The sequence below is a fragment of the Harpia harpyja genome, chromosome 13 (assembly GCF_026419915.1).
Source record: "Harpia harpyja isolate bHarHar1 chromosome 13, bHarHar1 primary haplotype, whole genome shotgun sequence".
Lineage (NCBI taxonomy): Eukaryota > Metazoa > Chordata > Aves > Accipitriformes > Accipitridae > Harpia > Harpia harpyja.
Window position 1 is genome coordinate 6,635,015 of NC_068952.1, and position 132,356 is coordinate 6,767,370.

General features: G+C 39.2%; 1 protein-coding gene and 1 long non-coding RNA gene across 8 annotated transcripts; one reads left to right on the forward strand and one right to left on the reverse strand.

Moving 5' to 3' along the window:
• Positions 1–813: 813 nt before the first annotated feature.
• Positions 814–5,553, reverse strand: LOC128150480 (uncharacterized). The gene is made up of 2 exons (XR_008238068.1): positions 4,866–5,553; positions 814–3,094 (listed from the first exon to the last, which is right to left on the reverse strand). It is a non-coding gene; the product is annotated as an uncharacterized LOC128150480 (long non-coding RNA).
• Positions 5,554–5,684: 131 nt separating this feature from the next.
• On the forward strand, positions 5,685–106,149 carry ENAH (ENAH actin regulator). Of its 7 annotated transcripts, none has more exons than XM_052805938.1 (15): positions 5,685–5,934; positions 53,607–53,772; positions 55,236–55,413; positions 67,139–67,223; positions 82,458–82,777; positions 83,998–84,798; positions 86,666–86,973; positions 87,242–87,378; positions 87,789–87,843; positions 88,144–88,192; positions 91,471–91,537; positions 94,047–94,109; positions 98,373–98,451; positions 101,669–101,726; positions 102,890–106,149. In XM_052805938.1, the coding sequence occupies exons 1-15, from the start codon at positions 5,930–5,932 to the stop codon at positions 102,925–102,927; spliced, it is 2,409 nt and encodes an 802-aa protein (XP_052661898.1). In that variant the 5' UTR covers positions 5,685–5,929; the 3' UTR covers positions 102,928–106,149. The 7 variants fall into 7 exon arrangements, with proteins under 7 accessions (XP_052661898.1, XP_052661899.1, XP_052661901.1 ...); XM_052805941.1 differs by having other exon boundaries at positions 5,690–5,934; positions 84,688–84,798; XM_052805939.1 differs by lacking the exon at positions 94,047–94,109 and having other exon boundaries at positions 5,686–5,934.
• Positions 106,150–132,356: the final 26,207 nt, after the last annotated feature.

A 132,356-nucleotide genomic window follows, 5' to 3' on the forward strand; every position in this document is an offset into this window, starting at 1 on the left:
TGTTTTTTTTTGTCCGTTAAAGACAAATTGCAAAGCACAAGGTAGCTTTAAATTGGTGAAACTTGGTACAGGCTTCCAACTGAAAGGCTATACCACCTCCTTTGGCATCTGTCTACCTAAACTCGGACAGAATGAAGGGGTATGGCACAGTGAACATGCTCTGGTAAAGCCAAATCTCTGCCAGTGTTGGGGCCGAGGAGTGAGATGAGCAGCTGCTTGCAGAGCTCAATGTGGTTTCAGCTAGAATGTACCAGATAGATAACTAATACCAGCTAACTGAGCTAAGTATTTGAAAGCTAGCTCAGATATGGGAGACTGCAGTGTAGACATCCTCTTAGAGCAATAGCTCTTTCAGGCAAGAAGCCTGCCCTTTTTTAATGCTACAAGTGCACTGTAGGCACTTAACAATTATTAATAATAACTAATTAATAATGGCCCAAATCCTTGGCTGTGGTTGAGGAACTTAAAACATAACTCATCTGGAGTTGTAAGAAAAGATGGCTCAAAACAATCTTAACCAAATCTTGGGCCAGCTTTGTGCCTGGACTTTCCTCCAGCATAAGATAAAGCAGCAGAGTACAATTTGTTCTAAGACATTAGCAAGGGAGAGCAAAGAACATAATGAATAAATTTTATTGGTAATGCATAAGAAGAATGCAGACTGGTGGCAAATAAGACCATTAGGGGCTAAGAGTATAAAATTAGATGGAAAGTAAGAGATGAGATTGGTCTATCGCAGTGGTCCTAAATCAACATGTCATCTCAGAAACCACAAAAGTCAGCAACTGAGTGGAGGTGAATGAAACACAAGGGTCAAAACAACAATCATAATTTATCTGAGTGTCAGAAAAGCATTTTTACACTTAATACACAATGCATTGATTTACACTTGATAAACAGTATTTACACAAAAAGAGACTTCAGCCCTCACTGAATAGCCTGCAGCACAATACAAATTCTTTTCATGATAAATCTAGGGGGAAAAAACAATCCATTTTTATTCAAGGAATTTTCACTTAAATATTTGAGTCTACTGGGAACAGACTGAAAGACACATACCATACTCCAGACTCACGTCTACAGAGGCTTGTGGTTAGATTTGCTGATGCTATTTGACAGTACGAGGGGCACTATTAGGAACCTTGGTGGAAAGATGCACAGTGGAATGCTTCAGCTGTTGTTTTCATTCCTCTTTGGAGGTGCTTGATGGAAGATCTATGAATTGTTTACTTGTATAACAAGGAGCAGGGTACGCTGGTAGGAAGACCGAGCTTCACATTCAGGAGTCAAAGGACTGTGTTTGATAGCAAGCTTTGCTTCCTTTTCTGGTGATGTTGTTTTGCCTTTTTTACAACAAAACAAAAATATTATTCCATTAGGAAAAGCCCTTGCTGGTGATTGTTGTCGTTATCTGCTGAGTCATGCCAATAACTGTTTATTTTAGCATTCTTAAAGAATTTTAGAGATAGTTTACTCCCCCTCCCTCAGAAGACGGTTGAGAAATACTGCATAATTTCATAAATAAAATAAAGCTAAAGAGTTTTGGTTGAAAGCATTTCCTTTAATGGTCTGCTGTGCAACACTTCAGCAGTCGGCTGACTCATGGCAACCTGAAATTGAAAATGACTTGGGGGCAAGGGAAAGAAAGAGGAGGACAGGAAGAATTATACTAGCCAGTATATTTTAACTATCTATATAGTAGTCTGATCCTCATCTTGTTCAGCTAACCATGACCTCATGGAATTGGTTCAGGCGTCAGCTCTGTGTCTGGTCCAGAGCAAAAGAAGTATTTATAAATTAGATTAACATAATCAGTGATGAGAATAATATATTAAATTACTTAATTCAATTCTGTTTTGATAATCTTAGATGCTAACAGGAGCACACTGTCAGAGCCATTTTCTTTTAGCCCACCATTTTTGGAAAGCCCTTCACTATAACCAGAAAGAAAGCTCATGCTTTGTTGTTGCAATTCTCTCACTTCTATTGTATAGTAAATTGCATTTTCTTTCTATACTAGTTCTATGGAAAATAATCCAAAGAAGTGAAATAAAAAATCTTTTCCTACATATTCAAAGCCCAAACTCTAGGCACATTAAGTAAAAAGAACAATAACCTTCAAAAAACCAAAACCACCAGAAAAACCCACTTCCCCCCACTCCAGAAACCTCTCCGACTGTGTATCCTGCATTATGCTATTTACAGATCATCAAAGAAGGCCAAAATGATCTTGCATAAGCGCTGCTGTCCTAGGACACTGACTGTAGTGAGACATACGAAGATCTCAGCTACTTTTTCCTCTTAAATACAAACAGACTTTCCAAAGAAACAAAGACTGCAAAGCGGGAGGTTGTTTCAGAGATGATGGGGGAAACCTCACTGTGAGAGGAAGGATCACTCTGCTTTTTGAAGCTTTTGGATTCTCTGAATGTGTCCAGAACATTAGTCATGCATCCTCCTCATGACCCTGTATTAAGGGTGATCCATGCTGATGAGATGTGATGGAGTCGGCTGGGTTTGCTCAGCAGTAGCCTGCCAAGCCTCTTGCATCTGGTTGATACTAAACAGAAACACATTCTCTTCTGGTTTATGCCTGGGTGAGCCATTTCTCTAGCATTCAAAAAGCCTTCATTAGTCGGGTTGTTTGGAGAGGAGGCACACCATACTGCTCAACCTGAGCTGGCTTAGCCTTTGGAAACATCTGAATTCCAGTCCTCAGTTGCAGCTGAGCAGCAGAAAATGCAAGAGGGAGGGATGCGAAGTGGCTTTGGGGTATTCCGAGCTGCTTGGATCCGGAGGAAGGAGGGCATGAACACGGTCCTCGGACACAGGTTAGAAGAGCCATTACGTGGCTCTGCCTCGTAAATTGTCAAGGGCCTCCGGTTATTAGCGTGACACCACCAGCTACGAAGGCTTTCTGCCACATTGTTTTTGTCATTGCCAGAAGAAGGGAGAGAGGTGGGAGGTGATGCGGAGGGCATTAACACCCATGCTGTGCCGCTGGAGGATCCCGTCATCGAGAAAGATAACGGCAGAATCGCACAAAGTGACTTGGACACATTGAATGATTACAGCTTGAGAACAGGCGGGCCCGCTACAAGAGATTACAGATTTCTCAATGCATAATTCAGTATCATAAACATGTACAAGACACTAACTCATTCTTCTGCTAGACTACTTCAATTCCTTGACAATAACATCGCTAAATTGACCTGGAAAGAAAAAGGCACTCAACATTTATAATTGATTTCTGCCCTATATCATCTTGGCTCCCTTCCTTCTCATGTAACTGCTAATATGAGTTACTGCAGATTTTAGTATTTTGTTACAGATTAATTCAATGGGATTTTTGACTAAGCTAGCGTCCAGAATGACTTTGCACTTGGTGACATCTGCGATGCCAGCATGCAAAATGATTCTTCTGGCATTTTTACAAATTCTATTGTACCACAGAGTATGTCTTGAGAAATCCAGCTATGACCATATCTGATTTGGCTAAGAACACCAAGTAATATAACACAAATAACGATAATAGTTATTTTGCGGGAGTAACAGCTTCTGGCTATTTTCATTCCCTCTCGGGCAGACTTGTAGCCCAGGCATACTTTCAGTGGTTTTTATATACCTGTCACAGTCAAACTTCTTTTAGATCTGACTAATATGACCAAATAGTCCTATCAGAACAGTCACATTATGATACTGATTTTTTCTGGTATAGAACAACCAGGATCTTGGAACAAAATCCTTCTTCTTCTGACTGTCTCTGCTATTCCTTCTACTGATTTATCTGCTGAAGCCCATCAGATATATATCTTAGATGTATCTATATAGATACATTTAGATACAGATCTTAACATTTATATTTGGCTGCCTTCAAGATACTTTTCACTGTCAGAATGGCTTTCTCTTCAAACCTTTTATTTGGAGGGTGTTCTGGTGATAGGAAGCCTAGATCTTAGGAAATTCGTGATTCCTTCCTTAAGAACTGAGGTCCACCATCAGTCATTAGAGTCCTCAGTATTTGCTGGAAGCAATTAAGGTAAATTTATTTACCAGATTCAGTTGTGTCCCCTTCTTCAGACTGCGTTTACATTGTTGTCACAATTACCCACTTAATTTTTAAGAGTATGCTGCTGCTTTTCTTCTGATTACTCATCTGCATTTTGTGATTCACCTCTACTGCAACATTTTCATTGACATCATCCCTCTGCCAGTAAAAACATGTTAGTTTTCTTACTAAACTGTTATTCCTTAGCTCCAGTTTCAGAGCCTGTCCTTTTTCCTGAATTAGTGTTTTCTCACAATTGACCATTTTTTTCATTGACTAGCTCCTCTCTTGCTGTGTTACTGACACCATTAATTGACAGTGGATGACCCTGCCTCAGATGCCATACTGATCGTGGAAGAGGTTGTCTGCATAGCGTCAAATACCTGGGATTCACGGTAAAAAACATTAAATGTGTGAAACCTAGATCGGAAAAATATAAGGAATATATAAACACTGGTATTTGTTAGGGAAAAATGAAATCAGAGATGCAAAAGCACCAAGATGCCGTAGCGTCACTGGTAAATCCCAAAGATACTTGCTCATCACTGCTGTTAACGGCGACGAAAGAGAACGGGTGCTCGGTCCTTGACGGAGATGAGCTGAGCGGGAGCTGGGTTAAAGTTATGCATACCGTGTGCTGGATCCGCTGGGAGTACTAAGAGAAAAACGTAAATCTGTATTTAGCACAGACGTGGGGCTACGGAAAGACGTAAAGCTGAAGTAACATTCCTGTATTCCTGACCACGCGTCTCAGGCCCCGCGCTTCCGAGGGCACAGAGAGGCAATGGGAGAGCCACGCAAACCCCGAGTAATTTACCTGCCAAGCTCACACAGTGGGCTGCGAGGGTTACGTGTTTTCTTTCCCGCACGCAGACTCCAGTGTTACCACTGTACCGAGCGCAGGTTACTTGAGGGGCACAGACCCCGCTGCAGGGAGCGGAGGGGCCGGGGTGAAGAAGAGGAAGGGGAAGGGGAAGGGTCTGCCGGCGGAGGGCTTCGCCACCGGCCTCGGCCAGCCCGGAGACCCGCGAAGCGCCGAGCTCCGCCGGCCGGGAGCGCAGCCCGCCCCTCGCCCTCCCCGCCGCTCCGGGGCGTCTCCCGGGCGCCGGGTCACGGCACGACTCCCTAGGCGGGGCCCACCCGAGGCGGGCCCGGTTCCGCTTCCCCCTGGCCCGAGGGGCGGGCCGGGAGCGGGGTCTCGCCGCGGTGCCGTGCCCTGCCCCGCCGGCCCCGCAGGACAATGGCACGGGGCCGCTGAGCGAAGGAGCTGCCGCGGGCGAGCGGGCGGGCGAGCGCTGCCTCCCGAGGACGCGCTGAGGAGCGCTCCCCGGGGCGCCGCCGCCTCACCTGAGGACGCTCCCTCCCCCCCGCCGCCCGCCCCCGCGCGGGGCCGCCGAGCCCCATTCACCCGCACGGGCGGCAGCGCGGCGGCGGTGGGCGCGGCCTCCGCGACCCGCCCCTTCCTCCCGCCCCTGCCGCCGCGTCCCCTGCGCGCCGCCGCCGCGCCCCCCGCCGACTCCCTCAGCCCCGCCGGTGTCTCCGGCCTCCCCCGCGCTCCCCCCCCCCCTCCCCGCCCGCCCATTCTCCTCCTCCTCCTCCTCCCCCCCCGCCCTTCCCGCGCGTTGGTTCGCTCCTCCCCGCCCCTTTCCCCCACCTCTCTCGGTCCCCTCCCACCCCCCGGCTCCCCGCGGTGGTCTGGCCCGGCCCGGCGGCGGAGGGAGCGGCGGAGACGGGCGGGGAGGCGCTGGCGGCCGGGGGTCCTCGCTGTCCGTTGACGCGCCGGCCCCTGCGGAGCGGCGAGGAGCGGAGCGGGGCGGGGCGGGGGAGAGAGAGCGGAGCGAGCGAGGAAGCGGGAGCGGCTCCCCGACCCCGGGCAGCACCATGAGGTGAGGGGCCGGCCCCGGAGCGGGCGGGCCGCCGGGGCGGGGGGTCGTGGTGGTGGGGAAGCTCCGTGCCCTTCGCCTCTAACGGTCCACAGCCGTGAACGGGGCGGGTGGCGGAGGGGGGGGGGGGGGCGGTAGGCGGAGGGGGAGGGGGCCGAGCTGAGGGGAGCCCCGCGGTGGGGGAGGGGCCCATTGTTAGTGGCGGGTGGGGGAGGGGCGGCCCCGCCGTCCCCGTCCCCCGCGGCGGCGAAGTTGCGATCGGGGGGCGGCAGCGGGGCCCGGGCCGGGGCGGGGGGGGGGGGGGGGGAGAGCGGCCCCGCTCCGGCGCCTCCCCCGGGCTGGGCGCGGCGGTGCGCGCCGGCACGGCGTGAGCCCCGGTCGCCCGTCTCCTTTCTTTCTCTCCCGGTGGTTTTTTCTTTTTTGGTTTTTTTTATATTTTTTTTTTCCCCCCCTTTCCCTCCGCCTTAACCGGCGGGTGTTGCATTGCAGCAGCAGCTGGGCTTTTCCCTGTGTAATCAATACAGAGGCGGCGGGGCGGGTGGGGGGGGGGGGGGATCCCCCTCTCGGCAAAGTGTCGCGTTTGGAGGTTTCGGATGTAAACACAGAGGTGGACGCGGCTGCGGGCCGGGGGAGGAGGGAGGTGGGTGCCCGCCTGCCTGCCTGCCTGCCTTCCCGCCGGGGACTCCCGCTCCCCGCCGGCTCATTCATTTGAAGGCGATTTTCTGCCTCCCTGGCCCGGCCCCCCGCCGCCCCCCCCCGAGCTCTTTTTAGTGCCTGTTCTGTTTCCATAATCTTCTTTCTGGATTGGTGCAGGACCCGGTGAGAAATGCGGCTCGGTAGCCCGAGCGCTGGTCTGTCTGTTGGGGGACGTTGTGCTCCCTGTAGGCCTGTCCCTCAGTTAAACAACCGGGGAACCGAGTTACTCTTTTTTTTTTTTTTTTTTTTTTCCTCCCACTGTAAGATATTGTCTGCCTTGCAGTTGGATTTGAACCTTCTTTGTCTTAAAGACGACCGTAAGTCTTGAGTCCTTTGGAGAATAGCTCGGCAAGATCTCTATGATGAAAATCAGCCAATTTCTCTGCTGCATAAAACTGATGAGGCATTAGAATTCTCTGTAAATTACAGGAAAATCCTAATTACATTTTTTGAACTTAAAGGGTTCCCCCCACCCCGTGTGTGTGCACCTTCAATGGAGAGGGTAGCGTTGTAGCCGGAAACATGGGAACAGTCTCCCTGCTGTTTTGTTTAGAATCATGTTCCTGTATTTCCCTCTAGTTTTCTTTGTTAACTGTAGGTATTTATGTCCTATGTTATTTTAAGCTTTGTTTTGTCTTGTGATAATTTATTTTCACTTATTCATGTTGCTCATGTAGAAGCCAGATACCCTGCGAAGAAAAAGTTACAACTCAGAAAACTTACAGTACATATCCAGGTCCCTTAAACAGAGGCGTTTTTTTTTTAATTATCTTGACAGTCTTTAACACAATGAGTGCTGTTAATCTAGCAAGAGTTGGCATAAATATTTTGAGAAGCCCCATATAAATTTGGTTTTCTTACTGGCCAAAAGTGCTTTAATTGCGCAGGCGACGCGGAGTGAAGTAAGCTATACCAGTGAGACTGCTCTTTTGCTGATGTAACTGTATGTGTGCTAGGACTTCTGCCAGCTTGGAGGGAGCACAAATATTTCTCTTAACCAGCATAACAGGAAAGTGTCTAGGTTGAACCTACCCTTAGGTTGCTTATTTAGATGTTTGAATAGTTGACTTGAAGCAGTTAGTAAATATAGGCAAATGAATATATTATAGGTCTGAAACTTTCTACCTGCTCATGAGTGCAGAGCGTTAAGCTGGTAAGAGGGAGATGTAGTTGCAAGTTGGATGGTCGCTCTGAGGGATCATTGGGTATATCAAAGAAATCTGACTTCAAGAATGCTCAGTTCCAAGCCTTTCAAAAAAAGAAGCAAACTGTACCAATTAAACTACACAGGCTAAGAAAATGATGTGGTTAAAGAAGTATTTTCTTTCTATGGAGGCGCTATTAAATTGACTCAGTTTTGTTTAATTGGTCCAACTCCAGTATGATGGCAAGCTTTCACTGCATGCTCTCTCTTTGGACTTGTTTAGACTACGATTGATGGTATATTTCTGAAACATGTTTAAACAATATCTTCATGCTGTGTTTTGTTGGGGCAATGTCTTTTAATGTATTTGCTGGTCAAGGCAAGTTGTGATGGGGGAGGAGTGGCAAGGTGCATGGGACAAGTGACCAGCATTTCATATACAGCTCCTCTATTTGCAGGTAGTGTTAAATCTTAGCAGTTAATACTAAACACATACTTTTGACATGATATTTATGGTCTCCTGGAATGCATGAACTGCGTTCTGCCATTGCTGTTCTGCAGGTAATATGCAGTTGGTGCTCCAAAGAATGCAAAAAGAAATAAATACTAGAAGTCATTCCGAGATGAGCTGGGGGAAAAATAAAAAAAAAAAAGCCCGCAGTTTCTGTTCTGTCCTTTGGCACATACATGTGTGAGAGCCTATTCTTCAGCCATCACGAGCCTGAACTAATTCTGATGATGATTTTTGTGTTAAGATCTCGCATCTTGTCTGGGTGGTTAGCTGGTCAGTTACTGAAGAGCTAACTGGTTTTTCTTATGTCAAATAAAACTAAACATGATTGTAAAGAGCATCTTCATATTATAAAATAATCAGCAATTCAGTAAGACACAAACATGAGTGGTACACAATAATTAATTCTTGCAGAAGTCTGGTTTGTCTTCAAATTAAAAGTATATGCTATTTGAGTAGCATCTGTTAGGGGTTTTAGGTTGCTGATAAACTTTGAATATTAAATATCCCAGTTAAATGGTCAAGCCTAAGTATGAAGTTACTTGGTTCAGGAGCCAGTTTGAATAGCGCTTGTGTGTATCTCTCTCCTCCGCTTTAGGTAAACAGTTGATTCCCATGAACACCTGTTGTTCTTATTGTATTGTGGTTAGCTGACTAAGTACTGCTCTTAATATAGTTTCCTGAATGCACTTAGTTCATAATAGGTATCCAGGAATAGGCATATTCAGTGAGGTTCCCGTTCACTAGCTGACTGGAATGTGGTGGGGGGGAAAGGTAGTTAAGATCTAGGTAACAGCACAATTTGGTGCCCCGGTTCTAGTAATAGCATAACTTCCCATCGTATTCATACAAGAAGAACATGTGTGAACAGACTTTTATTGAAGCATATGTTGAAATCTGTGTTACAGAAGCTGATAAACATAACTCAACTGCTAGAGCTGGGATTCCATAGTGAAGCTTAACTGAATTATCATCAATTTTTATTTTTTTGGTATCTAGCTCATTTTCTATGTTAACTCCAATAAAAATAAATGAGCTTTCCAAGATACTGACTTTTTTTTTAATCAAACTGTACAGCCTTCTCTTGGGATTACTACATCCATTTCTTTGTGTGGGAAAGAATTGTTTTTCATTAGCGTGCTAGTCAGAAAGCAGACTGCTTAGTCTGGTTGCATTACCCAAGTTGCAGGAACTGGGAAAGAAACAGTATTTTTTAGAATTTTAAATTCTGATATTTCCAGACCCCAGTATATTCCTGTTTGTGACAGGCTGCTATGCGTATCATGTGTGTGAATGTTCATTCCGTATTTAAAGAGGGCAAGCAGCTAAATTATTCTAGATTTTGCCTTTTTAGAAAATCATGTCATATCCTCGCTTGTGTTTTCAAGGTAAAAAGATAGCTAAATTTGTGGTCTCTAAACCATATTAAAATTTCTACTTAATTAGATTCAGCAGCTATTCTGCTCAAGTATGTCGCTTTAGAATGTAATTCATGTTATCATTTGAAAGTCAGTGTATTTTGTGCCTGGGTTAGTAAGCCTTCATTATATTAAATGTTGTGCTAAGAAAACCGATACCATACTGATTGTTTTTTTACGTCTTTAATACATGAGTGAAAGTCCACGGCAGAAGTAGCAAAACATGTGCCTTCACTAGGACTAGGAATTCTTGAAGGAACCCACACATGTTTCCTACGGTTTCCAGAAAAGTGGGTATCCAAGAGCATTGTATTATTAGTGACAGTAGTATAGTTCAGTCTACTGCAATAACTGCAGTTATTTAAGGTAGTAAAATACCAGAGTAGCAAAGCCATTTATTTCAGTGGTGGCATTAAATTATTGTGTACATCAATATGTAAAGGTAGAACTTTGGAATTGTGTCTTTAGTTTTAATAGTTGCACAAATAGCATATTTGAAGTAGAAAGCTTAATTTAGTTGAGAAATATCTGACAAAATGTTGGAAGTGCAAGCAGGCAGTTAAATTAGACTGGATACGCATAACTGCAACCAATACAATTCCTAAAATTGCTCATATCTCAAGAGTAAAATTGGTGGTGTAGTCAGGTTTTTTTTTTTCAGGTGGATACAAGAATTCGGGTTACTTTCCTTTTTCTTAAGTAAACTAACAGATGGACTGAGTCATCTGTCTGATAGAAGTGCAGTCTTTAGCTAGCACTTTATTTGTGACAGTTGCGTGTAATTTTTGGACAGGTTGTTTCTGCCCACCTGATACGGAATCTGACAACTGTTTTGCCCTCAAGGTCTCTGGATAGTTTAGTGAATTATTTTGATAGTAAGAGTATAAGTCTTTAAAAGATTACTGTGAGAATAGAGGACGTGGGAATCAGAATACAATTTTTTTAGAAAAAGCTATTTATGACCATCTTAGCAATTATGTTGTCAGCCTCTAAAAATTAGAAACATTCTGGGAGTGTGTATAATTCAGGAATGCTCTCTGGAAGGGTGCGTACAGGTTTTTTTCTTGACTCTGATTCAGGGCTTCATGTTATTTGTTGTTGGAGGTCAGAAAACAAGACTGAGTGAGTTAGTGTGCTACTTCAGACCACTATAGCGTAAAAGCCTTTTTTTCTACACTTCCGTAGAAAGGAGAGGAATTATTCTTCCAGCACCTGTTGCAGCCGATGCTTTGCTAGCACACTTAGGGCATAAGTGACGTGTCTCGGGGCTGCCTGAGGCATGTGATTGGAAATACTTCGTAATGAGGACTGCTTCTTGCCATGCCAGTGCACTTCATGCAGAGCTGTTACAGAGGTAGGTTACTGAACCACTGGATAGAGTCACTTGCTTTCATTACTAGAGAGCAAATGTATTTTGTGAAACAGATATTATTCCCTTCTTTACTTTGACCTTTCATCTAGAATTGCTCTTGACAGTTCATGCCTGCTTCCACTCAGCAGTGTAGAAATACATGTGCCAGCTCTCTAAACATCCAGACATGCTTAGGTTTTAAGAGTGCTGTAGTGTTGAGAGAAAGCAGAAGATATGTGCTTTTTATGTTTGATTCAAAAAAATTTGACTTTTAGTAGTAGCTAAAAGTAAACGTAGCAGAGACAGAAGTCATGCAAGCCTTATTGAACAGCTTAAATATATTAACTAATTTTTGATGGTGCCTACCTCAGTCCCCCAACCCTGCCTTTCCCTGCCAGTCCTTGGGAATTGTATAAAATTGTCTTGTGTTCTTGGGTGGTTGGCATCTCTCTTGGGATTCATACAAGAGCAAAGTCACTTTTGTATCTGTCAGTATTCAAACCTGCCAGATGAAAAGCCAGTGTTGTGTCCCTACTGTCCCTCCCCTGCCCTGACTTCCCATGTGTTCTCACAAACCTGGAAAAGAACGAGGTTTGTATGTAGCTTTTTTTTTGCTGGATAACATACAGAATCTTTTTTCCCTTTTTCTACCTTATTTTAACTTTCAAACTTTCTAACTTAAGAAATAAAAACATGTATCTAAGTAACTGAGTCTGAAGTAGTTTTGCCTTGTTTTAAAATGCCCTGTACCAATACAGGTTTTAGAGGAAAACATTGAGTTTTATGTCAGATACTCCTAATTAAGTATTATTATATATAATAATATAATATTATATATAATATATTATATATAATATATATAATAATATATAATAATGTTATAATAATTGATAAGCCTCTCCCTTACTATCACTTTTTACAAGTCTCCTTCACTGTAGCTGTTTCATGATCAATGTGTTAGAAGTTCCAAAAAAGTATGTGAAAATCATGCTTACCACCTTTTGACAGTGTTACGCATGTGCTGGTCCTGATGTTACAGTTCTGTAGACACTTATGGGCAGCTTATGGAACTGCTCCTTGGGAGATGATGTGACGTTTTTCTGGGTTTACTGCCCAAATGCTAGTGACAGCCTGGTGGAGAAAACGGGACTGTTCAATGTGATGTGAAATGAATTGTCAGTCTACTCTGGATTAGTTTTTCCAGTTGAACTGCTGGTAATAAGCACATGTTTTGGGAATCAGTGCACAAGTTAATGTGAGGAGTTGAAGTAAGATTCTCTTGCTCTCTGTGAGTAATCTTTAGGCAGGGCTTGTTAAAAGAAAACACAATATTCAGGCAAAAAGAAAATCTGCTCTTAGTTTCACATATTGAAAATTCTTCAGGTGAAGATGGCTTATACAAAGGAGGAATAGTAAAAACTATTTCAGTTTAGTCCCAAACTAGTATGGTTTTTGCTAAGTGTGTAGGTTGGTGGTGGGGATTTTTTCTTTCTTTATTTTTTTTTTCTTTTTTTGTCATTTAAATTATGGTAAAGAAAGGTGCTGACACCCAGTGAAGTATGGGGGAGAGAAGTGGAAACTGATTGCACTCCAGAGGGTGATAGAAAAATGCTACTTTGCTGGACTGGTGTGCTGCCAGAAATAACTCCCTAAACTCTAGTTTGCAGCACAAACAAGATTGGAAGGACTTTGTTTCGCATGTTCTCTCATTCTTTTGTTATTCTTCACAAATTTGAAACTTCTTCTGTTTCCTGAATCAGGTTACAAAGTAATCTATACTTATTTCAAATTCCATACAGAAGGTGAGGTGGTTGTGTGTTCTGAGTATACTAGCCTAGTTTAAAACCTAGTTTAAAAGAGAAAAAGTTTTAAAACTTGGAATGTAGCAGAATAGTAAAAGAACAAGAGTAATCGTTGGTATTGCTAAAGCCTCTTATTATGCCTTAGTTGCAGTTTTATAGCAGCTAGAGAAATATTTTAATTTTCTTTCTAGAGGAAGTCAATTTTGATGTATGTGTCATTCTCCTTAGAGCAATTTCCTAAAATATAGTTTAATACTTAAATTTTTGTTTTTAGGCCACTGACTGCTGTCACTTTATTGCAGGTTACCATACAGTGATACCGTTTTTTTAACTGAAACACTTTGAGGGGTGTGTAGTTAAGGGAATGTTTTATTGTGGTCTTGTCTGGCTACTGGTAAATGCTTTTATATTTCAGTTGTATAGACCAGTGTATGTCTTCATACGTGGTCATATCTGCTAGAATTGTGTGTTTTGTGGAGACTTCCATTGAAGTTGCATTTTCTTCTTCTTGTATGGGATTGAAAATGCAAATACTAAGTGGGAAGATGATTAGGGTTCTGTTGTAGTTCATGTATGTCCAACAAAACTTTCAATGCTGCTGTATTAGTGGTATTTTTACTGGCATTGGTGGAAAGAGGCAGTTGGTATTTTTAGGTTCCATTCAACTTTCTGGTTGGCTTTGCCAATATGACTTAAGCATATGCTCTGATTAAATTTGGGCCTTGAACCTGGTAGTGTTGCTGCTTAAAATCACTAGCTCTTGAAATAGCTTTTGTTAAATGTAAGTGTTTTTCAGGTACCAAGCTTCCAACTCTAGGGTAGCAAGAATTTTTCTTTTCTAGCTGCTCTAGATGTTCATGTCAATAATGCATTACAATGAACGATATACACTGCTACTTGTTTTGAAAACTTGTTTTCTCAGTATATTTTCCTGTTCTATAAAAATCTCTTTCCTCTTCTTTGCTTTCTTTTAAAAGCTTGGAGTCTTTTATAAACAGTGCATAGTGATGTGTACACCTTTTATTTCCTCTCCTGTGTTGAACTCGTGTTGATATTCGAGGAAAGTATATGATCCTTTTGGCAAACCTTAGTCCATTAAACAATGCTGACTCTTCTATGAAAGTACTCAGTCTAAGTTAATGGAACAGATTTTTTTGTTGTTGTTGTTGTTGGATTTGTACTTTAAATTGAACACAGTGAACATACTAGAAAACTTGTACTGTGTTCTTGAACACGTTTACAAAGCCCATTTTTAGAAAACTGCAGTTGGCTACTGTGGATTAAGTTAAATGGTCTTTACAACTTCAGAATAAACATTGTTATCTATTGTCTCAAATAGATGGTGTGGCCAGACTGACAAAACAGTGAAACCTAGTCCAAATTATCCTAATTGTGGCAGAGATAATAAATCAAAGCAGTGAATGACAGCACTGTTATGAAAATGATCAGTGCTGAAGCTCAGCATTTGTATATGTAAGTCTAATCACTGAACATATTACTTAAGAGCAGGTATAGTTTGGTTGTAGTTACGTACTACTCTAGCAAAAACACTGATTTTTTTTTTTTTAAATTATGTTTAGAGATACTTTTTTTTCTAGGTCAGAATATTCCTGCTTTGATAGAAGTGTATGAATATAGTCAGAACTCAAGAAGCTACTATTATATTTTAATTTATTGTTATACACTGATGTATTTAGTTGAATCACTTCGGTGTGAGTAGAACAGGAGGATGGCGCAGGAAGTAGCTGATAGTTTGTATCTCCATTCGGTGTGTGTATGTTTATGAAAAAAACATATATTGAACACAGGACTGCCTTCCCAGTCAGGTAAGAACTGTCTGGTCTGAAACTGAGTATGGAGACAGTAGTCACTGCCTATAGTAGTCACTACTTCTCTCTTGGTTAGAGCCTACTGTTTGAGGCGTGAGTGAAGACGTGAAAGACCTACGCAGTTCAGTGTTCTTCTGACCAAGAGAAGGCTGAGGAGATAGGTTCATCTTAGAAAGCTAGTGGGGAATCCGTGTCTAATCATGAGTAGAAGGAAGAGCAGATGAATGGCTAGAGCACTTGAGTAGTCAGTTGTTGCTAATAAACTTAAATAGAAGTTGAATCCAGTACTTCAGCTGCTTCTTCAGCATTGGGAATGAGGTTTTGTAGCATTTCAGTGGTCTTGTTGGGTTTTTACCTAATGAGTGGAAATGCAGTCATGGGTTTCAGATGAAAATTTTGACTTGAGATTGTGGAAGAAGACAAAAGCATCAAATACATAAAAGAAGTAAATTAAACAAATTTTGCACCCTAAAGATCTTGTGCAGCGATCTAAAGGATTGTGGTAGTACCATTGTTCTAGTTTCCACAGTACGATGTCCTGAGTCTAGTAGGCTTTGGTTTAGCTCAGTTGGCTGCATCATACATGAATTATTCTCAAAATTATTACTGCTGAACTTTACATCTGACCTTACAACTAAGTTGTGAGGTGAAGAAATCTGGACTGCTGGATTCAGGGACTTCATTTTGTATTTTCAAAATATCTTTGAGTAGTCTTTTCATAAAGTTTGGAAGAACAGTGCATCTCTGGCTTCTTGGTTTGGCATACTATAAAGGCAACTTTAAAACCAAAAGGTATTCCTGTATATTTTTTTATTTGCTGTACATTTCTTATTCACTGATGAACAGTTCTATGTTCCTGTAACTGCCAGTCTCCAGCAATAGCTAAATCCACAAATGGATGGCAGTAAGATAAACACAAAGGTTGCCTTGAAGGTTATGAATACTGTTGCTGTAGTTGTGTTGCTGTAAGGATATAAACAAGACAAAGGTTTTATAAGGAGAGGCAATATCTTTTATTAGATCAACTGCTGCTGTCGTGGGGAACAGGACACGTGCAAGCTTTCAGACATTGAAGTGCTGAGTTCCTGAGAAAGTTATTCAATTCTTTGGAGACACCATGTGGAGATTTTGTACTGTGTGGATTGTTGCAGGCACGTTGCAGATACAGGTAAATGTTGCTGTGTGTTTTATAGGTAGCTCATAGTTTTGATGTCTGAGCTAGTAGCAATATTTGGTATAATTCTTATTTCAAAGAATAAGGAATTAGGTGCTTGAAAACAGTTAAGCAGCTGTAGGATGCTATTTAAATTGCCATTTGTTTTTGCATTACTCTGCAAAGATGATGTCTCCATAAAGGAAGTGGAGATTGCATTGCAGAGAAAAATGCCAAAAAGTAAAACTGTGAAAATACTTTTCAAATGTTACTGTTCGCGTGTAAAGTGTGAAAGTGTATCTTCTTTGAAGCATCTGACTACTGGAAATCACTGGGGGCGGGGGGGGGGAATGCTCGGAGTGCCTTGTTTGAGGAGCCCATGTGTGTTATTTTTGTGGGGATGTGGTCTTCGTCACTAGTGTAACTTGTGTATAGTAAATCTGTAAGGTGCAGATAAAAGTGGATTGCATTGCAAGGGTTGCATCTTTAGACATGACTAATGCTTAATAATACTTAATAGTAGGTTTTTATTTTTGCCATGTTGAAGTCCCTAGTTAGTCATCACAGGATAGAAAAGTGTACAGTTAAGCCAGTTCTGAATACCGTGAATATCTTGCCTTTGATTCACGTGTATCCTCTTTTTAGGGCAGATGGATGCAAAACAAGCAACGTCTCCTCTTGCACTGCTCCGTGCCCCAACAATAAAAAGAAAACGCTGTTCCTGATATGTACTGTTAACCTCTGTGTGCTGCCTGTGTATGAAGGTGTTCACTTTTGTAGCATTCCCAGTATTTGATGCACAATCTTCACCTACAGTCAGGTGTCTGATTTCTATCTGGTCCGTTCTGTGAGTCACAGAAAATTCAGTTGTGAATAAAGAGGGAGAAAAGCAACTGTATGGTATGAGAAATCCTTTTCTGTTTTGAATCGGGAAGTGTTTGTAAGCTTGCTTGTTAATGGTATGCTTTACGTTATCTAGGCCTTATATAGTAAGGCGTTCATAACTTTTTTCCCTAACTTGTTCTTCTAAGTAAATTGCACACATTTTGTAAGTGATGTTAGGATGAAGACTGAGCTGGTAGTGTAACTCTTAGGAATGCTTTCAGGTTTGGTGATTGATATAGTGGCAATCTCAGTATTCAACATCCATATATTTGAAATCCTGCATTTTTTCCTTCTGAATTGAACTGACCTCCCTGTCTTCAAGTATGTCTGCAGTTGGGGTGAGTGTAGGGAGTGGGCTCACCCCAAAGCCCAGTCATTAGATATTTTGGTTCTAACTCTTGGGGAGCCTACCGTGGTCTTGTCTGGGAATGGGGAGGGTGTTTAAAAAAAACAAGAAAACTGAGACAGGAATCTTCCCAATTTGGTGCTGCATATTTTCATGTAATTTATGATGTATCATTGTATCAATTTGCCAACCAGTTGAGTGATCGTAATTTTCCTATTCTTTGGGGAAGAGGGAGAGATTTTATGCAAATCATACTGTTTTACAAAAACTTTCTCTCCCGTGAAGAGGAACACGGTTTAGATGTCCACACATAGTTTAGCTTCAAAATTCGTAATGGGTCTTAAATTCAAAGTAGTTTGGGTTGATGCTCATTTTTATTTTTTTGTAAAACAAAACCAGCCCCTCAAACAAACACATACAACACAAATAAAACAAAGCAAAACTATTTAGAAATAAAGCCATAGGCTTTTCTTCCAGAATTCAAGAGTTTTAGTTTTTTTTACACAGTATGACAAAAATCTGGTATAAAATGATGAAAGCATTCCACACTTAAGAATGGGAATTTTATGCATCGAAGAACTTTTTCTTGGATGTTACTATAGAATTAAAATGTTGCTGGCTGTATGCACTGTAGCAGTGAATTTTCTCTCAGCAGCACCATACCCTACAACCATTTAAACGTACAGGATCATTTAAATGTAAAACGGAGTAGTATCTTTGATTAGATTGTTGATGAGGGTAATGTTTATGCTGTAGATGTTCTGTTTCTCAGTCAGACTGGGGTTAATTGTAGCTTGGCAAGTAAAAAAAAAAGTTCCATATTGTTTTTCTGCAGTAGATTCCTGTTGCTATGCAACAAACAGAATGTCACTTAGTACAGGATATATTAAATTTGTATTCCCGGCACATATCTCTGCACGTTCATTTTATACTTTAACGGGAGGGTATGGTTCTGACTTCCTGTAGGACTGTAGTATGAAGTACATATTTGAGTTTCTATTCTGGTGCTTGCTGTAGCTGTGGTGACGTCAGTGTACTTACAGAGCCTGCCTTTGTTTTCGGATGGATGGGACACCTGTGTAACACAATCAAGCTTCCAACCAGACAAAAAGGGGTGGTGGTTATCTTCCCTGAGGTGGGATGGTATTGCCAAGCAACATGTTAAGTCTTCAAAAGGGAGAAATTTCTTGTATGGAAAAAATCTTAGGCTATGAATCTGAAGACCTTTAAATGGGATGCAGAGAAAGTTAATGCAGATGGCACTATATGAATCTTTAAACCAAAAGATCCAGTTAATTTTTAACGATTAGAATTAACTATGATATTTGAATATGTTGACACCTCCCCTCCTTACCTCCCCACTCCCCTTAGTGCTAAAACTAACCAATCTCAGCATCCAAACTCTACATTTGCTCTAGATGGATTTTGGAATAAATGTTTAGGGCGTGTTTGGGAAAATTACCCTCTATGGTACCAGTAATTAAGTAATGGACAAATGACGACATCTGGTAAGGCATTATTTTATAATCTAGTTAGACTTCCGTAGTGGAAAAGAAGGCAAAAATAATATTTGAAAGCTAGAAGGATGTTAATTTGATCTTTGCTTCAAAGGCTGTCATGCGATGTAGATGACTGAAATACAGAAACTTGAAAGCTGCGGATTTTTAATACTGTGCTTTTAAGAATAAAATGCATGCATTGTGTCTTACGTGGTATGACGTTTATCCTGTATAATAATCCGTCTTATTTTAAGCAGTTCTCTGAATTTTGTTGTGGATTTTGAAAGCCAACTTACAAAATCTAAGCTGAAATTAAGTGAGATACTAAAATTAGCAGGTCAAATACTGTCACTTTTTCTGCTCTTGGAACTGAAATATGCCATTCTCTAACATCTCTTTAAATTGTCAGTCTGAAGCAGATTTGCAAGTAGCTGTTTTTTTTTTTTTAAATGTTATTGTAAATTTACTTATGTGTGGCTTCTTAATGAAGCAGAAGTCAAAAGGAAGAGTCAAAATGAAGTTAGGAAAGATTCAAAACATCTCTCAGTGCTGTTCTCTTGCTTGTTTTACCAAGGGGATGCTTCCAACACATAAAGCATCATTAAAGGAGCAAGCAGCCTTTAATAATACCATTTTCTTTCTTGTAGTCTGCTGCTTAATTCAGAGCTCAAATGCCGGAGCCTTGCATGCCTGTTCGCAAGCAGACCCAATAAAAAGCGTTTTTCTGTGTACACAAAGAGAACCTGATACAACCTAAAAAAATTCTTACGGCATTCTGTATTTGGTGAGATCAAACCTGAGCTCTGTCACAGAGAAATGATTTACAGACATGGATGGGGATGCTTGGGGGCTTTTTGCTTTCTCTTTTGGGAAGATGAATCTTTGCTTCTGTTGCAGAACTGTTTGGCAAGAATGGAAATACTGCCTGTAGCTTTCAATGCTATGATGACTTGTTTTAATGGTATCTTTTGGCACAGGAAACAGTAGAAATTTGTAAAACTGCCTCCTTTTCTGGAGGACGGGGGCAGAACGTAATCTAATTGTGAATTTAACAGTTTTATCTGTAATTTTAATGAAATTAACTTATTTTAATGTGTAGAATGGAGAAGTTCTAGAATATGCACAGGAAATTGGAGATGTAAGTTAGAAGTGTGTTGATAGGCTACTTAGGTAAATCTTCAAGGAACTCGAAGTCAAAAATGGATGTTCTAAAACTGCTCTGGTTGTAGGACAAAGAGCATTTAAAAGTTAAATTCTTTAAAATACTAATCAATTTATTTTTATTTTCAGGTGTCTAAACTACCCTTCCACTTTTGTCTGATTGGACCCTAAATCCAACTGTAACATTGTGGGAGTAATCTCTTAATTTCTGTTATCATGTAGCTCACCTTCTCCTTTTTCCTCCAAGTCTGGTAACAGCTATGATTTTGCTGACAGCATCCAGGGCTAAAGAAAATCTCCACAGAAATCTTACAATTATAACTTTGGGATGGAGAGGCAAATGATTGAGAGCAAAAATTAACATCTAGGAACAAACACTATTTAAAATATTTTTTCCTTTTGTTTCCTCCAATCTTTTCTTCCTTACTTTTATTTTTTACTTTGACGGGTTTGTACTGTTGTGCTTCATAGTATAATTGAGTAGCACTCAAAAATGAGCAAAAAGATGCAGCAGGTAAAGCAACAATCCATTTGAATGTTAATGGTTGCCAGATGCAAATAATCTGTGTTTGAGTAGTGCATACTGTTTTGTTGTGGTTTTGGTTTTTTTTTTTTTTGTTGTTGTTGCTTTTTTTAATTTTGAAGCTCAGGTGCTATGCTGCTATAAATAGGGCTATTACAAAACAGCTTTTCATATCCATCATCTTCCCCTAAAAACTGAAATTAAACTGGGGCAAATCCTGTAGCTTTGATAGAAGTAGTCTAAAGTTCTGTTTGGCTGTTGAAAAGAGATGAATACGTTCTTTATGTATGTGTGCTCAGTCACGCTAGCCTACCAGCTCTTGGTCATTAATTAATACCTGTATGCATAGACTATGTGCGGAACGATGTAGAAAGGATGTTGAAGCAAGTGGATGACTATAAGCTATTTTTCCTCCGGTACAATAGAGGCTGGATTCTGGTTTGCAGACAGAATTAGATTGTGGTTTGAAGGCTGCTTTTTTTTTGTTTTAGGTTGTCTTTGTTAGAGAGGTTGGAAAGCCTCTAATGAATGAGGTAGGGAACTGCTTGAAGAGAAGGTGATTTCATGGTCTCAGCTCAGTGTTTTCTGCAAGGACTGCTTTTTATTTTTCAAAGAGTTTCTGTCCTTTGGTGCTGGTTGAGTTGTTCGGAGTTGTCAGGGATATTCATGAGCTATATCCTGACTTGTTTTCTTATTAACTGAAGACTATGGGCCTGATCTGTCAAAACATTAAATTATTCAGCGTATACCTTAATCCTTCAAAGCACAGAGAACATTATATGGCCATTGAAGACAAAGGGCCCTAGATAATTTTGGATTAAATGATCAACATCAGAAGACTTGGTACACCAGTTACTGTGCTTCAGCTCTCCAATGGAGGAAGCAACTTCCCATCTGTTTCTCCTTTAATTTGCAACTTTTGCTAATTTCTTAAAAGTAAGCATGTTCAAGTTTGAAGCTCTCAAATGCTGTATTTTATGATACTGTCCCTAAATAGCAAATACTGAATTTAGCATTCAGAACTAGTTGTGATTAATGTGCAAAAAACATCACCACACATTGAATAATGAAGAAACATACTAGCTGTTCATTTACCCCTTAGTCCATCTATCCTAAGTCAGAGGTAGTCTGAGACAAAAGATGGGAGGGGCTAGAGGAGTAAATATATAACTAAGACTTTTTAATGGTTTTACAACCACAAGTCACTCCTTCCTCTCATATATAAGTAACCAGAACTTTTAGTCATTCTTAATTCTTGTACTTTTTTAAAATCTATGTTCTGCTCATACTGGGCTTAATCAGAGTAACTTCAACCAAACTAAGATCCACCAATATTTATCCTTCAGTTGTTATGATAGGAGTGGGGAAGATGCTTGACCCTTAGCTCATTGTTCTAGTGTTTTGTGTGGGTTAGACCAGGTGGCTTTTTCTGAAGATGCTTTGAATTGGTCTATGTTGATCTCTCCTTTACCATATAACCAAAAGACCAGTAATGTTCACCTGTTTTATATAATGGGACAGTCCACTTAGGTGACTCCTTTCAGAGACTCGGAGGTGCAACTGCTCTATAATGAATAATGGAATGGGTCACTTTTATGTGTTTTGGCTACATGGCAGATGCAGGCTTGATTATTAAGGAGGGAGATGTTGTGGTACCCTCTGAGCAGCAAGGAACAGGTTTTCAAAATAACTGTACACACTCTCTGGCTATATCTTGGGAGCCTCTGGGGAAAAACAATGCCAGGGAGCAGTCTGGGCAGACAGATTTTTGTTGGAGACTCTGGTCTGTAGACTGCAGTTTGGGCACCTCAGTTAAATGTATCTTTAATCTGAGATGGTATCACCTCTATCAGGAAACTTACTCCCATTCTGAATTACCTTTAGAGTTTTTGTCTTACTATGTGATTTAAATCTTTCATTCTGTATAATAAGGCTTCCATACTCCCTGTGGATGGTAGATTACAGTTTATTTCGTCTTTGAAGCTACCTCTAGTGTATGTGAGGGTTTATGTTTCTCCTAAGTCTTCTCAAGATTAGAATCACCAATGTCATTAATCTTTAATTGTGGGCTGTTTTTTAGACCTCCTGCCAGTTGTTACTCTCCTCTTGGTCTACATCATTTGAAAGCCAAGGCTGATTGTTGTCTAGTCTGTCATGTACTGATTTACCTGTTCACTGGAATATATCTAAATGTAGACCTGAACTTTTTTTTTCTCCCAGTATGCTGGTATTATTCAGAATTCTTAGCCTGTCCTCCTTTCTGCTTGCATCTTCTTCTGGGCTTCTGTCCTCTCTGATGATAGCAAGCATACTCTTCCATCTCTTTACGATTCTGCTGCAGCACAGGCATTGCAAAACTGCACTTGATATATTTTCTTTGAGTGTAGCATCGATAGCTGCTATCTGAATACGGTTTTCAAAAGTCCTTTCTGCTCTCCTTACAGTAATTTTTGTGTATATCCTTCTTATGAAAGTGCCCTGTAAATTCTGTCAAGAACCAAGTCATACTACAGCATCTGCTACTTCCCTATGGTAATCAGCATAGGGCTCCAGAAGACCTAGAAGAAACTGAACTTATTTGACATTATTAGTTCTTAAGTAACATTGAAGATGTTTTTGTTATGTTAGCAGGTTTTTACTAATAGTTTGTGCTGCTGTTTTTCTTAGGATTCAAGTTAAATGTAGGAGCTTTATAAACCTGATAGCTTGCTTCCTTCCCCATTCAGAACCTTGCATCTGCTCTGAGAGGTAACCACTGGGCCGCAGGCTTCTGCAAATCTGATTGACATTCCTCCATGGTCTGAGGTTCTGAACACTAGCTGAAAACACAGTGGTATTAATTTCAGGGAAAATTTTACTGAGTCTCTCCTCAGCTTGGAATGGAATCTGTTCAGTGTAAGCCCAACAACTGCAATCTTCTGAAAACTAAGGCTTGTAGCTAATGACATTCAGGGTTTTCTCATGGGGAAAAAATCCATAGTGAATGCAGACAAAGTATACAAAAAAGTCATCTGTCATGGTTGAAGCTTGCAAATTTTTACACAGTTGAAAACATGAGCTTTGTAAAAAGCAGCATGGAGCAATCTGTTGCTAGCATCACTAATAGTATCGCAAGGAAAAGACTAAAGCGTAAAGAGTGAGAATGGTATGAGATTCCCTGGTAATGTTCAAGGCATCATGTTGAGAAGGATTACCCTCTTGGGATCCAAGAAGGGTGTAACAGTTTATGGGGTAAGATGTTGGGCTACAGCCTACTGATAATAACCTAAAAGAGGGGAGGAGGTTGGTTTTTCAGGAATAACCCTCTTTTTACCATGAACTCTTGTCTTGCTATAGCTACACAACTGCAGTATGCTTCAGATTTTGTTCCCTTACCCGTGGTACCTGTGTGTCGCAGGCACCTGATTGAAATAATTTCAGTTTGACCCAGGCTGTTGTTTGCTGCAGTGGATTGTAGCTGCGTTCTGTACTGAATCTAAAATGCTTGAACTTGCTCGGACTTTCAGGAGAAACTCCAGGTTTTCATCAGAATGAGGTATATTGTCCTAATGGGAATCTACATAGTTTAAAAACTTCAAGAAAGTCTAGTGCATTAGAGAATATTTTGTGACTTATAGTCAGTATGATCTTCTCCTACAGTATAAGCAAATTGTTTGTAGAGCAAAATGTTTTACTTGAGAATAAATGTCTGATTGAAGCTGTTTTGTTTTGTACCACAAGAGTTAATTTCACTGAGATGTAATTAGCAGTAGTCATAGCTTCTGCACCTAGCAAAAATACTACCTGAAAAGATAGGCACAGTTTGCCTTCTTTGTACACGGCTTATTTGTGTTTCATAGCAGCCTGAAAGTTTTGGAAATACTGCTACCAGTGTTATCAAATACTAATTTTCTGTGTAGCTAGTTGGTACACTTAGGGGATAAGGTCTTAAACTGGTAATCATACATTACTTCTGGAAACTAGCTGAATTTTCATTAAAAATTGTCAGAATGACAACTTCTGTCTGCAAAATGGCACAAAAACATGGAAACCTTTTCATTTTGCTTTCCTTTTGTGTTGCAACAAGCTACTATTTGTAGTTGTGGTCTTTTCATGGAGTTCCTTTAATCTACTGTACACTGCTGAGTATCTTTAGGTTTAAGTGAGTAACTTCATGCTGCTTGTCTCCCTATTGGATATTAGGCTTAAAAATCTTCATAGATAATATGGAAGAACAGATCAGAAGGGGAATGGGAGTGGGGAGAGTGTCCAGTCTTTTTATCCAGCTCTAGCGAATGCACATACAGAAAGAATTTAACTTACTGTAATAAGTAAAATTCAGAGGTGCGAGGTAAGTGACCATTTTTCTTAGCAGTAGCATCAGGTTCCTTTCAAAAAATGAGCGCTGCTTTTTACTCCCACCTGTACATCTTAACTAGCAGGGCCAGCAAAGGCACAAATGAAATTCTGAAATAGATACTTGCATTTTAAACCTCTGTCAGTGGAGTTCTTAATGAAACAAAGGCTTTCTCTGTTCACTTGGCAGTCAATGTCTTTCTGTTAGCTCAACCTGCCAAGTGCGCTTTCCAGATGATTACTGTAGGGTTACAGATACCTGTAGATGGGATGATCAGGAGAACATCCACAAAGCTGTCTTTATAGCTTGGGCTTGTAAGGTTGTGGAGCTGCTACCAAAAAAATTAATAAGGTAAAGAGGACTTGATTGGTAGTGGAGTTTTCAAACTTGTGTTAATGCATATAGCCATTCTCCTTGATTTCTGTGTTTTACCTCAGTAATTTAGCTCAGCTCAGGGTTTTGGAACTTAATTATGCTCGGTCAAAATAAACGTTGTTTATGAAGCTTATCTGATCTGTGCTTTGTCTAAACTTCAGTAAATGCTGATGAGCAATGTCTAGCACTTGCTAAAATTGTAGTTCATTGCGAGCTTTGTGGAAATTAGAAGCAGAATCATATTTTTTGTCTGAAACTATCTCTGCTTTTTTTGCTGCTATTCTTGTCTTAAAAATTTTGAAGTTAATTGAACATTATTAGTATTGACCATTATTTTTTGTAATGCCAATTAAAACTATTTTAAAAAATGCTGGTTTATTCTTATAAAGATCTTTAATTTTTTTTTTTTTCTGTGATTGGGATTAACTGGACAAACTTCAGCCAAACTATCAATCCTAAATTTAGTTTGTATGTTTAAAATTTTTTTACATGTCTTGTTTGTAAAACAGGTTCTTGTCTAAAATGGGAGCTTTTTTTTCCTAGCTTTTGAATGTCTTGATCTACAGTTTAGGCAAGGCTTGGTCAGCTCAAACCACTTTAGAATCGTAGTTGCTTAAGCTCATCTTCAGAGATTATAATTTAAAAAGCCATTTTAAAAAGTCATTGCAGGCTACAGAGGCCCCAAGGCTTCCCCCAGTATTTCTCAGTTTGGGGAGAACTTCAGTGACAGCCTGTGTACTCCGTGTGACTATGGCGAAAAATGCTGGGATTATTTGCAGCTCTATTTGATCCGTGGAATGCACTGCATCTATTGTTAGCTCTCCAGCTGAAGCAAGAGCAGGAGTTGTTTTTCTCTTTTGACATTGTCTAGCCAGACCTGCTGCACTGCTGTATTGGTCTTGAGTAGTTAAAGGTGATAGTATTGGCAGACTTCCCAACTTTTTAGTAGCTGTGGGGGAACTGAGATGCGGGAGACCATAGCTTACGTGGTTGGTTTTGCTTTTGAATTCTTAAGAAGACTGCAGGCAGTATATCTGTAGAAGCCTATAAAGTTCACTGTTCAGCTTTCCTGTTTGGTTTAGAGTCTCTTGGAGGTATAAGTGCTGATCCTGGATAATTCTTTACCACAGAGATTAAACACTGTGTTTGTGTGTGTGTGATAGTAATGAGGACAAGATTGTTCACATCTAGCCTGTAAATACAACAGTGTCACTAACCCACATATGCATGCTCCTTTTGCTGTTGCTGAAGAGATCGTGATCTCTCTTTTTTTTTTTTTTTTTTTTTTTTTCCCCCCCTTCAGTGTAAAATTTGGATACTGAGCCCTTCACAGTTTCTTCGTGGAGCACACAGATCTGTTTGTCTCGAATTCAGTCTTAGTCTGCATTGTACTTCAGTGTGTTGTCTTTTAAAACTTCTTACATCTGATAACGTGCTATTAGAGGGGCATGTAGTAATGCTTTTCTGATGTTGCGTGATACCTAGAGAACAGGGCTTTTGGGGAATTGATTTAAACTGATTGGTTTGTTATGAAATACTAGATAAGAATATATCAAAAGTATTGTAGCAATAGATTACCTATGAAATTCTGCAAGTAGGTTTGAAAGCTTTTATATCTAAAATTAATGTCAGATTAAAAAAAAAAAATCTTGCAAAGATTTCCCCAGTGTTGATCTCTGGGCAGTGTGGCTGTTTAAATAAACTGGGACTTCCTTCTGACTACTTAAAACAATAGAAAATGACTCTTAATCTAAAAGACTTTGCTTCCTATCTTAGATTTAACTCGCTTGATAACAAAACAAAGAAAACAGGATGTATAATTCAAACAAGACAAATTTCAGAGTTCTAGGATTCCCTGCCCAGGGAAGGAGCTAGGTTTTGTGTGAACTAGAGAGATTGCAATATTAGAGTAGCATTAAAAATGAGGGGTGTCCTGTTGGGGAAGACCAGTGGTGGATCTAGTCCCATACTGTGTCCTGGAGAGTAGCAATAGGAGAAGGTGCTTGGAAGAAACTTAACCTGCAGCCAGTTAGGGATCCCTTTTCTTCCCCCTCTGCTGGCACCCTAGAATTCATTGTCTGGTTTGAGATGTTCTGAAACATGCCTGTTGATGCCTTTTATTATTTATTTTTTAAGAACCTGTTATCCATGAATTCTTCTAATCCCTTTTTAGCTTGCTGATCTTATCTGCCTCCACAGCTTCCTGTAGCAACTGTAGAAGTCCAGAAATTCACTGTCTTTGTATGTAAATTTTTAACATTTAGGGTGGTAAGGATTGATGTTAAGTCAAATCAAAAGTTCAAATTTGGCAACTGGCTTCACTTTTCCTCCTCATTGTGAGTTCTGCTTCTGTTAAGCAGTCTGTTATGGTATGTAGTACCCAGTATAGTGAACATATTTCTTTACAAGTGAAATAAAAAGGAGGAGCAATCATGTTGCTTGTGCTATGGTAAGGCCAAAAGGGCATTATTAATTTTCCTCAGTGTGGATTAAGTGGATATGCAGATGAAGTAGTTTAAACTATCCAGGTAGCACCTTCCAGTTTATTCCTTTTAGCAAATAAAGGTCTGCACTAGTAAGGAAAGATCTTTCTAAACATTTTGACAATTTTTTGACAGGTTACTTTAGTGATTGCTCTAGCAGTTTGTAATATTTTTATGAAACAGTTTCTATAAAAGTATTCTTTGTGTATGTAGCACAGAGGCAGTACACGTTGCATAATTTTTATGGCTGGAAGGAAGAGCTTGAAACTTGTACAGATACTGTGTATGATTTATACTATGCAAGAACAGGGCTTCCTTGCAGCTATTGCTTCAGGTCACTGCCCTGCTGCTGTACCTCGTTTGTTACTTGTATTACAGGTCAGTATAGTTTTGCTTGGTTTTCTTTCTTTCTCTCTCTCTCTTTTTTTTTTTTTTTTAACTACACCTAGGTAGGTGTGTTTAGAACAAAACGCAGAAAACGGAAGTAGAAATCCTATGACACAAGAATATTAAATTTGCAAGATTAGTACCTGTAATGCAGAGATGCTAGTACTAAGTCGTCTTTAAACTTTAAATTCACAGAACCCTTGTATGTCAGGAGAAAAGTCAGTAGATTTTTATGGTGTAGTAGTATTGACTCTTCCACATTCCTTTCCTCTAACTCCTTGTTATGAGAGTTGTAAAACCAAAGTGGAGAAAACATGGTGACCTCAGAAGACAGTTATGGTGGCAGCACTCTATATAGCATGACTTTGGTAGAAGTGTTTTAGTTGATGCTTGTTCTAGTTGACACTTGGTTTTCAGTGTAAGTATTTATTGCCTGGAAAAAAAACCCCTACCATCTATAATATCATGGTTAAAATCTAGTGAAATGCTTGAAATTACTCTTCTTTTTAAGTTGTATGCTGGCTATTACGGTCTTGTTGCTTATATTTGTGAGTTGGCATAGTTTGTATAATATGAATGCTAGGATTACTCTGGGAATTTTAACATAAATTTCTGGATGTTTTAACTCTTAATCTGGCACTAATGAAGATTTGGAGCTTGATTTCTCTCTTATATCCTCCATTATGAACAAGAGTAGTACTTCAGTGATGGAAGGTGGCAATTTTCTGGGCTTTGGATATCGAAGAGGTTAACAGTCTAATGTTGAAGTACAGGCAAGAAACTAATGAGTAACTCTTCCTGATTTGTTCTGGGGAGTCTGAAATGCTGTTTAAAAAAGTTCACATGTAGTGTACACACAGAAGGTATATTTACTTACAGCAAAATTCTTATTTTTTTGTCTGACAATTGCTAGCTGTAAAGAATGCATGTAGCTGTATGTAAGACAACGTAGTTGTGTTCTAGTTCATTCAAAATTCAATTAAGTTTCCATGTCAGGACCAAAAGCTGTCTTTATTTACAGTTGTAAAGCTCCCATTGAAAGAAGAGGAGGTTATGTAATTTAAATTTAGGCCAAACTAGGTTCTTTTGGATGTTTTGGATCAGTGAATGATGCAGAAAAGCCCTTACTTGTCTTGTATGTTAGAATTATGAAGGGGTGGCACCTAGTGAGAATGTATGCTGACCACAATGAGATGCCTTTATAAATGACGTGTGTTGAACTCCATTTTTAAAGTGGATAACTTTTTTAATACACAAAACCTCTGCCTTTTGTTTCCTTTAAAAACTGTTGTGAATTTAATGAATTAACTCTTTGATCCAGTTAAGATGCCAAACTTAGTATTTAACTATTTTGTTTCTCAGCAGTATTTTTGCAGACAGCTAGGTGCAAAAATTAGAGTGTACTTAAGTGTTTTGAATGTAGCTTCTTTTCACGTGCTTTTTTTTTTGTCCTGGGAAATCAAACTTCTTGACTGAAAAGGTGTTGAAGGTTTGGTTTGTTTGGGTTTTTTTAATAAATGAATGTGCTATAAATGTTTTTTCTGATAGTTGTTTTCATAGACATATATAATACCATAACCTAGATTAAAGTACAAAAAATACTGCAATAAATCAGAATTCCTACTAAAATTGTAATGACAACAAATTGGTAATGAAATTCCATTTATAGCAACTTGCTGTTATAATTGAATCATTTGGTTTGAGTTTTATCACTGCAGTACCCAAAACTCAATATTGATGAAAGGTGGACATGATTCTGGCTGTTGTCGCCGCATAAATCTTGCAGAGAACGGCATTTTTTGGCTGTTGTGAATCTACATTGGTGTAGAGAAAACAAACTGAACAAAAAATGTTCAGCAAGAAGAAATATTTTTCCAATAAAAATCAAAATGATGGGATTGTTAGTTAAATGTAAGTATGGAGATTTCAGATGAATTAAATCTAGGCTACATAGGGTAAACTAAATTTAGACTACAGTACTAATCATTACAGTACATATTAATTTAATGCTATGGCTTTCTCTTCAGAGAAAGTGCTGGTGTATTGAAATTCTCCTTTGTAAGTGTTCTTAGCTGTTAGCAGGCTTGTTATCAAGCGGAGAAGGGCTCTCAGGGGAGCTTTCAGTCACAAATGCTGCCACACCCAGGCTGCTTAGCATGGCTGTTAGGAAAAGTTTCAGTGGATTCCGCAATAACTCACTATTTAAGTAGATGCCACTTAAAACTATACGAAATGTAGTACAATGATAGAAGTCAATGCTTTGGCTTCTGATCATAAAGAAGCTTCAGAGACATCAGAAACTGAGTGCAACTCTTTAAGGTATAGGACTTTATTTTATAGGATGTTATTTTAAACGGCTTCAGAATCGAGAATGTGGGGCTTTGTTTCTCTAAAGATATATTTTTCCATTACAGCTATGGTCATGCAAACTCGGACAATGTATTCACTGATTCAAGCTAAAGATTGGTATGTGAAAAAAGAGGACCTGGTGTCTTTCAGATTGCACTGAGTCAAACGATGTACACAGAGCAGGAATTCAAGCAGGCATTCTGCAAACAGACCTTGTGTGCCTTCTGACAGGTTTTTTTATTTCATTTTGTTAAAAATGTAACCTCTTCATATATGCTGAAGTCAAAACTTTCAAAAACATAAATTTGCTGTACATATCTTGATGACTGCAAGTATTGCTGGTAGACTTAAAACTTGCATATAAGCTTCCATTAGCCAGTATTTCTAAAAACGTGACTTTATGTACAAAAGGGGAGCATGGATAGTACCAGCCTGATTCTGGGACAAAGAACATCCATGCAAACTTTCCTACACAACTTTTCTCTCTGTTTTCTTGCAGACAGATTCAGACCAATCTATTACAAAAAGCAGAAGAGATGGTTCTGCATTTCCTTTTCATACTTTATACATATTTATGCACCTAGCATGAAAGGTCATTCACAGTGGCTGGAGCTTTGGAGAGCAAACAGCAGATTTCAGAACCGACACCAAATACCACAAACCCAAAATGATTGAACTTTTCTTAGGAAGAGCGAGTTAATAGTTGTTCAACCTTCAGTGGTCAGTCGTTTGAATCTAATTATCAGAATTGTCCCAAGGTGTTAGAATTTATCCAAATACTGTAGGATTACAGAGGAGAACTGATGCCTGGTTTTTCAGGGACATTGGTAAGATCAGTTGCTCAGGCATTTGTTGTTACTTATTGCTATTGCAGTAGTAGCAGCTAGAGGATAAACATCTGAAGTTATTGGTAACTGAAGGTAAATTAGACTTAAATATGGACTGCAACATCTGAGAATCTAATGCATGTATGCTTCTGCAGCTGTGCTGCAGAGATGGCATAACCTCGGGTAAGGTGGTGAACAGATAGTAAATTGCCATGGTTGTAATTGCCAGGCACCTGCAGATGTTTGTGCTGGCTAACATCCTTGGGTTTCTAGAAGAACTGGAGCACAACAGAGTGTTTTGAGCATTTTGGTAGCAAAGCTGACAGTACACTACATGTGAAGAGAAGCTGTACATGCTCAGGACTTTTGGAACCATCTGTGCCCCAGAACTTTTAAAAGAAGCAGATAAAGGTCCAGACAGTTTGAGGGAAAAATTTGCATGTTTCTTATCAGCTGGAACAAATACCATTTGAGTAACCACAGTGGAATGAGTTTTACCAGGCACCTTTATAATCTGAAACATCTGAAACTTAAGTAGAATAACACTAAAACTAAAAGTATTAGTTTTACTTCATTAAAAATTGTTGGGAACTGAGTCTAAGAGTCTGTTCCTAGATTGTGTAGGGATTGGTTGTTTCATTTTAAGGAAAATTATTGCTAAAGGCTGATGGGTTCTAGGAATGATAAAGACCGTTAACACTTAATGTTGATTATTCATCCTCACTCTTCTCCTATCCCAATCTTCCATCATTTGTGAGGGCGATCCATAAGGATATATTACAGTGCCATGTGGAGTATCTGCTGGTTCTCAGAACAGTAATGTAAATGACTCCTGTGAAGTTAAAGGAAGGATTTCCATTTTGTTCCCCCCCCCAAAGAAGTCCCCGTCTCTACATGTGCTACCATATGTAATATTTGAAACTTGGAATGAGAACATTTGTGTCTTATAACTTGTCTGAAATCTTTAGGACAAATGCTGCTTTTTGACCTTAAAAACACACAGTTTAGTCTCTCCATCAGCATATGAGAAACACTTAATTAGGACCTTTGTTATGCAAGTACTGCCTTCTTTTGGGGGTGGGGTGGGGGTTGTTGTTTGTTTGTCAGCAGCCCTGAAGGTCTTCTCTGTGTCTCTTGTGGAAGTCGTGTATCTAAGGAGGCAGAACATGCTGCTTTAACCATAAAGACCTCATTCTGTAATCTGTTATCCTGGGTCTCAGAATTAATCAGGTGCCAATTCATAATTTACCAGGAACATTTCTAGACACAATTGTGTTTGAGGGACTGTTTATCCCAGGCAGATAAGCTAAATACAGATCAGTTGGAGAAGGGTGAGAAGAAACCAGTAAGAACACTTCTAAGGATATAAAGCTGTCTCTCACTTGTGTTGATGAGGTATTCTGAATTCAGTGTGTGTTTTTTAAGACTCTCTTCCATTTCCTAAACTACTAATGTAAGTGCGAGTGTTTAGATCCTTGCTCAGTTGATTTCTTACACATAACTTAGTCTCTCGAATGTTAAAGGAAGTTGGGATATTCTGGGCATCCCTGTTTTTTACTGCCATGGATACTGAGGGATGTGATGCAGAGGCTCAAATGACACAGCACAGGGTTTTGGGCCACCATCTGGTGCTGTAATTGCAAATTAGTTGAGCTGTGGCTTCAGATCCTAATAAAGTTACGCATGCTCTTTCGGTGTTTCTAAGACATGGGACTGGAGCCGTGGTCTGGGAACATCTGAGCCAGATTCATTTGGCTGATTGATTCTTACTCCATACCTTCTGAAACAGCAGCTTGCTGATCTGAAAACAATAAAACCAGCACCTACTAAGTGCTGCAATACATTTAGTAACTCTGCTGGATGTTGACCTTACTTCGCATAGAGCCAGCATCGGTCTTTTCTGTGGCAGGGTTCATCCGCAGCATACACCTGCGAGCCGAGTGGGCTGGGATGGCGAAGTCGCTGACTTGCATTGCTGCAGCGGGGGATCTGGACAACGGGGCTCTGTCCCTCCCTGCAGAGCTGTCAGAAAGGGGTCCTTGCAACTTCTGCCTGGAAGTATGCCCTGGCGGTTGCAAGGCTGCCTACGCACAGGGACACTCCCACGATACTGAGCTGAGAAGCAAGAATCAGATAAACTTACCTTGACGTGTTTAACTTTTTCAGGATCTTCTGTGAGATTTCACAATATTTCTAAATAGTCTGTTCTAGTATTTCATTGCTGTTACTGTGAGGGGAATTTTCCTGTTACTCATTGTTGTTTATGGAGGATGTTGTTAGTACATTCTCAGGTTTCTTCCTCTTCGAATGGTTTGCTCTTCTATTTTTTAGCCCCCATGTCTTTTTTGTAGCACTTCTGCCTTCCAAGTGTTTTTTCCAATTTGTATGTCTGCTGTAGTCCAAAGCATGTTACTTTGTGCTTATGTTTTTGGAAAGCTAATTGAAGTTACTTTTTCCTTATCCTTTAGATGTTACATCTACTTCCATTTTACTAATTATTTATATGGTAATGCTTTATATATCACAACCATATAAAACTATATACTTAGTGTGCAGTGCTTCCCTCTGCCCGGAGTAAGTTGGGTAACGATGAAAGGTAGTGGCTGTCTCCTCTATGTGATCTCTTGTCCTTCCTGGTAGCAAGGTAGTACTTTGCATCTAGTCTTGTATGTGCCTGTGTTACCTGAGCCAGATTGTTACAAACAGTTCCCAAATGACCACTAGCAGTTACAACTTTTTTTTTTTTTTTTTTCTGTATGCACTATTTCGTGACAAGCTACTGATCATTAGATTTGTCACAGAAAAGATTGTAAAGTGCTAAATCTTACATTCCACAGGTAACTGGGAATCTTTAGTTTTTATGAGCATGTTTTTCATGCTTTAGGGTAGATTTGCCTCTCAATAGGAAGTTCTCGCTCTTGGCAGTAATGACACTATTTGAACTGTTCTGGCTAAGCCAGTGTTAACATCTCTAGATCTTACAGTATGAATGCTGGTTACTTAATGGAGGTTAAGAAACTCTGTTTTATACATCTGTTTTTTTATACAATTCTTTTTTTTTAAACTTTGTATAAATGTATTCCCTATTGCCTTATGCTGCTATATAAAAAACTTGATTTGTATTTTCATGAGTGTGCTCTGTAAGCTGAATGTCTTTACCTGATGCAACAGTAGTTCTGGGTAGTTCAGGATGCTGCCTCACCCCTTTGAAGGCTTTTCTAGCTGTTTCTTTAGCTGTCGAGGTGAATGAAACACTGGTGCTCATGGTGGGTCCCACTGTATGCTGTGGCTTGTGAGGAATTGTGAATAGTATTTGGTCCATGCCCAGACTTTTCCAGTTGCTTTGAATGCTCACTTAAAATATGTTGACTGCCTTTCTTTTCTGACTATTGTTAGGCAGGAAGAGGTAAGACTGCATGCTGGTACTTGTTATTGTATTTTTTTCATTTGGGTATTTTCTTTAAAGTGACTATCAAAGTTTTGGGCTTTTTGTGTTGGTTTTGGGGTTCTCTAAGAATTCTTTCTCCTGTGAACATCTGTCTACTAAATTTAACAGGTATTAGTTGTGAAAGAACACTGCCTGATGTCCCTCCTAGTGAGGGGAGCTGTGTTGCCATATCTAGATTTAAATAAACTTTGTTTCCTGCTTTGAGTGCAGATGATGCTGTTAGTCTGACAGAGTATCATAAGGAAAATGGCTACTGACATTCAAACTACTGTTTTTAAAAAGGCCTGGAGTTGATTAGACTGCCTAGGTCACTGGCAGCCTTTGATGGCTGGAATAAAAGCTGAAGTAACTGGTTTCTAAACCAAACCAGAACTTTGGATTATTCAGTAGATTGTGCTGATGGGGTAGCTAGCCAGTTTGCTGGGGCTTCTTGTCTCTTACGGCCTGAAACAGCCTTTCTGTAGCTTTCTGCTTTGTTCACTCACTGCTGGCAATCAGAACCTTGAGTCCCCCCTGCTTGTTTTTGCTTTGTATGAGTCCATTTGTCTTAATTTTAATTTTGTAAAAAGCCGTGAAGCACTTCTGAAGCAACTTGTGTGAGGATGCAGAAGCAGAAGAGCTGCATGGAGTAGCATGTGCTTCCAATAATTTATGCTTACATTATCCTCACTGGCACGTGGGTAGATGGATTCAGAAGTAGTGTGCAATCTGACAAAATATGATTAGTCTGCACTTATTGGTACATGTAGTGTCTGGGAAACCCTGATGTAAGTCTTGAAAAGCTTTATCTCAACAGTCTTGCTTGATAGCCTTTGGGAGGTTTTTTTCCAAAACAAATGACTCACAGCCCTTAGGTACTTCATAGATGCAGTGAGTGCTGTTCTTTGTACATAGGAGGAGGGAGAACAAGCAGTTTATCTTTTTGCTTTTAAAGATAATGATAAACCTTAAAAACAAAACAAAAACCCCAAAACTAATATGCTGATGTAGGGGAGAAAAAAGGTCATAATGGAAAAAAGTTTAAAGTATATAATTTTCTGAACTCTATAATAAGCTTGTTAGTGTTTTCTGGAACATTACCTTTTCATTTTATGCATGCAGAAGTGTAAACTAAGTTCCTAAGTGACTTTGTTTCATTTTACATTAACCAAATTTTATTGTTACATTTTATCACATGCTTTTTAAAAAGTGGATTTGGACAATTGAACATGCATATATGCAAAATGGATTATACTGTATCAAGGACCAGCTAACTGAACTGTGGTTGTAGCATATGCCCACATATGGCATAAAGCTGATAAGATAATAAAACTTCTTTTCTCTGTGTCCCCCACAAAATAAATATTTAAGGTTGGTAGTGCAGTCTGCCTTTTTTGTTTGCTTACCTTAAGTTTGCAGCTGATCACATAATATATTCCAGAATATGAATGCTTAGCTAGTTTGAAAATGCAATATCGTGTTAAGCCCCTTGTCAGGTACATTGCTTAACTAAGAGTGCTTTTGTGGGGCAGGTAAAAATTGAAGATAACTAAGTCTTGTTAAGTGTGTAGCTGGTGTTATCAAACTGATGTGTGCGCTACAGCATAGTTGTGTATGAGTACAGCTTGACTTTAAAAAAAAAAAAACAAACAAAAACCACCAACCCAAAACAAACAAAAAAACACCCACCAAAAAAACCCCAAATGAAAAACCTGAAACTGCCTTAAAACTCTTCATTTGCAAGCAGAACCTAAAGGCCCTGGTTAGACAGTAGGATTCCCAAACTTTCTGTTAAGAGGGAAGATGCAAGTCAGTCCATGTGTGGTTTAAAGATTAAACTCCTGAATGTACCTGTTAGGAGGGTGTCATGACACTGGAAAAACCCAGCCTAGTAGTAAATGCTGTAAATAGCAGAACTTTGTCCTGTGGCGTGAAGCTTAAGATATCTTAGCACTTAAATGACTATCATAGGCAGTAACATAATAAATTAAAATGCCGATTAAAATAATGCAAGATTGCCTGAAAAAGGTGGTTTCTAAAATGAAGTTATAGCTGGAGAGGAAAGATAATACAATGGTTGGACTGTTGATCTACAGTAATGAAAGCCACGTTAAATTTCTAGCTCCATAACAGCCATCTTGTACAATGAAAGAGGCCCATGGGATGCCAGCTGGATTGTGCTGCTTTTATACTTTAAAATAGCATTTTCTGATAATTACTGCTGGATTAGCTGAACTAGTGAAAATCCTTGTTCAGATAAAGCTTTCTGGCACTTGCAGTTAGCACAAACCTAAACAATGGATATGCTGATAAGGAGTCTTAATTTTCTAGCGTGAGCAAAATCATTCTTCAACTCACCTTTGTGTTATAGTTACTCCACTAAATAATCTATTAGCACAAATAATCAATGAATACATAATCATGCTTTTAAATATTCTTCTTCCAGTTGGAGCTTACAAATGATTTTTTTTTTTTTTTTCTGTTGGAAAGTAGTGATTGGTATAGGTCTCTAGCTTTTTATTCCTCTGATGTATTTTTAATACTTTTAATATTAAACCGCAGAATAAAATCCTTAATTGGCTAGAGCTGCTGATCTGTTTGGGCTGTTTGTATTGGTGCTTTCTGGACTGAATTTATACTTTCAATTTAATGAGAAGTATTTGCTTATGTAATGATTCACTGAAGAAATTTAGGTAAGAAAAGATCAGCAGAAAAATTAAGTACAAAGTAGTAGTAAACTATGCAGTGCTTTTGGTTTAAATACTGGGCTTTCAGTGTTAGAAGGTATAGTAGGTTACACTCTTTAAAGAGGAGGCAGTAGAATAACTGACATCTGGTTTAAAACTAATGCTAGAAAAAAGGTTCTAAACAGATCTTCCAGTTTTGATAGTAATGTAATAAATGCACTCTTATAAGATCAGTTTTTTTCATCTTATTGCTGTTTTGAAAACTTCTGTTTTCCTGTTTTTCTAGTAAAGGAAGCTAGTAACTACTTTTCTCCCAGCCCTAAAAGGAAAAAATATTTTTGTCAGAACTTTAAGGGACTTCCCGAGTAGTGCTGATAATACCATTGTGTATAAAAGACTTATACCATGGATTTTTTTAAATATAATGCATTATGTATACAATATAACATATGGAAATATAAAAATCCATTGGCTTTTTTCTTTTGAGTAATGTTGTCTGCAGATTGAATCCACTCTGGAGTCAAATCTTGTGCCCAGATTGAAATTCACGTGTAGAGGTTTGGATTTGTTGAATAATTATTTGTGCTTGTTCATGCGGCTATGCTTAAAGGTATGAATTGTCATGTCTGGTAAAGTTTTAAAATGTGAAAGGACTCTTGGGAAGTACAATCTCCTTTTGCTGCTATCACCAGTAGGTGTGATGCAATTTGTTCTAAAACTTGGGGGTAGAGGTAGGTGGTATTGTTACAGAAGTTCTTCAGGTGAACGTGGATATGTCCCTATTACTGTAGATCTTAGTGTTTAACAGATAGCATGTTTAAGATTAAAGTTATTGTGAAACAGAGTTGACTTTCCAGCCTTAAAATTCAGGTTTTGTGTCAAAACATGAGCATTTGCAAAGCTGAGATAACAACTGGGGGGACAGCTGAATTGCCTAGGAATTGAGACCAGGAAACCAAGGCAAACAGTTTCTCACTGTTTAACTTGGTAACCGTTTTTCTGGTGTGAAGGCGGATCTCAGTGACAATGTTTAAGAAGCTAACAAACAAAACATCCTAAAATGCGGGGAATAACCTATTGCATTCTTAGACAATAATTACATTGCCAAGAGGCTTGAAATACTAGAAGAGCTGCTTTCTGGAAAAACAAAGTGTGTAATGTCATAATGAAGGTGTTGATCGATTTTATAACTTTCATGAACTTGCATCATAATTTAGTCATTTCTTAGATGTGTGTGTTGTCTGCTCTGGAGTAAGACTGCTCTTTGTGGGTTTTTTTTCACAGGATAACTATTTTTGTGGAGTTTTTGATAATAGACGTATTTCAGAGAGGCAAGATATGTTGAAAAATAGGTTTTGTGTTACTGAGATGCCAATTCAAATGTCCGTTTATACTAGCTACTCTGCATGGATAAAACCCCTTCAGACAAGTGTCTAGAGCACACATCTGCATTGATACACTTCAGTTCAAGGGCTGTGTGCTTACTGCCACTTCACTGTAGCTGCTTAATTTTTATTGTAAGAGAAGCATGAAATAGCTGACACTGTGAGAAAATCAAACGGCTTCTACTCGATGGTTCATGGTGCATCTAGATCATCCCTTTTTCTAGGACAGAACATTAGATGTAATGAATGCACAAATGTTAATGTTAATTATTAACTAGTTTGAATTAGTTACTGCAATCGTCTGTTGGTGTTAAAAGTGGGTCACCGAGACTCAAAATACTTGTGCAGTGAATTCTAGCATTGATTTTCGTATTTCTGTTTGTGCTGTTCTTTGGCTCCTAGTTTGGAGAGGAAGAGTAGAACACTTCAAGCATTTTGCTTATAGCCTCGTTAATGTAAAAGTAACTTGTCCCTTCTGTTAGAATTACAGTAGCACATATATTACAGGACAGAATCGTCTGAATCCCTCCACCAGCTCCTGAAAAAGGATTTCCTTTTTAAATCAAGCATGGCTACCATAAAACAGTGGTAGAATTTTAAGATCAAACCAGCTTTACTACCTTGTCATCAAAATCATTAGCTGATGAAGCCAAACTTCAGACTTTGGGAAATTTGTGAAATTTTTTACTGTTTGTTGTTAAATAGGACTGTATGAAGGATATTCATAGGAAAAATGATCACAGGTCTGAATGGTTGTAGGTTAATTTAGAGCTGCATTTAATAGAATAGTGTATGTAAGTGGGTTTATACCTAAGGGACTAGATTTTAAAGATAAGCCTTAGTACCTTGAGGGAAGTGTGTTAGTAAAAATTGCTGGAAGAAGTGAGCAATTGGGGTCTGTGGGGTGCAATCGGGACTTTCTTCAAGTTAGAGGCTAAATTCTTGACTGACTTGAAGTCAAACTTGGAAAAAGGGCTTCTGAAGTAGCTGTGTGAGTAACCACTTCAAGAAGGATATTACTATTAAGTAGGGTATAGGAGGAGTGAAAAAATAATCACTCATTTAAAAAGTGATATTTAGAGATTAAATTATGTGGGAAAGAAATCAGAGTTATTCAAAATAAGGCTGAATTAGACTTGCCAAAAAGTAATTTGGATCAAAGAAAAGAAGAGTGAAAGAAAAATATGCTATTCAGTAAGTGCAGTAGTTTGGCATGAAAGTTGAATTCATATTTTAATATAGGTGATAACTTGGTGTTCAAAGGCAAATGTAAATAAACCATAATTGAAGTGGAAGCAGAATGCTTCCAGATTGCATCAACTTGATGATGATAACCTCTCCTTGAATTGTGCTGGAATTTGTATGTGGAAACCTATGCTCAAAAAGGGGAGTAGAGCTCTACTGTAGATAGACGTGTAAGTCGAAATTTAGTATTCCTTTGTTATCATAGATGTCTATACTGAGTACACAATATGAGAATGCTCATTAGATCTTTCTGTACAACGAAGCTAGAGTAAGGTTTACAGATCGGTGTTTGCTTACTACACCGTGACTGGTCTTGGGTTGCTGAAGAATTCACTTGCTTAGAGTTGCTTGAATAAGGCCCATAACTTTGCCTTATCCTGGAGCCCTCGGAAATATGGACAATATTGTCAAGAGGTGTGTTTATATTTGAAGTATTTTGTAGTACAGACTTGTTAAGAGATTTCAGAAATTCATGAATCAATCTTATGTGCTTTGTTGGGTGGAGAGTATGCAAGAAAGGAGGCTTGTTCCACAGAAGGCTGCGTCTTTTTGTCTTGTTGACCAACCATAGGTAATTTTACCATGATGTTTTTCACTTTGTTGTCCCAGAAATAATTACTGAAAATTATAAGATTGTGTAACATTAATTTAGCCTAATTTTTTCTATTTAAGAGATTTCTACAAGTTGTTAATTTAGTATTATCAGTTATTCTTATTTCTAATATTTCCTGGGTTTTTTAAAGGTCATTTTTGTGTATAATTGATATCAAATCTAAAAATGTGAAGTGTGTGTATTGAAAATGTATGTGTGTGTGTGAGACAAGGAACTGGCCTGAATATTAGAACAGTTTACTAGCTGCTGTGGTAAAGTGCCAGGTTAGGAAACTTGTCTTTAAGTCTTTCAAGTAGAGAGAATTGTTGCCTTTTGCATATGCTTTAGAATACATGCATTGCTTTCTAAAGAAGAATAAGATGGAGTAGAATAAATACAGCACAAGACTAAGCTTTTAGCAGTATATTTATTTTAGGGAACAGAAAGTATTTCAAGATTGACTTGAGAAAATTGAGGTGTTGCTTTGTCTTTGCTGCTTTTTGTGAAGAATAGAAAATAGCTTTGTGCTAGCTATGGTATACCTTTTCAGAGTATTAGGATTAGTAACACATACTTTGCTGGTTTTGTAGTTGCCTATAAAAATGTTAGTTTCAAGTTACTGAAAAAAATTTACTACTCTGGTTGTTTTTCTTCTAATTTTGTAATGGTTTTAGAAAATGCTAACAGTCTTTAGGAAGAATCTTTGTCATAGTCATAAGCACATCTGTAATGTTTAGGAAGTGTTATCTAGGATCATTGCTTGGAAATTAAATCATTTGAGTAGGATGCTCTCTACTTTTGAGGTATTCACTGGGCTGGTTGGTTATGTGGTAGAAAGGAGACTAGGATGCTTATGAGGCACTGCTGTTCAAACTAAAAACTGAGTTTAGTTTATTTCAGTGGAAGGTGGCCTTCTAGGTGAGCAAGGTGCATCTGTGCTGACTCACCAGGCATAATATTTGCGAGTACTGAAATATTTAGTTGCACAGTGTTATGGTGATGAAGCCAGGGTTTTTAATTGGAGATGCAGTTTTTTCTTTGTTTCAAAAAAAGTTAATCACTTCAGTACCTTGGTTTTGTAAAAAGGTATGCTGACAACTTTATTCTGCAATGTTTAGTAAATATCGATCGCTGTGTCAAAGAAGCTGCTGTTTTTAAGGCTAGTATAAGTTTGTTCAGTTTTGACTTCTTCCATGGCTTTCTTGTGAACTTCATGATAAATTCTGTGCCCTATGAGCTACTTCTGTGTGAAAACACAGGCTAGTCATTGTCAGTTTTTACATTTCTTTTTCTGGCAGGCCATAAATCAGGTGAGTGTTTGAAGCATATAGAAAAAGAATACTGTATTTTGAAATGGGCCTTTTCTTGTCCATTGTTTCTAAATCAGGGAGAGGCACATCTACTGAATATCTTCTCCATGCAAACAAGGTGCAGGTCTCCATGCAGTCGGTGCCTCTAAGGTGCGCAGCACTGCGTGGCTTGGTTCAGGGCCAGTTCAGAAAGCAGCACAGGTGCAGCTCATTTTGCTGCTAGTGGGAAATGTGTGATGAGGCAGAGGTGGAGAAGCAGTGACAGAGGCGAGGAGCATGAGTTAGTGGATTTGGTTATGAGGAGATGTGGTCTCACCTGGAGGAGTGAGAACGGCACCTCTCTGGGATTAGGGGATTTGAGGAGTGAGTCATGTTAACCAAGGGCTGTGGAGTGAGTGAAGTAGGGGCAACCGCTGGGGCAAGAAAGCATAAAGTAGAGGAGGGAGAGAGGGAGACGGGAGGTGAAAGAGCGGGGTGGTTGCAGCAGGTAGCACAGTAGACATGAAAAGGGAAAGCATTGTATGAGGACAGAAGGAAGGGGAAGATGTGAAGAGCTTTGGCATACAGGAAAGTTGGACTGATCTAATAAATTAGTGTTATCTTGGAGGAAGGAGGTGAGTAATACCGTGATCAGCCTTGACAGGTTGTCTCATCTTTTCTGAAAAAGAATCTCACATGAAAGGGGATTCTAGCAACTCCTTTGTTAACTGTTCTGGAGCATAACTACAGTTACAATTAATTTCTTCTAATGTTTGACCAAAATTTATTCTTAAAGCTTTTTTTCTTCTTTGTTTTCCTCTACATGGAAAACAATTTGTCACCTGCTTTTTTTTAAAACCACATTTTACTTTTTGTGCCTTACTCCAGTGGGAGTACTGAATTTGATTCCTGTCTATGCATCTGCTGGGTGCTTGAAAAAAAGGGGGGAGGTGAGGGGCCCACATTAGGATTATCTAAGTATTGCATGTAAGGTGTTTGGAGTAATCCTTCCACTTTACTCTGAGCAGTGTCTGGGTTGAAGTAATGTGCTCAAATTTCTCTGTCTCACTTCACTATACCTCTAATAGTTTCATGGGATATTTTGGTTTTCTTAATAGTAGTAAGAATGATGAAAAGTTTAGGAAGAGCTGGTGAACACTGAAAACTTGGTTGGTTTGATCTAGAAAGGAACATACTGAGGGGTCTGCTTTCTCTTGGATCTTTACTTAGCAAATCCTTGAGTTCAATGGTTTTTGTTTTGCTCTCCCTAATTCCATCCATAGTTGAGAACTATAATGTTTTGTTTCTCTTTCACAATCAAATTCAGTGAGTTACTCTGCCAATCATAAAAATCTAAAATAGCTTAGTAAAATGCTATTTTAAATATTCAGACCAGTGATATAAATACTATAGTTTATTTAAACCTGTTACTTTTAGACATTGAACATTAGAACTACTATTAGTGTTTAAGATCTTTATTTATAGGCTACAGAAGGAGAGGCTAGTTGAAACTTCAAGTGTGAAATGCGTGTTGGTTTTTTGGGGAAGAACATTTCAATAAAATGAGGTGCTAGGGCAGTGATTGTCATAAGTAAGGTACTTATGATATGTCTGCAGTTCAGTGGGATCTTCTCAAAGGAATTTTATTTCTTCTAGAGCCATAGAATGACTTAGTCAAGGTGGGAGTTCTTGGAGTTCATCTGTTCCAGTCCCCTGCTCAGAAGAGGCCATCCTCTAAATTAGGTCAGGTTCCCCAGGGCCTTGTCCAGCTGCATTTTGAAGTCTCCAAGGATGGAGATTCCACAGCTCCTCTGGGCAGCCTGTCCCAGTGTTTCACTGCTTTCTTGGTGCAACTTTTTCTTACCTGGTTGAAAGCTCCTTTTCTGCAACTTTTGACCATTACCTCTCATCCCTCTGTAATGCACTTTTGAGAAGACTCTGACTCTGTATTCTCTGTAATGACCTGTTGAGTAGTTGAGAATGGTAGTTACGTTCCTGCCTTAGCTTAAGACTGAACACACAGCTGTCTCAGCTGCTCCTCGTGCATCTTTTTCTCTAGCCCCCTTAATGGTTTTCTGTTTGATTTGTTCCAATTTGTCAAAGTATTTTCTTCTATTGGGGAGCCCAAAACTGGGCACAATATGCCAGATATGGTCTGAATAGAGGGGGAATAATCACCTTCTGCAGCGTTGTGGTTTTGTCCCAGGTTCAAGTTTTTGCTCTTGCCTTTGAATTTCTTGAGGTTTCTGTCAGCTGGTTTGTCCAACCTGCTGAGACACCTCTGAACAGCTCTACTGTCCAGCATATCAATCCATCCCAATTTAGGGAGAACCATCCATAGGATTGAAGTTGCATTCCATCCCATTTTCCTGGTCATTAACAAGGACATTAAACAGCATCAGAGCTGGTATTGACCCCTGAGAAATTCACCAGTAACAGCTTACCAGTTAGAAGTCAAACTGCCTTCTGCAACCCTTTGAGCCTCTGGCTTCCCATACCTTGGTTCTTGCACTGCTGGAGGATGGTCACAACATTTGCCTTTTTCCAGCTGTCAGGAACTTGTCTTGATCACCTTGTAAAGATGTTAGAGTGGCCTCATGATGTCACCACCTAGCTAGCTCCACCCTTGTTGGGTGCATACTATTCAATTCAACAGGCTGTCTGTATCCAATTTATCTAACTGGGGCCCCTAACATGATTTTCCTCTACCGCAGTACTCCAGTACTCATGCAGACCTGGGAAGTCAAGAAACTTGCCAGTGGGGACCAAAGCAAATACGTGTAGCATTTTCTGTGTCCTTTGCTGCTAGATAACCTGCCTCATATCTGCAGTGCAACCACATTTTCCTTGATTAATTCATGTTAATGCCAATGTGGTGTTTAAAAAAAGTGCTCAATTAACAAAATATGATTTTTATTTTCATAATTTTTAGGCGAGATTAAGTTTTAGAAAGACACTTCATACAAGAATCTTTCTTGTAATGAACTGTGAATTGCATATTCGTATATTAACACCGGGGCTATAATGTCTCAATCTAAGATCAGCCATGTTCCCTTTACACAGCTCTACATCAGAGGCAGCCATTACATTAAACAGGTAATGTAAAAATGCTGCTATCTCACTATTCCAGGAGGAGTTGGGCATTCTTTATCTGAAAGTAAAATGAGTTACATGATCCGCAGAGATGGTAATGTAATGACTGATTCTGTTGCAGTGGGTGTTCAGGATCTCAGATTGCCCAGGGAATCTGGACTCTGAAAGCTGTGATTTGTACCATGTGTTGAAAGCTTAAGAAATAACATAATAAGGTCACATTTTGTTAAAATATGTATAGAAGATAGGAAATGTGTGTTAAGTTGCTTTTTCATAGGAAGTCAACTCTCAGTCTAGTTGCTGAAGATGATGTTGTTTTTCATGTCCACTTAAAAAGGCTTTCCATAGTGTGAATGGGCTCAGATTCATGGAACTGTAGCAAGGAAAAAAATGAACCATCAAAAATAGACTATTTGTAGGAAAGAAGTAATGTATCTGGCTAGCTTTTGGCCCTGGTCTTTAAGACCTTTAAGTTAAAAGATTTGAATTTTTAGATCCGTCACGGTTGTTCCTATTCAGTAAAGGTATTGATTTTGTCGCTGTTAGCTTAGTTCAATTGCAGCGTACCCTAGTGCTTACTAATTGGTTCGTTCCCAGATTGTGCTGTAGAGCTTGTTTGCCATTAGCTTTGTCAAAAGGTAGACAAACCAAGAAACTGATTTTTGATAAAAATCTGTCTTGAGATGGATGAGAGATCATGGTAGGAATATTCTGCTCCTTTTTTACTGGTGAGTAAAATTACTATCCAGGCAATATTAGCCTTGCAAGCCAAAGGTTTTGCTACAGTAATGCCACTGTATCGAATCTGCATTGAGGAAATGTAATCTATTTAAATTACTGCATAGATTCTGCATAACCTTTTAGTATAAGTAAAGTAGTAAATGCCCTTGAGAAAGATGTTTCTTTTTGTTTTTGAGAAAGAATCAGTGGAAAATGGATTTGATTATAACAACGCAGTATTTTCAGGAAAAATATCTGGATAAATTACAAAAAATGCCATGTCTAAGAGAACACCCTGTGTAAGAGGATAAAAGAAAACAAGAATATGGATGAGTACATGGAGGAAGCGTAAACCAAATTATCTTATTTCATGGTTCTATGGAGTCTAAATGTAAGACTTTGTTTTACCAGTATAAAACTAATGGCCAGACAGATATCCACCACCACCACCACCTCCCCCCATAGTACAGTAATACAAACAAGTAAAGGAAAAAAAAATCAAGGCTAGCAGGTAACCTATAGAAAATTAAGTGATGGAGATGAAGTCCTGAGTTGGATCATGGCTTTTTTGGGTAATAGTTTTGAGCAGCTCTGGTTTTATAGAAGGCAGTGTATACTATGGATGACAAAAGTTAAGAATTTTATTCTTCGTTTTAAAAAGCAAGACAGCAAATGGTCATTCCTTTTGTCTGCTGAAGTAATTGCTTAAAAAACGCCCCTTCCTTTGTGTATTAAATGATTTTAGTTTCTTTTCCTGTTTGAAAACTGATACCTGGTTTGGGGTAATCATACAATCTCTTTAGTTTAAGATTTGATAAGTGACTTCTTGTACTGGTTAAATAGTTCCTTGCCTGAAATGTATACGTGCTAGGTATCTTAATATCATCTTCATTTTCAGATGAAAACTGGAAGGTTAACTTGAGAGAGTATTTATGAATTTAAGTTTAGGATGGAGATTGTAACTAAATATAATTAGTCATTTATGTACAGTAATATATATTATAGCATATTATATATATGGGTAGCTATCGTTAATATAACTGGTTTCATGGTGTTCAAAATCCATGATTTCAGTCTGCTGCTATTAATTCCAATCAATCCTTTGTTTTTATTGAGGTTTGTCTCTGTAGTGTCACTATTTCTTGGTTTGACTGTCATCATACTCTCTCTTAGATATCCCTGATTCCCTTTGAGGGAATAGGTGAATTTTTATGTGAATCAGCATATGACAAACCTAGAGACAATACTGAATTGCCAACTCAAAATTACTTTGTCCGTTGTATGAAATAGTCTTTGGTTAAATATGGCATGTGGAACAATGTTGGAAAAAAAGATATTCTGGGGCTTATAAATTGGTAGTGCTATGTGAAAAGTAGACTTTCATTTGTCATCAAGCTGCTGTTCTAAATAATGTTTCTTTTTCTGCTTGAGTGTCCTGCAATGATTTCCTTCACCTCTTTGATATTCACCTGCTGCTATGGAACAAGCTACAACTGCAAAATTGTGAAGGAACAGATTCATAGCAACAAGAGGAATTTATTTTGTAAATTGCAGTTGCTCCAAGAGCAAATTGCTCTTAAATTAATGTTAAATGCTTTTATATATGAGATGAAAGGCAATTTTCTTTCAGTGGAAAGTGTTCATTGAGCAAAGAAAGTTTAGCTTCAGTAAACTGTGTACAAACTAAAACTCTGGAATGGAGTGTTGCGGACTTCTGTGCCGAAAGCGAAGCACTGTTCGTTTGCCAGCTATTAATCCCAGTGTTTAGATTCAGTTTCCCCTGCTCCTTAGCTGTAGGAGTTTTATTTCTAGTTGGGACTTTCCCATGCAGGATTTCCCTCTGGTTTCTGATGTTGCAGCTAATCTGTATTCTGAGTAATTCATGAGAAGAAAAAGTGGGAGAGATGAATGAATCTCTCGGTTATCAGAGACAAAAAAGTGGGAGAGATGAATCAATCAGTTATCAATCAAAAGTTTTCTAGGCACAGGCAAGTACTAACTCAATTAGCAGGAGAGCTGTTAGTGAAGCAATCTGGAACTACTCCCTCTGCATTCACCTCCCATTTGAACAGCAGCTCTTGTTTGAGTTTGACCTGCTAGAAGAAATCAACAACCAGTTATAGTGTCTGAAGAAGAATCTGTATGAAAACCAGTCAGATAAATCAGTTGGTCTCAATTTAGTCTTATTCTAAAACCTGAGTAGCAGGTAAATTCTGTACTAGCTGAAGTGTTGAAGTGGACAAGCCACATCATTTGAAGTTGGATGCAAGTAGCATAGCATGGCGTAGTTCCTTCTGCTGTACCAAGCACATAATGTTCCCCTGCAGCAGTGTATTCAGCTAGGTTTTAGTAATGCAGGAAAAGTTGAGGTTATCACCTTTCAACTGAGGATGAGTTACAGAGGAAATTAGTTTATTGTAAGAACTACTATGTTAACCTTTGCTGAGCCCCAGGGGATTGTATTTTTTCATGTTGTCCTGTTGGTGGCATGGATGCCGGTCTAGTTGTCAGGAGGAGATGGTAATTGTACTCTGCTTCCTCTGAGATTTGCTTTTGGCTAAAGTGCTAAAGTTCAAAAAAATGAGTAAAATTAAAGCAGTGGATTATGAGTTAAAAACTGAAGTGACCCCAAATTCTTCCCCTCTACCCACGCACACCAACGCACACCCCCCCCCCCCGCCAACAAATCCAAACCCCTTCACCTACTCCCCAAAATAAATATTAATCTATGTAGTTGAGTTCAGTCTGGCTGTCAGCAGACCATGGTGTGAGGACCATATTTGAGGGCATTGGAAACATTTTTATGTTAACTTTAAGATGCTAACAAGTAGCTTAAATATTGAGTTAAGCTGAATGAGCAGCTTAGAATACATGACAACTTTGTCTACAAAGTGTCTATTTTAGTTAATAGAAAGTAGGGGTACAGTACACAGTATGTTGTGGGGGGTTTTTTGTTGTTGTTGGTTGGTTGGTTTTGTTTTTTTAATAGTGAAGCAGAGAACAGGCATTTTCACTGTGATGTGCCAGCCGGGGTTCAGGAACAAGCAAGGAAAATCATTTTACAAAACACCACCACCAAGATATAAAACTTGATATCTGGACCAGTATTTAACTGCTTTTTAAAAATGTGTATTTTGAGATGTTAGTATTGGAAATGTTTGGAGTTTCTTTCTAGCTTTGTGCCACATGGTTTGAAAATCCTAAACAGGCGTTTGATGAATCAGCGTCTCTTTCCATTCCTTCTGTCCCACAAAGACTGCACATGTAAGAACATGTTGTTATGTTTCTGTAAATTGAGAACATAGCAAAAAAAAACCCCAAACCCTGAATCACCAGAAAAAGTGGTAGCGGGATACGATTTTCAAAAAACCTCATTGTTACATCACTGACAAAAATACTAAAGGTTGGGAATCAGAGCAATCGCAGGTTTTCCTTGCTCTTGTTAGTATATTTAAATGATCTTTTCTGTGGCTGCAGTCGTGCTGTTTTCCATATGAGTTTGATCATTTAAGTCTGTTTATCCTTTTTAGTTCTTGAGAGAGGAAAACCAAGCATCCACTTTTGGGGGAGAGAAAAAAAAAAAAAAAGGGCTTGAGTCAGCAGACTGTGCATTGGTGTCACTGTGCATTGAGCTTAAGAACTTGGGATGTGAAAGAATGAACACATTCCATCTGGGCAAAAGAATGATGTCTGTTAGGGTTTAGTTTGCTATGGTTTTTGAGCTTTCTGTATGATCTCATCACTGGAGGAGGAAAGTATATTTTCCCATAAGAATAATCTTATACTTATGATTCATTACTACTGTGGTTTTTTGTTTGAGTCTCTTGAGTGCCAGACCTCCCCCCACTCTTCCACCTCAAATAAAAACCAACCACCCTGTCTTTGGCTTTATATGGTATTGCTGTAGGTGGACTTATCCAGAATAATGGTTGGCTTTAACAATCAGAGCCTTACGTCTTTGTCTAGAGAAGAACTCCTCCTAACATATATTTATCTAGGTATTTGTCAAGCTTTACATTTTGGGAAGAGAGCTTGTACACTTTGTTTCCTCAGGTTTGTTAAGCACTGTTTTGCACGAATGTTCCCTTTTATGAATTTTCTGTTTTCTGCATATAATTTAATATACTTAGTTTGGTAAGTTTACTTGGGAACAGACAATTTCTGAATTTTTCTTAGTTAATACTTTAGATTGTCACTTTAGTTCTGCAACCCACTGCCCTAATAAATCAGCAATCAGTTCTTTGAGCAGCTGTGCGTTCTGGCAGTAGCATTTGAAGCTGGAGATGGATCCCTTCGCTCACTCTCCTGCATCCCCTAAAGAGCTCTCATGTTGGGAAGGTGCAGGCTAATTCAAGTGTAATGGTGTCTGGAACCACAGAACCACAGCACACCAGAAAAAGGAAAATTTGTAGATAGGCAAGTAAACCCAGTAGGATTCTTTTGAAGGCCTAGTGACATGGCAAATAGATGAAGACCCTTTTTCTTTTCTTGCAACTGTAAACAATTTATTTATTTCCCACTAGTGCTAAAGTAATGTCTGTTAAAACAAAACAAAAAAAAGTGTTTGTGATCAGACCAAAGTGATTCTGGTGCAGCGAATGAAGTAAGTCATCCTAACATCTTATGGTCAGTTCCTGCAGTCTAAGGGACATGTGCATTACAGAAAACCCTGTGGACTGTGAAGAGCTCATGTATAAATACAGAGATCAGTGAAGACCTGTTTCCTGTTAGAAGTACAGCAGGGAAGTGTAATAAGCTTGAAAAGCGAGAAATATGATAAATGATACTGTTCTGATTCACTTGGCTCTTGTTCCTTTGAACTGAAGTTTAAGTTCTTATATATTTGTAGAAGAATACAAAGGGCACTGGCTCAGGTTCTAGTAACAGTCTATATGTTAAACTCAGCATTTTTCTAGGAAAAGGTGGATCATGGAAAGAAAACTAGACCTTGTTTTTCATTGGACCTGTCAAAGATATAGTCATGAGCTAACAGCATGGATTTTCAATTTGGTGTAGCCCTTTGAAGTTAGCGGAGTTCAGTTATGCATCTTACTTTTTAAAAGTGAATTTTTTTGGGGGGGCTTAAATACTTGCTTTATGGCGTCTAATTGCTGTCATATACTATATATTATATCAAATATTAAACTATCAAATGGTCATTGAAGAGCAGACATAAAAAATCTTCTTTGCTAAAGCTCATGTCTTCATGCTTTTCTTCAAAACAGAATGTAATCACTTTAGAGTGCAGAACTTCTTACTAAGAGAAAGAAATTTAATTACTCTCCCCTACATCTAGTAAAGCACAATTATTGAACCCTGGAAAAAGGCTAGCACACTGTGATGGTTTAATTTCTTTCATTTTCCATTTTACTGCTGCAGTCTGATAAAGTGATGGGTGGTGGGAACTGTTGGCAGGAGGGGAATGTCACCTTCAGATTGGTACCTGGATATGAAAATTATAGACCTGGAACATTAACATTTTAGTTAGAGGATTTGTGTGAAATGAAGGCAGAAGGCTTATTGTGTAGTGATTGAATAGGTCAACTGGAAATTGTTTGTATTTGTCATTTTTTAAAGTATGTGAATCATCTCGTGTCTTTATATAGGTAAGAATAATCCCCTGCTATTAAGAAAATCATTTTATTTTAAATGGAGCATGAAATATTTGAGATCTAGACTTGTGTAATATTTCCAGTTATAAGGTATAGCCTGAGAAGTGGAACTAAAAATAGTTTAACAGTTGTTAAAAGAAAAGCTAGAAATTCTACTCAAGGTCATCTTATTTGCACTTATGAATTGTGCCACTTGAATACCAAATAGTTCTAAAATGAGTAGGGTTTTTTCTTGTTATGTTAAATAAAATAAAAACTTCCATAAAACTTAGGCCTGTGGAAGGACCATGGCAGGGCAAAGAGTGAGATTGCTCTGAATAAGAACATCTGAACTTGATGGTCTGTCCTACTAATTAAGTCTTCTGATCACTGTACCATTACTCAATCACTCTCTGGTTCTACCTTCATTGTAATTGGAACATAATAGCTTATACTCATAGTCTCAATTTTTAATAGAATCTAAATGGTTTTTCTATCTGTCTGACACATGATTGAGGTGAAGTTATTTTTTGGCAAGAGCGCTGCAAGCCACATGGCTCTGCTTCCAAATCAGTGTCTAGGTCCTGTCACCCATGGTTTTATCATGCCTGTGATTAATCCAAATTCAAATGTAGCAAAAATTTGTTTCGGGTTCAGAAATTTTCCAACTTTTCTGTAATACTGTTGTGCATTTTAGAAAAACTTCTACTGTTTGTCATGTACTTTGTGAACAGTACAGAGTGTTTCTAGGTTTGAACTTTGATATAGCTGTGTGCCAAGATACTCTAAAAATAAAGAAATCCAGTAGGTTCTTGCATTGTCCTCGTCTCAGATGAGGGAACCTTCTTATTTACCTTTGGCATGTTTTTAATGGGACTGTGAAACACCTGAAACTTGTAACCAGTTTTATTTTCTTTGCTGTCTAATCTTTCTTCTTGGATCAGATGCAGTCCTTTCGGTCTAAACTGTAAATTTTGCTTAGAAAAGAAGCACTGTATATATGTATATTATAATTTTACTATCCCTGTAGTGAACTAATTTCTGGCTAGAAAAAGGGTGTTCTAATTAGAGGTTGTTATCACGTTCTGATCTAGTTGTTGAATAGATGGTGAGACTAGAACACGTGCATTTTTAAAATGAAGAATATATTTCTTCATCTGATCTTGAATCTCTCACATGCATAAGAGACATGATCTCAGTATTCCCTCTTCTCCCCTAGCCTTGAAAAGCATCCCAGTTTTGAGCACTTTTCTAATTGTTGGAGTGCCATGGAAAGCGTGATAGAAATTGATGCTATGTTTTCTCAAAAAGTATTGAAAGTTAACAAAACAGCTGGATACACTGCTGTATTTTCTTGTGCTGGAAGATGGAAATAAGATAGGAAGATGGAAATAAGGTACTGGGAAATTCAGTATAGTCTTTAAAAAAAACCCACCCCAACAAACAACCACCACCATCCCCACCCACCCCCAACTGACCAGTAAAAACCCACAAAAAAACCCCAAGAAAGACTGGGGGGGGGGAGTCGTCTTCTCCCTCCTTCATAAAATATGAAGAAATATTTCATTACTTTCCTTTGTAATTTATGAAGAATGCATGTCTCTTCAGTCTTCTCAGTTTACCAAACAGCAGGCCACATTCCTTGCAAGCCAGGCATCATGTGCTTTCTGTAATGTTGGATGTGCTGGAGTGGTATGTTCAGAGAATTTGACTTACTGATAAGAAATCATTCCTTTCTATTTTTATTTCCTGTCTGCATCTGGACATTTCCTGTAAAGACAACTTCCGTAGTATCGCCCTCTCCTCTCCTAATAAATAGTGTGTTTATGGTGTGTTCTGCTTTCTTGTGTTTCTTGTATGATGACATTCATGATATGCTCCCTTTTAACTTTAGGCTGTACATAAGCTTCCAAATGACTGCCATAATCAGGATTAGCTACTGATAGCAATCTCCTGATGAAACTGCACTTTTCAGTAAACAATAAAACCTTTTTTCAGGGAGAAAATGTTACATCTAGGTGTCAACTTTGTAAAATATGTCAAAACCAAAAAGTGTTTGTTATGAGCAGGTGAATTTTTTGTGCTGAACTTTATCCCGTGTGTGTGTTTTCTTCTATATATGTTAAAAGGAGCAAGGGCATTCCGATCCTCATTTCTTGTAGAAGTAATTGCCACTGGAAAATGTAAACTATATGAAGCTAGTACAACTCCAGATTCTTTGTTCTTCAGTCTTTGCAGAAAACTTTGTGTATGGTTATGGCATTTAATTAAAGTTAATGGTTGGTGGTGAGGAGAAAGGAAGGAAAAAGTGCAAAAAAAGGACAAGTAAATCTCTTCTTGATCTCGTTTATTTGTAGTTAGGCCTGTTTGTCTTGACCACAGCTTTTCAGAAGGAACACCTTTAAGCAAAATGTCAAAGTGATAGCAGTTTTGTATTTAAAAAGGTGGATGTTTCAGCAAGTTGCAAGTATTGCTTTAACATTTTGAGTTAAAAAAAAAAGTTAACCAAAAAGATGATCATTTCCCATAAGTAGTTTTATGTTCTATTCTAAAATACTTGTATTTTAACAGTGAACAGAGTATCTGCCAAGCACGAGCTGCTGTAATGGTCTACGATGATGCCAATAAGAAATGGGTACCGGCTGGTGGATCAACTGGATTCAGCAGAGTTCATATATATCATCACACAGGCAACAACACATTCAGAGTAGTGGGCAGAAAGATTCAGGATCATCAGGTAAGCAAATCTCTGAAAATTTGGAATAGGAATTTTAAGCTATTTTTGTGTTTGGTTTGTTTTTTTTTTTTAACATGAAGAAATATGTCTTCAGTAAAATTATGGGAACTGTAAATAATAAGTTTAATTTTCTTTTTAACTGAAGTAGCAAAACTGTATTGTAGCTTTTCCCCCATAAACTAAGCACTTTACATACCTCCAAGGCAATAGTCCTTGTGCACTCCTACCTTTCCTTCCTACAAATAGGTATAAAGGCTAGTGGTGTACACAGAAGTCATCTGATTTTCTTTAAGGCAAAGTGACAGCCTAAAAACTTTTCTTCTTCCCTACTCTGTGCTGTTAGCTGCAGTCTGTGTAGGTACCAGCAGTTCTCTTGTAGCTCTTCCTGTATTATGAAAAGTTGGATGCATGATATCTCATTTCCTCAGATCATTTCATTCAAAAAACCTTCTAACATTTGGTAATGCTGATCATTAACCTCTTCCAGAGAGTGAGAAGGGAGGAACCAGGATTACATCTTAATTTCCTTGATGAAGTTACTAGATCTTGATTAAAAGGGAAACTTAGCATTCTGTCTTGAAATATGCTCTGCCTTGTGATACTTGGGGTGGGGTTAAAAATCTAAGCTTTTTGTTTGAGGAAAGCTTCTATATCGGTTTCCCTCTCTCCCAGCATTTCATAAAGTTCTTCTAGTCTGCTCTTCATCATTTATCACACACATGAAGCATAGACTGATAATCTCCCATGTGATTTGTCATTAAATATTTATTCCAAGTAATAAATGGTCTCTGTGCATTCATCTGAGAACAAATGTGTTGGGTTTTTTTTTCTCCCATTATTCAGTCAAAAAGGTGAGAGGATACAGTTATCCGTGTGCAATGGGATCCTCTTAGTGGATGGCTTGTAAAAAAAGGTTGTCCTACTGGCTAGAATTTATCACCTTTTTTGTGAGCCATCACGATCTTGCAAAATGATACCTTGTGACGCATAGAAGTCCACATAAACTGCTACTGAAAGCACTGCAAGCTAAGGGGTGCAGCAGCCACAGAGAGGTGATAACTTGGTTAAAAAAAGATTCTAAAAAGCACTCTGTGAACTTAATGGAAAACTGAGTTTCTGAAATCCAAATGCATATTCATGTCAAGTACTCTGCTACTAAAAGTCAGAACTATTGATACTACTACATTGCTGTTATGAAACATTACTGCATCTTTTGAAATGAGAATGCTTAAGCTACAAAAGATGATATAAAATATCTCATTAGTCCCCTTGTGTATTCTCATCGCTGATTTCATGCGGCATTGGAATTAAAATTGAAATGGTTGTATGCTTCAACATTGTGATCTTACAGCTTATGGGTCTTGAATTAACCCATGTGGTTAAGCAATAAAATCTACATGAAGCTGAAACTTGTGATGAAACAGCAATTTTAAATATAAGTATTTTTTTTTAATGATTTTTAGGTGGTAATAAATTGTGCCATTCCGAAAGGGCTGAAGTACAATCAGGCTACACAGACCTTCCACCAGTGGCGTGATGCTAGGCAGGTGTATGGTCTGAATTTTGGCAGCAAAGAAGATGCCAACGTCTTCGCAAGTGCCATGATGCATGCCTTAGAAGTATTAAATTCACAGGAAGCTGGTAAGAGTCTCTCTCTCTCTCTCTCTCTCTCTCTTTTTTTTTTTTAAGATTGTTCAAATACAGAGATGGAAAAACTTCAAATGTTTATGCATAAAAGTCAGTAAGTCTTGTTTCTAATCATGATTCAGCCTCTAGCCATGTTAATTATTTAGGTGTTTTATCTGCCTAATTACTGCTTCTTAATAGTGAACCTCAACTTGACTGCCATATGTGTAAATGCAATTCCTAACAAGAAAATTGATTTTCATGTTATCTATGACATACAGAAACTTGCTGACTTTGCTTGCCTTTTTTTTTTTTTTTTTAAGGAAACAAAACCGAAACACCTGACCAAGAAATGTGTACCCCTCAATCAGGGTGCTTTTCAGGATTTCTAGAGACATCCAGTGTTCTTAACGTGTATTGGTATTTTTGCTTCTCATTGAGTACTGGTTTGCTATGAAAATGTTTTTTTCCTCCAAACTTTGGAATTCAGGTCATCCTCTTTGGCAGTTCTTACCATACAGAGTTTTCTAGCTTGGAGACCTTGGATCCAGGGGTAACATTCAGATGAACCCATATAATTTAGACAACAGCTGTATCATCTAATTTGTTTCGAGAACAGGGTGACATAGAGGGTTTAAACCATTGGTGAAAAAATTAGTGGCTTTCAGTCTTCAGGTGGTGTCTGTAATATGTTCTAGATAGGCTCTACAGCAAATTGATCAGTGTAACACTGGGATACACACAGAGGGAGGTTTTATCTTAAAAGAGACTTTTGTGTTCTTGTAACCAAATAGAATTCTTTTGTCCTTATTAAACTTTAAAAATTGCCCTTGTAACAAGAGAGAGTACTTCTGTGCCAGTTTTCTTTCTCTTGTGTAGAAGAGAGGCTGTAGATAACCTGACTAGGGCTGTCTCAACTACAGCAAAAAAGGGTGACTCTGTCAAGTTGCTTTTCATTCTGATAGTTGTTTCATGACTTACCTTTTGAAGCTAAGATACCTAGACCAAGGGTGACACGTTCTGTAGTGCTTATACAGTTACGCAGCATATGAGGCCAAAATAGAAAGGGTAGCTAGAGGTATAAGGTTTCTTTTGCCAGCTAAAATAATCCAGTTGTGTATCCCATTCTCCTACCTCTGTTAGACATTTTCTCTTCTAAATCCCTTAGTTCTCCTTTCCCTAAGGGTTACTCAATTGTAAACGTTTCATGCATTCTGACTGTTTATCATCTATCTCCCAACCAACACTTGGGAACACATGAAGCGTTGGTTTCTACTCATTTGTTGTAAAGTCTGAAAAGGCCTGATTTATGGTAATTACCACACGTTTGAGGGTTTTATTTTGTGTCCCATTACCTGTACTTAAAGAGTTTGGTACAACATGTTTCAAACAAGTGTGTATGTGTATATACACATATATATATTTTCATCATTTCATTTAACTCCTCCTCCTAACGCTAAAACTGAGCTACGAGAGAGGCTGAAATGACATAGGCAGGCATGACAGTGCTCATTTTTCAATTGGTCAGTGTGTCTGTTCTTTCATTTCATGGATGATTGTGATTTGTCTAATGACTAGTTCTCTTGCTGCTTCATGCAAAGTATATGTGAGCCAACAACTATGTTGTTATATTCTTCAGTACTAGAAATTTTATTGAACTAAGATGCCACTTCAGTTTGCAAAGACTTGGATAAAACTAAAAACGATTTTGGGGGTTTCTTTAAATGTAACTTTAGTAATACAAATATGTCATTCAAACAGTAGCCTAGAATCAGTGTAATTCCACAGGAGCAAACGACTCACTGAAAATAACTTTCCTGTTGCATCACTTCAGTACTCTCTTAAATGGTGAGGGGACCTGAGCTTTGCAATGAGTCTAAAAATCGCTGTACTTAGAATGCAGTCCTCTGCTCATCCCAAATCATGAATTCTTCCAAATCATTCTGCCAGTAGTCTCTTCATTGATCTCTGAAGTGGCCCTTCAGTTTGAGTTTGTCTGCTTCATTCAATTTAATACTACTTAATCTCTGATGATTGGGAGGTTGTTTTCAGGTGGATTTTTATGTGGCTCCTGAAATGAGAGTTGAGCATGACTGTAATACAGTGTCCTGGTTGCTGGCTATAGTGCTTTAGTCTACCTAGTTTGTTCTTAACAGCTTTGAGATGTAGGTCTGACAAGAACATGAATTAAATTGTGTAATTATGTTTGATAGTGACTGGTTGTAACCTTTAAGTTTTCTGAATTGTAAGGTAGTCGCTTTGTTTCTCCTTCGTGTGATTTGATGTGTTAGTAATAGGTACAAGTCAAAATGTATTAACTGGCTGCATCACAAACTAATGGTGGACAGCATCAGCACAGGAGGAGATGACTAAGAACAGAACTAACTGTTCTTTAACTTCCGTCAGCCAAGAAGGACTGTGGCTGTTTAAGATTAGCTATCACTTCCCTATTTCACAGACTTACAGGTGCTCCAGCTTCCATAAAGATGAAATAAAAACAAAGCTTAACATTATCAGCGTCACTTCAGCAGATGTCTGAAGATGAGTAGTTTTGCACTGCTGCTTGTAAAAAAAAATTCATAATTATGCATATAGAATCACTTTGTAAGCCTGTTACCATTTCCAGACAATGTTTACAGATAAATGTTCATAATGTATCTGTGTTAGAATACTGTCAACAAGTGTTCCTAAGATTTATCAGCTGGCAGGGTTTGTCAGTGTATGATCTACATATTACTTAATTTTTCTGACCTGTTTCAGTGTAAGAAGTAAAAAAGATCAAGTATCTTTCTGAATATTCTGCTTCAATACTGGAAATAGGATACTAAGTAGCTTGCAGTTTAGAAACAAGCTGATTGGACTCCTTGCTCAAAGTTTAATGCATTTCTTTCCTCTATAGTTGGTATAACTTCTGAAAGCACAGCTAAAAATGAATTCTTGTTGTTAATTTTTTTTTTTCCTCCCCCCTAGCATCTCTGACATAGCTGAGTATTTACTTAGAAAAGTCACTGGCTCTGAGGCTCTACTATTAGCTCCTCATTTTAGGAAATGGATTGCACCTGCGTGCCCCCCCCCAATAAAGAAATTAGTCCTTTTTGAAAAGGTGTTGGGGGCTATATATTATGAAAGGAATTTGTGCTAACACGTGAAGATCATTACATTATATATTGATAGGTTTGTTTCTTCAATTTATCTGTTAGACTTTTAAAAATTCTAACATATGCAGTCCTAGTTGGTATTCTGATAATACTGTTTCAAAAATCCATACCTGAAGAGGATGACTTGTCTCTAATAATTTATGTAAATTGCTGTGTTTCCTAGTATATCTGAAACAGCATACAGAATCTCCAACTCAAGTAAAATAAAGAAATCCTATATAGATAACATCCCTTTTACACTAGAATTGCTTACAATTAAAGTCTGATTCTTGCAATATCCTTATTTTCTGCTGTGTTTTTATCATTTTGGCAATTTCTTTTATGAGCTTGGTCATTTGAAGTTGTATTTTATTCATAAGAGGAAAGCAGTTTTAACGTTAGCTGAGCATGCTGTTCAGAAGTTCATAAAGCTGTAGCTGATTTTTAAACTTTATGCAACGGTTCACAGAAATCTAAATACTGAAGAATATTAAAGATTATTTTGTGGACATCCTCTTGGTTTGTAAGTCAGCTGTTACTTATGGCTCTCTTGCTCTTTTTTAAAAAAAGTAAAACCATATAGTCTCCTCTTGCACGTATTTGAAAAATGTCATTGATCTTTGCTTGCAGTTGGCATCCTCAGCTCTTCTACTACTGGCATAATTTGAGGTTGTTTAATTTAGGATCTCCCTCTAGTGGATCCACAGAAGTAGAGGTGAAGACCCTGGGTTGCCTGTACCACTGAGCACGCAGTGACGGGGTTTTTGTCATTCTAGTGAGTTCAGAACGTAGAGTTAAAGTGTCTGAAGTTGGAGTAGAGTAAAGGTTTTACTACAACTGGCAATTTTCTTCTAAAAAAACAGGATAAGTTTGCCTCAAAGGACTCTGAAGTCATGGCTGCCTTATCAGTGAAACTGTTTGAAATACTCTGCGTGTCTAGGGGTTTTTTTTTCCTTCCCCCTGATTTACAGTGCTGATCATGTGGTCATCCTAATTTCTCTTATGCTTGAGCTCTGTTTATTTAAATCAATGTAAAAGTTAAAGTGTTTTCACTCCTTTCTGGTTTGAATAATTGCATTAGCCAGTAGCTATTCAACCTGACCCTATTTTCCTGCTGGCTAGTTGAGCAGTTTGTAGGCCACCTGCAAATCCAGAAGAGAAAGACAACAACACAGGACTTCACTTTCTCCTGGAATTTTAAGGTAGACTACTAATGCTACAAGTTCCTGCCCTATACTCTTTAGGAGATGTGTTAAAAATGAACCAAGATTTGTTTCTGACACTCATTTGGGAAAATTTTGGAAGTCTTACTCACTTCATTAAACAATTGTCTGAGGTGGTCAAAAGTTACACCTTTATCAAATGACAAGTATGTGTCATCAGTTTAAGAGGTCATTTGAGGAGGATTTCTGGCTTTAAGGCTGTGTGCAGTGTGTTCATATATTCAGTTAGTGGTCTTAATTGTCTAGAGTAAAGATGGCTGCTTTCTGCGAAGGCTTTGCATTGCCTTACAAAGAAAATTTTCATATCTGCATTAAGTAGAGCTCAGTGTTGCAATCAAAGTGACTCTGGAATGAGAGAAAAGCCTCAATGAAGGGAAATTAGAAGGCTGAGAAAATTCTCTTGATGTGTGAGAAAATGGATTATTCCTTTGAAGGAATAAGGGCAAGTAAGGGAAGTGTGTGTTGGGGGATGGGAGGAACAAAGGGGTATCATACTCAAGTACCTTCTAGTTCAGCTGGAATTGATGTTGTTTTTTGTGGCATCTGTCTTCAGTCTCAGGAAAGCCTTGCTAAGAGAATAAGAAACTAAATATGAGATTTATATATGTGTAATTTGCATTTGAGGAGATACTTTGAGTTGTTCATTGCAGAAGATGAAAAGCAAAAGAAGAACTGAAAGATGTCATACAACCGTAAATAAGCCTATTCTAATTTCTTCTAATAGAATTACATATATGTAAGATTCATGATGGTTTTCTTACTAATTTTTAATAGTTATATATTGGTTCTTGAAAAGGTTTTGTGATATTCTGGATATATTGCTTTAAATGACACTTCAATTCATAGGAAAATGGGAGGAGGAAAAAGAAAGTTTCCAGGGTCTCTTTATTTTGTTAGTCTAATCTTGGAAAAAAACTCCTGAGGTTAAAGTTCTTTGAAATTATTAGTAACCCTAGAAGTTGAGTTGTCCAGTTATTAATAATCAAACCTTTATGGGGAAAAGATGCATGCTTTTTCCACAACTGTATACTGATGTGCGGTCCTTTTTCTTACAGCAAAGATAGTTCATTAAATCCTTGCTGATAGGGGCATGCACTTACTCATATCATAGATTGAATAATTTAGGATCTCTGGGAAATGCAAACTGAAACAAAAACTGGGGGTGCCTAATTGGAATATGTGTAGAGACTATAGGCGACTGAAAGGAGAACTGTATATGCAGGGCTGGGGGAGGATCTCAGATGCTTGTCCTTGCACTGTTTTGGTTCATGTCATGCTAAAACTTGTTTTGAGAGAAGAATTATTCTACTGCAATGAAGTAATTATTGCAAGCCTCTGGAGCAGGCCGTCAGTGCTCACTGTCAGAATGGGAGTAACATGATGTGGTTTTATTACCTGTATTGTCAGAAGTTGGAGAATGTCTGTTTTTGCTAGTAACTTTTTTTCTTTGCCTTTTAAATAAGGGGTTAATTAAAGATTTTTTGTTGTTGTTGTTGTTACTAGATTTTTATAATGGTTAATCCTGATTAACCAATCCTGATTTATATGCCAAAATATTGACCTAAAGGAAGTTCCAGCTGTTTATTGGACAAAATACTTCCATTCCATTTTAATTGCATATAAAATTATTGAAAGGTTCATCAGTGTTAGTTGTGGTATTTGGAAGTGAAGGGAGAGTTGCTAAGTTTTTAGAGTTATACTCATTTTTAAGGGTTGCCTGTGTGGCATTTCTGATTCCTGTCGTTCTTCAGAATTAGTGTTGTATCAGGTGAAAGCATTAAAGTTTGGGTGGGCAACCCAAAGAATTTCATTAAAATTTGGTAGTTGGTCTTATCTGCATAGCAAACATATATAGAAGTACCTTAATTTTGTGGATAAAGTTTTGTTTAATAAACATTGGGGAATATTAATATATTTTTCTCTTGAGGGTTCATATTGTTGTCTTAAAAATATTACCAGTGGAAGTTGGTATATTAAAGCTATATTAAATTATATATATTTATTATAGCTGTATTAAATCTGCTGCCTTTTGGGAACGGGGTGTTGTCATAAAATCATGAACATAATTGTGGAAATACAGCTTTGTTAGAAGGGCTCATTTCTGTAGTATTATATACAAATAGTGACAGTCATCATCTATAACACTGCTATTTAACCATATTTTGACAGAACTGGGGAAAAAAAGTAATAAATACCCTACAGTAGATGGCATCGATATATTTGATTTTCAGTACTTGCTTTTTTAGGATTGTGATGCTGTAGTTTCATTAAACAACCGTAGTACTCTAGTGCTGAAGCTTTGTCTCTGTCTCCCCCTGCATAAAAGGACAGCAGAGGGAAACTGCGAGTCTGCTTGAGGTCAAGCTAGTGCTGAGCCAAGCCTAGCACCCAGGTTATCAGCACTCAGTTTCCAAGGCTCTGCTGGCAGTGATAGGGAGGCTCTGCTGACATTGATAGGAGACTTCTCTCTACTTAAATTCAAATGTATTTTAATATTTTTGTTGTTCTTGTCCCCTTTTATTACCTTGATCAGGTGAAAGTGCTTGTGAAGTGAAATGGAAAGCATTTACTTTCAGTATAGAAAATGCAACATAGTTACCACTCTGCTAAAATAAATCAAAGCGATGAGTAAATTAACTCAGTCCAAAGTACTTACAAAATGGTAGCCATGTATGAGGAAGTAGATATTTGAAGGAAAGAGAAGGCTTAGCTGGAAGATGATTCACCCGAATAGAAGTGCTAGAGAATAGTTTTGTCACTTGTTAATGCCCTAGTTTTATATGCCCATCATAGTCTTGCATATAAATCCATAATACAAGTCCAGGTCTTGAGGAGTGGTGTCATTTTGCTTCTGCTGAAGGCTAATAAGCAGGTCTCCCCAGACTTTGTTCTGTAATGTCCTAGAGCAGGACAGGCTCTGAGTAGGAGGGGAAGGAGCAAGAGACAAGTGAAAGCGGTTACGTCACCATAATAACTTTTCTTCTTATTGCTTCCTAACACAGATCTCTGAAAAAGCCTGCTTTCCATTCATTCAGAAAACCTTTAAGCATTTAGTAAAGCACTCTTTTTTTAAGTTCTTATATTCTGTAACAGAAATGCATCTTTTTGCTGCGGCTTTGAACTCATGCCTGGAGTGTGTTCTTTGCTTAGTAGGTGTACTCAAACTGTCCTTAATGAAAATGTTTTCTAAAGATTATAATTAGTCAGTACACTTATCTTTATAGCATATGTCTATATAAATTAACTTGCTGTCTGCTTTCAGTCCATTTTTCCTTTGAAAAGTCAGTCTGATATTCAAATCAGAGTATGACTGTATAATTGGAATGTTGCTTATTTTGGGCACTAACATACTGAGACATGAAAGAGTGGGAATTGTTAATTACTGAGTTGTTTATATAAACTGTTTCTCTGGGGGAAAAATTGAGATCTTCACCTCAAACTAAAATTCTCGTGTATGATAGTTGACCAACTTTTTCGAAGGGTACTAGGTTTTGAAAAAATTTGATTTTGTCTTCTAATGCTATGTTCTGAACAGTACAGTAATTGCAGGAGTGGGGGCTTTTTGTATGTGTTTTGGCTTTCTTGAACAAGGGCCTGTGGGATTCTGAGGAAGATTTCACATGATCTGACTGCCAGCGGTCCCCCAAAAAAACACTTCACCTATCCTTATGTTACCAGCTCCCAAGCAAGCCTGTCCAGCCAAATTAACATACACACTGTAGCTCATTCTATAACCTGTGGTACATGTATTGTTCCAATCTTGAACAATACATACTTGGGGTTTTTTTTATGGCTATTACCTCATAAGAACGTGATGTCTTCAGTGTCAGCCAGGTGCTATGTCAACACTGCTAGCATAAGCCAGGTGACATTAAAGAAGTGGGGTGGAGAGTTTGGTGTGAAACTCCAAAGCAGACAATGTAATTGAAAGATTGAAGGAACTGATGAACTGAAAGGCATCGAGGGAGGAGAAACCATGTGTTTCCATCTCCAGCTTGCTAATTATACATCCATAGGGTTGTGCAACTGGAATTAATTCAGCTCTTGAACAGAGATCTGGAGAAAAGAAGTCAATTGATGGTGAAAATGAAGTTAAGGAGTTTGACAAACTACAACTCTGGTTGTGGTTTAAAAAGGTGATATTGGGGGTGCTTAATTTGGTTCAAGCAGCCCCCAGCAGTCTGATGTTGTTCTCTGAGCTATGCCAGCATAGTTGTCTGTGTGACTGTGTGAAGAACTGGAACTGGTCCTGATCTAGCTGGTGAAAACACTTCTTGCTTTTTTTCCCTGGCATTTTTAATGCATTGGATTTCCAGTCCATCTCTCACTACACAGTTGCCTGACCTGTCATAGAGGAAGGGTGATGCAAAGGTGAGAATAAGCTGAAAAACAGAAAGCGTTGAAACTGGAATGGCTGCTGAACAAATTAGTATGAAATTATATCCTCTGTCTGTCAGAGTGTGCTGCAGAGCGCACCATCTGTGCTTTCTTTAGAAAAAGAAAGATGTTAGGTTTTCCTTAAAACTCAGAATGAATAGACCATTCAGCCTCGTCTCTTACTTGGCTTGTACCAGTTCTGAAGATAAAGTGATCCTGTAGAAGGATCAGACTTTTTTTCCAGGCAGTATCTGTGAATATTTCTCCTCGGGGTTGATGTTTCTGAAGTATCTTGAAGTGTTCAAAAGCCTCTGAGAGAGCTTTTTATTAGCCAGCTCCTGCTTATTTATTTATTATACCATCTGTCCCACTATCCAGACAATTGTATTTTAGCAATGAAGTGGTGGTCTTGGCTTGCTGTAATAAATCTTATAGGATAAAACATACTTTTCTACCTGGTATGTAACTTTAACTTGCCAATGTCCATTAGCATGGTGGTTGTTAAGAATCTATGCATGCAGAGAGGAATTTGTCAGACAACAGGCCAAATGACTTGGTAGCTGAACTTTTATTTCTTGAAAGCCTTCGATATACTCAGATTACATTTCCTTATGGCAAAAATGTGTGAGAAATACTAGAATAACTATGTTAATTGTTAGCAGGTCATTGTGTTCGGCTGTCTTGCATGTATGGCTATGAAAGAAGCACATAACTTACCGGAGTGGGTTGACCAGGTTGTGCTAGCTTGGCTTGCTGATGGTTGCGTTCTGCAGAATTGACAGAAAAGGTGATTTTCTGACAGACATTGCTCTAAAACGAAGTTTGAGGCTATGAGAACAGATTTTTCTGATAGCTAGGCTGGTTGCAATAGCCAGTGTAAGTGATGCTAGATGGTTGGTGTCCAGTGGTGCTACCAAAAGAAAGAGGTGGAGGACACTGGTAGAAAGGTTGTAGAGTGGCGGTCCACACTCAGCTACTGCAGCATGATAATACCTTGTTCAAAAAACCCTGTTAAATACTCTCAAAGATTAAATGGATGGAAGTTTGAAGTTTTCATTTCTACTGTATTTTCAGTACAAAATAGTTCCAGTTGGTAAATGGCCATAGTATGACCATTTCTTTTTATTTTTGTTCTTTCTAATTAATTTTTAGATCAATGTGTGTTATACTGAGAAATGGCAGATCTGAGGGAAGGGAGTATATTAGACGTGGCAAGCGGTAGTGGTATATAGCACTTCCAAGCAGCAACACAGCTGCTGCTGGGTTCCGTCTACTTCTAAAAGTCCATGAAAGACTGCAGCACGGTGCAGACAGCAAATAGCCCAGCTGCTTGGGAGCTGCGTTCATGGCTTAATGGGCATAAAGGCTTTCTAACCTGTCATACAGGGGAGATGACAGAGGAGGATGTGTGACTTCAGAAGTTTTGAAGCAGAAACGTTTTCCAGATGAGCAATATGACAGATGTTTCTACTTACTGATAACTTAATTATCATTGCAGTTAAATCTTTTGAATTAATAATAATACAGATTTATATCTGTGGGTATCTCTTGGAGATACTCCAAGCAAAAGTAGTACATTCAGGACAACAGCATGTACGTAGGTTTGAGGACCTAATGCTTGCTGAAAAGAATAAACAAGGAAGACACAATCTCTGTAGTACACTTTCTGCTTTTATCTTCTAGAAGTAAGTTCTTAGATTACTTTTCAGCTGTAGGTTACAGTAGACAGTATACACTCTTATAATTTTCAGGATTCATTGTCTTTATGACCACGGTGGAAACAATACTATGCTGTTTTGAGTAAATGAACCTTTTTGTGTAACCTTTAAAGAGGGCACTTGTTTGCTCAGTCTGAGGCAGATTGCCTGTCCTTGATGTCTCAGTATATCACATATAGTCTCTTCATGGTATTTGGATGACTTTCACAAGTTCAGATGGCAAACAAATTTTACATTTTGGTATTTGAGATGGGGGAGTTCTCATTGCAACTCCATTACTCTAACTAGTTTGGTGGAATCTCAGCAAGAAATTACTGTTTTGCTTTGGGACCTTTTCAGTACTTCATACATTTCTATTGTTTTTAATCCTGCTTGCTTATAAATTCCATAATCTTAAGTGTAGCTATAGTCTAAATAATTCAATTTCCTGGTTTACTGCCCATTTTTACAGAAACAATGCATTCATGATCTACTGTATTCCATTCCACACTTCTTCATCTTTTGCTTCTGGTAATTCTTTTTAAATAATTTTGTTCTGTAAGTACATTTGTGAGGAAAACTGAAAAGCCTTTTTGTTTTTAGAATAAAGATCTGGCATATACAATTGTTTGAAAGATGTATGATTCAGAATTGCCCATCAGTAAAAGTCGAAGATGAGTTTGCATGTCCTTCTCTTTCACATTTCTTGTGCTTAGCAGAATGCACAGTTTGTGTATTTGTTGTATGCCTTTGTTCCTTTGGACACAATACTTACCTATCCAAAAAGGAAGGTCTTTGATCCAAGTCAGTGAGCTAAAATCTGAGTAAATTTTGGTGTGAACTGTAGAGACGTACTTTATCTTCCTTCTCTCGATATGGTGATAAGCTTCTGATGTTTTTTCTCCTGTTCTTCCCCCCCCCATTTCCAGTGTTCTATTTAGGTGAGTGTTTTAATTTTTTGAGCCTTTTCTGTTCCTCTAACAGTACTTGTTCATTTTTTTTAAGAAAATCTCAGACTTGGAGTGCTTTTCAAAGCTTTTATCAAGTTCCATCATATGTAAAATTTATTTTGCATTTCTGTGAAACCTTTTCATCCATGTGAAATAAATCCATTCTGTAAATATGTAAGGTAACATTTGTTGCAGTTTTTATTTGCTGTATTATGTTGTTGGGCTTGTTTGGCTTAAAAAGCAGAAGTAAACAGTTCTTCTAATGTCATGTGATGGCTGGGCTTTTTCCTTGATTTTGTGCTTTTTTGCCTATTAAAAGTTCAAATCATTAATTTATGGTCTGTCTTCACTTTCAGGTCCTACATTGCCTCGACAGAATTCACAGCTTCCCTCTCAAGTACAAAATGGTCCATCGCAAGAAGAATTGGAAATCCAGAGAAGGTACAGTATTAAAAGTGATCAGCTGTTCAGTTAAAGAACATAGTGACTCCTCGCTAATGATGAGAAATTAAATGTCAAGGACTTACAATTACTCTCTTGCATTAGGACAGCATTTGTATGCATGCAGTTTTCAGCAGTGCAGCTTTCCTGTGTAAAAACTTTGATCATAGCTAGATCCCTTGTTCATGATCTCCACCCATTCAAACAATGCAATTGCTATTGGCCTGTCATGAAAGAGTTGAAGATCAAATGGGAAGATTTCACTGCTGTCATTTCCAACCAGACTAATTAATTTTCCAGTGACTGTTGTCTTCAGTTTTTGACACACGCTTATGAAGAAGAAAGCGGCAAGCAAGGAAGGAAGTTTTAACCTTCAGAAGTAGAGAATTAAATCATCATGGAGAATGATAATTTTTCTTCCTGAATGTGGATGCACTAGATCAAAATATTGGAAATGTTGTTCGCCTTTATACTGTATTAGTTCTTTAGCAAAGTAACTTTCATTTCCTGCTTTTAGTGTATAAATTTATGGAACCTTTAGTAGTTCTAGCTTTCAGCTGTAGCAATACTGGTTATATCTGTGCTGCTCTCAGGGAATAGTCCATGTTCCTCTGACCAGTTGGCATTCCTCCAAGCTAAGCTGTTCCCTTCAATGTGAAGCCACTGCACCCTGTCACATGCTCTGTGGGATATTCTTTAGACCCATAGCATTTTTAACATACGGGGTTTTTGCAGTTCCTTTTAATAATCACTATGTATCCATCAAGTGCCCAAGTTCTGGGAACAAACTTTCTAGTTGTGATATTCCCACTTTTGTTGTGTGGCAATGTGGGTTAGTGCTGTAGGTTGAGTGTCTGGGATATGGGTAAGTGAAATGGCAAAGTCTTCTAGGATAGTGCTATCAGACTGGGTTAAGTGAAAACAAGAAGACCTTGGGCTGTCTCAAGCATTGCACCACATTGCCTGTGGTGTAATGCTGGATTATTTTATGATCAGAATACTCCCAGGAGATTAGCTGTTCCCTTCCAGAAGGGGTGCTGGGAGCAGTTTAAGTCACATGCAGTACAGATGCAGGGAACAGGATCCATGAATAAATAGGAAGTGGTCCAGATTCATAGTGTAAATGCACTTAATAGCTTTCAGTGGTAACTGGAAAGATATTTTAACATGTTCGGTCTAATTGGCACTGACTTTTTTCCTATTTTGATATTTTGCATTTAGTTTGCAAAGGTGAGCAGAACCAGATTGCTAATTTGGGAGTAATTCGTATTATAGATTTGATAAACTAGCTGTATGTGGTGAACAAAGTTTTTACATCAAAATTAGTCATACTTGTCCATCTCTTCTCTGTAGTATGCTCTTAAATCTGAGCAGGGATTGCTTTATCTGAAAGTTTCCTTGTTTAAAAACAAATAGCAAGAAGCTCATTACAAATCTGTCTGTGTTTACGTGCAAGTCTGCTGTCGTGATAAAGGTCTTTTATGTCACTTCTTTTGACAGACTTTTAAAAAGCTTTTTTTTTTTTTCTTTTCTACAGTAGTGGCTTTTAATATTTTTATTTCCCATCTGTTCCTTTAGAAGGCTGTATTAATTGAGCTTTATAAATGCTGAAATACTTTTCAAAGAAGCATTGTAGATAGACATCTCTTCAGAAAAAAGTGCTGCCCCGTATTAAGAGCTCTGCAAGTCTCTTGAAGTTTTTTTCTATGTAAAGGACATATTATCAGGTGGCATTCTTATAGCTTCACTTCCTCATTTGATCAGTGTGGTCTACTTGTTTTCATCTAATATAATGCCCGCTTTGAAGTCTGGTCCTGGTTTTGATTTGTTTTTCCCCTAAAAAAGGATGAAGAACTGGAATGAGTGTTTACTCACATTGCTAGCCAGATTGTCTGTGGAAAGACTGTTGCCGCTGTGTTATTAAGCCTGAGAAGAACGCGTAATTTTGTTAAAATGTTTCACAAATGCTTCTCCAGTCTTTTCACTGCTGTAACTATATGGTTATAATACAGTTAAACTAACTCTAAGCTAGAACTTCTGTTGTAACTGTCTTTCAGCTTTCAGACTGTAATAACAATAGTCTTACTACCATGATGTAGAGAGTAGTAAATAGTTGGGAAGAAAAGGTTTAGGTATATATTACTTTTAACATATCTACAAGTGACATTTGTAGTCTCAGTAAAGGGTAAAGGCAGTGTGGACAGAATTGAATTCTGTGGGGAGCAGGAAAACTACAGGGAATGCAAGAGAAGGGAATAAATGTTACTGCGTAGGAAGGAACATGGGGTTTGTGATGGATCAGTAGAAAGGCAGGCTTTGCTAAGTCTATTGCTCGTGAAATGTGTGTCTGTGGGGTGGGGGTTTTGTTTAAGATGTGGCTTGATAATAGTTGTCTTCAAGTGCTGGTCTCATATCCCTACCCTTAAGTGTACTGGGATTCAGTAGTGTTTGATGGACTCCCATGTTAAGTTCAGGAAAATATTTATCAAAATTATTCTAAGCCTGAGGAAAAAAATCTGCTTACATAAAAATTAAAGTTGAAAAAGGGACGCTGTGGAGGTCATCTAGTCCAACCTTCTGCTCAAAGCAGGACTAATTTCAAAGTTAAATTTATGTGGCTTGGAGCTTCAGGGTTTTCCTAGGCATAAATAGAAACATTTCCTCAGAAATGTTTTGCCAAAGCAGTGACTGGTGAAGAACAGTGTATTAAAGAGAGCTCTTCAACTGATCTGATGTTTTCCTTTACTTTTATAACCGGTGTTCAAGAATCTTGGAGAAATTGAGAACTGAAGAATTAAATTAGATCATTGCCAACAAAAGTGTATTATTTTGGTTCAAAGATTTTTCTCTGTTTTAGATGCCTTACATTTTGAGTAAAAGTGCTAAAGTAGTAATATTACCTTGTTTATATTGCTGCAGAGCTTGTTACTAGAATATTTGCATTGTGTACTGTGCAATGATGACAATCTGTAAAGCCGCTAGGACCAGATGTGCGATCTAAAACACTGAGGTTTTTGAGGCCAAGATTATACATGAGGTAGTCAATGAAATAGTTTTGTCTGGTGAATTGATAACTTCGTTACTGTCTTTGAAGAAACCTTAACGCATGGTGTATGCTTTCCCTGTCAGGGAGTACTTGAAGATAACTGTAATTTTCCTTAACTTGCACTCATTTAAGTACAGTAATAACAAGCTTTAAAATGCTCCAGCTTCCATTTTCAGTCCTCAAAAATGAAGGGATTTTTTGTTATATGAGTTATTTTTCATTTTGTCAGAGTGGTAGTCAGGCAGTGTTTATAAATTCCACTGGTTGTTTGATAATGAGCCAACTTCAGTTGGCATACATATTTGTTAATAACTTCAGAGTTACTTAATGTCAAATACCATTTAAAATATAAGATTAGTTCATAGCATGCCTGTGTGTGCTACTAGTGCATGTAAATTTACCTTCTCTTCCAGCCATGATAACTATGTTGTCAGAAATATGAGTCACTGAGTTGGTATCTAATATGACACTTGGGAATTTAATGAGTTAATGTTTATAAATAACTTCAAAATCATCACTGCTTCATAAATAAAGAGACCAAGAACACCAGAAACAGAGAAAGTGTATAGATTGTAAGGAATAATGAAGGTATACAAGCCGCCTGTTATCCTTCAGGGACGTAATGGACCAAAACTTGACCGACTTCTGTCGTAAGTACTCAAAAATGTTAGAAGTTCACCAAAGCAACAGCAGAGTATTAGGGGCTTTTGTTATTGTTGAATACTTCAAGTTTGCTTACAGTTTTAGTTTATATCATAGATTGGGATGATACTGTTAAAACTTGGTGTGTGACTGTGCTAGAAAGTAGTATTGATATGGTGTGGTTTTCATAACATCTTTTGGAAGGCTTCTTAGTTTTAGATAGTGCAAGTTCAGAGGCTGACAAGGGTAGCAGTTTCTTATTTACTGATAGACTTAAAGGAATGCTTTGTATTTTACGGATTAAAAGTATTTTTTCTGAGATTTTCCTAATCTTAATTTTTAACTACAGTAAAAGAATTTGTATTTTTTCCCTGTAAGTTAGTAATTATTACATATATAATTCCTGAGCTGTTTTGAAAATGTGTGGAAATACTGAAAGAAAAAAACCTGCATCCCACAATTGAGTAGCAATGTAGCTATAATAATTTAAAGGAGGGAAAGTTTGCCCATCACTTTCCTGTCCCTGGTAGCATGGTTTCTACTGATTTCCCGCAGCCCATGACCTTTCCCTAGTTAGTGGCCAGATGTACTGTTCCCAGTTTTCCTTTGCTTTTGAAACTGTGCCATTTATCCAACAGATTATTTTGAGGAAGTAGGATTTCTTTGAAGGCATATGGATTGATTAGATTATAACTGAGCAAACAGTTCTAATCAGAGATATGCATATGAATATGATATAGTAGTTGGCTTTTTGGTTTAGGGTATAAGAGTGGTCAGTAGAATACTGTCATATGATTGTATTGTGTGCTATACATGTTACAAAATCTGCATGAAGTTTGCATCCTACAGACATGGTTTAGGTGGAATCAAAGGGATTTTTTAATGCCTAAGCTAAGGGTTTCCAGCAGATCAAAGTTAAATCAGTGTAAACTTTGAAAGTTCAGCCTGCTGAGGTAGTTTCATTGGACAGCCTGCAGCTATTTGGATCTTTCCAGCCTCTGCATTGCATAGTAGGACGGGAGACAAAAGGAGACAGAAGCAAAAAGACCCGTCAGTCATTGTTGTCTTGTCTTTTTTTTTTTCTTTTTTTTTTTTTTCTTTTTTTGTTTGTTTGTTACCTTTTTTTCCCCTCTTGCCCTCAAAGTTTCTGGAAAACAGAGTTCTGGTAAAATAGTAACTTTTTTTTTAGTACCTCTCATTTTCTTTCCATTCACAATTTCTTCCCATCCTCAGTAAAGTTTTCCTTAGTTCTGTCAAGTCTAGCTTTCAGAGACTTAATAACTGGCTTTATGGAGAGGTAATGGGTGCTGTCTGGTTACAGTACTGTAAAGCTATAGATGTTGGATAACATTGACATGTTTAGCAGACTGAGAAGAGCACTCTTCCATTAAGCAGTCTTGACTACACATGAAATTGGGATTAGAAATTCTACAGTTTTTCCAGATTTTTTGTTACTGTGATTCCCTTTTATGAAATCAGTTCTGTCCTGACTGTACTCACTCGAATTATACCGCTGAGACAGAGTTGCCAATGAAAGTAGATTTTTCTACTACTGAGATTCTTATTTTTTTCTAAAATTTTATGTGTACAGATGACTTCCTGCCATCTGGCTTCTGCCAGAAAAGTTCAAGTGTTCTGTTAATTTACATAATATATTGAAAAGATCAAGGTGAGGAAAACTAGGCTTGATGAGGTTTGATCAAAGAGCTTTAATAGATCCCCTTGTCTATTAGAATTTCTGTATCTAATAACCTTTAGGTTTATAGTTGCCTCATGTCTTCATCGTGGTGGCTGGTTACTAGTTTTTGCTTGACTGATAAAACCTAGTTCTTTCTCTTATTTTCTTATTTCCAACTAAAATGCGGTTTGAGCTTATAACATAAAAGCTTGTTGTTAGACCTTAAATCCCTTTTGATCAAGGAAATGAAAGCCTGTTAGTTTGACTTTGGTAATGTGAAAAGCTTTAGAACTACTTTTGAAGAAAAAAATAATTAACCAGATAAAACATGGCACAGTAAACTGTATCCAGATAGTGTTTTCTTTTGTAAAAGAAGAAAGGCTATTTATGCGGTGTTCCTGGGCTTTAGTAAAGCATTTGGCAGATACCAAGCGGGGATTTCCTAGTTGAGGTGGAAGAGAGGAGGATTGCTGTGGAAGTGTGAGGAGCATAAGAACAGGCAGTTCCTCCTGCATCAATGGGACTGGGAACAATCAAATTTTATTTGGTGTTTTGCTGAACAAAGCAAGTCCTTGCTGCTGGTGCGAGTTGAGACACATGAGTATGAAGGAGGAGCTGGATGATGTTGCAGATTTTGATGATCAAAATGCAATGAGAAATAATACATAGCAGGCATCCTGTTTTTAGGTGGAAAACCCACCAACCTGTAGACAAAATACTGGTATTTAGGATGTCTTAATACTAGTGTACGGGGAAAATCAAATTGGCAGTGAAAGCATTACATGCAATGGTGATCAATCAGGAGAAAGCTGCCTGAACATTGGAAATAACTATGATGATCTCTAGATTTGCTTAGTGTTTCAAAATAGTGGTACATGTAGTTAATTAAATGCCTCTATAATTTTGCATTAAATTAGGTGTAAAGTGTTCTTTGATAAAAATTTTTTAAAAAGACATAATTTGAAACAGTCTCACCTTTCACTACTGTTTAAAGAACCAGAGGTCCACCACTGTTGAAACTGGAAGTAATTGTCAGTTCCAGAGCATATACGTAAACTCACTTCAAAACCTCTTGCCTTTGAACAGTCAAACTTTGCAGATCTTCTAAGTATCTGTTTCTTGCCCATTTTATCAAGTTGACTAGCTCTTGTCTGGGTTTCTCTGAAACCATGTGCAGCATGCTCAGGTAGAAGCTGTCCAGACTGCCTAGTACTTGGGAAAAAAAAATAAAGCTAACTTGGTAAGAGTTTTAGTGAGAGCATATAGCAAAAGTTCAGTTTAGATGTGCAAAGTGAAGTTCATGCAACTGAGAGAGCTTAGGAGGATGCGAAGAGCTTAAATGTTGATCAGTTCTGCTGAGGTTATGTTATTGGTGCGTCAAGTGTACTTTTTATTCATGAAGATTCTCGGTCTCAGTGGAGGCCGCCAGTGTTTGATGGAAATTTGCAATCTGTATTGACATGATTTAGACTATATTTTCTCTTTGTAAATGAATTACAAAATTTGGGGTGTGGTGTGTGTTCATTCCATGATACATAAGCATTAATGTGTAGGCTTTGAGATACATTTTCAGTAGGTTTACGTGACCATATAGGAGAGTGAGCTCTGTGGTAAATGCTGAATTTTGGAATGATGAATAAATATTTGATATTAAAGATGGAAGAGCAAGTTTAATGTCGATATTCAGTTTTTATTATTCAGATAAGTTCCTGCAAATTTGAAGGGCCATAGCAGACACACCTTTTCCTTTTCTGAACTTGTGCAGAAGATGATCAGAAGGTTAAGCTATTAAAACTCAAACTAGCAGCTAAGTTCAAAATAATCAACATGTTAAAGGACTTTTTTTTTTTTTTCTATAAATGCTTTTAACAGTGATAAAGTAGGTTGACTATATCTAGTTAAATTGATGTCCATAGAGTGCATGCGGTTCTTTGCAATCACAACGTAGCTGCTCTTCTGTGGATGGCAACATGCTTCAGATGGAGCTGAGGTCACCCTGCATCTGGTGCTGGCGCCTCTAGCTCAGTTACGCATTGTGTAGCCTGTTCGCAGCCAGCTGCTCTATTTGTTGCAGTGACTCAGTGGTGGGAGGAGGAGAGCCAACATGTGAGATGTATTCTAGTAAGGAGTGACTGTTGGATTAGATAATGCTATCTATGCCCACATGCTGGGGCTTTCAGCATTTTAGAATAAAACTCCAAACATTACTGTCTTGTTTATTGCTCCATAGATTGGGGCAGGGTTAGCGTGCACTTGGTGCTCTTGGTGCAAGAGCTCAGGGCAGCACTGAAAGCCTAGGCATGCTGAGACTCCAGGACTGGAATATTACAGACATCTTCTCATAGTGCTAGACATTGCAATGCAATTTTTTAAATTGGTGAACATATTTTAATGGTTAAACATATTTTAATATTTACTTAATTGGTAAATGTAAGTTTAATGGCCACATAAACAACAGTTTGAACAACTCCATTGGTTTGGACTGATGATTCCAGGTTTAATTATAGTTGATATTATACGCTTACCTTAGAACTTTGACATAGTAGTGTTATTCCTAGATTTCTTGTTTATGTTGGATTATAAAACTTAAAAAAAAAAAATCTAGTAAAGCACAGAATGAAAGATGCATACATTGTTGAATACTTTTGTGTAATCACGTTTGGTTTCTTATACAGAATGTCTTAATGGTAACTTTCAGAATAGTTAGTGCAGAATATATTACTGCAATGTTTTAAGCTAGCAATAGTCTAGCAACCTTTCTGTTGCCTTTTGGGTGTTATCCTTGTGTCTGTCTTCTGCCATGCCACGTTTGTTTGTTTTAGAATAGGTAACAGCACAAGCAAGAAACTATTATTCAAATAGTGTGCGACACAGACCTGAAAATCTTTACTCAGGAGACTCTGTTTTATGATTTTTAGTTCCACGTTATTTTTTAGTGGCTCAAGTGATGGTTTTTGGTGTCCTCTTTCAATACACTCATGTTATTAGTGATTTTTTTTTTTTTTTCCCCATCCTTCTTGTTGTTGCATCTTTAAGCAGACAGAACAGGGCTAGTATTCCTATTGATCTGAGTGATTTGATGCCCTGCTTTGACACCCAAGTTTTTCAGCCAAGAAAGAATGGAATACAAAATCGGTGTGTTCATAAATGATGACTGACAGCTGTCAGATACTATGTATTATCTGCCTGCAGCTGACCTCTTCACTCAATGCAGCAATTACTTCAGTCAGGTCTGTTCCTCAAGATATTTTTTCTGCAGGCTTTGTCTTGGTTCTTTGTTTTCTATAGTGAGTTTTAAAATTAAATACTTCAAACCAGTTTCTGTTCATCTTGGAATGTTTATCAGCTCAGTGCCTGTTGAATTTGGACGTGATACAAAGATGCTTTTGTCTGTACTGTTCATGGAAATACCTCTGTTTTTAATGTATCTGGCTTCATGACAAGAAGCCTTTTGGGTTCATAGCTGAATTCTGTTATTCAGGTTGATATATGGTTGTCTTGGTGCAGTTTCCTGTCATCTTTTTAGGAAAAAATTCAATGGCTTGATCTCACATCCAAGAGCAAAGCAAGCCAGTGTTAGGATCCTGAAGATTTATGTGGACGTACAGAAAAACCACCACTTGAGGAAACAAGGTGACCTGCCAGAGCAGACAGCTATTTGCTTTCGCATACTTTCAGCAATGAATTTGTTACTTGTAGGTTTTTTTCTCTTGGAGCCCTTGTGACAGCAGCTCTGTTCTTTGACACCATGAGAGTTGGTTAGTGTTGAGGCAAACTTTCTCTGGTGAAAGGACAGTCTTTCCACAAACTGAGACACTTGCAGTAACTCTTCTGCAGGTGACCAAGGTACAGGCTTAAATGTGAAAAGTGTTCCAGAAAAGGATGGGTTCTTTCTGGCTTTTAAGTCTGCTCTGACACAGAACCTTGTTTTACCAGTAAACATTGAAGTTTCTTAATCTAGCTGAGATCTTTATCTTCCCTTCAACCCATGTTCTAATGACCGTATTTTAAGAGAATTGATTGAGGCTTCAATTCTTTTGGTTGATTATGTTGAAGTCTTTAGCGAAAGGACCAGAGGATCTCTGTCAGTCATTTACCTCCAGGACCAGAAGCTACAACAACCACTTATTTCTGCTCCTTCCCCCCCAAAAAAGGTAACGGATGTTATTAATTTGGGATAGCTTCCTAGTTGATCATCACACACTAGTTGTTCAATGCAGTGATGTTACTTGCTAAAGGCATAATAGAAAGTGATTTCGGTATACATGTGGTACTGGCTTATTTCATATAACATCAAGAGCTGAGACAGTAGCACTTCTTAATTGTTATTCCCTTCTATGACCTGATTCAGAACAAACTAGGAAGGCTTTGCGTGTACCTGGGTAAATTAACTGCAATTTTGTTTTGCAGTTGTCATGTAGGAGAAATTCTAAACACTTTCACCATCATGGGATGTGGGTGTTTTTCAGCAGGGATGCAACAGTGTGTCATTAACTCTGCTCATTACATTTTTCTCCTTGTGTTATTTGAAGAATGTGGTCATGCTCTTGATTCTTGACTGCCCAAAGAACTGCAGGATTAATGCTGATAGAGTTAAAAGTCACAAGTTAATATTGTAAATATGATTCTTTCTTCATTCTCTGACAATACCTCCTCATATCTCCTTAACTGGACAAAAGTATAATGGCAAGAGGGGAAATAATTTTTAAAGCTGTTGCAATATTAAAATAAGTTAATTTAAAAACAACACCACACACACACACACACACACAAAATCAAATACCACCCCCCCAGACACCCCAAAGTGAAATTTCCTAGATGCTTTTGTCATGAAACTAAAATCCAAAAAGAAAGTTTCATGAATAGAGTATGCGATAAAGCTAGCAGCTATTCTGAAATTCTGAAGTTGACTCTCTGAAACTAAACCCATGTGTAACAGCACCTTGTGTATGACTGATGTGCTGTACAGTTTTGTAGCAGCCTCAGCTATTCAATGTAAATTAGCTCTTAGATTCTAGTAATTCGCACTTTTAAAATAATTAGAATTGCTTTGCCTTAGCATAATGAGCATTTCACTATAAGATAGCTTTCTGGGGCATTTTTAGTACCTCTTTAGCTTTTTCAAAAGTTGTCTTGGTAGCTAGATACTGTGCTTTCTAAGACTGAAGGATTTTCATGTATTGCTTTCCCAGTGTTCTTGAACATTCTCATGCTTTAGAACTACCAAAGTCTTGACATTTTAGAAATGCTTTAATTGATGTGGAATGACTTCTTAAGCTACTAATGCTTTTGCGTAATATAATTTTGATCTCTGACAAAATTTTAAAATAAAATTACATTATCTAATGCTAACTAAAGCAAGCTGGGGGATTTAATGCAAGCAAATTTTTTTTCTTCTTTTTTTAATAAGCAAAATGAGTTCTTAATCTTTTTAAGCTACAACTGTAACACTTGTTAAGCTGTAGTTCATTCTTAGTTTATGAAATTCATCTTTTCTCATTAAGTTGTGTTAAAGCAACTTGATTGCATTACTGGCATTCTGATCTTTTGACCTGTGCCACTTTCAGTTTTCTGTTCAAAAGGTTTATTAAAATTGTTAAAATGACTGTAAAAATGTAGTGGTTTGTGGTGTGTGGTGCTTTTTTTGTTGCGTGGTGGTTTTGGTTTTTTTTTTGCTTGTCCTTGTTGACAAAGGGATGCTTCAGCAACATATAATGAGAATAAACTTAATATTCTCAACAATGGTGTATTTCATCTCATATATCTTACTGCATGGAAATTTTATATAAGATAAGAAATGTTTGCAAGGTATTTTGCTGCCCTCTCTTGGTAGAGCATTTGTATTGTAAGCAAAGCGCTCAACTTGTTCATAGTTTTTATTTGTACATTTCAAAAAACCCCAGTTTTATTCCTTTATTTCCTGAAGAAAAGGAAAATGAGGATTCTTTTACAAAAATAAAATGTTAACTACTGAATCATGCCATATTTATTTAATAATGAGAACTTTTTTATTTGAGTCCTGTGTAGATGAAAGTGGTTGTGTCACTGCCTTTTGTCTGTATCTCAGTAGACAGCCAATACAATTTGATAGTATTGGTTGCTGACTGAAATATTCTTTGCTTTGGATTAAGTTTAAAGCGTATAAACACTTAGGTACATTTTGTTATGACACATGGCTATTGTGTGTCTTTATAGCTCTCTGAAGAGGAGGAAACCCCCAGGTAAGCTTCAGGGACATATTAACACATATTAGGAGAACTAGGCAATTGCAAACAGTTTGATTTAGGCATACATCTTATGCTTTAGCTAAAGTTGCATGTAATTACATGCTATATAGAGACAGAGTATATACATTTATATACACCCCCACCCCCCATATACTATAGTGTATATAGTACATACATATACACACATGTGCACTTACCCCTCTCAATAGTTAGAAAAGCTTGAAGTAAAACTGTTCTGGGCCAGGGCAAACACCTGGAATGCTTTCCTCTGCTATTCTCCTATCCTCTGGGCATTTTTGGTTCAATAGCTTCTTGTGTGTGACACAATTTCTGTTTTCTAAATGACCTCTAATGGTTTGATGTTATTTTGTGGGTTTTTTGTTGGTTTTGGGTTTTTGGGGGGGTGTTTTGGTTTGGTTTTTCTGTCGGCTTTTTTTTTTCCCCTTTCCTGTGGGCTTTTTCCTACTCTTTCTTTGAATCACTCTGGTAAGGAGTTCCATAGCTCATCTGCCTGATGTGCAGAGGTGCTTTTTTCCTTTGAGCTTTCCTCTTATTAGTTGCATCAAATCTTTCCTCCCAGCTGTTGTATTGGGATGTCCTCATCACTCAGGATTTTATAGACCAGAACGCAGAATTCCAGCTTCTTTAGTTATTTTTAAATGGAAGCTGTTTGGTACATTTGATCATAGTGTTGCTGCTCTTTGAACCTTTTCAGTTCTGCTGTTTTCTTCCTTTTGAGGTGGGAACAGAGATACAGGGTTGGTGAAGCAGGATGATGGTATTTTCTATACTGCTCTGTAATCCTTTCCTGATGTGTAGCATCTGATTTATGTTTTTGAACAGAACACGTCAATGAATGTTGTCATAGAACTGTCTGTTGTAACTGTCTTAGTTGTAACCCTAATATCTCATTCCTGAGTCAGTAGTCAACTCGAAGTCCAGCATTTTATATTATATGAATTTAGTAGATTTCCTCTCTCTCCCTTGCATCACTTCACTTGTATCTCAGTTGAGTTTTATTTGCCAATTTTATTGCCCAGTTACTTGGAACTAGAAGATCCATCAGTAGTTCTTCATAATCAGCCATCATCCTTGCTATCCTAAATAACTTAATATCAAGGCGCTTAGTCAAGAACACCTCACTGTTTCTTTTCCAGGTTGCTTATGAAGACATGCAATGGCACAGCTCTTGGTATGGCTTAATGCAGAACTGCCTTGGTGATGCTGCTGTTATGTGAAAAGTGACCTATATTGAGGTTCTGTTTCTGTAAAGAAATTAAGAACTTCGGAAAAAGAAAATTTAATCATCTGGCAGTTGCTTGATGTGTTGTTAAACTTAGTGAACTGATACCTTATAGTTTTATAAACTAAATATAACGTGAAATGTTTATAACCTCAAATGCCTTATCCACATTTTAGTTTTAGGATTAACAGTGTGTACATTTCTAGGTAGAATATGCTGATTTCTGGCAAATGAATGTAAAAAAAATGAACAAAATGAACAAGGCTGCTTTGGAGTCTGTAAATGTTGACTCCTGCTCTGAATAGTCTTTTAGCTACAAACATATGTGCATCCGCCTCTCCCTTACAAAAAAAGAGCCTAAAATGACCAAGTTGAAGTTAGCCATGATGAAAACCCCGCTTTCCTCTAATAACAGATTTTATCTGAGGGAAAAAGAGCACATAGTAAAACCAGTTTTGTACAATACAGAGCAAGCAAAAATGTAGTGCCAAAAATATTTTTAATATCTCTTTTGGAGCTTAAATTTCTGTGGTTTATATTGTATTCTCTTGATATTTTGTAGAAATCCTCTACTGGTTCCAAATATGTATCAGTCAATTACCAGACTTTTTGGTGGACTTCAGAGGCTAAAAATCAAGCATTTAACAAGCTGAGTTGCAGCCCTAATTTCTTAGTGACTGCTGTTACAACTTCATTATATGGGAGAGCAGGAGCTGAGGGAAGAACTGATACAGGAGCAGAACTATTTTGCTGCTTCTGAGGATGTTGGGTAACAAGTTTCTTAGGGAAGAGTCCTTTTGCTGTACGTAACTGGAACTTAATTGCTTACAGCAATTATGAATTTTCAATATCTACCAGTTTTTTTGTTCATAAAGGAAAAACATTGTTCTGAAAGAGGATGGACTTCAATAGTAACAGTGCATGGACTGGGGGTTCCGTTCTGCCAGTATTTTCTGTGCATGAATAGGATTGAAATAGCTGAAGTTCCCCTCATTTTCAGACTTCAGTTTTGTATGGCTCTAAGCATATAGTATAGAATTACCAATGAACTTTCCAAGTAAGATTGCCCAGTGGCAGTCTATAGAAGACACATATCTAGTAGCTCAAGGTGTCAAAATTTAGGTCTCCTTTTTGCTTTATAGTTAAAAGCTGTCTGTGCTTTGTATTTGTTGAGAAGCTATCTTCAATTGGCATCTGAAGCATGGCAGAAAAAAATGGCTGTGTGCTTTATATACAAGTTTTTAAATGTCATGATTTTTTTTGAAAATAAGAATTCAAATAGAGGATGATAACTAACAACATTTTCAGTGATATGTACTGGCAGGAACATACTGGCCACAGCTTTGAGGAGGATGTGCCTAATTTTTGTTTTAGTAGTGAGTTCCCCGAAGAGATGAAAAAGCTTTGAAAATCAAAAAGCTATATTTCAGCCAGCTAAAAACATGTATCTTTTAAAAATATAATTAAAAAAAAACCCAAACAAAAAACCTAAAGAAAATACAAAACAAGTTGAGGGGAAAAAAAGGCAAAAGGGTTGTTTACAGCTTTTCCCACTGTATTTTTGCAGGAAGGTCCTTTCTTTCAGCCAGCCTAGTGGCTTTGGCAGCAAATTTTGCATGATTCCTTCTTACCCTTAGCAAGTTCTTTATATTTCCTCTGCCTGGCTTTTACTTGTTTTCCTCCTCTCCATGTCTTCTCCCTCTCTGCTTTCCTTTGCAAAGACTCCCATGAGCTGGAAACCCTGCCAGCTCCCTGCAGTGTTTCCTTGGCTGCTGCACCCTGGATTTTTTTCTGACCATGTCCAGTTTTCCTCTGCCTTCAGGGTGTTCTCATCTTGATGCCAGTTAAGTTGTATGTGCATATAGTATTATGCAGGTGGAGAGGGACGTGTACATTTTGATGTTTCTGTAAAATTTGGATAAATACTAGCTGACTAGTTTATTTGAAAAACATAATTTGTTTGAGGGTGTTTTTTTTAATGGGTATTTGTGTTACTGCTATTTCACTGTACTTTTATTCACTGCTTCGAGTATAAAATACTATGCAAAGCACAAATGTAACTCCATATTCCAAACTGGTAAGATCGTATCAGTTAGTAAATTATCAGCAGCAGCTTTCTATTCTTACCTCTTGAAAGCTGTCTCTTGGAATGTTAAATTAGTTAAGAGGAAATTGGATATATGATTCTTTTTACTGTAAACATAATAAAACTATTATCCGGCTCAGAAAAATGACATGTAGAATTAAGAATTTTACGTAGGTACAAATGCTGTGCTCTTGTTCTCGCTGGTGCAAAGATTGTTGAGTAGTTTATCTGTTCTTGTCCTCTAACAGTTGCTCAATATTTTTGGTTTTTGCTTTGTGACTTAGGTTTTTTTTCTTTTTTTTATGATTGTAGGCAGTTGCAAGAGCAACAGAGGCAGAAGGAGCTGGAACGGGAGAGGCTGGATCGTGAACGAATGGAACGGGAGAGGCTGGAGAGGGAGAGGCTAGAAAGGGAAAGACTTGAAAGAGAGCGTCTAGAACAGGAGCAACTGGAGAGAGAACGGCAAGAAAGGGAACGGCAAGAGCGCCTAGAAAGGGAGAGACAAGAGAAGGAGAGGCAGGATCGAGAAAGACTGGAACGACTTGAACGGGAAAGGCAAGAAAGAGAACGGCAAGAACAGTTGGAAAGGGAACAACTGGAATGGGAGAGAGAGAGAAGAATTTCAAATGCTGGTAAGAATTTAAAAACCAAGTGTATTCAAGTACTAGACTACTCTTTATGAGTTTGGGTGATGGAGTGGGAGAGAAGCAACAAAGGGCAGTGAGTACAGTGGTGTAACAACAGTCAGTATTTCAGGCTTCTGTTTGCTGGACTTGCTTCCTTTTTTTTATGGCAAGAAGTCCCAAGAGCTTTGACTTTCCTGTCATAATTTCCCATTAATGCTAAAATAAATTTTTTTGCACTATTTGCTCACTCCATTGCCATACTCTCTGACTGCTTGAAGAACTCGAATCTTATTGGGCACCTCCAACATTGGTTAAAGTATGATGAGTTAAAATTCCGTTATCATTGTTTGCTCTATTCAACAAGATGTATTCTTGTTACATAATTTGAAAAAAAAAAACCCCAAAACTAAACATATCAGGTTGAGTGTGTTAATGTAGAAGGTATGTACCTATATAAGGCAAAGTAGTAGCATGAGAAATGCCTTTCAGTATGAAGTCTTGCTTAATTTATCATTGTAGTAACATTACAGTGAAATGTATTGTATGTATGTGGAGATAAGATAATGCACTGCCTGCGGAAATATATCCAGTGATAACTGAAAGCTTTCTCATTTTGGTAATATAATGGAACATTAGTCAAGCACTTGGTTGTTCTTTAGTAACAAACTCAATTTATGTAAGAAGTCAGCTCATGGTAAAAGTCAAGGAATACTATGTAAGAGCTAGTCATTTTAGAGCAGAGGGTTTTATCGGTAGTTTTATTCCCAGTACTTCCAAGTTTGCGATGGAGCTTTTTCTGGGGAAGAGAAAGATGATACTTGCTGCCTATGGTATGAGTTTTATTAGTGGAGTTGTAACAAATGTTAAGATCACTACACTTGCTTGCAGTTTGCAACCAAACAAGAAGATAAAAGCTGATGAAAGACTGATTAATCAACCCTATATCTAATCCATCTCACAGATGGGATTTGAGAATACTTACTGTAAAAACGTACTTATAAATTCAAATGTTGGCACAAAAATAGTTGGTAAAATTTAAAAGCAGCTGTGATAATATGTAAAACTTTCCTAACAGTATTTTCACTTGTGCCTAATCCTCTGGTACTAACTGTAGTCTACATTTATACATTTTGTTTGAATGCTGGTTTTGTTGCTTCATTAGCTCCCTTTTTCTCTTTCTCCTTTTTTTATCCTGCCTTTGCTGCTGCTTTCCATCTTCTGTCCAGCTCCATCTTTCGACAACTCCCCGTATAGCACTCCACTTCCTGAATACTCCAGTTGCCAGCCTCCTTCAGCACCTCCTCCATCATATGCAAAAGCAGTCTCAGCACCAATGTCGGAGGCCACACCGGAGTACGCTGTAGTGACTTCTGCACCACCGACTTCCACTCCCCCTACACCGCCTCTAAGGCACTCTGCATCACGTTTTGCTACATCTTTAGGCTCAGCTTTCCACCCTGTTCTCCCCCATTATGCTACGGTTCCTCGTCCGCTGAACAAAAGTTCTCGGCCCCCTTCTCCCGTCAATGCCCCAGCGACTCTGCCTCCAAATACAAAGCCTGTTGCCTGGTCTGCGCCCAGTTTTGCCCCCCTTCCCCCGTCTCCTCCAGTAATGATAAGCAGTCCCCCAGGCAAAGCTACTGGTCCGAGACCTGTCCTCCCAGTGTCGGCTTCTAATCCAGTGACCCAAACGTCTACGTCTCCCACGGCTTCTAACGGGCTTCCTGAAAACCTGGCTTACCCGGTTCCTTCACCTTCTACCTCAGGTCCAACTCCACCTCCGCCACCTCCCCCCCCTCCACTGCCTTCCTTTCCGCCTCTGTCACTCTCTGGACCTCAAGCTTCTCCTTCTCCCAACTCCCCGAATGCCTCGACTCCCTCATCCAAGCCTAGTGTTCTCCCTTCTCCCTCTGCAGCTACCCCTGCCTCTGTTGAGAACTCTCTAAACTCTGTGCTGGGAGACTCCTCTGCTTCTGAGCCAGTCTTGCAGGCAGCCTCTCAGCCGATTGAACCTACGACCCAGCAGGGTAAGGCTTTCTGTTATTGCTACTAATGCACTAATCAGGAATGCAGTCGAAACCAATTGGTATCAAAGCCCGTAACTGCCCCAAAGAATTAATACAATGCTTCCAAAGTTGCAGTGATCTTAATACCACAACGAAATACCGTTTGGAAACTGGGGTAAGGGAAACTTTAAAGCTCCGTGGATAAGAGCCAGCATTCTGTGGCCTGTCGTAGGTAAAATTCTGATTTCTTAAGCTCTCGTCTGTCGAGGACAGAGCTTGTCGAATACTTGCTTGGTGAATCTGGCACTGTTAGTTTATTTGAAATGTGGTGTTAATAGGCAGCATCATTAGTTTCCTAATGGCAGCCAACATGGAAGAATGTATGTGCAGCTTTGGACATGCGAATGACCTTAAGCAAGGAATAATCTGAACCAGTTTGATACTCTATGTAGTTTCAAATTTAGAAAGTAGTATGTCACACCTACAGCATTTCTTTCTGTACAGTGGTCGTATTTTGATATATGGCTGTATGCACGCATATATACACACACACACACATATATACATACATACACACACAAAAGATGGGTGTCCCTGTGGTATTCTACCAGCGTAGATAAAAAGACTTTAGAGAAAAAGTTTGGTTAAGCAGGTGACAGTCTTAATGGACACTGTACCAATATGATAGAAATGTGTTTTACATGGATGTAAATGTTTCTGTTAACCTGAATCCTGCTTTTATATTGATTTAATAGATTTAGGTCTTTGTACGTAAGTCTGCAGTAGCTCAGCTAAAGGTGTGGGCGGAGGGACTCCTGGGGGATGAGCGGGCTGTGGCTTCATCACACACAAGTCATGCCGAGTAGATCCTGCTTATACCCTCTTGTCTGAAATGAAGGTGTGAGCTACTCTGGGATGGAGTGGAAAATAGGGTGAACGGCCTCACTTGTAGTATGGAATAAAAGCGTGCACTTGGATAGTGAGTGACACCAAGAGAGTTGAAAAGGCTTTTAAATTTATACAGTGGTTAGCAGAGTCGGAAACCAGGAAGACTCGTGTGTGAAATTCCTGCCTGTAAAGGTTGCTTAAGGTAGTTGCTCAGCTTTTTTAGTAGCTTACGGCAGTTTGGGTGAGGCAGGGAGGATGTGTAGGGCTGTTTTCTTAGTCACAATTTCTTAAACTGTTCCTATAATAATAACACAGTAATCATCAGAATATTCTTTCTTCAAAACACATTTTGTATTGCATATCAATGTGAGTTTAAAGCATTAAAGGAATCATGGATAAAAAAAATAGAAGAGCTTGTTCCCATCAGCTTAAAGTACATCAGTCTTCTATCTCACTAATTAGCGTTTGAATTAAATTATTAAAGTTGATTCCTGGAATCTTTTTTAGAGGAAAAATTTTTATACAGCTTAGAAATTAGTGTTGGAACTCAAACAGTTCAAGGGTTCAGGTGTTTGGGTGGCATGTTAAATGCTTGTTAGTACAATGAAAAGTCACTCTGTGTTTAGCACCATTTGGACAAACAGTATTGTTCCTATGTGATCTGTTGCTCGTGCCTTACTTGACTCTTTATAAAAGCTTTGCCTGTTCCCCGGTGTAAGATTCTTCTTGGTTGCAGCACAGAACCTGACTGGAGGGGTTTTGTATGTAAAAGTCTCTGAAACTGTCTGATCTCTTATAGCATATTATGTAATATTTTTAGTGTATTTAATAAGAATGCTTCTCTCCTGCTGAAACTTGCAGTGTTTTCTTGCCTATAAAAAGGATCCTTACCAGTATTAATGTCTCATACACTGAGCAAAAGAACCAGTATCTCGGTGGACGCAAGATCTTTCTTTTCTAAATCCTTAATATAGTCTATTTGTTTTGTCTTTGATACTAGGTGTTGTCCAAGGACCACCTGCACCTCCTCCCCCACCGCCCCTACCCCCTGGCCCAGCTCAGTCCTCAGTAGCAGCCCCACCTCCTCCTGGCCCACCACCACCACCTCCACTTCCACCTTCAGGGCCACCGCCGCCGCCACCACCACCTCCTCCGCTTCCTAGCCAAGTTCCTCCCGTTCCCCTTCCACCTCCTGCTCCCCCCCTCCCTGCCTCTGGATTTTCAGTGGGATTTGTGTCCGAAGAAAATCGCCCTTTAACTGGACTAGCAGCTGCACTTGCTGGAGCCAAACTTAGGAAAGTCTCACGGGTAAATACAACTCTTTTTGTTCCTTTCTCCAATTCCTGTGTCTAAGTCCTGTCTTCCTGAACTGGTTGTAATTTTTGTTCAAGATTAATGGCATATCAAGACTTCTGGGGTGGGCTTAATTCACTGTTCAAAAAGCATTACAGGATGTACTACCAGCCCATCACATTCTTTATACATTTGTTTCTTTCTCATATGTGAACTTTGCTTCTTGCATTAAGTCAGCTATAATTTTATGTGCACATCTGCTGTTACTTTGTGTATTATGCAGGGTGAAGACTCCTCCAGTTCAAGTGGAGGAGGAGGAGGCTCTGCTTCATCTAAAACAGAGAGTGGCCGTGGAAATGGTCCGCTTCCCTTGGGAGGCAGTGGGCTGATGGAAGAAATGAGCGCCCTGCTAGCCAGGAGGTAAGGAGCTGTTTCGGCTGTGCTCCAGATGCTTAGTCATCGCAGAGGTAGGATTTTGGGTGCCTGTTTGCAGCTGGCTAAGGATCAAATAAACATCAGCTTGCTCATGTGGTTGCTTTGTGAAGTTGATAATGTTTTATGAATAGCATTTTTACTTGAGTGTAATCGAGTACTTCTGTGTAAGTCTTTGTGCAGCAGTAGGGGAGGGGACACAGACTTCAAGAGGAGAAAGAATTGCACAGTTGCTTTGGCAGGAGGGCTTTGTCCTTGAAAGTATTTTGAAAGTACCTTTTTAAACACTAATTGTCAATTATCTAGCCATCAGGCTGTATATGTCTCTAATTACACTAAACAACATTCTTCCATCTTAAAGCCATGATGATCTGGGTAACTTTTGTTTCTGCTTATAGGAGAAGAATTGCTGAAAAGGGATCAACAGAACCAGAGCAGAAAGAAGATAAAACTGTGAGTTGAGAAACTTTATCTATTTCACATTATTCAATACTATATTATGAGAAAGATTCTAATGGTGTACATGAGAGATTAGTTGTACTTTACCATATATATACACATAACCACTCTTTTGTGAAGTGCATAGTGCTTGCACATTTTCTGCATACAATTGAGCAGAACCATTTAAATCTCTATAAGAAGCGAAATAAATATTTAAACAGTTGAGATTAATCTGTTAGATTCACAAGAGTCAAAGGTGGTTTTTTTTTTCTCTCCTCCTCCCTTTCTCCCTCTCTCCTCCCTTTTAATCAGGAAGAATCAGAGTCTTCAACGTCTAAAGTTTCTTCAACAAGCACACCTGGTAAGTAGCACACGTTTGTGAACTCTGTGACTCTATAATGCTAGTGAATGTGCATGAGTTGGGACAGTAGTTTGTTTCCTTCAAGGCAGACATGCAAGACTATCAGAGTCAGACAGAAACAGTTGCCACTTCCAGGTACCTTAGTAAAGATTCCCTCACATGCAGGTGTCCTTTCTAAATCAATATAAGTGCATGGAATAGAAATTCTTTAACCATGATTCCTCTGCTGAGGAATGCTTGCGGCAGAGTTTGGAACTGTGTAGCCAACGATTCTGCTGCAGTCAGTAAGGAAAGCTTACATCTCACCAGTTCTGTAGTTCGCCAAGGTGCATTGTCAGCATGCATATATATTCATGCTATAAATGCTTGTGTTACAAGGACTCAAGTGACTCTTAAGACTTTCTTTTCCTGTCCTTTAGTAGTACCTTCTTGTACCCTTAGCTTCCCTGGCCACCTCCCCCTATGTGCATACAAAAGGGGGAGGATGTGCCATGTAACCTGCAGTTTGTCATCCCAAAAGATACTGGAAGCAGAAAGAAAATGACTGGGTAATGAATATACCAGTTTTCAGTATATTCTAGCTTTCTCTGTTGATTGCTTGTCCGTGTGTATACTTCTTCACTAGATGATTCAGCCACTTGATGGTGTGCAGGCCTTAATATTGAAAACTACTGCTGTAGGGTGAACAAAACCCAGGTGGCCATTGGCTGTAGTATAAAAAGGAGCGCTAGGAGCTAAGTGTGTCTGGATGGAAATAACTGGAAACCTGTTAGTATTGAGATACGGTAGTCTAAAGAAATTAGACTGCAAGGCAATAAATGACTTAATACAAATCAAGTTTTTCATTCCCTACCTGCCCCCCCTTAGCTTAGGAGTTTGCTTCATTCTCTTAAACACAGAGATGATCTTAGCCTTGGGGAAATGACTGCTTTTGGAACACTTCTAATAATAATATAGGCCCAAAAGAGGGAAATCAAAACCAGTGGAAATGGAGTGGTTCCTTTAATTGGTTGTCATGATAAGAAGCCTCATCAAACTTCTTTAAAATGTCAAATGCATCCAGAGGTTTGACTGTTTCCTTTCAATGGAGAGATTTCACTTCGTTTCTTGATGATGTACAATGCTCTAGTAATGCTGTGCCTCATCATTGGAACATGTCTTTAAAATGTTCAAGAGGACTGCTTGGCATACTGAGCAGAGGCCAGGTCAAAAATTTGTGTAATTATGTCTAATTACCATTAATAATATAACTGAAATTGTTATACACAGACTTGCTAGCATTTACCTCTTTGGCATTGCGCTTACCCTTCCTATGTGCTGGTGTGGTGAACTATCAGAGTTCCACATTCTTTGTCAGGAGGAGTATGATGTTGAAAGGGGAGACATTTCTTCTGTCCTGTGCTTGGGTCTCCTTGCATTTATTTTGACACATTTCAACTCTGTTAAGGGGCTGTACTCTCTATCCCCCCTGTTGCTTACAGGGAGAGTTACACCATGATTACTTACACATACTAGTCCTTTTCTGTATATGCTATATTCCTTCTAGGGGAGGAAACACACAGTCACATAAAGCTAAGTAAAACCTAAGTTACAGCATGTTAGTTAATAATATAAAAAAACAAGCTCAAAGCCATGGGTTAGGCAACAGATGTATGACCCTTGGATAATGTTGCTGTTTCAGCTAGGTAAGGATAATCATGGGGCCCTTTAGCAAGCTGTAGCCATAGCAAAGGTTTCTCAATTTTGCAGATACAGCTAAAATAACTCCTTGGCAGGACAAGTCTTGAAGCCTGGTATATCAAATTAAGCTTAAGACTTACTACTAGCACTGGCAACCTGTAGCTGGCTGGGTCACAGGCTATGCTAGCAGACTTCTGCAATTCAGATACTCTTCTCAGGATCTAGCTGCATCCCAGAGAACTGCCTGGTCAATATGAGACTCTGAAAGGGCATTTCTGCCTGTTAGCTTGCCCAGCTTAGCAGAGCTGAGCAGTACAAGAGAAAGGGAACAAAACAAACCCAGATCTGAAATAAAGACTAAGATCAGTGGCACATTAAAGTCCTGAGTAAGTAATGATAGCGAGTAAGTAATGATAGCGAGTAAGTAATAACAATTCAGACTACAGAAAGACTGTTTTAACTTGTGCAGATTGTAAGGAATGAAAACCTTATCCATAAGGAATGAAGCATTTGTGGTGATAGGTATGTCCTGAGGAAAAGCTTAGGTGAGACCACTAAAGGAAAAAAAATCAATCTCATTTACCATGCGAGAACACAAACAGTCCTTAACTGAACTGTTTGCCTTGTTTTGGCTGTGATTTCTGTCTGTCTGCTGTTGACAAACCAACCTGCACAATAAAGCTAGCTTTCACATGTGACTTTAGATCACTGTAATAAACTCAGGATAGCGAATCAAAGTTTGAGAGCATTCTAAGCAGAACTGAAAGCAGGCTCCATAATGGAAAGTGAAGCATAAGCACGTATAAAGATAGGTTGGGCTTTTTAAACTTGACTACAAATTAGACTCATGCCTATAGACTAGGCCCAAAAGTCCTCTTCTGCAGTGTGTAACAGACTGCTTGCCCATAGAGTATAAGCTGCCCAGGTGGGAGAAGAGATGCACAGTAAAACTTCGTCGGGTATCATGGGTGGTGAGTAAACTATGATCTCTTCTGGATCCCAGGGCAACGTACCTTTATTTTTGAGTCTGTATTATTTTGAAAGGGGGAAATTATATATTGCAACTTTTGAAGTATCTTTTTGGGGACAAGACTTTGGAAAATAAATACCTTGTTGCTGAAAGGTATTCTAGCTGTGTGAGGTTGTATCATCCCTGCTGTCGCTTCATTGGAATTGACACTGAATTAATTTTCTATAATTCATTAACAGCTCAGGAAAACTCCTTTAGTTTAAAAACATCTTCCCCCCGTATTTTAAGCTATTTGGTTATAGTTCCAGAATTCCGTGTTTCACAACTGAAGTAATCAGATACATAAAGTATAGGCAGACTTTCTCCCAGGTGGATTAAGAATCAAATGGCATTTACAATGTCTAGTACAAAAGTGAGACTTTAAGATGCTATCACAACATAAATGGTAGTATGACTAAAAATAAGATGAATACAACAGGAGGTAGCTTAATATGAAAGACCTAATGCAATGTAGTAACAAAAAAAACCAACAGCAGCTGACTTAAGTTACCAGGAACTTGAAGTTTCCTCACATAAATTACACAACGAATAGAAAAAGAGTTTTTAATTTTCTCACTATGTTTTCCAGAACTAACAAGAAAGCCTTGGGAAAGAACAAATACAGTGAATGGAAGCAAGTCACCTGTTATCTCCAGGTACTCCCTTTTGTACCAGCTATCTTTTCCTTATGTATGCTGTTGTTGCTCATGCTGCTAAAGATACTGGACTGAAATACCAAAAATCACCTTAATATAGTATTAAAAGAAAAACATATGGGTTTAAAATGACTGCTGTGAAACTGCTTTTGGCAGTTTTAATTAAGAATGAAGAGTTACTTTTGGAGAACACTAGTAAATGAAACTTTTGACAGTAAAATCAAAAGTAAAACCCAAAAAGATTACTTAACAATTGCTGGTGTATAACTTCAATTATTAAGGTGTATGTTTGCCTGCAGCAATGTTTAATTCTTCTATTTCTTTAAATTTTTAAGTCTGAAATTTCTTGCAAGGGAAAACCAAATTCAGTGCTGTGATTCATATATTCAGTAGTAAATTTAGTGAACAGGTTTTCTCCTTTCTATTTCTGTGCTAGTCATAGAATGGTTATCTAGATATATAAGCCATCTGGGTAAGATTTGATTCCGTGACAGTTCTCAGTAGCTGTCTCATGCCAATCCAAGGAAGTCTATCCTAAAGAACCGTAGAAATATATCCTACATCCTTCAGTGCATTAACCAGTCTTTGGTAACTTGTCAGGTGGAACTTTGGTAGGCAGTGGGCATTTCAGTAGGCATTTCAGTATGCAAGAGAGTGAAATGGCTGCTTTAGCATTTTTATTTTTTGAGGTATATTTAATTGCCATTTACATTAAGCAGAAAGCTTGTGGTTATTTTAGAATTCCTGTATAGTCTGCATACAGAGGTTAAAGGATTCTGACCTGTGATAATCTGACAGTGTTAACCTGAATTTCTTGAGAGAAAACAAAAGTACATGTTAAACTTGAGAATGCTGTGTTTGAAATGACTTGAATTCTCCTTAAAATTCTGGCCTGTTGGAAACAGCTATGCAAGATTTGGTGATTAGAGAAGAAAAACCAATTATTCTCTAAGTGGCATTACTTGTGGTCAAGATTGCCATCGAAGTCTTCAGTTCTAAAACTGCAGCACTAAACACTCAGCCTGTATCAGTATTCTTGTCTGTCTTTCAGAAATAACTAAGTCCAGGAGCCTAAAATGTCTGCAGCCTTGATTCTGGTTGCTTGCTTTTGTTTTTTTTATCAAAAAGCAGGTGACATTGGTGGTGATGTCCTCTCTGCTATACTGTCAGTGTAGTAAAATACTGCTTTACCTTTAGCCTTGACTTCCCCCTACCTTCTTCCCTTTCACCCCCTGGTAGGTCTTGCCTGCTTTAACCAAGGTCTCTTGTTTTCAAGCAGATCGAGGTGTCAATACATGGCATTGAGGGGGAACTTGTCACAGAAGTAATTTGTGTAAGGAATCCTAAAGAGCATTTTAGATTTCATATTGTTTAAGACAGTTGCTGACCTGGCCCTTTGGCTATAGATACCCTATGGATAAGCAATTGAAGAAAGGAAAGTGAAGGGATTAGTAAATTGAGCAACTCTCCATAACAGACTCCTTTGGGGAGTCTGGGATGTCCTTAAGTCTTCATTCTACCTGTCCCTACAGCCATAGCTTCTTGTAAACTGTTTTCTGCATCTTATTTCATTGATCTTATTTCAACTGGTGAAATTCAGAGGTTACTGAGGTCTGTTTAAAAATGTTTTCTGACCTAGAGGAGTACAGAGGAGTCTTGAGACTTCTCTTGAGATGTATTGAGAAAATCTCTCCATCAAGCTTTTGTCTTCAGTCATCCAATGGAAAATGTTGACAGAATTCAGCTTGGTGAGAGCCTCACTGGGTGTACACTCTAAAAGTACTTCCAAAATAAGAATTCCATGTTTGTTAAATGTCAGTATTATTTTCCAGTGCTGTCATAACCTGCTGGAAGGTGCAATAGCATGTATTTTAAGACTGCTTGTACAGTTTTCTAGTCAATGTTGTTTACCTTGCCAGGATGAGGAATGTTTCATGGACTGAGAAAGAAAAGGTATTAGTAGAAGTCTCTCTTGAATATCTTTGCATTTTTCTTGATTCTCTACAGTTGCCAAGTCTATCTCAGCAAGCAGCTTGTTAAAGTAACTTTCTTTGAGTGAGTTAGTCAAAGGGTGCTGCTGTTTGAAACACTAATACTGTGTTTGCCAAAAGGGGATATCTTTCACCTGGTAAGGCTCAAGAACCTGCTTCTGGCCTCTACAGAGAGGATATGAGTCATTTACGGGGATAAAATAAAGCATACCTAAGAAACTGGCAAGTAAGCAAAATTTTCTCTTCAGAGCTTCCGAACAGGTAGACAATGAAGGAGTTGTTGTTCAGAATGAATGTTCTAAGTATTTTAAAATAACTAGTGTCCTGTTTAAATTCAGGCCTTTTTTTGGTAGCAGACTTTGAAAAGATTTAAGCTATGTGTTTTTAATATTTCCTGAAATGTTGAAATAGAACTCTTGGGACACAACTAGTGAAACTCCATGGTATTTAAGGTACTAAAACTGAACAAAATTAAGACCTATTATAGCTTGTTAAGGTAGTGTTTCTCCCCTTCATAGACGGGAATCTCCATGGAAAAATCTGCTTGCTTCTGAAAACAGGTTCTATGATTCATTAAACAGGTATCATCCTGTTGGGGTTTGAGACTTTGTAATAACCATTTTGACCAGTTCAGGGTTGGACTTTTTCTACATGGATTGGTAATCACCACACGCACCACCAGGTTCCTCTTCACATTTTGTCCTGTTGAGCCCATTTTTGGACTGCTTAAAAGCAGATGGTGTCAAAGGCAAATTGAGATGGCTTAAGAACCAGCTATGAATTCATGTTAAATACTGGTTTTCTGGCAGTCGCCACTTGCAAAGGTACAAATTCCTGTTGGATGTGCCAGGATTTAGTGAACCATTTGCAGTGTTTTGAGAAGCAGGTTTTTAAAAATGTAAGTTTAGATTCACAGGAATAGCAATTAATTTTCCAGGTGAGTTTTCACACGTGCTTTCCACAATTTAAGTAAAGATAACAAATAGATTTTGCCTGACAAATGTCGGAAAGGAAGAAAAAAAATTAAAAAAAAAAAAAAAAAAAAAGGACTTGTTAGACATAAATTAATGTTTCTGTTGGGAACATTCACCAGTTAGAATTAACATAATGTGTATTTTAAGCTGTAAATCTCAGTTTCACTCTCTGTAGTGGTAGTCATAAAATACTGACATTGAAAGCCTTCAGGTTTTAAGAGCTTTCCATAGGTAAAACATGTTACAAAGCCCCTCAGAAGTACTGAGTCAAATTCCAGCTTTGTTTTTCATGAAGGCAGTCATCGTGGTGACTACTTAATCTTTTGTATGAAAAGTTCCCCTTTTAGCTACTTATCTTGGGTGGTGTTTTCTGCATGTTGGCATGAATAAAATCTTTATCTTGCATGCTTGATTTAAGGTGGTTTAGGGACTATTGAGGTTGCCTCACTGTCCTGTTAGGCAATGCTATGAAAAACCACACGGGAGAGCTCTTTAGCCATCTTAGGATTGAATGATTGGGATGTTTTATTCACTAAATTTCAATAGCTAATGTTTTTCTTAATGGCAACTGCATTCACCATTAATCTTTCTTCTGAGCAAGTTGAAGAAGGAAAAATAGGATAATTTTGCAGGGAAGATGGCTAGATTTGCCTGAGATTAGAAATTATCTAGTTTACAAATTACAGTCTTTCATATTTGAATGAAGAATGTCTTGCATTTCAGAAAGCGAAAATGGAATACATTCTTAAGACTGAGTGGTAGAGTTTATAAAGAGGCTTTCCTATTGAGATTTTTGACAGATAGGAGTATATAGTGTATGATTGGTAGAGCTATCTTTTCTAAGAATTCTGAAGATCTGAAGCAAAAGAAACATGAAGCAGTCTGTCTGTGGAGAGCTCTTCTTTAAAGTAATCTCATTAAAATATTAGTCGTCAGTCATTTTATTAAAATATTAAAGTATATTCTTGTTTGGGTTCTTCCATTAAGGCAGGTAGTAGGTGCCTGTTACCCATTGCTAGGAATCGCATCTGATTCTTTTTTCAGTCATGTTGGGTAAATGCTGTAATGCCATGGTGTATGGGGACAAAGCGATAGTCAATGGAAATAATCAGAAACTATATATGGAGAATCTGAAAAACTCATGCTATTCTGCGTGGAGTAAGTCAGTGTTCACAGTTTGAGGTCTAAACTGCAAGTAACACTTCAAATACCAGATATGTGATGAAGCAGCAGTTGCCAAAGATCTCATCTTGAATGTTTTTGAGCTTGGAATTTTTTCATAACAAACTAAGCACGGTTGATTTACAAAACTCCTTAGATAAGATCCTAAGCTGTGGTTTGTCTTCATAGCATTAGCGCACACTGTAGATTTTCTGGTGGTTGCAAGGTGAATTCTATTTTCCAGCTTCTTCTGCTATCAAATTATTGAGTATTTTGTCTTCTGTCTTACTTGGTAGATCATGTTTTCATTTCGGTGTGTTTCAAGCAACAATAATGTTAGCAATTTCTCTATTCTAACTTATGCTTAAACAGCTGTAGACTTACATCTAAACAGCTGTAGCAATTGAGTATTGTGATCCCAAATGAAGAACTGAGCTGGTATAACAACACAGGATGTTCCTGCACACCTCTGCTTTGATGCAAAGTCCAGCAACAAAGGGACAGTTAATACAATCCCTTCTGCTGACTCTCTTTTGTGTGGTTAACTACTGGCAGTTTTTTCCTAAATGGGTGCCACTAGGCTTGACATAACTAACTTGTCAGTGCACAGAAGTAATCGTGAAGCATTAAAAAAATTGTCGAGAGGTTTCTACCACCTACACTGGAGTTAGTGCCTTTTGAAAAGATGAATGGACTCAGGTGTACCAATTTAAAATGTCCTGTCACCATAATTACTTGGTAGCTATGAATGTGTATGAAGGTTTTAATGAATTTTTTGAGTGTGCCAGGCTCTTCAATGACACAGGCACACCCTACTGCAGGTTAGGGGAAGGAAAAATAGGCAACTCTTGTGTCCCATGTTGTTTCTTAACGTTTTTCACACTGGGAACCTACAAGAGGTAAAAGTATCTGCTGGAGAGCACAAACCTGAGAAAGTTTCTGTAGTACCAAAATGAAATTTTGGTGCGCGTGCCCTTTTCTGTTGGGAGTCACATTTTAAGCATTTTGCTTCCGTTGGCAAATAAGAAAATAGTCCTGTCAGGTTATAAAAGTCATCAAGGCAATCCAGTATGAGGCTTATTCAGCTCGTACTGAACAAAAGACAGTGTATTCAGACAGTTTCTTCATGGATGAACTGCTGTCTTGTAAGGGAAGAAGCATGAAAACTGAAGGTAGTGATTTTGTAAAAACAAACAAACAAATATATATATAGGTTCACTATTCTTTTTCTTCTGAGAACAGGTTTTTTTGTTAGCTAAATTAAAAGTACATAAATAAATGGAAAAACTAAAGCAATGGATATACCGCTTGTGCCCCTCACACCTGCTTTGTTCTGAAAAAAGGTAGTTTTATACTGTTTATTTGAGAGAAGGTAAAGTGTAGAACTGTGTCTTTCCTGCTGGTTTGTCTTTTTTTGTTCCTGGCCACCTTTCATCATAATAAATAAGACTGCACGTTCAGGTAACAAATCCAGAAAAATGCAGTGTTTAATGAATTCCTTCAATTCCTCAAGTGAGTTGAGGCCAGGCTTTTTTGTTCAGTGAGGCCACATATGAGGACAATGAAATAGGACCCAATTTAGTCTACTAATACCCTGCCCTTCCTTAACGTTAGTATACTGTGATAATTCTAAACATTGGGGAAACCTCTTGATGTGAACTGTCAGCAGTTTTATCAACAGCTTATTTTTGGCTTAACATTTTATAGAGCAATGGAGAAGGAACGTTAGCCAAGATGTAAAAAGTAATTAAGAACAGCAGAACATTCCTCCCTCTTTGTCCCACACCACCCACCCATACATCCCTGCATTGGAGAACCATTTCTGTATTCCTACTGTTAGGATCTAGGTTCTGTCTCTGCTCATAGCTGTAGGTATGCAAAGCCCTGTGGAAGTGTAATAAGTACATGAGTCTGAGTTACACCTTGTATAAACAGAGGGGATCAGAAAAGAGAAGTGAGAAGGTAGAAAACCAGCTGCTTCTGGAATGCGTGTTAAAAATGCAAAATGATCTTGGTAAGCAAATTTTTGATGTCTTAAGAGAGTATTATGTAAGCAAACATTGAACATGACATAGTCCAAAACACTAGAGCTTCCTCTCAAGTATTATCTTATAAATCTTGCTGCTGTTACTGTATTTGCTTTCAGTAGCTTTAGAAAGCAATTGATGGAATAATTTAGGTTGGAGGGGAGTTAGATAAGGTTGCTCAGCCATGTCCTGTCAAATGTTGAAAATCTGCCAGGATGATTCCACAGCATTCATACAGTTACAGCATCAACATGTAGTCATTAGTTAGTGGGAGTGTTTCTTTGAGAGGGCCTCTTTTAAAATGAGTAAGCAATTGAAAAGGGAGAAGGGAAAGTATTTGACATTTGAAGGCATTGAGCTTTTCATGCCTGTTATGAAAAAATTAGAAACCACTGACAGTGAAATCTGTCTGCTACTTGAAAAGTTCTTGTTTTGAACTAATAACTCTTATGGTAATTAATATTTCCAATGTGTGGAAAATGTTCTTGGTTGTTGCTTTCTATTCTGTGTGGTATTTTGGGTCTGCCTGATTTTTTCCCACCCTCCCACTCCCAACATTTTTTTCATTCTGATTCTTTACTATGTTTTCGATAGATGAATGTTAGCAAGTTTGACGGCAAAGTCCTATGTGTCCTGTAATAATAAGTGACCAGTAATTCATGGATGTCTTTTTGTACTGCAGACCAAAATCTACACCAACGGGACAACCCAGTGCCAATGGAGTACAGTCAGAAGGTCTAGATTATGACAGATTGAAGCAGGTATGTATGTAATGCTTTGAATAGAAAACTTGCGTATAAGGGCTTGTAGCTGTCCAATACCAGTTTTTAACTGTTTTGTTAACTAGTTCCAAACTTAAATAATGATTTAGTAATTATTAGTTATTATTTTTCCCCAGACATGTCTCAGTATTCTTAGGAGCTGTAACTGTAGGATGGCGGCTTACACAGCCCCATTACTTTCTCACAGATGCTTGTTCCTGCTTTTGCATTAGACAGCACACACAAGGTGGTGTTGATACCATGAATGGAACTGGGAAACTGGTTTGCCTGGAAAACCTTTCCTTCTCTTCTCTCTATCAAACAAACAGCAAGCCCTCAGAGCAGTTCTAGCAGAACAAGTATTACTATGTTTTAATATCAGATATGAGCACCCATGGTCATGAGTGTGGTGGTGAAAGAGCATCCAGTGATACCCCCTTTTGTGTAGCTATCCTGGCTAAGAGCAGAGGATAGTCTTGTGGGAAGAAGGCGGTAGTCGCCTGCTGTCAGATGAGGAAAAGATGTTATGGGATGCTTTGTAAGTTACCCGTAGGTGACAGACCTTTGTCAAGTACAGTTGCTAAACAGACAAACCTGTGCAACCAGAGGCTCAGCAAGGGATCTCTTGTGACTTGTATGAAGACAGGAGCTATCAGTTAAGAGCATTAGTGATCTGTAGACTGAGCAGATGTTCCACATTCCTAAGAACAGGAGCACTCAGAGGGGCAAGTGAGTGTAAGGTATTTGTGTTCCTCTGACTACTGAGAAGTCCCCTGTTGCTGACGAGGCCCTAAGATGATCATCTTTGCTGCTGGTAGGTGCTTTCAGTGCAGATGTCCTTTTGAGAGCAGTTGTTGCCTGAGGCATTGGGCTGATGCTGACCTGAGTAGACTTGTGTAAAGCGTTTGGAGTTGTCCATGTGCGAGAATGCTACTGTGTATTTTTGCCCTGTTGTGCTTCGTGGTGCACCTAGTAATCTTTGGGCTCTTTGGGAACTGTGAGGCCAACGTGCAGCAGGGAAACCTGATTCCCGTGGGTGAGCAGCATTTCAGCATGGTGTCCCTGGTGTAGGTGGCAGTCTTGAAGAGGGGTGGTATGATGGGGGTGGCTGGCCTGCTGGTGGCTTGCTGAGTGATGCTTGGGGAAAAGCAGTACTGCACTTTCTCAGTGCCAGTATGAGTTGTGTGGTATGGGGAGTCATGTTTGAGGTCTTGCCAGTGCTTTTTCGCCACATTTGTCCATGCTGAGCTGGTGGAAGCTCTTTTTCTTGGGGAGCATGTTGAGATGGTGCTAGTTAACTTTACTGGCAGACACTATGAGCACACAGTGTATTGTGGGTGTGATCTGCCTCTTTTCCAGGCAAGGCTCTGCTGAAGTTGGATCCCTGCCCTTGAAAAGGGGAGCGATGTGCTTGCTGTTACTGGGGGGCTCTACATTCAGGAGTCTGTAGAGCGGTGGTTGGTTGTACAGTGGGCGGGTTCCAGACTTGGCAGGTTTGGGAGGTGGTTGGTTGTAGGGGTGTGGTGGTGTTGGCAGCAGTGGTTTTTAGAGGGGTGTGAATTGTGGAGTTGGAGGTGAAGGATCTTCCTGAAGTGGCATTTGGATCAACTGGCTGGTCCCCGAGTAGGGAGGGAGGTTCTGGAGCAGGTTCTACCTTGTTGGTTCGTTCTAGAGCAGGGGGGTTCCGGCTCAGCAGTCTGTTCCAGAGTGAGTTCGTGGTTGGTGATTGGTTCTAGAGCATGTCTTCTGGCTCAGTGGGTGGTTCTAGAGCAGGTTCTGGTGTTGCGGCTGATTCTAGATCATAATCTGGCTCTGGGTGGTTCTAGAGCAGGTTCTGGCCTAGTGGGTGGTTCTGGAGTGTGTGTGGGGTTGTTCTAGAATCCAGTTGAAGGGGTACTCCTGTCATCTCAAAAGGATTTGTGGTACTCTTGCTACAGCTTCCATGAAATGCTGCTGCTGATAGCAGTCTGGCTGCCTTTATTTAAATTCTGGGGTTTTTTTCTGGGGTGCTTTTTTTTCTTCTCTGTGGCCCTTCTGAGTTGAAGGCACAGAGGATGGGGATCCTATCAGCCCATAAAGCACAGCTCTCCCAAGTTTCCAGCATGCCGACTCTTGCTGCCTCTGTTAAGATTCTTTTCTCTGGAGGCAAAATTGTCTCTCACTGTTTCTACTGGACACATGGCCAGCTCTTACTTGCCACTGCTTTTCCCAGCAACTGCTAGCCACGCTGCTGCTCCAAGGCTTCTTCCTGTTTGTCCAAGAGTCTTGTCTAAGACTTGGCGAATTGGGAGACCTGCTTCTGCAGCTTTGGTACGTGCTTTTATGCCAGGAATGACTTCAGGCAGGGAAGGTGTGTCCACGCACGTTTCTTCCACTGACAGCTTGCAAAGGACTCAAGTCTAGAGTACACTAGAGTAATTGCACGCTCCATTGCAAACAGCATGCTAACCCCAAAGCTGAAAAAGAAACAGCTGAAATCTTCTGGATGAGTTTCCTGCTGACTACAGAGTTGGCCAGGAGGTGACAGTCTCCTCTGCAGAAACAGACACTACCCCCCACTCTGCTTGTAAAAACATTGTCACCAAATCATCAGTTAACATCACTTAGACGAAAGGATGGAGAAAACAGCAAGCAGGGGACAGTACTTCACTCTGTCACCTTCATTCCTTCACATTCCAATTGGTGACTGGGAATACCTTGACAACTTGATCTCTCTTTTTTTCTTTTAATATTTCCTTGGCTTGCAGTTTTTAGTTAGCTACTTTTTTTGCATTCCACATCACATTTTGTCTGTAGCAAAGCTTTCTTAAAGGGATGTGCCAAGTTTTTTAGTTCTGGGTTGGGAGTTTTATTGGTTTTTTGGGGTTGGGTTTTTTTTTTCCGGGGGCAGGGGTGATGTTGTTTTTACTCTTATTTAGCAATTACATTAATGCAATATTCTAACTTCAGTATGTCCCTTCTCCTCTCATAAGTTTTACAGGAATCAATTTGTAGAACTTCTACGGAAGGTTTTCTCTTCATTGTGCCTGCAGTAAGAATGTTTTAGGGATGCTTTAGATTTTGGGGATTAACTTGGAAGATAAAGTGTGGGTTATGCATTTCAGAAGGGTTAAAGGTTGGAAGAATTTTGGATTTCTCTCTGCAGAAAATTACAGGTGGGAAAACTAATCTGTTCACGTTGCAAAACTAATCTATTATTTATGCTCTGACACCATAGGACATTTTAGATGAAATGAGGAAGGAGTTAACGAAATTAAAGGAAGAACTCATTGATGGTAGGTATCAATCTGCTGCTGCTGTTCAGTCTTCGAGTAAGTAGCTACAGGTGCACAACAATGTAAATATAATGTGTTTCTAGCCCGAGAATGATATATTGGTAAAAGTAGCTTTGTTCTTAGTCTGGTGCCATACTTTCATTTGTGACAGACCTGTTCTGATTGATGTGCTTCAGTGTTTTCTTTCCTGTGTGTTTTGTTTTAATAGAACATTGACACCAAGTAGCATCTCTTAAAAGTGGTTGGAGGGATGCTGTATATGAGTGATTTGCAGTTATCCTTAGTATCATGTGGTGGTAGGTGGGTTATTTTTAAATAATCCAGAGCTGCTGAGGTGCATATTTCAAAACTGGTAATACTCAGACTAGGATTGTGCTTCCAGCTTTCAGTCTTCTCTCTGGTCTGTAACATAAGAGTCAAAGAAAAGAATTCTTACTATTTTCATTTTTATTTTAACAGAAGTTATTTTCCTAAGTAGTCTTTTGTAGTTAAGGGAAATCATTGAGAAAGCATAATCTTAAAGGTCCACCAGTCAAGAAGTAAATAAAACTCTGTGTGTGATTTACTACCTTGGTGCGCTTTTTTTTTTTTTTTTTTCTTTGTGGAAAGTATCAAAATGAAGTGTGTGGGGGGGGGCAAGTCATATTAAACTGATACCACTGCTGGTAAAATATCAGATGTCATGGACTGATGTTGTAGAAGGAGCTGTCTGGTTTTGTGCTACAGAGAATGCAGTGCTTTTCCCTATATTTTGACTGTGCTGTATACCACAGCCTTTTAGAACAGTAAGATGCAAACAAGGGAGGGCCCTGAGGCTGCTCTTAAAACAAACAAACAAATTAAAATAAATAAGCCCACACATATGCTCTGTGATAATCCCAGTGGTAGTGACTGTCATCAGGTAAGGTCATAGACTTGCTGGAGATGCAGAACTGAAAAATAAGATGTCAACAAAAATTTTACAGGAGGAAAAAGGGTACTGCCTGGTTGAGAATGACACTTGTCTGAAGCCACATGAAGCTATCTTACGTATAGGTTATTCATGTTATAAGACTGTTGGAGCAGGGTGAGCCTTCTTTAAGTGGTTAGTTGTGTATTCTGGCTTTCTGCCTTGACTGATGATTTGTTAACTTTTCTCTCTCTCTCTCTCTCTTTCTCTCTAGCTATCAGACAGGAACTCAGCAAGTCGAATACTGCATAGAAAGACTAGTACTAAGCCGATGTGACTCTTTAACTTGGTATAAAACTGACTACGTTTTGTGAGCTGTTAGAAGAAAACGGAGACAGACAAACACTCGGAAGGAGGGAGAAACAACCTATTCTGAAAAGCTTCAGACACATCACTCTGGTGATATGCTATTCCCCTCCTAGTTTGCAGCTTTTTTCTGACCTTTACAGCAGGGTGGAAAAGACTCTTAAAGTTACTGTAATGATTATGCAGAAATTCCTATACCTATCAGACAAGATCACAGTGCTTTGAAGTATACTCATGTCAAGATAAAATTGCACATGTTTCAGAATTTGTTGTTAAGACAAAAAACAGGGAAAAGCTTGGGAAGGCTTTTCAGAGAGGTTTTCTTTATTAATGAAGGAGTTAGCAAGTTATACTGTTGTACTTCAAATGTATCTCAGGTTTGTCTTCCTATCATATCTGATATTTCCATGAATAATTTAAAAGATCAGATGTGTAGAAGTTCAGTTCACAAAACATGGAATAATTAGAAACGCGCGCTTTTAAAGGGCAATATTTGTAAGTGAATGACCTAGACAGTGATGGCATATCAAGGTTTTGGAATTTTATGATAGGAAGCCTCTCTAGTTAGCCTTCATGCAATTTTATAGGAAAATAAAAAAAGCAAATACAGTCCAGAGTTTAAAGATGTAGATGCCTTCCTACATTGTTACAATGCTTTACCAAATCCAAGACTTCTACATAATGCGAATCAGCAGTCAAATGTAAATCATTAGTATGTTGTAGATTTACAGTAGATTTTGGGGCTTTTTTTAGATTTATGCATGTGGACATTTTTGTAATGTAACACAACACAGCCAGCTTTTTAATTAAAAGAAAAATTGCATGTCACAGAGTAGCCTTTTCATTTGTAAGGCTTAATTTATGCCCAGAAAGATGCGGGATGAGGGAGGGGGAAGGTGACACATTTTTATTACTTTCTACACTTTTTCTTCATCTTACATGCATGTGTAATAATGAGGAAAACGTGACTTTTATCAGTAACCATGTTAATGGAACCAGGTACTTAATCCTTTTGTATCTTTTTTCAGTTTTCTATTTGAAATTCAGTAATACTTCCATAATGGTTCTGAAACTCCCATGTGAACCTAACTCATTTCTCGGTGAGAGAACAAACATGTAGGCATCTGAATTACTGAGGATGCCCCTGTGTAAGTGCGTTATCCTTTACCTTTTTACCATGACCCTCTGCTTCACTCTTTTCTGAGACTCCTTTTTTGATTGTTTAATGAAACAGGACAGCAGTTAGTTACCTTAGAACGACGGAGCATCAGGTCACAGTAAATGCCCCCTTCTCCTGATTTATCTGCCACCCTCCTTCCAAAAAACTCAAACCCAACAAAAAACTCTACAGCTCCACACAATCCAAACACTGAAAAACAGCAATGGTATGCCATTGGTTTCAGTCAACAATTTGAGAATCATTTTTAGGGGAGATGATACCTTTCTGTTTCCTGGGGTTTTCAGATTTTATGCTTGTAAATTTTATTTTATTTTTTTAATTTTTTTTAATGTGGTACAGTTCAGTGGAATAGAAATTCTGTGAATTGGATCTGTAGTGCTTTGGACAAAGAATGTGGATCAAAATCTTCCCTTTTCCTTTGCACTGTCAATTTTTCTGAGCCGTAACAGTGCCATGTTTGCTTTGGGATCTGCGCTGATCCAAAAGAAAAGTTTACTTACAACTTTTGGAGAGATTAATGTTTCAGCTTAAAATATATGCAGCTCCATTCATAGGACAAATGCTTTCAATAACATATTGTCTTAAGTGCTGAACACCAAAGCAAAACAGCACTTACAGCTTTGGAAAGGCTTCAATGGGAAATTTTTCTCCAATTCAAACATTTCCTGTTTCTATAAGTTCAAATTCTAAGAGAAGACTACAGTGGAAATATTGCCTAACTCCATTTATTAATAATTTTTTAAAAAGAAAAAAGAAAAACAAAAACATTTTTCTGCATGCATTTATTGAAGGCATTAAAAAAAATCCGTAGTAAGCTTGTCAAGTACTGTTTTTCTCAAAACAAGAGGAGGCATTTTCATCTTTGTTGATGTAACTTTTTGTTTTACATGGACTTTTTGAGCATCAAGGACGTTTACCTTTGTCAGAAATCATGTTTGATTTGTTTCTAGGAGAGTTCAGGAGTAGCATAGTGGAATAGCATGAATGGGTATAAGTGGTCCAAATTAAAGGCTGAACTACTAGATTGTGCAAGGAACTGGCTTATGCACTAAACGTTTTGTGCCTTGGTCTACAATTAACATGATTTCTGTTTAAAAGAAAAAGGAACAGATGTCGTCTTTTGTGCTGCTTCTACATACATACTTTCTGTAATCCCAAACTGCCGAATTGGTTCTTTCCAGAAAATTGGATTGAATTACTGTAGACATTTCCTGTCTTACTGACAGTTGCACCACTTCCAGAGATTTCAGTATTGAAAATGAACTGCAGAAGCTAAGATTATTTTGCATACTGGTAACTTAAGTTCTTTAAAAACCATATTGTGGTGGTTCTGTGCTTTTGTACAATGGATGTCTTAAGCTGAGGGCAGTTTAGGGGATCCTTTCTAATGCCAGGAAGGCGTTGCTTTCCTCAACACTGTGATCTGACCCGTGATAAACCTGCACTATAGACAAGTGGCTACCAAGTCAACTGCAAACCAACTGAATGTAAAAATCTTAGTGCTGGTGCTGAAATCTCTTCAGATAGTCATAATGATTTCCAGTTCATTGTTTTAAAAAGTTAGCGAGCATCAAGTGTCAATCAAAGACTGAAGATGATCACTAATGAATGTTGACTTTTCATGCATTTAGGTTTACCTTCTTTTTAGTTTCTCAGTTCATTCTCTGCTATTTTTATCATATTGTGTCATTTTAAATTTCTTACATGCTAACGTTTTGTTTGAGCGAATGAAATAAAATTGCAATATATACACGTTGCCACTATTTATTTCTGGAACTTTGTAGAAGACTCTCTGAGGTTTACTACTCAAATTCCCCAAATTTTTAATGACCGATTCCTTACTCGTTGATTCCACCCCTCCTTTCTGTTTCTCCATCAGAAGATTCCATAAAGTAAAGACTTGCCTTACAAAGAATGTAATTGCAGGGACTGTGTAACATTCGTGAATGGTAACTGCTGTACATAAATTAAAATCCATTTTAAATGTATGATTTGATTTACATTCTCTCATGGCATACACTTCGGTCCTGTATCCATGGAGAACTTGGAAGGGAGGGAGAGGGAAAGACTAGGTGAAAAATAATTGCAGTTAGTCTGACTTTTTCTCTTGCTCCTTTTATGTTCTTGACTTATTTTCAATACTGGTAATAAAGACCACCTACCATGAAAGATTAATAGAGCTTTCTGTACACTAAGGACAGTTTGGTCAATTTGTCTTACAGCAGAATATTGAGAGTAGCTGTTTAAATGTCCTTGACTTAGTATCCTGAAAGCTGTACTTCTCTGCTGTTGTTGGTTGTTGGGTTTTGTTCAGAGAGGTAATGCAATAATCCTGCTTTGGCAAACCATTGGACCCAGTGCCAATTTTGACACGAACCTTAATGAGTTATAAAGGTTTTTTTTTAAATAAAATTATCACTAGATTCTAAAATGGTCTGCTATTGTTGGGGTGGTGTTCAGGCACAAGTATAAACATTTCTGATTTAAATTTCTGAACAGTGTTACAAAATCTATCTGTCAAGTGTCGAGAGATATACGGTATCTACTTTTTAAAGTTGTGTATTACAAAAGTAGGAACGTGGTCTGCGGTTCATCAAATTAGTGATTATCAGCAGTTTACACAGGCTCTTCTGAAAATGTTTAATTGGGCTCAGTTCCAGTGCTAAATATTACTTGCCAGCACGTCTCTTACGATTAATCATACAAAGCTTGCAAAATCAAGAGAAGATGCCCTCCGTTTTCGGTAGGTGAACAAGACTGGCCTGATGGGGAGCAAGGAAAAAGTTTCCCAAACTGGATTTTTGCCCAAGACTAACAATTCTTTGGGGGACTGTAAATTTTCCTGACTGTGTAGGCAATCGCTATGGGAGGTTTGATGGAGAGCAGGTGAAAAGGGAAGGAGTTGGTGATTTCAGTGGAACTGGGGCCAGTGCAAAGTACTTGAAGAACAGGCTAAAGTTCACTTAAATCGTTTGTCTTAGGGGGTGATTTTGGGGTATGAAAGCAATGCTCAGTTACATGCTATCTAGGAGAGCCTTAATGGAGAGAGAATTAGTAAGTCTGTTAAATCAACTGTCACACTCTTTTGAATGTGTAAATATATATTGTATCTTTAAGTCAGACCATAGAAAGGTCTGGCAGGAGTTAAATATTTTAATTCCTTGGAGATGGTCACCTAAGACTGCTGAAATTGATATGTCATGACAGGAAATATATTCACGTTGATTTAGGTTTATAATCTTAATAAAAAAATGTGTAATAGAACTTGGCGTAATTGTCCAAGCTAGAGAAGAGGAGCTGTAGTTCTAGATGTTGGGAAAGCTCAGCAAAACCTTAAAGTCACAGCACTAGTGTCTGCATGTTACCTGGTAATCGGCACCTTCATTCATTGTACAGGGGGTTCTTCAGGTAGTTGGTCATCACAGTGATGCTGAAAGTCAGGGAGCTGTGTAAAATTACCTCCATTTTAGAAATAGATCCCAGCTGAACTTTCAGTCATTATATAAATGTGTTTTCTAATGTTTATTTTATAGAGCTTGGTGTCCTGAATCTTATTCAATGAGTATTCTTTATCCGGTGTCTTACCTTGATAAACTGTTAAATGGCAAAGATGTGGAGCAGCTACTGCAGATGAACTGTATTGCTGCTCTGGCTGTTGCATCTGTCAGCTGCAAGCTGACAGTTTTCTCTGTTGTGGTGCTTAATTTTGCCATCATTGTTGTTCAGTTATGTGGACCACCTTCTCCTCCCTTCCCAACCTGTTCTAGAGCTGTTGCTGTTGTGACATTTTCACTTCTCCTTGCGACTGCAGGTCTCTTCTGCAACTGTTCAAGCACAGTAGAGTTGGAAGTGATCTCCCATCATTATCCTGTGTTTACCATCTTAAATCTTAAGTGTAATTTTTTTATCACCAGCCAGCTGGAGCCACTTAAGTCCCTACTGAATCTCTGAACAACTTTCAACTCAGCAATAAAGTTATCTATGGTAACTGTGCTCTAAGTGTGCTGAACTATATCCTGATTTTCTTTACAGAGCCTCTAGGAGTTGGTCCGCAAGCTGTTATTGCAGGCAGAGAAAAAAAACAGTAGCGAGGAAGTGGGTGTAAGAAGAGAAAGTGTAAGGGAGTTCTGGAATTGTTCAGTGTAGGCTGATACCTGCAGGGAAGGAAGCAGCTAGAAATCAGCAGGGCTGCAAGAGGCCTGAAAACTCACCAACAGGTTTCAAACCCAGTCTGGATGCTGCTGGAATCTGCAAATTGAGATAGTCAGCAGAGGTGGCTTTCTGGGCAGTCTTAAGGCTGCTTGCCCATTGTTGTAGGCCTAGTACGTTTAAAAAAAAAAAAAAAAAAAAAAAGTACCTCTCTGTTGAAGGTAAATTATCTGCTGCTTGACATATTTTTCCCCCCAGTACTGTATTGTGAAACCAGTTTGACCCTACGTAGCTTGGTAAGTCCTGTGATGCTGCAGAACCAGCCCCAGCTTAGGCTGAGACCTTTATCTCTGCTAGTGAATGATGCTCACATTTGAGACAAAATTGGCCAAAAATGTGCCTTACCATCTCTGCCCAGTAATCTTTGCTCCACTAATGAGAAAAGCTCTCCACAGCTCTCGGTCCCACAGGTTGATGACACACTACAGTGTAAGAAGTGGAGAGGGGCCTGAGAGGAGTCCAGTCAGTCCACGGAGCTGGTCCATCAAGGGACTTCACAGGGTAAGTGAAAAATCCTTTCCCTTGTTCAGAGTGAGCAATTACAGAAATGCAGTCCTGAGGAGTGCTGGCTGGTACTGCCGGGTGCCCATGATGCTAGGAAGACACTGGCATGCATGAAATACTGTTGGCACATACACTGGTTTTGTCAGCAGATCTTCTTCAAGAATAACTGGAATAATCTGTGTTAGTGCAATGCTCCTCGTAGCCTGACCCAAAGGGCAAAGCTTTGTATTCTGCATATAATGCAGCCTTAAACGTTATTTTCTTTAACTCAGATATTTGCCAGAGTGTTTGGATTGTCAGAGGCGAGAACCTTTTTATATCCTACTGTTACGCTACATCTTACTAGTTGTTTGGGAGTGGAACTCTCTGGTACAGAGCCAGTTTACATGTTCAACCTCCCAAAAGCGACTTTTGAAGTAGGAGTTAGTCACTTTGAAAACTGCAATTAGCACTGTTATGTGACTTAATGGAGCGTATGTAAAGAGATGACCATTGCACCCAGAAGCAGTGGGGAAGCTGCGGAGTTCAATCCTGTCAGACACTGGAAGTTCAGGTGCATTGGAGGTGCAGTGCCTAATAAATACTGTGTACCCAAAGGGAGCGTGCATTTAGCTAGGGATGTGCAGGTTCAGGCTTTGTCTGATGATGAAGAGGCCTTATTCCAGCAGTGAAAGGAAATCAACTGCTTGTCGCCTTTTCTCTTTTGTTTTTGGTTTTGTTTTTCTTTTTCCTTAAGTCTTTATTATTGAAGAGACTAGTAAGTGACACTACATGAAGTTGGAGATTGGAGTATCTCTCTAACATGGCAGGTCAATGTGTGGTCAAGACATTTTTGAAGGCAATATTACTGGATTAGGCCTCTAAATCTGCTTTGGTGTCCTATTTCTAGTTCATGGGAAAAAAAAATATCGTTCAAGAGATTTAAATACTCTTCTCAGATACTCTGGAGTCAAGCAAACATATGTGAAGTTGTGACAAACTCATACCAAGTCTTCACAAGGTCACATTCCCACACGGATCTCAAACTACACAAAAGGGGAACACACAGGCTGCATACTAGTGACAGCTTTCAAGTACTTTTTAAATAAACTATTTAAAAAAATAAAAGCAGTCTTCAAAGAATCTTTTACACAATGATAACTTGCAAGCTGAAAACATGCAGGTTCTGCAATTTATTGGTTGTAACTGAAAACACGAGTTTTCAGTTATTTACTCAATCTGTTAGTTTGTATTACTTTTCACATGTGTTTCCATCTCTTATTTCACTTGTGTAATACTTGGTGAGCTGCTATGTGCTGTAGTAGTTTCTCAGTGAGTCAGCGAGATCCTCTGTGCTGTCATTGAGGAATAAACAGTTTGGAATTCTGCTGAACGGCTGGGCTTCATTACCACTTGCAGTTAGCAGCACAGGGTGATTGGAAAGAAAAATCCTCATGTGAACTATTTGACACGGTGTAATGGAAGTGCATCTGAAAGTCACCTGAAGGTAGAGAGCTCTAGGGATGGGCTTAGGGGTGGGAAGGGGGAAGGGGAAGGAAATCACAAGCCCACAGCAGTGGTAGGCAATGAGAGGACTTCAGAAGAGAGGGTTTCTGACAGCCCCAAATGCAAATTTCTTTCTTGAAAACGAAGGAATAGAGTTGCAAAAGGCTTTGAAGATGGTGGCACATTTAGTATGGTCAAAATAATGAATGTTGTTTGGAGCATCTGGGTTTCATTTCATGTGTTCCCAAGCACTGTGTGTGAGGAAAACCAGAGGTGATGATGTTAATAATCAATAATCGAGGGGAATGAGCACTTCATAAAATACTGCATTTTTCTTGCTGTATTACTTTTCACTTGTATGTTTTTATTTTTCGTTAACAGCATAGAAACGTAAGGTGAAATGTATAACCGAAGTCATGTCTTCTACGTCTTTGACTAATATAAAGGGAGGGGAGTTCGGGTCTGAAACATCGCTCCCCACAGGCAGAGCCTCACAGGGTTACAGCTCGAGGTCTGAACGTTGCGCAGACAGACCCAGCACAGCCTGTCTGCGAAGCCTTGAGCACGACCAGGGCCTGCGCCAGCAGTAAAGTCTTGGCTTTTTCATTGCGTAATAAATTGTTCATTACATTTTATGTATCTGCTGAAGGACAACTTCATTGCCATGAAGTCATTGGTCTTCTGGGGAAAAAACCAATGCCTGTGTCAGCCAGTCAGTCTGCAACCTTTAGAGCAAATAAGTCATTATATATTTACCCTCTACGTTATTCTAAAGGCAACGGGGTTTGTGCTTTGTTTAACTGGACCCTAATCACATATGTTTCTCTACACGCTCTCAGCTATTATGGATAAAAATGTCGCATATCTTCAAGCCCTGAGTCTTCTCAGATTCTCTAAAGTCAATACGTGTCGTATTACAGAGTTTGGTCTCTTTAGTCTGAAATGTTTCCAGCTGTCAAATGTGGTTGTCTTGTATTTATACAATCTAGTGAATACTGCCCAGCGTTTTTTATGCATCTATGAAAAATATGTAAGCAATAAAATATGACATGAGTTACAGGAAATGGCTTTTTTACTGGAGGTTGGAAATCCTGCTTCTAATACCATTGGGGGTGCGATAGAATGACTCAAACTATTTTTAGTTGCTTACTTCCAATCTATATGCTCCGGAACGGCATGCCTTTTACGTACGGTGTTGCATGTTATGAATGGCCTAGTACCTTGGCATACTATAACATGACTACAATATAGCACCTGTAGTATGCTGTGAGTAAGGAATAAGAGGCATTTGGCGGCATTTCTAAACTAAATTGATTTGCTAAATAACTGAGATACAGATACTGAATAAATAAATAGCAATTACTGACAAGTAACATTTCCTTTTTGAGTAAGGAGCTGGATAGCATCATCAGCGAGTGCAGTTTGGAGCCAGTGTTACAGGGTGATGAAGCCATTAGAAGCTTTGGGGGATTTTTGAACTCTGCTACTGAGTTTCAGTAGTACTAAATTTGCTAGAGCTAAGGAAAACAGCTTTTTATGGAGAAGTTCCTCAGTAATAATTCAGAAATGGCTTGATGTCTGCTTTAAAAGGAATAAAAATGGAAATGTTCCAATTACAGAGTTATCTCAGTCTTTTTTTTTAGATGTCATTGCCAAAGCTAATGCTCCCAGAGGAAGACTTCAGTGCAGTGCTGCAAAGATGCATCACAGCTGAATTGAGATTGTATTGCAAAAAGTGACTTAAAAATGTTCCTTTTATATTTTATGAACTGCATATAGATTTCATATTCCCATTAATTTCATTTTTTCCTCATGAAAATATGTTGGTTTGGAAAGAGGTGGGAGGGGCTGGGGGGAAGCTTGTATTACAAGTTTCTTGGTGATAACAGATTAAATTTTCTTTGCCTCCTCATATCTATGCTTTCCTGGTTAGAAGAGGTGCTATTTTGATACAGTGCAGTATCAGTTTTCTTTTTGAAATAAATACTGATTACTTGGCATGCATGTAAGATGTGTAGTTTTTTTCTAGCAATGGAGTACTGATTTTTCTGGTGTCGTAGAAAGGTAGTTGAAGTGCTTGAGAGAGGCAGAAACCAGAAAAGTCTCTGCTCTGTGATGGCTTGCTTTTAACAAAAGGATTTAGATGCTCAACATGTAGAACAGTGAGGAAAACCAAAATAGATTTGTTTCACAGTCATCATAGTTTCAGTCTAGGGGATATTCTCCAGTACAGCTGAAGCATCACTGAACTGTTAGTTGAACTGTTCCCTTCAAAACTGTTCCCTTCCTCTGGAGAACAACTTCCTTCAAGTGTTTTTATTCTTAAAATAGCTTCAGAAAAGGCAGGGATGACTGTTCAGTTGTGGTCTTTTTAGGCTTAAATTTGTCTTTAAAGGTAGACACATGGATATGGATTCATGTTCTTCCTCTAGGCTTCCCAAAATCTTCTCCCTCAGCAGCCTCTCACTTGCCTGTTGACCAAGGTCCTCCTCTCCTACTGCACACATGGCAGAGCCTGAGGTGGATTTTGAGGCAGGCACAAGGCATTTCAGTTTCTCTAGCCTTTTTTTTTTCTTTTACCTACTTTGTTTCTGCTAGCTGGTCTGGCAGTTGATCAGCCTGGACTGCCAGGAGGTGGCAATAACCTCTAACCTCTCTGTGATGGGGCCTGAGTTTATACAAATAACCACCTTGTGAAGCAAACCTTAACCTTCCTACCAAAACCTTAGGCCTCCAGATGTCTGATTAAATGCTAAACGTGAAAAATGCTTTCCTTCCTTTGTGAACTCTTATGTCCTTTCTCATGTGTATTCATCACGTGGAGCTTATTTCAAGAAAATACAACTTGTTTGCCCCATACTACTGAGGAAAGCACTCCAATTTAACCAAAACAAGAACCTAAAAGCTGAAATACTGCTGCTGACACTTAATTTCTGCAAAGGTTACAGTAGGTAGTAATTGTAATGGTCATTCCAGTGCTGCCATACTGAGCTCATCGGCTCTTTTTCTTGAGCCTGCCATCATCCAGCAGTTAGAAACAGCATAGCCTGTTTAACGAAACCTTGTTTATGTCAGCTGCAAAGACTAATCCTGTAAGCCTGAAGGCATTTTTATTTAAGCTAGAAAGGCTTTTTTTATAGTTAAAAGGCATTTTTTCAGTTAACTTACAAAGTACTTGTTAATTCAAAGTTAGCTTTGGCTTTATAAACTTAAATTCTGTGCTGCAGCTGCCGGAGGGGCGGATAGAAGTCTGACCTCACCTAGAAAACACTATTGTGTCAAGGATACACAATACAGATTCTGGATTGTGCTCCTGGCTTTGTTGGCACAGCATCCTTCTCCTAAGCTACAGCGAGCTGGTTTTTCTTAGTACTTCTGTTGCCTTGATTTTTGTAATTGAACAAAAGCAGATGCATACCTGTCTGCTACAGCATTTAATAGTTTCACTAGTGATTGTGAGCAGTGTTATTAGACTGCTGGTGGGACTCTCTCTGTTTTCACAGTTACTCTGATCTTGTCAGATAACAGAAGATAGAAATTGGCTGTGGCTGGTTTCTGTGCCAGCTCTTCCTCCAGACTGCTTTTTTTGTGTTACACACGATCTCGGTGTTTGGTTGCAAAGAAAACTCCTAAAGTGCGAGCAGAGAGCTTGTGGGGAGAGCAGAGCATCTAGCGTGATGCTAAGGATCAACTGCCCCGTTCACATCAGCATTTTGCCCTTGTCGCCTGCTTGACGGTGAGAGTTGAGGAATCTCATTTGATGCCAAAAGATGTCACCTACAGACTAGTATTTTTTCAAGTGTAGGAGCTGAAATCTTTGTAGCCATTGGTTGTATATTTGAAATGTTTCTGGAGATAGAAACATCAAATCTTCATCTCATCCAGTTAAGCACGTTGTAAAGGTTGTCTATCTTCACTTTTAATAAATGTACAATATGTGGGAATGTACAGGCCTAAATATGCTCAGAGAGGGGACTGGGTTACTTCACTCAATGTTTGCATGGGTTTAAAGAGACTTTGAAGTTTACTGTTTTCCATTGCTCAGTTTCCACAGTTGCAGTTTTGTGGTGTCCTTTACTAATTTTATCTAGGTCTTCATCTTCCCAAATAGAATCAATCTTCAGTATGACAAAAGGTATGAAGATTTTTGGAGGACAGGGTGAGAAGCAAATGTGAAGTGGGCCAAGTAAAATTATTTTCTTGCAAGTCATGCTTAAACTTGATCAATTTTGTCATATGTAAAAGATGCAAAGCTTTATAGTAGGGAACAGTACAGAGTCAGACACCTACATTTCTCCCGGGTACTGTGAAGATACAGATGACTGGTATAATAAACCACAAAAACTCTACATGGCTAGTGGATTTTCAGCATTTTATCTTTCCAAAGCAAACGGAGCTTGGTGGCACAAGGCAGGTCTTGTGTTGGAGGGTGGGTGTTGTTCATTTAAGATCTTTGAGCCATCTTGATTTCTTTCCCTTGCAGTGTTAAGGCCTTGTGGATAACATAAATTATGTAATTTTCCAGTCAGATCACTGTGCAAAACAGTAGAATATACTCTAGAAAGTGCCACAAATTATGCAGCTTCAGTGCTCAACTATTAAAATATTCCCAAAAGACTTTTTGTAGCTTCTTGTGAACTCAAGATTTGGCTGGTTTTGTTGGCCTTTTGAGATACAGAAGAAATACAAAGTCAATACCAGAACAATTTACAGAAATGTACTTAATTTAATGAACTCCCGGCTGCTGAACTAAGCAGTTACTAAAGTTTCCATTTTATCAGCTCTAGAACCACCCCCTGACCTAGACTGTGAGCCGGAACCCAGTCTAGAACCACAAACCGATCTAGAACCCAAATCTAGAACCTCCTTCCCCTACACTCGGGGGCCCACCAGTTCATCCAAATGCCAGTGGATGAACAGCCCTCACTTCCAACTCCATTCTTCGGGCTACAGAGAACGCAGTGCTTTTCCCTATACTTCAATCAGGAATTGTCTCTTTGCTATCAGAGGGGTTTTTTCCTCTATTAAATATTTTGACTGTGCTGTGTACCGCAGCCTTTTAGAGCAGCACGATGCAAATAGTGATTATGGAGTTGCATTCTTTTCTGCTGATGCCTCAATTACCCTTCTTCGATAGCATGGTATTTCCTTTGTGTGCTGTATATTTAAATTGTATGTTTTGGGGGATAAAGGGATTCATACAGGTTTGCACAAAGAAAGGGTCTTCGACTCAGTTTAGAGACATTTCTATACTACTAATCATATATATGACCTTCAGAGTCTTTTTTTTTTTTTTTTTTTTAAATGTACTCTGGTCCAGAGTTTAGTATTTCAGAGCTTCTGAGCTTCCAGGGCTGCAGCAGATGAGATGTCCTGCTCAGTTTAGGGCAGAGGTTGGGATTTTCTGGTGTGCCTTATCAGCCAAAGAGTGGTTCTGAGCCCCTAGATATGGAGCTACTTTGTAAATCTCTGTTAATGTGACTTTGGTTACAGTAATTACTAATGAAGTTTAGGTTCCAGAAGACCTGCATCCCACCATATTTCACTGGGGCTTTATTAGCAATCATATTCTAGTATTGTGTTGGTTCCCTACGGCCAGAGTCCCATCATACCAGGATCTTCTTCAGTTATATCCAAAAATAATGATGCTGTAATGAATGGAAAAATAGTCTGGCTGCAGTTATGGAGGAGGAGGGAGGAGGCAGGCGATGTGGACTATGCTGCTTGGCATAATGCTCTTTGCCATTAAGCAAGTAGAAAAAATACCTGACAAGTGTCAGGACACAGTAGTACAAACACCCAAGCATTTACCTCAGTATCAATAATGCAATTTAAAAACAAAAGCCTATGAAATACCCATGAAGAATGCTCAAACTGGAGTGTTACTCATGACTGTATATTAATGAGCAAATAATCATTTGCTGTGAAATCACCCAGCAAAGGCTGCAGCTGGAGTAAATTGCAGGGCAGTTCCACTCCAGATACAATGCCCAATATTGTGCTATGTCATGGGAAACATGTAAAATAGCTGGAGCTAATGAAGAGGAAAAATAAGGTCTGTGGGAACAGAGGTATTAATTTTAATGGGGGGGGGGTGTTTACTTTCTGCTAGCTTCAGCAAAAATACAATGGAGCAATTAAGAGAAGATGTTCCTGCGTATGATCCCTATTCCTAAATACACAAGACTGTTTAAAATGAAAAAAATGGACAAATATCTTTCCAAGATCTCAGGCTATAATGAGATTGAGGAAATTGCAGTCTGTGTGGGATGTAGAGAGACAAAAGTATCGCTGACAAAGCTGGACCAAGACAGGAATAAGGAAAAAGGTCATCAATGGCAGAGACAATCTCATGAAGCAGTAACTGGGAAGCAATGATGGAAATGTTTGAGAGTTGAAGAAGAAAGGATTGTACCTGTTTGGGGATAAATCAGAGGGAATAAAGGACAGTTCTGTCCTCCCAGCTGCTGGGACAGCAAGTACGGCTCCTCGCTGCCATGCAGCAGGCATTGTTGCTCAGCACCTCACTTTGTTTTCAGAAGAAGCCCCAGGGTAAGGTTTGGCTGTTTTAATGCCTATTTAATTCCTCTATTTAAAATGGCTAACTTCTTACCAGCAGTTCATTTTGACTGCTTGCGTCTATGTTCATAATATTAGTTTATTTTTCTGACTGTAAGCAAAGGTAGAATATTGCACTTCAGTTCAAATGCCTTTATGCTTTCGGGTGGAATTTTTTTAGTGCCTGTTATCCCGCAGAGCCAACGATGTAATGTTGAACTGCACTCTGGTTTCTGCATTGCCCCCAGAATTGTGAAGTGGGATACTTCCAGCTGTGGGATTGCTATTGCTAATAAAGGTTAATTGCTGTTGATGGAGGGGGGGGTCCCAGAAAAGAAACAGCTGACTTCCAGAGGCAGGATTAAAGTTTAGGACTGACAATTGGAAGAGTCTTCTCTTAGTTTGTAAAATGAACAGGTTGTAGAAAGATGAATGCAAAAAGCATGATGTTTTACAGTGCTCTTACAAATCTCTTTTGCAGAACAACTGCACTGTAAGCAGCAGTAAAACTGTATGGAAAAAAGGCTTTTCTAAGGCATGGTGGCATTCTTACAAGGAAAGATTAACATCATTGTAGCTTCACAGCCTCTTTGTCTTACGATGTGCGTTTGATAGGTTCCAGAAATACACGGTTTGCCCATTGAACATAAATGATGGTTTAAAGCTCTGTCTATACCAGCTGATTTTGGTAACGCAGTCTACATATCACTAACGAGAAGAGGGTTGAAAAAGGAGGACTGGAGGAATTGTGGACACATCAGTATAGCTTTGATCCTCAAAAGATGCTGAAATTATTAAAACCTGTGATTGTAGTATTCAAAAAGTAATTTTGTTTAAAGAGAATAAAATAAAAAGCTATCATGGATTTGAAGAGAAAAAGCCTATCCAAACCATTTCCTTGAATGAGGTCATCTGCTTAGTCGATAAGGAGGAAGAGCTCAAGATTGTGTCTTAACTGTAATAATGCTCTGAGAGTGTTCCACAAGACCACATAAGGAGTTGAAAGTGTGGTCTGGAGCTCACTATTGTTATGGTAATGGCTCAAACTGGTTTGGAGAAAGAAAGGAAGAAGATACTTGCCAAGGAGTACTAATTTCCTTGCACAAATGGAGAGGGAAGACAACTGTCAAGTGGAATCCAGATGAACATCTGTCCTGGGCTCATTTCTTTTAGTCATTTTAAATCAATGACTAAGAGTTCAGAATAAGTCTGGTCAATTGAAGAGACGGCCTCAAATCTAAATATGACATTCAGTGCAGAATACTTGAGTGCAAGAGAAACACATAAACACAGTTGTCTTATGTTCATCTGGTGCTGTGGTGTCCTGGTTTCAGCTGGGATAGAGTTAATTGTCTTCCTAGTAGCTGGTACAGTGCTGTGTTTTGAGTTCAGTATGCTAAGAATGTTGATAACGCTGATGTCTTCAGTTGTTGCTAATGTTTAGTCTAAAGTCAAGGATTTTTCAGCTTCTGATGCCCAGACAACAAGAAGGCTGGAGGGGCACAAGAAGTTAGGAGGGGACACAGCCAGGACAGCTGACCCAAACTGGCCAAAGGGGTATTCCATACCATGTGACATCATGCCCAGTATATAAACTGGGGGGAGTGGGGGTGAGGGGATTGCCACTCAGGGACTAATTGGGTGTCGATCGGCAGGTGGTGAGCAATTGCACTGCGCATCATTTGTACATTCCAATCCTTTTATTATTACTGTTGTCATTTTATTAGTGTTATCATTATCATTATCAGTTTCTTCTGTTCTATTAAACCTTTCTTATCTCCACCCACGAGTTTTACTTCTTTTCCCTATTTTCTCCCCCATCCCACTGGGTGGGGGGGGAGCAAGTGAGCGGCTGCGTGGTGCTTAGTTGCTGGCTGGGGTTAAACCACGACGTGGGTGTGGAGGTGGGGGAATGGGATGCTGTGGGGAAAATGGGGGGAATAAGCTGGGTGTCAGGCCTGATGGGAGCCCATGATGTAATATTTGTTGAAAGACAAAACAAAACTGCTGTGAAATAATGATGAAGTATTTAAAAGCATAATATACGGGTGGCATGGGTAGTATTCACTCCATCCTACCTGGAACTGAGGAGGAGGGGAATAGATTAATTGAATTTAGTCAAGGGGTTAGAGAGGTGGGAGAGCTAGGATGACCTTCATGGAAAATCAGAAAGAACAAGATATGTTGATTCTAGAAAAGAGTTGACTGAGAAGGCACACTGGTCTTCCAATATGAAACGTTTCTTTATAAAGATATGAAGATCTGTGTTCTCTGTGGCTGCTTTTCAGTAAGATAATAATCTTCATCAGATGCAATGAAGACCTAGACTATTAAGAAATATCTTAATTTTAATTTTAACAAATAATTGCAAGTTTAAAATTACTTATTTAAGCTTTAAAATTATTTCATGGGCTGAAATCCTGAAACAGGTTACAGAAGTCTTGCATTCTTCTTCACTGGAGGATTTCATTGTAAGATCTCAATGACGTTGACCGAGGCTTCCCTGATCCCATCTCATTGCAGGAGTTTCTCTGGATGATGCCTGGAGATCCCATCCATACACACATTTCTGTTGCATTTGTCAATGGAAATTCTATGCAAGAACACAAAGTAGCCTGGGGCAATAAAGAGATTTTGATTAGATGATCTAATCCTTTAGTTCTTGTTCAAAACTGAAGCTTTTCTTGTGTGAGGACTGCAAGATCAGACTTTTTAAAAGGAGTTTTTCATACTCGTGTTAAATATTCCTAGCAAACTACATAAGGGATATCACAAGAAACTTGTGGTCATTCCTTTCATTACATCAGCATCTGCTATTTTCTCAGTCTAGCAAAGCAATTTAATTCCTGATGGGCTTTTCATCCATAAATCTTAATTCTTACTTAACTTAAGCCCACAATTACAATGGCTTCCGCTTTTTTCAAGAGCAGAAAAGATGCAGATGAGTGGACTTCATGATTCTGGGCAGCAAGATGTACTCTGTGTGTTTAGTCTGCTTTGCCTGTGGCCCAAAATTTATAGTGAGCATGCACAAATACTAGGCTGTGTTACAGAAGGAGCAGTTAAAATGTCAAGGGATGATTATTGATAGAGTACAGTCAAATACCAGTAGTCGGTGGGGGCAAAGGAGAAGAGGTCTGCATCTGCTGCTTCAGTGCTGTCAAATGACCAATTGGTGCAAATTAGTGATGTTTTTACTCAAGTGCATGTATTCTTCTAGGTGATTTTATTGAAGGATTCCTCTCTTTCTTTCATTTTACTCCAGTGACTGAATGGCTCTTGATCTCAGCCCTTGGTGTTATGTTCAGATAGCATTTTCTGAAAGGCAAAAATAATCATCCTTCAAATAATTACCTTCAACCAGGAAAAAAAAAAATGCATTTTACCTTCTAACAAAAATCCGACCCTGACACCGTTGTATTTCTAAGACGTGACCCAAAATCCTGCTACTAAAATTGCAAGAAAAAAGAGAGAAGGAAATCTTGGTTCTGTGGCTTCAGTTATGTTATTTCCTGGCATGAGGCAACATGTTCATGTGCCATAAATATACAGTTAATCTAAGTTCACAGAAAATTGCCTTGTGGAGAGCTGCTAATCCTGCCAATGCGTTCAGAATAGAGACGTACAAGTGGTACCACCCCATGGCCAGTGGAGTTTGAGGCAGGTAGGGCAAAAAGGCTTTAGGGAGTTGGTAAAGTTAGAGTTGTGGCTGATAGCAGCCTGGAAATACTATTTGTTTAGCTGAACGTTGGTGCTAGTACACAGCGGTGTGTGTTGGGGAACTACTGCATCCCTAGCACCTTGCTGCAGAACAGATGCCATCTGCAGTTTCCCTAAAAGTCTGCTCTGTCTGCAGAGAGAGACAGAAGTACCTCAGGAGCGGTGCTGAGACATCCTCTTTTCCCAAGTGTGACTGGAAGAAATCACTACCTCTTGGGAACAGGGGAAGGTCAGGACCGTTGACTCCCAAGAGTAGTGCTGATAGCCCTAAAGGAAACCTACAGCTTCAGGAGTGATGGGCACCATCTCACTTTTCACAGCCAGGTTAGACCTTCAACTCTAAACTACTCAGCCTAGATAATAGTTGATGGAGAGAAGTCAGCATCCCCAGAGGATGAAGGCTTCATCTCTCTCAGGCTGTGGTTTGACAATACAGGGCTATTGGGGCCATCGTTGCTTGAGGAGCTCTTCCTTTTGGCTCTTTCTCTTCCCAGGAATTTGTTCCAGTTACCTGATTGCTGCACAGCTGATGGTTTGGGTGCTATCATAAGTAGGTTTCTATCATCCAACTTGAGATCAGTGAGATTACAAAGGACAAGAGACTCGTTAAACAAGGAGCAGACTCCTGTGGACGAGCCTCCTTCCACGAGGGCAGCATGAGTGGAGAAATTCCCTTCTGAGGAACCCAAGAGGCCGGGGAGACTTCCCTGTCTCTCTTCCTGGGAGGAGAGTGCTTTTCTCCTGTGTCCCTCTCTATCTCTTTCAGAAGCTGGTGGGCTCCCTTAGTTCATAGGATGTCCAGGAACTGTGTGGATGCCATGTTTTTTGTTTAAGGGTCTGCCTTGTTCCTATTACCCCTTCTAAACCCATTATAGATGTGTTTTCTTGCCTTCCTGTGCCCACCACAATTGTCTTCAGAAGCAGTGATACCTTTATTATTCTGTGATTTGAAGGTCCACCTCCATGTCATTCAACCTTTCTTATAGTACATGACCCACTGTACATGATTTCCCTCCCACCTCCTTTACGGTGCCTTTGTAACCGTAAGTTTCATTTAAAACATTAAGTCGAGATCCTCCTGCGGGAGGTCGGGGTGTGGTGTTGCCTGCCTTGCTGCCGTGGTGAGCTGCTGCTTGGATAAGTCATAGGCCACCGCTGTCAAGCCCCAGCATGGCATTTTGAGCCTTATCAGGCTTTTCAGGTTGCCTAACTGGCAGCAGGCAGGAGTGTTTCTGCAGCTGGGCTTCTCCTGTCACTGAGGAACTGCCTCTAGCTAACGTAGGCCAAGAAAAGCAGATGGGTTCTTCCACCACTTCCCCACAGCCTCTTCGAGGACAGACGTGTATTGTCCGGCCAGTTTACTAGCAATTGCGCTGCTCTTTCCTTCTCTGAAAAGTGTAAGGATGTTCAGAGACTGAGAGCCAAACCGACCTGACCAAGAAAACGCTCCGGCTGAGGTGGAGCCTGATCTTCCCCAGACACGGCTGCTGGTGCCTGCTGATTGCTGCCTTTCGATGCCTCTGCACAGCCAGGTTTCTTGTATCAAGAAGCAACAGTTTATGGTAAAACTTCAAACCAAAACAACAAAAGACCCAAACCAAAACTGAAACCCAAGCCCTTTTCTGGTCCCTTCCTTATGGAAGGAGCCAAGATGCTTCAGGCTGCCTGAGCACCAGCAGGTCTCTGAGGATTCAGGCAGCACAAACTGCAGGCAGGATGCTACAAGTGTGGCTCTTTCTTGAGGTTTCTGTTGTGCCCCTCGTTGTCCACCTCAGCATCTGCCAGGGTGGGTTAAATGCAGTGATCAGCATCTGCCATGTTGTGCTGGTTTGGGCTGGGATAGAGTTAATTTTCTTCATAGTAGCTGGTATGGGGCTATGTTTTGGATTTGTGCTGAAAACAGTGCTGATAACACAGGGATGTTTTAGTTATCGCTGAGCAGTGCTTACCCAGAGCCAAGGCCTTTTCTGCTTCTCACCCCACCCCACCAGCGAGGAGGCTGGGGGGGCACAAGGAGTTGGGAGGGGACACAGCCGGGACAGCTGACCCCAACTGACCCGAGGGATATTCCAGACCATACGATGTCATGCTCAGCATATAAAGCTGGGGGAAGAAAAAGGAAGGGAGGACGTTCGGAGTGATGGTGTTTGTCTTCCCAAGTCACCGTTAGGTGTGATGGAGCCCTGCTTTCCTGGAGATGGCTGAACACCTGCCTGCCCATGGGAAGTGGTGAAGGAATTCCTTGTTTTGCTTTGCTTGCATGTGTGGCTTTTGCTTTACCTATTAAACTGTCTTTATCTCAGCCCATGAGCTTTCTCACTTTTTTCCCTGCAATTCTCTCCCCCATCCCATTGGGTAAGAGGGAGTGAGCGAGCAGCTGTGTGGGGTTTAATTGCCGGCTGGGGTTAAACCATGACACATGCGCAACCTTTCTGCTTGCATCAAGAGGTATCCTCATGCTTTGCAATGTTGTGGTTTTGTTTCTGTGCTAAACCCAAGAAAACTCAGTCCCCTGGGAAGGATGGTGGTGGTGCAAGATTTGGGGTATTTTATTGCAATGACCAGCTTCTGATTTAAGTAATTCTGTGAAGCTGCTGGGTAGGTACCAAGAAATACCAAGGACTAAAAGGTCTTCATCTTGACTCTTCTATGTATTTTAGAACAACTTTACTGTAGTGGCACCTGCTGGCAAGGTTTACAACTGCGGCGGTTTCAGTGATAATGGATGGGTTAGCTGGGTATTAATGCAGGCACTAAAGCATGTTTTATTGACCTATTTAAAACGCCACATCAAGGGCATTTAAAGCTCAGAGTGAGCAGGCTTGACCTTACAGCTGACCCTGGTTTGAGCCAGAGGTCGGATGAGGCAGTCCTTGGGTTTATTCCAGCTGGAATTTCCCTGTAATCCACTTTACAAGTTTAATTCTTTGCTTTAAATTTCATGGAATAAATGTACTGATTTTTATCTACTTACTTATTTTAAGGATTTGCTTTCCCTGAATCGACGTCAATCCTAGAACATCTCAGCCCTGCTGAAGTCACCTTTCTTTGAGGTCTGGCACAGATGAAAAATGGCTGAACCACATGAATGTGTTTCCCTAGTCAGGCCAGGTAATTTCAGTATTTTTCCCTGGGACACTATGAAAGCAAGCGATATGTCCTCAGAAAGGAGCCATGCAAGCAAAAGGAGGTACCTGAAGAATACCGAGCACGTCTCCAGCTGTGTGTGTAAGTATTTTCCTGGTGCTCATCTATATGCGTGCAGCCTCTCGGAGGTTAATTTAAGTCATTGATGTGGATGCGTAGAAGAGAGAGCGGATGTAATGAAATCACTCTTGAATTAATGCTGCTGTGAAAACCCATCAAATACCATGCAAGTTTGGGGAATTGTATTTCACCACTTGGGACTCAGGTTACTTTAAATGCTTGAAAGAAGTTACTTTTTAGACAAACATTCACTGATTTAAACTAAACAAGCAAACCTCTCCTTTATTCTCCCCCAAGGCTCACCACCAGAAAAGATACAAGGTCCTCTGAATTTCACACATCAAGTGAAAGAATGCAGTACGTGCTTTTTAAACACCAAAGGGATTCACTCTTCTGGAGGTAATGTAAAAAGATGCGCTCAGTTAACACATCTCTTTATATACAACATCCGTGGTAAATGGGAAGCAGTTATATCAGGAGCTTAGAAGTCCTTGTAGCTCGTTTTATCATATAGTTCAAAGCAGCACTGCCTGGTACTGATGTCTTTTGAAGACCTAAATTATATGGTTGGTTTCAAGCTGCAGGTTTTATCTAAAATGGCATTAAATTTATTATGTGTAATGAAGCAATTGCAAAAAAAAAAAAAAAGAAAGTGAATAATCTGAAAGATACCCTTTTCCACTGGGAAAATTTTAACTTGGCATACTAGACCTGCACAGATACTCTTTGGGTTCAGTGTTTCAGATCAGTATAGAAAATATATACACATAATTGATAATTGTAGTAGTGGAAGCCTAAATTAGCTACATGGGCCTACTGCTGTACTGCATAATAATTTGGCAAGTAAACATGTTGTTGGGGTATAAATTAAAGGCATCATAAAAACACCGTTTACCTTTTATCTGCAGAGTTGCAAGAGCCATTCGTACATGTAACTTGTTCTCTATAGCAGGAAAAAATAGAGAAATTATACAGCAAAAAGCCGATGAAGCTTTGAGAAAACTATTGTGCACGGTCTTGGTGCTATATAAACGAAACTGTTTTCTGAAGGGCTGTGTTGTGTTTCAGAGCTGCAACAGCATAAACCCAGCACAACTCAGACTATTTTAATAGAGCAGAATTTGATCCTAAGTGGTGTCTGAGTTTTGTATTGAGGCAACTCAATAGGACTGATGCTCTGACATGGTATATTACGCTTTGGGAATATTACAACAGGATCTGTTTTTGAACAGAATAACAAAAGGCATAAAGGAGTTTAATGTTGACCTAAACGATCCAATATATTATTTTAAAATAACTTTTGCCATATCACCTGGGCATTTGATTCCTGGCAGCTTACTGAAACTTCATTTGGTTTTGACCAAAATCCTCGCTGCATGGGGAGCACTTCAGCACTAATGCAGAGAAATTAACGGGCTGCGGCAGCACACAGGAAACGATCTGAAGCTCAGAAACCACACTGCTGGGACAGCGAGTTATGTGCACTGCCAAAGGCTTTCATTTGCCATAGCACAAAAAAAAACAACCCCAAAAAACCCTGAACAAAACCCCCGGACGTTTTCTGCCCACCTTTCAGATGCCACCAGCTTGTCCTGAGGGTGAGCAAGAGCTGAATGAAGTTGGAAACGCCGCTGCAAACCTTCACACCATGTCCTGAGCGTGGGTGTCTGCTTGGCGCAGCTTCACGAACGCCAACAAATTAATGTCCTTCTGAAAGGCTTGACTCTGCATTGTGTCTGGCTCCACCCAGAAACCGAAACTGGTGTTTTATGTGAACTCTCACTGAACCTGAATCATTGTTTTCATATTCACCATCTCTTCTGCTTTGAGTAGTAAAGTCCTTCTTGTCAAACCGGGTCCCATGGAAGAGGGTCCGGCTTCACGCAGCCTAGCAGCCTAGGTGCAGAAATGGGTGTGGGAGTCCTGGATGTATAGCCAGTGCCTGTATGCAGGTTAGCTGTGCAGCTCTTAGGTGTCCAGTGTCCCACAATCCACCTACAGCTTCTAGACATGCTGGTAGGGGAAAATCTGAATTTTATCCAACTTACTGAACTCAAACCAGAGGTGAAAAAGCAAAAAATAAAGCTTCTAGTTAGGAAAAAAAAAAGGGGGGGGGGGGGGTAGGTGAGAGAAGAGGAGATTTTTTAAAATTTTATTTTATTTATTAAATTGCACAATACTTAGGAGGGAAAAAAAGCCCCATTGTTGGGAAGGTCCTGCCTGGTTGTTGGAACTGTAGGAATTCAAATGTATGACATTGAAACGCATGCTGCTTATTTTGGGGGAGGTGGGGCTTGGAAAGGAAGCAGTAAATGACCACCCATCTACTGAGGACTATAGGTGTACCTGCACCCAGAAAGTCCACACAGACACTGCTGTTTTCTGTTCCTTTTTCCTAAGGCAGCTACTGCAAGAGCTGATGCTGTTTTGCTGCAAGTTTGTCTGGAAGTATCCACAGTAAATGGGATACAACGAAAACTGATGGGCTTCAGGATTTAGCATAAAATGCTGTATCTTACCCCATGCACAAAAAAATCAAAACATGCACAACTTGCTATCAAGTGCAGCTGATGAGGCCACAGGTGTAACATTAAAGGGATGCTACTGGTTTTTCATATATAACTTCCAGTATGTTAAAAATTTTCATTTTCTGAAGACGGTCAATTACTTTTAAAATCTCTTATAAAGTATTTATTTCAATAATCAAGTTTTAAATTATCATTCTGCCCGTTGGGTCCAAGGTTCAATCAGACAATTCCTACATCTTTTGCCTAGCAAAACAAAAATGGTCTACAGAAAAATTCACTTTTGAACATTTTCAGAACTTTATACAATTTCACATTTTAAAATATTTCTAGTGAAGCTGAGGTCTGAAGTGATCTAGCTCAATTCCATACATGAAGTGGTGTGGTATCTGTGTGTGTGTGTGTGTCCATCGGTAGTCTGAATTGGACCTAACCCTGAATGTATAGATTATAGGTGAGGTTGAACTGGAATCAAAACAAATGCCAGTTTGATTCCCTCCTGAGTTGATCTTTCTACTCCTCGAAGCATATTTCAATAACCCACTTGTTATCTTCCTCTGAGTTACCGTATGCTATTATTGTTCTTATCTATACGTTCACTTGATTATGGGACTGCCTTCTGAGCCTGCCATCGCTGTCGCTGCTTCATAATCACGTAATTATTTCTCTGTGGGCTGCCAGACCTGCTAATGATGCTGCATTGGCTGTTGCTGCTGTGAGAGCCAAGGGCTGCCTGTTCTCTTCTGTGGAGCCTAATGAAGCTGGAGCATGGACGGTAAGGGCAATGTAGGTCAGAGCAGTCTCGGGATTGCTTCCCGGGGCATTAATGGTGCCTGGGGTTTTTGCATTGAGTTCACAACAGCTTACTCTGTTAGGGCCCTTGGAGTCTCCTGGGCTTTCACAGAAAGCATATTCTTGTGCGTTTATACTGCAGCTTTTGATTTGCGCGTCACCCGCAGCTTCTGATGAGATCTGCTCCCTCGGGGTCCCCGAGGTTGGTGGTTTTATCAACTCTCTCCAGATTAAGATTCGGCTGCTTGTTCAAAGTGTGATGCTCAGAACTGGATGCTGTTTCCTGATGAAAGAATGTATCCAATTAGTGCCTCCGATTCACCAGCCAAAGCAGCTTTCCCAGCTTTCTGTATTATCTGGAAGCTGATGGTGAATCCAGTAAGCACAAAATCATTCTTTTCTGTGCTGCTCAATGCCTTCGTACGTGAATTAGTCTATGTGCAAATAGTAAATCTTGCGATGCTGAAATCACAGCTAAAAAATGAGACCTTGTATTACTACAGCTTGAAATTACACTTGTTAAAGGGTAGAGAAATATTTTTTGCATTTCGGTTTATTAAACTCATGTTGCAGAAGTGTAATACGGTTAATAACACACCAGTGCTGTGGCACAGTAAATGCAGTCTTTGCTCTTGAAGGCCTCTACGCAGCATCAGGTACAGGTCACAAAATGGGGAAGGAAGAGACCACGAAAGAAGCATCAGATCAAGATTTTACACTGTGAGTAAGTTATGTCCCATGAACAAGGGTGGGGAAGGAGAAAAAGCAGGGATGAGAGGTGCCTCAGCCTCAAGATTGCTTTTGCACAGCCTGTTGAAGGCCAACACCTAGTAAATCAGACCCAGTTTTACTTGGGTAAGCGGGGCATAAGCCCAAGAACAACATCTAAAGTAGGGCAGGACAAGGTCACAGCTGCGTGCCGGGGAAGATAGCACAACCCCTGGGCCCGCACACATACTCCCAGGAGCCCGGCGTGGGGAGGGTATCGGGGGCTACACCTTAGCGGCTGCTGGGTCAAGCTGCTTTGTAACATAGGGCTGCTGTTCTCAGCCGATGAACCTTGGGTGTTCTGCCAGCGACTCCAACGGAAACACAGAGGAGAATGACGAAACGTAAGCCTTTTGCTTGGAGTCCTACACCTGTGAAGCAGTGGCTTGCGCTTCCGTTGAAAATGGGAAAAAAAGTTGAATACTGTGAGATATAGGCAAAGTCTAGCAAGTTGATGGAAAGTACTTCCCCCTCCCCCAGGAAAAGACAGGGTTGGAGGCCTTACAGGCCTTTTTTCTCACAGATAATTGGCATGCTAATTGCAATGTGTTTAAAGTGTGAGAGCCTACACTGATTGCTTTGCTTTCCCCTGGTCTAATTGCAGCACCTCAAACCAGAAACCGCATGTTCACAGTGCATGCTCGAACGTGCGTGAGACCTACCGGTAAATGGTCCCTTGTGCTCTGGGTGCATTATCCTCTCTGGGTTTGTATGTGAGGTTGCTGTGGAGGCGTGCTGCTTAGGATTTTTCCTGAGAAAAGCATAATTTACCTTGAACTGTCTCAGTGCTGTGTGGTATTCTGTCAGAGAGGGCTGCCTATGGTGCAAAAACCTTCCCACAGCCCTGATGTTTACAGGTTGGCTTTCACACGTGTGAAATGCTGTTTCAGCTGTTTTTTTAATGAAGGGAGTGAGCCCGAGAGGAAGGGAGCTCACTTGTACACCCCTTTGCCAACCTGCTGCTTTGTGTTACCTGAAGGCTATGGCAGAGCGTTGGGGTCGGACACAAAACCACTTGGAGCCCATCTCTCGTCCCCAGATACACACTTTAAAAGAGCAAACTGTGTGGCTGTTTTAACACTGAGAAATACCCTTTAGGGTAATAATAGTAACGCTTGCACAGAGCAACCTTTCTCAACTCATGCCAGCGCTGTAGTCGTCAGCTTGTTAGATGTGCACAACAAATAAATACTAATTTTCAGGTAGAATGTGGAGAAATAGGTTTACCAAGTACCATCCCCCTGTGTGTCTGTCTGTCTGCCTGTCTGTCTCAAGTTGCACTTGAGATGGCTTTCAGATGGCTTCCTCAAAGAAGAGAAAAAAGAAATACATGTATCGAGAGGGCAGTAGATGCATGGTTCAAAAAGCACGTCATGCAGTCATCGAATTCTGTTCAGATAAATGATAAATTCTGCAGTCACTGAATTGTGTGGTTTTATCCAGTGACAGACGTGTCCTTGCAAGCATTAGTAATGAAAGCCTTTTGGATGGAGAGTTGGAATGGCCACTGAAGCTGTACAGACTGAATTTGCTGCTACAATTTCAATAGACAAAATTCAGAGGAAACTTTGTGTAAGCACTAGATAAAAATAATTTATCAAGCTAGTGAATCAAAGCCTTTTTTTGTTTGTTTTTTTTTTTTTTTTAAGTCAGAACAATTCCTGGGATTGTCAAGATACTGGTACAAGTAAACTGTGGCCTAAGAGTTGTTCTTCTTTCTTCTGCTTCCCTGAAAGGTTTTCAAAGGGGCCTCAGAAAGCACAGGAGAGGAAGAGCTGGCTGCGGCAGTGGGAATGTGCCCGCCCAGCTGGATCCCAAAGTCCTCCCCCATGCCCAGTGAGTCCCCAGTTCAGATCCATTAGTTTGGGCTTGCAAACCGCTCCCCTTGGTCTAGTGACAGCCCCGTAACAACCTGATCCTGCAGAGTCCTTGGGTTTGGTTGGGCTGAAAACTGTGGAGGGGACTAGGTTGTCATTGCTCGCTACCCGATGTCCTTTTGGGAAGGAGGACAGTGATGTGCTCACACAGACGGGACGGCCACATGTGCAAGTGCTCTGCATCATCTATCACCTATCAGAGGGCTTAAGTAGAGAAGGACGTAGGGGGACAGCTGAGAGGAGCGACTTTGAATGAAGGGAAGAAACCAGGATAACTTCTGTATGCCTTTTTCTTTCACGCTGTGAACACCGCGTGGGCTGTTCATCCCTGAAATAAGCCCCCAGCCTGTAGTAGCTAATGTCCACAGGGAGCCAGTCACCAAGGCAGGACTTCAGTGTAAGCACATAAAGTAGACAGGCGAGGGGGCTGTAGGTATCTAGCTCAGTAATAACCACGCATAAACTACAGCCGCTGAAATATGTACTCCAAAGGAACGTGAAATTATAGTAATACCAGCAAGGAGGCGTGGAGTAGCCCACAGCCTTGGAGTCCTATTGGATACAGCTAATGCTCCCATGTTTCTTGCCAGCATGATAGGAAGGAGTCCAGCTTCCATCAGTTTAGGTGAAGATCTTATTCTTGTTATCAAAAAAAGATTCTTCCTTAATGATCTGTGTATTCGTTAATTTTACTCCTAATATTTTAAAATTATTTTGTTCTGTATTATATATACCAGAGAGCAAATACATTCTAGTTAGAGTGTATAGACTAGACTGTAAGGGTACTACAGCTGTGAATAAACTAGCTGTATTTTGTGCAAAAGAAGTATAATTCACTGTAGAGTTTCTCATCTCTGCCTTGTCCCATTTTTTTCCCCCATCTGTATGATCCTGCAATAAACCAACCCCTGAGACCATAAGATGAAGACCAGAGGCAGCTCACCATGATCTTGGTGTCAGTGGTTTCTTTGAGAACACCTCTAAAAGGTATTTCTACTGAGACGTAACAGGTTGCATTAAAAAAAAAAAACTCTCTACTAACTTGTGGGGCTTCCAGGCCCCAAATGGATGGTCCCAAATCCAAGCCCCTCGATACTTTAGGTTGGAAACAAGTGTGTACGTTTGTGGTGTCGCTGCAGCAATGCTGCTCTGGGAATGGCACAGCACTGCTGCTTCCCTCCTGATGTCCCCTGCTGTGCCGTGCAGGCAAGCACTTACATCCTGAGCGTGGGATTTCGTTAGCAGAAATGGTTGAGGGTTTATTTTCCTCCCCACATGAAGCTACACCGATCCAGAGCGCAACATCAAAGCTCAGCTCTGCTCCTCTGCCCCTAGTGTAGAAGTCAGGCAAGTCTGGCTACTTTGCAGTGGGAGAAAGAGAGGTGGGAAGAAACATGTGAAGTCATGACATAAAGAAAACTGCTTAAAAATTAAAAGCTTGAAGTGCTTTTCTCTTTCTTTTTCTTTCTCTTTCTCTTGCTTCCTTTCTTCCTTCACTTGCACGCTGGCACGTTCTCAAATTGGGTAATTTGCAGCAGCTTAGGAGAAATTCCTGTGACAAGCAGGACTGCTGAAGACTGTATCTCAGAATCGCCCTCGCTAGCGCAGCTGCTGAGGATGCCTGCAGTACAATACTTTTCCTGTCTGAGGAGCAAAACAATAAGGCCCAGACACATTGCTTCTGGAAACACTTGCCTATAGGCAAAATTTTTACACGTGAATGTGCTGAGGCTATAAACTAGATTTTAACTGCATTGTGTAGATTTCAACTAAAGTACTTTCCAGAATTGCAGAGAAAGCTCATAGCTGGCTTTATCAAGTAAAATTTTTATTATAAAATTTCTGAAGTGTTTCTATTACATATATATAATAAATGGGGTTTTATATTACAAATGCCATAATTATAAATTATATAATTGTGCATAATTGTATAGTTATTCTATATTAATTATATATTGTGGGTTATGTGCAATATATAGGCTATATAATTATATAAATTTGCACTTACAATTTTCTTATGTATTTATAAACACAATTTCTTACATGTTTATAAGCCTGTAATCTCTGATTTGCTTAGCATCATTTTTTAACTATCGAGTTAAGACTTCTCTCTAGAGTATGACTCAGTTCCTCCCTGGCCCTTTGGGAGCTGTGATCCCTTGTCTATTTGTGCGCACATGAAGAGCAGCATTGCAAAGCCAAAACAGAACAGTGTGGCACATGTGCTAGCTCTACCATGCTAATAAAAAAAAGGTAAAAGAAATAGGGTAAGTAGGCATAAGTCTCTAAAGACTACCAGGGCTCTCATTTTGCAAAGGAAAGCCAGTGGAAATCACTGGTGCGGATTTATTGAGAACTGGGGAGTGAGGAGGGAAGCAAACCACAAGCCGGGCTCCCTTCTGCAGTTAAGTGCTAATGTTATCTCCTTGTGCCTGCTCTGGCGAGGAAAGGAAGGTTTAGACACGTACAGTTAATGAACAAAGCAACTGAATAAATACAAAGGGGCCAAACAAGTCAGCATTTCACATTTGTTTTGGTATTCTGAGAGGC

Coding starts and splice junctions, on each gene's coding strand:
- ENAH (XM_052805938.1), top strand. Junction 94,110..98,372: donor TTCTATGATTCATTAAACAG/GTATCATCCTGT, acceptor TTTGTACTGCAG/ACCAAAATCTACACCAACGG. Junction 101,727..102,889: donor AAAGGAAGAACTCATTGATG/GTAGGTATCAAT, acceptor CTTTCTCTCTAG/CTATCAGACAGGAACTCAGC.